General features: G+C 41.9%; 1 protein-coding gene across 1 annotated transcript; it reads left to right on the top strand.

Moving 5' to 3' along the window:
* Positions 1 to 31,954: 31,954 nt before the first annotated feature.
* On the top strand, positions 31,955 to 117,984 carry PLCXD3 (phosphatidylinositol specific phospholipase C X domain containing 3; the record flags this gene model as incomplete). Its single annotated transcript, XM_084304781.1, has 3 exons — positions 31,955 to 32,057; positions 85,897 to 86,605; positions 117,828 to 117,984. 3 exons carry the CDS (start codon positions 31,955 to 31,957, stop codon positions 117,982 to 117,984), a joined length of 969 nt encoding a protein of 322 aa, XP_084160907.1.
* Between the last annotated feature and the right edge of the window lie 26,195 nt (positions 117,985 to 144,179).

The following is a 144,179-nucleotide window of genomic DNA, read 5'->3' as shown; positions in this document are numbered from 1 at the left end:
CCGAGATATGTTTAATTAAAGCCCTTGGAGCAGACTGGGTGAAAGTCACCATAAAATTGCTCGTTGTATTCCTACACAGAACTAAAAAGTAGAAGCACTATAATTATTACTTTTTTCATTCAGCCTTGCTTTCTTACTGGCATGTTTGATGTCACTGATATTGTTTCTTGCTTAAACGATGAGGCCACTTTTTCTACAAAATGGCATGGATCCAGAGCACATATCACACTTGTGCTTGTCCGAGAAGTCACCACAATATTCCATGCTGTGCCTACAAGTGTGACTAAGCCACTGTTGTCAGTAGCAATCCATGCCCTGGTTAAACCCCAAATAACAGCTTGCTGCTGATGGTGAAGAAGCTGCCAAGCTGAAGAACTGCCCCCCTCATGCTGCTTATTGCCCTGCTGCCATGCTCAGGCTGGTGGGATGGGAGGACATGTGTCCTCATAGGCTTCTGCTGATGCTCAGGAGAGCCCAGACCTGCCCACCACAGGCATGCATGGTCAGGACAGAGGTGGGGAGGACGTGTCAGGCTACCCACAGCAAGCACTCAGGCAAAACAGCAAGCACTCAGGCAAAACAAAGCTTTCAGATTGAGCTTTATGTGTAGCAGCCTAACCAACGAGTCTCAGGCACAGGGAGATGTTCGGCTGCTTTTATTTTGTCTTAGAAAATCATATGGTAAGAAATTACTTAGTCTAGCTAGGATTTAATAAAGCACTTCTATTACATTTTATGTTGTGGAAAATGATGTTGAAGGAAGAACATATTTGGTAGGAAAGAGGATTTGCCCTTTCCTCACGGCTGTCTCCCTTAGAGAAGATGTCTGCTTGCTGCCAGGACTGGCTGTTCCACCTCTCCCGAGATTTGGGGTCCCAGATCTCATTGTCATCAGTGAGGCTCGCTCCTTAAAGCCAGCCCTGCTGGCAGCAAGAAAATTCAGCCACGTTTTTTCCCTCCCTTCTTCAAAGTTTTTGTAATTTTGTAAATAATGGCTATTACTGTTTTGAAATCAGTGACCTCTGAAAGTGTAAGATCATGCAAATACCTCTGAGAAAAAAAAAAAAAAGACTGTGAAAATGGTGTTGCAGGTAGCAAGTACAGCACTATGAATTAAAATTGGTCATGTTACTACAGGAAAATCTATTGTGATTATAAAGTAAATAGCATGTTCAGGGTTTATTCTCAATTAATTTGATATACATGACATTCATTCTCTTTGCTGTACACACTAACTATTTCTACATTAGCCAATAAAATTAAGCTATCCATAAACCTGAAGGCTCTGCTCTCATATGCAGTTTAATATGCCAATAAGAACAATGCAATTTCCTGAGGATGAATAACTGGGGGCTTGCTGGGAGCTAATGGGCCAAGGTGTGCAGAGAAACAATCAAACCCTTCTGGTCATTAATCCCCAGGATCAGCATGTTCTGATTATTACTGCATAATTAGTTAATAAAGCCCCTTTTAACAGGAAGAAAACTGCTTTCTCTGAGCACAATGTGCACAGCATCTGTGATGGTTTATTCATTGTGGATGAATCTGATACTCATTTTAGAGGACGTATTCTGCAAATATAACGTCTCCATTTTAATGTTTCTGTTGCTTTCAACACTGAGAAAATTAAAGATGGTGATGATAATTAATTATTTTCAACTGAAGCAAATTTTTTAAAAACTACTCAGATGGGGAACAGTGTTTTGGGCTAGGTATAAAAAGTAGAGGTGAAGTAGGGGAAAGAGAGATACATTTGCATTTCTGACTTAGATTTGCACATCTGACTTAGATCTGACTTATATCACATATAACTCGAACAACAAATGTTTTAATTTTCTGTTGACCAGAAATAGGGTGAGATTTGGTTTACCGGTTGATTTACTATTTGATGCATTTTTAAAATAACTGCTTTGAAGAGCAACTAGCCTTCAAAACAAATGATCTTGAGCTGTTTTAATTTAAAACAAACATTTCATGGCATTTGGGTGTGAGTTGCCAGGCCAAAGGTTTGGGAATTCAAAACAACTTTCCATGCCAGATCACAGGGTGAATTCATTGAACAAAATGTTCACATAAACAAATACAAAGAGACCTCCTTGTAAACAGGGGAAAATCATGTAAAATCTTAAATGAATATTCACAGGCAGTTTTGCTGTTGGTGGCTTTTCTTTTCTGGCAGTACTTGGACAGTTTGACTGACTTCTCAAATGAGAAAGCAGAGCTTTTCCATTCCTCTGTGAAAGCTTGATAAGTTTAGGTCCTGGTCCAGAAGATGCTGTGGGAATCAAATCCAGTCAAAATTGTCTTAATCCCTGATCAGTGGCAGCTTAGTCTTTTACATTATTAAAAATCTCTATTTCAAGATGCAGATAACACTGTTTGCAGCCTGAAATGGGAACACTGAGCATCTTGTTGATATTACTTGGCCAATGGAGCTATTACAAGTCAATGCAAAAAATTAACAAAAATTTACCTCCTCCTACCATCAGCAGAGTCTATTTTAATTACAAATCTCTGCTAGGAAATCAATGGGAGACCTTTGTAGCCTTTTATTGTACAAATAAACCTGAGTAAGAGGTGGATTAGGTGGATTGAGTCCAGTGAAGGGCCAATGGGATGTTCAGGGGTAGAGCACCTACCATGCAAATGGGCTGCTTCAGACTGGAGAAGGAGAGGCTTTGTGGGCACTTCAGAGCAGCCTTCCCCTACTTAACAGCAGGTCACCAAGAAAACAAAGCTAGGATTTCCACAGGTGTGCAAGGCAGCAGGATGAGAGAGGTGGGTCTAAGCTGAAAGAGGAGAAGCTCATATTAGATGTAAAGGGAAAACTTTTTTCCCACGGGACAGTCCAGAGAGGAGAAGGTTGCCCAGGAAGGCTGCATGTATGTGGCTTTCTTGGAGATTTTCAAGAAAACAAAGGGATAGAGAAAGCCCTGGGCCACATATTCTGACCTCCTTTCAGTAGGAGGGTGCACCTGAGGCCAACTAAACCCTTCCAAGCTATGTTATTCTTCAAGACCTTTATAAGACGGCCCAGGAACATCTCTGGGTCATGTTTATTTGTCAAAATTGTGATGTGCTGAATTTGATGAACCATGGAAGTTCTTCCAGTCCTCTCCTCATAAGAGTTTTTTTTTTTTTTTTTCCTGTTTTGTTTTTGTTTTGATGGCTTGTTTTTGTTTTGATGGCTTGTTTTTGTTTTGTTTTTTTTTTTTCTGTTTGTCTGACTTGTTTTCTCAAGTGCATGTACCTCATTTAATTCTGCTGCCATGCAAGCTTTAGGTATAATTGAGCTTGTTTCATGCTTTTGCTCATTGCTTAGGTTATAAGCAAACCACTGTGCACTGGTGTTCAAGAAACGATAACTAACAATGCTTTTTTTCAAAATTCAGGGAACATTCTTCTCTATTATCTTGCAAGAAATATTCCATCTCATTAGACAGTTCAAGTACTTTGAAAATATTTTAGTCCACTCATTTTTCAGTCATAAATTTCTATAGAACAAAGTCAAACACACATTGCTAATGTTCAAGACTTCAAGCCAGTTACCTTTATCCACTCAATAAATTAAATCAGTTGTCTGGCAAGACTTGTTTTACAGAAAATCACATTGACTCAAGTTAATTATTGTCTTCCTCTAATTCTTTATCAGTTGTACTCCTATGATAAATTAGATAGACTCTATGCAGCCAATGAAGATTCAATATACAAGTTTCACCATCAACAGCTGAGGAGTGTTGGCTCTGGAAAGAGGAAGGACGAAGTTAAGAAGCATGGAAAAGGCAGAAAGGTGCGGGTAAGGCCAAGAAGGTTTTAACCTTTGAGTTAAGTTGGATCTTGTTGTCTGCAGAGCAAAAACCTTCACTTTTGGGGCAGAATAAAGAGCAACAGTGGCAAATATGTTGCTATGGCAGATGTAAGATGGCTCATTTTCTGTGGGCTGAATCTCCTACAATTGATTATTTGATTTCCCACTATTTTGCCTGAGATTGCTATCAAATTAACCCACCATCTGTCATCCTGTTTGCTCCTGCTGAAGTGTGGACAATGTTGCAGCTTTTACAGTCACCAGGTATTTTCTCTGGCCTCTCCTGAATTTTATTTTATATAGAAAATCAACAGTCTAGAATCTTCCTCAGTAAACTGATTCCATGACTTGTGAAGAAGTTAACAGGCCCCATTGTATCAAGTGTTTATCCCCTATGTGTAGCTTGATGTGCCTCCTTGGTTATTGCTGGCCTGGGAATCCTTTTATCATTGTTGTGAAATTAATTTATCTAGTGCTTCATCTTGCCTTTTTTCCAGATACAGAGCAGTAAATGATTGTAGAAAGGATGTTACTAATGAGATATAGTTTTTTAAAGTTTGATAAAAGGGTACCCATCTTGCTTGCTTTTTTTTTTTTTTTTTTTTTTTTTTTTTCCTTCTCTTAAAACATGTTGATATGTAGATGGAAATTACTTAGTTCTTTACCCTGCCTGCCACGGATTTTTATCTAACATTGTTAACTTTTCTTGTTACACTTTCCTATATTCTGAGCTAGACATTATGTTCATTTTGCCCATTTCTCCTTGTTTCTTTATTATAAATCTTTTTGTCTTCATTTATCCAATAGGAACTTTTGCTCAAAGAAGTTTGGTCTTGATTCTAGTTTTTTTGACCATCTAAAACTTTTCTTAAAGAACTAAATGTTCTTATTCCTTCACTTTGACCTGTTTTTTTTTTCCTTTCAGATGAAGTTGCCTAAAACTTTGCTCATATACAAGAAAAGACCAGTACTGACACTAACCCAAAGATCTTACATTACAAGATTCAAAAGAACTGGAACAGGTAAAAGTTTCAGACTTTGAAAGACTTATAGGCAGGAATGTAAATAATGAAATTATAGGGAGAATAAAAACAACTTTGTTCAACGATCTTTTAATGCTGAAGTGCATTTTATGAAAATTTACAGAAAGTTAGAAATAAAAATAAAAACACCAGTTAGCACTCTGAAGGGGTGAACAGAGGAGGACAAGATCCACCAGCGTGCCAGACAGCATTTGAGTCAAAGACCTGAATGTCAGAATAGCAAGCTGGCTAAGATAACAGTTTTATCCTCTACGTATATACTCTTCTAATCGATGTTCAAACTATCCATATGTGTCAAGCACGAAAAAAAAAGACCTAAAAAAAGAAAAGCAAACCAACTCGTAGGTGGTATACCCAGATTTCAAGCTGCCGCCCGTTCTTCTCTTCGTTATTATATTTATTCTCTGTAGTTTCAAGTCCCTAAGGTGAGCAACCAAACCTGTGACACATGGTATAATTCTTGGTGTAATTCTCTTACCTGCTTTATCCCTCTTAACCAGGTTATAAGCAATGTTTTTAACATTCCAGGCATGAAAATCCTCCCACTAGGTTTCTATAATGCCAATTATATTAAATGTCTTCTTGTAAATGAGAAATTTCCAATTCTTATTGCTTCTTACTGCAAGTTCCAGCAATTGTGATACTACTTCTTTTCACATTTTCTGTCATTGTAGGTCAATTTGTTCATGATTTGCTGGGTTAGTGTCTGTGTTACATTTGTCTCCTTTGCATACTCCCATATATTTTCTGAAGTAATACGTTCTTTACTGTTCTCCTTGCCTTCATTCACAATAATTATTGCTGCAACACAGGAGATACTGATCACCCAGTCTTTCAAAAAAAATAAATAATAATAATCCTCCTGCATCAGTCTCTGCAAAAAGAAAACCTGCTTCACTTTAGTAAAACTATTAATGTGTCTCCATTATTTTCTTCCTGTCCTGTCTCACTAATGGGGACCAAAAAAAAATGAGACGAGTTTTTTTCTTCTGATCTGTTTAGTTTAGTTAGATATAATATTGGTCCCAGCGTGTATCATTATTAACAGTGGTTTTCTGTATGTCTTCATAATTCTATCCAATTCCTGCAATTCAAGTAAAAAGACAGGACTTGTACTTTTCTCCTTAAGAGAGACAATATGCACTGTTATGTTGTTCTTGTGCCAATTACTAAAGTCTTCCTTCACACAGTGATTTGGAACCTCCAAGGGGAATGGTTCATAATCTCAGTATTGATAATAGCTGTCTTAAAGAACGTCTCTTGGTTGATGTTTCATACCACAGGGGTGACTAGCAGGTTACACCCCATTTAGCTGAATATTGTTTCTCCATCGGCAGGTTTCTTGGCAGCTGACTTGCTGACAGCCTGGTAACCATTTGATGCCTCCAGCTGAGTTAAAAACTGTTTCTATTTCTAATTTTTTACTAGCATTCTCCAATCTGGACTGCACGTGATTATGAATAGAGGGGTATGTGGCTTTTATCCAGACTTGCAAAAAGTCCTAGATATCACCGCAAACTTGAAGGGACTTTATTTTAACATTTAATTTGATTGTTTATTGAAAGGGTCATTTGACCTTGGCCAACATTGCTATCTGCCTAGCTTTGTAGAGTGAAGGAGATTTTAAAACTGTTAAAGATCTCAGCTGAAATTTCTTCATTGGCATGGCTGAGGATGAGAAGGTCACAATTCTTTCCTACAGCTTGAGAAACATAAGGTGCCAGTGGGGTTCCCACACAAAAACTGCAGAGCACATCTTTGTTATTTATGCCTAAGCAAACACAGGGATGCCAGCAGAGTTAAAAATCATACCATATGAGGCTATAGTGATATTTTGTCCTTATAGTTCACCAGTGAATAAACCATGAGGATGAGAAATGGTGGAAGTGGTTGAGTCACCACTCCTGGAGTTATTTAATTGTTGTGTAGATGTGGTGCTTAGAGACATGGTTAGTGATGGACTTGGCAGCACTAGGTTAATGGTGGGACTTGACAGTCTTAGAGGTATTTTCTAACCTAAATGATTCTACGATTTTCAGACCTTGTATTTGGCTGATGACTGCAAAATGCCCTTCAGAGAAAATGCTTTCTTCAAAGGAAGGGACTTGTCTAACTGCTCTTAACATACACACAGGGCAATTGTCTTGTAGTTAATGTGATGTTGCTTTCATTGAATTCTGAGCTGCACCTGGGTGTACAAGGAAAGCTTGGGCCAATTATTATTTTGTAAGCAAATAGTGATATTTCAGCACAGTCTGTAAGGCATGGCTGTAAGCAACATAGGAGAGAAAGGGAAAAAATTGTGCACAAAAGAGAATAAACAAACAAGGGCCCCAAATTACTTAGTAGATATAAAGTTACACGTCAATAAATTATGACCATGCTTTATACTTTGAGTGATAGCCTGCAGGTGCTTTCACCCGGGGAATGGACATGCAAACATCTGATTGTTGTTACTCCTCTGACATCCCTGTGCCCTGGTGTTCTATTGCCTGCACATCTTATGCCTTGTCTGTTCCTTGGGCAAACCGACCATAAAAGCAACTATACTGTGGAGAAACACAGTGAAAATGGGTCCCAGTGAGTTTCTGACTGTTATTACCAGGACACCGTGAACAGCAGGCTGGAGGAAGCGTGCCTTGGCTTAGTGATGTGGCCGAGGGGCTGGATATTGATATGAACGAGAGAAAGGCAAGATTAAGAGAAGTTGCTAAGCAACGAGGGGAAATTATTCTTGGAAATGACATTTGGACTGAAAAGGGCCAATGTCTGATCTCAGTCTTCCTGCTGCAGAGGGGTTAACCTAATAAGAGTGCCACACACAGTTATCTGCAGTGGGCTCTTCACCGTCTTAAATAGAAGTTACTTAATAGCAAGAGAACTAATTTGACGATGGAAAAGCTGTAACTTGCAGAAGTAAAATTGGCTAAGATAAAACTAAAGGGAAAAGACAGGATAATAACTGCTTGCAATGAGGGTGGTAAAGCCCTGTCATTGCTGCAGTTTGAGCACAGATAACAGTGTTAAAAAGAGCACATAACTGTTCAGCACATCAGGTTGTATGCAGTATATTTATGTGTGGTATGTTAAGTATGTTTTTTGCTTAAGAATACAGTCTGACAGTATAGTAATATGTTGAAAAATGTAACACCATGCAAAAAGGGAAAAGAATTATATTGGATTGCAACAGCCACTCATGCATTGGCCTTCTGAATTCATGTTCATTATTTTAAAAAATCATATAGTTCATTCCCAGTGGGTAAGAAGAGTGGGAATAGTCACTTGATAACACCACATTTATAACCTGATAGTACACTCTTATAGAGATATAGATGATATAGATATAAATGTGATCCCAGGGAAGTGGTCACTGCACCGAGCCTGTCTGAATTTAAGAAGAGATTGGACTGTGCACTTAGTCACATGGTCTGGACTTTTGGGTAGACCTGTGCGGTGTCAAGAGTTGGACTTGATGATCCTTAAGGGTCCCTTCCAACTCAGGATATTCTATGATTCTATGAAATGATATAGATGTAGATGATAGATATAGATATATAGATGATATAGATGTAGATACAGGTATAGGGATAGATAGGCAGATAGACAGATAGATACATAGATACATAGAGGTAGATGTGTGTGTGTGTTCTTCAGTGCTTCACTGGCAAGGTCAAAATCTTTAAAGGACTCTGAAGAGTTCAGATGACATGGTAAACTCCCGTTAATTTCAAAAAGAGATTGAGTATTGGATTATCTCAGGAATTTGGCCATGGTTCCTACCGAAGGATTAGAGTCTCATCTAGACTGTGTCAAGAGTACAGGTATGAAGTGTTTATTTCTAATAACTTTTATGATTAAAATGCTTTATGGATAATAGTCTGAACTGGCAATGTCTGTTGTACTAGTATAACTTGCCTTATGTCTCCATGAGGAGGGAAATAGCTTATTTTGGTGGAAGAGAGAAGTGTAGAGAGCTGAGCCAAGTTCTCCTCCTTATCCAAGCAGAAGGATGCCCTAGGCGGTCCCAGAGTGCCAAGAACAGGCTCACATTAAGATCAGGGAAAATCGTTATATGGTTCTAAACTCTTACATTTCTCATTTATCCATGTTGTCTTGCACAAGTCATTTAGCCCCCCAGAAAAGAGCTGGAGTAGGCAATATTAAGAGTTATTCTAACTGGAACCAATACACTAATTTTTTACCTTTCTGTAGCACGGACATTTACAATGATAGAAAAGGATTTCAACAATATAGATCATTTCTGCAAATTTGTTGGAGAAGGTGGCCTTTTTGTTATGAAACCACTATATGAGCCTCAGCAAGGAAAAATACACTCTTAAAAAGAAGAACAGTTTGGTATTTTAACTTTGAATTTGGTATCATGAAAAGTTAAGGTCTAAATTGGCCACCATTTAAACATTTTGACCATTCCTGTAGCCAGACACAATACAAGAGGAGTTGGCACCCTTGATTCTTGAATTCTTGCTCACCTATCTTCTTTTTCAGCATATGCTATATGCTTACATCTCTGCTGCACCAAATGAAAAACAAACCCGACTTCCCCCAAGCAAAATAATGCCAAGCAGTGCATGTCTGCTGTCAAATTTTCAAAAGATGTCAAAATCCTGAAATAATATCACTGGTTATACATCTGGAAAAAAATGTCTGAAGCAATGAACCAACTTTTGGTTGAAAATGCCCATTTTGTATCTGCAAATACTATATGATTTCCCTCAAATAGATCTACCAAAGATGATTTCCCACAAAAATGAAAGTCAGCTGGGAGCAGAAAAAGTAGACGAGCTTTTTTTTTTTTTTTTTTTTTTTTTTTTCTTTCTGTTTATGAATAAAAATGAAGTGTAGAAGGAAAATGTATTGGTTCTAAAATCTTGAAGGACATCATCACCAGGAACAATCTGTTCAGTTCAGTGTATTTCTTAATAAATCAGTTTTTAATGTAGAATATGATTTGATAGGCTTATTTTTCTTCTTTTGTGTCCAGCAAATTCAAGGCAATTTAACAAATAAAACTGCTCTTAAATTCTACTGCATGTAATTTAGCTGCCTTCCAATTTCCATCTAAATGTTGCTTTGACAAATACAAAGTTTCTTAGAGACAGGGCATACACTGCTTACATTTATGGAAGCAGCTATTTGATTGTAAGTGGTTATGTAGCTTAACACAGTTATTCAGTCTTATTTAATCTTGTGAAGACATTGTACATGTCCTTGTGTTACCAAAATTACGAAATTTAGTGAAAGAACTATAATAGTTGAAAATTCACATCATTATAGCTTTCACGATATGAATCATTTTTTTCTTCAGGAAAATAGAAAGAGAACAAGATTAAAATGTGTGACAACATGAATGAAGTCTTCTTCTGTGGTGTTGATATGGTGTTTTACATCAATTTATCCTGAGAAAACTTTGCGGCTCAGGCTTTTGAGTCAGCCTAGCATCATTTGAGCATTAGGAGACATCAGACACTCCAACGCCAGCAGGAAGGGCTGCAGCCCCAGATCTGGCAGTGCTGGAGAGGATGCACCAACAGGGGTGTTGCATTTTCCTTCCCCTGAGTTTTAACACCACTTAGGATGGGGAACAGCATTGGGATTGACTTAACACACACAGATAGAAGTTTTTACCAACAGAGAGTGTTCTCTGGCCAGTTGTTCTGTAGCCGGGAGTCAGATGTAAGTGGCTTAACTGCAGGGTCAGGGGGTCCGGTGCATTAAAGCTGTCTCTCACTCCAGGGAAATCTCCTGCTTCCAGAAGGAAGGCTTCCTGGCCTTTTCTGGCATTAAAGCACTGCTCTGAGTGTAATGGGATTGACCTGGTTTTGATTAGGTGTCTATAGTAATACCTGCAGTCACATAAACAGGCTAAAATGTAGGGGAGGAAATGAAAAGACAGGAAACTTGTTGCTGTTTCAACTGTGTTTTTCTCCTGTCTTTAGACACTTAAAGCAGCACAACTTTCTGTCCAGTTCAGCAGGTGAATGCATGAGTGTTTGCTGTGCCATGCTGAGCAGTGGCACTGTTTGGCACTGTGTGGTGGCCCTGTTTGTTTGTCTGTGCCAGGGAGCTCAGGGACTGACCATGTTGGTGTCATTACGGATGCCCTGACTGCACCTCTCCATGGCCATGGCAGAAGGTTGTCACAGATACAAGGTTACCACTACATCAGGAGACATCACTCCATGAAGACATGTGGCAGCACTAAAGTTACAAAAATATTGCATTTCAGATTTAATTCCTATAATGACAAAAATCTCCCTAGCAAACCTTAGATTTAAGACAAGCAGAAACATCCATACAACATACAGGGTTTTAGTGTCAAAGGCCAACTTTTGAATTCTAGTTGCACAAACCTGCTCTCTTGTTCTCCTGCTGTGGCAATAAGCACCTAAATAATTCAAGCAGATGCTGATGGGGACAGCCCAACCTGGTTCCCAGCTGTGATTCCCACCTTCCTTTCCAGCTGTGCTGTGAGCCTTGGTGTAGTCCATGTCATGGTGTCATGCATGTCCACCAGATCAGTGGCCCCACCAAGGCTGTGTGCAGGTGGGGAGACAAAGCCACAGCCCCCCGAGAGCCTCCTGACCCTACTGGAGGGTGCAGCAGACCTGGGTGAAAGCTGAGACTTTAGGCAATGCCTGTGTGTTGGGCAGTAACGTGCTGCTTCTTGGAATTTTCCTTTGGGTTTGGCAGCCCAGGATCTGGTGCTTGCTGCAAATCCAGTGATTGGTTTGAATGGTAATCTCAGAAGCCCTAAATATTTCTTAAAAATAAGTTTAAACTGAAAATTAACATCACTGTCGGGGTTTGTTTATGTGTGAGTAACAGGAATTTAAGCTTTTTAAGCTGTCATTACAGCTGCATTAGTAGAAGGCTGCGTGCAACTATTTTATTTCATCTGACAGCACTTACGAGTTCACAAACTGAAAAACATAATGAAATAATATGTATCTGAGTTTTGGAAGAGCCAGGGTGTCCTTTCTTCATCCTGTGTCCAGATTCCCAGAGTGATGGGCATGCAACAGTCACAACATGGGATCCTTTGGACTGAGGATGCTGAACGGATTTGTATCTGGCAACACGGGTAATATTTGCTTCATCTGATTTATGTTTTTATGCTGGCATACGTAAATATCACATCTAGGTGCGCACAAGCATCTGCTGCCTAATTGCTTATATGTTGGTAATGGCACTCAAGCTTGCTTTTGGCTGCTTTTTTATTTTATTTTTATTTTTATTTTGGTGCATGTAGCAACATAGAGAAAAATGGAAAAAGGAATAGAAAAGCTGGCCTCTGTCAAGGCAGATCGAGGCAGCTATCAACCAGCACATGAGCTTCTTCAACTTCCTTGTGGGTGTTGGTGCTGGGGCTGCTCAGCCAGAGGCTGGGACAGCTGGTTCTTGCTTTTTGGGAGGCAGAGGGGAGCCATACGGCTGCATGGCTTGCAGAGAACTTCCTTCTCCTCAGGGTGCCTGTGGGCACAGCATAGTTCTGGTCTCACCCCAATTTCTTCCTCACCACACTTCCACATCCATCACACTGAGATTTTAACCACTGAACTTAATCTTTTCAAATTATCAAAAAGGGTAATTTGTAATTCAGATCAAAAATTTTTAATCGCAGTTTAAATTACATTTTGCATTACCAGCATGGGGAACGCCCCTCCCTGAGTTTCCTTTTCGTTCCCACAAGAGGCTGTGATGACTGCAAGGCAAATGCTGCGCATAAACCATGGCCATGATCTGGCTGGCTTCTCCTCCATCATGAGCATCTTGGGGTTGCCCAGGGAGATGGTGGAGTCACCGTCCCTGGGGGTGTTTAAGGAAGGTTGGGCAGGGAGCTTAAGGACATGGTTTAGTGGGTGATAGTGGTGGTAGGGGGATTGTTGGACCAGATGATCTTGGAGGGCTTTTCCAACCTTAACGATTCTGTTATTCTTTGATTCTTCTGATGATCTCTGCAAAGTGTCTCACCTCCTTTTAGTTTCTGTGAAAGAAACATGAAAAGAAGTTTTTTGCTTTGTTATATGGGCAGGAACACGTGTATGTATGTATGTGTGTATGCATGTATATGTTCATACATGCATAAAATAATTCTTTAAAACTCTTTTCAGGAAGAAGGACAGTTATGAAAACTAAGCAGATGGAATTTAAGAGGCAGGAAAGTCATCCAGGCTGTTTAAAATCCTAAATCTCATTTACGGTCTCTCTTAAAACAGGCCTATTGAATATATGAGTGTTCCTCATAATAAATAGATATATTTTATTGTGCTGTCAGATGCTGTCAGATTATCTTGTGGGAGAGATACCAGAATCTTAAAAGCAATCATAATCTGGTTATCAGTTACAAACTCTATTGATTTACTTTTTAAATGAGAATGTAACTGGGAAGGTACAATATTTGCTTTTAAAAAATGACAATTTTACTGACTTGTGTGGGTTGAAAATAAAAGTGGCATCCGACGGAAAGCCTGCAGATCTGACTGAAGAATCAAACAGAAAATGATTCCTGCATGTGCTGAGGCACAGACAAACAGCCTGGTTTGCTGTGTTCGTGACAGCTGTTAGTGGTCTGGGATCAGAGAGGAGGCAGGGATTAATAATATCATAGTGCTGTTTAGGGAAATTTTAAATGGAGCCATCGTGCGCCTGGTTAGAGCCTCGCTGGAGGATTTTATTCTTGAGAAATGAGTCTGCTAGGGAGCGAGGAAAGAAGCAGGAGCTTCTCACAGATGGGTTTTGCCTGTCGATGGGGAATTGGCACCTCGAGAGCTAATGTATGTGCTTGTGCTATGGATTGCAGGCACAGAGGACTACTTCACCAGCCAGACAGGAACCTCTTCTCAAACTCTGCAGGCTTATTTTAAGGCATTTTTTTCAACTCACATAGGCTCACATAGGCCAAAGAAAAATTTGGGGGAAAGAACATATATGCCATTTAAAGAAATCTTCAAATCTATCACACTGCTCAAAGGGAGATGGAGAAACAAAAAAAAACAAAACAAAAAAAAAAAAAAAAAAAAAAAAAACAATATATATAGATACATTCACAAAATCCCAGCTATGATGTACTGAGCTGCTGCTGAAAGAGGTGTACCAGGACTGGAAGCCCATTTCATAAATATAAAGTGTAGGTATTTTAGAGATAATTCTCAATTCCTATAGCAATAAGAAAGGAAGGAAAAGAGGAAAGTGCTGAATTCAGGATATAAAAATTCCAACAATGAGCTGCTTCAGAGGGCAGAGAGGTATGGTCAGTTCAGTGTTTTTTTCCCCAAGATGTAGGAAGTCACTCCATAATTTCTGTGCTCCCAGCAAGATGGAAGGTGAAAATTCCCTAGCCTCCAACACTGAGTGTCCCAGAGGGTCAGGCTAAAACCCTCTCACACTTACAAATCTGACCTTTTTTTTTTTTTTTTTTTTTTTTTTTTGTAATGAGCATGCAGAGTCTGGGCCTCCCGCAGAGGGAGAGGATTTTTCTGCCATCATCCACCCTGGCCTTTCTGTTCCAATGTTCCAATAACAGGAGAGGGTGTAGGATGTGCACCTCTCTTGGCCTCTCATCCTCTCCCCTTTGGGCCAACTCTTAAGGAGTTGCAAGAAGAAAAGGCTGTCTGGTGGACATTAGGTTTGTTTGGGAGCTTCTCTCTAACGATCGCAGACTGTTTCCTTTAATTTAAACAACAAACCTGAATGAAGTTATGCCACTTAAGGAGAGCTTGCCAGAAGCAAACAAGTGCACATTAGACATAAGGGCTAATAAAAGGATAGTCTGCCGACAAACAATAAAACATTTAGTACTTCTAGCTTAGTCTTTAAACAGTTCTATAAGGAAGGGGCACCAAAGCCAAAAATAGTTTGTGTGATTTGAAACATTTTTTGTTTTTTACTCTTTCAGGCATAAAATCTGCAATTCCAGGAAAGCTTACACAGGGTTATTTCCATTGGGGTTCTTTCAAGCTTCATATTAAAATACATATGCAAATAAGCAGGTGAGCATTAAAACAATAGGAATGGGTTTGTATTTTCCACAGGTCTGGTTCTCCTTTTGCAGCAGTTTGATAGAAGAAAAATGTTATTTGCTTCAGTATATTTACATGCGCAAGAAGTTTCAAAGTTTTAGCTTTTCAGAGTGACTGTGTTTGGAAGGGGCCTCTAGAGGCCACCTGGTCCAGCCACCCTGCAGATGGCCTCCAGAGCTCTCTTCCAGCCTCAGTCTCTCTGTGACTCCAGAAGGACCCCAAGCTCTGAGCCGTTAATAGGAGAGGTGGAGAGGCAGCATTTCCTCATGTTGTACAGAGGATCAGTTTCTCCGATTAAGCCACTTCATGCTGAGAGGCAGCATGCCTCACTGCAAATGGCAGCAGACAAGTGCAGGCCATGAAAGTGTATTTGAATTTGGATCCCTCAATTAAAGAAGACATTTGAGCCTTTTGTTAGCATTAGGCATGCAATTAGTCTCATGGATTTGGTGATACTCTTCACGTGGTTGAAGATCTTTTGTAACTCATAAAAGAAATTAGACACATTCTTAGCTATTTTGCTGTAATAGGGCCAGATAGCATTTCTTGAGCCTCTGAAGGCTGCAAAAGTTCGATTATGCTTGGTTAAAACAGGGAAATGCCTGATTTTGGTACTTTTTGCTCTTAAAGATAAACTGCATTTTTGTTTGTTTGTTTTAATATTTAAAATCACAGTGAGACCTGAACTAAAACAGCAGCATCAACAGGAGTGTATAGCTGGCGTCAAGTAACAAATTCTAATTTATTTATTTGTTATTCAATATTTAGCATAAATCCAGGCTTTTACCACTGCAAGTATTTATCACTTCAGTGGGAAACAACTGTTGATATATATCAACAATTTTATGTTCTTTTTAAATTAAGGAACAGCTGCCACTGATGATAATTTCATCAGCTTGTCATAAAAAGTTTTAAGTGGTAGCTCTCCTAGGGAAGCTGTACAAAAGATAACTTTTAAAATCAGGACAAAAATAAGAAGCTGTGGATTCCCCATCCCTGGAGGTGTTCAAAGCCAGGCTGGATGGGGCTTTGGGCAACCTGGTCTGGTGGGAAGTGTTCCTGCCCATGGCAGAGGGGTTGGAATTATATGAGCTTTAAGGGCCCTTCCAACCCAAACTGCTCTGTGATTCTGTGATGCTACCAAGAGGTAGCATCACAGAAGGCACAGCCAACTTGCCTCCAGAGGCTCAGTGCACCCACGTAGAGGTTCAGAGCCTGACCCTTCCACAAAGCAGGGGCAGCCTAGGCATCTTCCATGTGTCCTTCCTGTCTCCCAACCAATGTTTCTGGGCAGCAAACACCACTATATTTTCAGCAGTGGATTGAATATTGGTATTTTAGGGGGTTTTATGGATTTCCAGTAAGAGCAATTTAGGGACAGGTGTGAAATGTTGACTTGAGGGAGTGTTTGCTTGGTTTTTGTAACCTGCAGGTGTTCAGGTGTTAGCTCTGCACCTAAAATGCATTGGCTCAAACTGATGCATAAACTGCAGCTTTTTCCTCTGAAATCTCAGTTTTCTAGGTAAATTTCACCTTAACTAAAACAGTATTTTGATTTATTTATTTATTTTAGGAGAACAATGCTATCTATCATGCTTACATTTGGCAAGCCTTAGTACCTTCTTGTTATTTAGAAACTCAGTGTTTGCTGACACAATAACCATTGTATATGTGAGTCTCTTTACTTCAAAAAGGAATTAGTTTTGAGATGGCAAATGAAAATTTTGGCAAATTGTGGCAACTAGTGTAACACTGAGTTATTACTGTAAATATTTTTTGCTATGCCATTGCTCCATTTTCCCCACCGAGCCAGCTCTGGGACAGCAGGTGTAGCAGCCCCACGTTGGCATGCTAAGGAAAAGTCTCAGCAAAATACATCTACATCTGCCCCCTGAGTGCTGCTTGTGTTAAAATAGATTATTCTTCACATACCCAGTGCCTGGCAGGCCGAATGGAGATGCCTGGGTTGCTCGATCGATTTCCATTTCTCTGACAACCTCGTGTTTGCTCGGTCTTGCCTCCTGCTCGATGCCGGAGCAGCGTTGGGGCTGGGAGCTCATCTCATCCCCATCCCCATCCTCACTGGCATCACGGTGGCTTTGTTGCTTGGAGACAGCTGCGGGGACACGCTGGTGGCACCGAGCACACCTGGCTCAGTTGCCAAGGAGATGGGAGCATCTCCTGCTTCCCCTTCAGGCCTCGTCACGAGAGAGGCGAGCGAAACCCATCCCCAGGATGTTTAAAATATTGCTTTAATTTAACCAAAGTGAGAGGGAAGCTACCTAATGTGCATCTGCAGCAGCCTGCCCGGGGAACAAGTGCTGTGTTTTGTGTCTTCTGGAGGTGGTGGCTGGAAGCACGAGGTTACAGCACGTTGTGTGATGAAGGAGAATAATTAGACACAATCTGGATTTAGGGCATAAAAATGCCATAAACTTTCTGGAGGTTTTAAACTCACAGAACAGCACCTTCTGCTCACCCTAATGTTTATGGAGTTTCAGGGAAAAAACACGAAAATTTTGCTACAGAAGCTTGATTGCAAAAGTGAAGATGGGACTTGAGAAGTTCATTTTTCCTTCAAGACTGTAAAAGAAAAAAAATCCAGGCACATCTATTTCATCCCTCTCCGTGGAGAATCGCAGATGCACACTTCAGCTGGCCTTAATAAAATGCTTGATACAGAGGTAGCGGAGAAAATGTATTTGGGGAAGAGCAAAGATCCTGTGAACATATTTCCCAGTCTCCCTCAGCTTTCTCAAGGCTTCTTTCTCCTTGATGGGACTGGGAAGGGGTGCAAATGAGGTGGCTGCTCAGGAAGGCATCAGGCATCAGCTCTTTCTGAGCTGTTCTCTCCCCACAGTGAAAGCAGGTACAGACAGCTGCTCCCCTGTGACATGGCTTTGCAATGGGCTTCGTAGCTTCTGACCTTTCTTTTTCTTTCTTTCTTTCCTTCTTTCCTTCTTTCCTTCTTTCCTTCTTTCCTTCTTTCTTTCTTTCTTTCTTTCTTTCTTTCTTTCTTTCTTTCTTTCTTTCTTTCTTTCTTTCTTTCTTTCTTTCTTTCTTTCTTTCTTTCTTTCTTTCTCTCTTTCTCTCTTTCTCTCTTTCTCTCTTTCTCTCTTTCTCTCTTTCTCTCTTTCTCTCTTTCTCTCTTTCTCTCTTCTCTCTTTCTCTCTTTCCTTCCTTCCTTCCTTCCTTCCTTCCTTCCTTCCTTCCTTCCTTCCTTCCTTCCTTCCTTCCTTCCTTCCTTCCTTCCTTCCTTCCTTCCTTCCTTCCTTCCTTCCTTCCATAAAACGGGTTTACTCTCTTTTATCCTTTGCAAAATCCATAAGTCACTCATCAGCACAGCATATACATGTATGGGGTTGGGTGGTGTTGGAAACAAAGTTTTTGATTTATAAAGCCAATAAAGCAAAAACCTATCCCAGTCCCTAGGCACTCCTCCTAACTTTTGAGGTATCTTAGCTCACCAAGCTTTACCAGACAGAACACCAACAAGGATATTTATCCCCCGTCATGAATGTTTTAGAGACCCCCCCGTCTCGCAGATCTCCCCACCAAAGGGGACTTCAGAGCCACAGAGGAGAGCAGCAGAAACACCAAAGCAAAAACCCACCCTGAATTTCACAGGCACGTTTTAACCACTGGAATACTGCTGTGTTAATTATTCACTCGGGATATGAATTTGCATGGCATTAATGAGGAGATGTCGCTAGACGTCAATGAAAAAATAAAAAAAGCACCTGAGCTGAAGAATTTACTACTGTATTAGAGAAATTATTGTAGGGCAAGGGGTGAACAGCAAGGAGTGGTAAAGGAAAGAAGCAGTGAGGCACTTCTGGTCAGGGTAGCGTGCAATGCTGCTGGTGTGTCTGCCTCGTAATTGCATGGTTTTTTGTCAGTGCTGTGCTGTAAATGGATTAAAAGGAGAATTTAAAAGAAATTACTGTTCTTTCTCCTTTCTCCTGCCCTCTTATCTCTCAGAGACAGAGGCAGTTTTAGCAGATATTCATTGCCTTTTCATACTTATACTTTTAAATATTTTCTTTGTGAATTATGTGTACATGAAGTGCCAGAAGTTCCTTCTATATCTAGCAAGACTTCCTTTTTTTTTCAAGCACTGGATGCACAGTAAAAGGATGTTCTGATTATTCCAGTGTACTTTTGTGAAGACTTTTTTTTTTTTTTTTTCTCCAAAGGTATTATTCCTTGGTCAGCAAGCCATTTATCCACGGCTGGCACACACTCAGCTACTGAAATCCTTTGCCCTCACAATTTTCTTAATTATTCTTCCTCATTGTCCTACAGCCCCTCTCTGTGCATCAGAAAAGAGCTGGCACTTCAACCCACTCTCAGCTGAACTGCTATAACTTCCTGAAAGTTGCTCAAAGAGCTTCTTCCAATAAAGACAATTTCCAGAAAATATTGCAATGAGAAGTACCAGAGAAGAGAGTCGGAGTGGTGACACACCACATCCCAGATGGACTTTTGTGTGCACCCATGAAAGTGTGCATGCACTTTGCTCAAAATTACTTTGCTTTTTCTGGAGGGAATACCATTTCAAAGCACTTGCTTTCTGGAATGCCTTTGGTTTGTGGGGTTAAGGATGTCTGTCTCCACACAGGTCAAGAAAATTTTTGACCTGGGATCCCCAGTTTGTTATCAGGGAAGAGGAGAGATGCAGTAGATAAGTGCATGGTTCTGGTTCTTGTTTGCAATGGAAAAAAAAAAAAAGAAAACAGTAGTTCCCAATTTTCCTTTTTCTTCCACAACACTGTGGCTGTTTAGCCAACAATGTGAGTTGCAAAGCTCTTGCTACATCCCAGGGAAAGCCAAAACAGTGCCGGTGAAGGCTGGCTCCCTCATGTTTGGAGCCAAACCTCCCATTGACTTCAAAGGGGAGAGGATTTTACCCACTGCATCTTCTCCATCTGTGTGCCATTCAAGCTGCTTATCACTCTGAACATTCACAAACCTCCCGCTGCTGGTTCTCTTTCAGCAATGGAAAACTCTTCCAAAAATGAAATTCTAAAAATGGGCCCAAGTTTTGCTGGCATTTTCACTTCATATGGCTGGTAGAATAACACATCAACACTCCTGCTTTTCAGATGGCATATGCTCAACGTAACAGCAAGGAAACATTATTGGTCTATCCTCACCATGTAGATGCTGATGAATGTGCTGCATCACTTCCACACAGAGATTTTCAACAACATACTTACACTGTGAATCAATGTACTCTTTCTTCCATTCATAAATATGTATTGTCTGATTTTGAGAAGCTTATATACATATACAGGCATCAGTCTGTTGATTTAGACAGAGCTACACCTCACCATACTTTAACACAGAAATCATATTGTTAAAATAATAGACCACTTAAAAATCGTTAGATTCAACCTATCACTTTAAATGAAACTAATTAAACTAAATAAATTCTTTTCAAATTAAAAATTAAATTAAACTAAATAAACCCTTTGTTATGTTCTGTCCCTGTGCAGAAAGACCTTTTAGTTTGTCCAAAGATGAAGCCAAGTACAGGGCTCTCTCCCTGCAGCTTCTGCCTCTTCTCCAAGTCCATCTGCATCCCCTTCACTTGCCCGTGCCCATGCTAGTGCTGGTGGCTGTCCTCATGGCTGCTGTGGACAACACTGAGCCATTCACGGGGCTTTCCAGGCCCAGGCTCTGCTTCTGAGCCACTGACACCTAAATGCCCAGCCATCTCTTGCCACTTGCCATCTGAGGTTATTTTAATTTCATTCTCAGGTAAGAGGGCTTTGTGAAGCCATAATTACCAGGTGAAAACTTCCCAGGATCTCCTCCTAGGTGTGAAAACAGCAGGAGCACAACCCAGATTAAGTTTCAGCTTTCCACAGCAGTAGAAATTGGAAATCATCACTTTGTGCAGACACAAAATGTATTTCAGTAAAGTTTTACACCTGTGTGCAAATTATTGTAGCCAGCATGGCTTTGCGAACTTGAATTCTTTCACTTTTTGTTGTCTTGCCCGTGTGAGCCCCATGATCTCCACGGGTCTGGAGTTGACATGAGGAAAAGAAGATACTGCACGTTACAGCCCTGCCCTGCTCTAGCCTGCTTGGCATGTACAAAAACATGTGTTGGATGCAGCCCATTCATGGAAATACCATGGAACACTGATAGCAGCAAAGGGTTGATTTTCCCTATTGCCTTGAAAAACTGTAATGAGAAGACCGGGTATCTGGAAAAAAAAAAAAAAAAAGGATCAGACATATTTTAAGATAAAGCAGTTGTACCTTGCGTTCAGGCGAGTAGGTCAAGGAAATGAGCTGCCCAGAGCCCTGTGAAATGCTGGGGCTTTATTTCATTGTAGGAGTGAGACTGAAAATGAAATTCACTGGCGTGATCCTTCACTGAGGGCTGTGCCGCCAGCTGGACCTCACTGTGCTCCCCAGGACAGTGGGACTCGGGCACAGCGAGTTACCATAGTGGGCCATAACCTCTCCCTCCAGCTTGCTGGTTTATGGTGCTTGCAGGTTACATGTAGAGAAGTCTCTGACGAATTCTTTAACCCCATTTTTTTTCTAAGGGAATTAGCCAAATATTTTACAGCCCAGCAGCTAAAATATGTGACTTTATATTGAGAAAAAAAATAGTTCTAATCCTAAGGGGTTTGTATATTTACTACGAATTCTTCTTATCTTTTATTCGCCCAGCGTCATATGGATCATTACTTTTGCAAACTTAATTATCTTTATAATCCAGAGCTACACTGCATTTAATGAAACTGTTTTTAACATCTTTTCACTCTGGTAGCAAGTCATGATGCACAGTAATTAGGGCTCGATCCTGTGGACAGAAAATTACTTTGGAAACCGATGCCTGATTTCCAAGCTTTAGCTAGAAACACTTGTGTCCTTCTGGAATTGTTCATTAGGTACAGTGCTATCAAGCAATTAAGGTGTTAGGTGCATAATTTAATTTGCTGCACAGGTCAAGGGTGAGGAAGCAATTCAAAGCAGAGATGAGTCCGCGGGTATTGGGAGGAGCCAGGAGGCAGAGGGACAGATGCTCTTTGAAGGAAATGTGGTCTCTAATCACTGGAGCTATCTCTGTTTCTCCAGTGCTCAGCAGAATTACATAGCTGGCTTCCCATGCAGACATGTCAAGGACTACATGAGCCCCTGTGAGAAAACTAGAATTACAGTGCAACTTCTCTTACATGCTTCTTTTACAAGGGTGTGTGGGATGCTGCTGTGGTCCACTGGCCCCTGTCACTCTTTCAGTTCACAGCCAGCCCTGCCTTACTTGACCCCCAGACACGGTCCTTTATTAGGCAGTAAGAGAAACCATACTGTCATACAACTGTTATGCAAACATCAAGTTCCTCTGCGTACTTGCCAGCCTGGATCCAAAGCTGTGATTCCATGTTCCCCTTCTAATCATGTATTTTCATTGCATTGTTTCAATTGTTCTATTGATTACTTTTATATGTTTAATTCAACCACTATCACATTGAGTTTTGCAGGCTATATTGTGTGGTTCCTTCCATTCTTAAAGACCTTGCAAGATCTGAAGAGCAATCTTGCGCTATATTTCTCTCCAGGGCTGATGTGAGTCAAGCCCTTCCTTTAATTAGCCTGGGTTCAATAGCATGTTTAGTTTGGCCTGTTGACGTCTCCATCGCTTTGTTACTTGGCTGCAAACAATTAGCCCCACAGGCAGGTTAGATGAGATTTCCAGGTGTGCGTTTGTCTTGTGCCCAGCTGTTAGCTACAGGGCATTTGGCTGAGACAAGCTGTGCTTGCTGTCTTCCAAGCCTTTGTGCTTTATAAAAGACATTCATCCTCCAAGCTTATAGTTCTCCTCCTTTCGCTGATTTTGGAAGATATGTAGAACAAGGTGTTTAGGATCTTGATGACCTACGATCTGCACATAGGTTTCAAGGTGTTTCATCACCCAGCAGACAGCTAAAACCCTGCCATCTGCTGATGAAACTCCTCTGCCAACAGATACTCGTGGAGTCTGCCTTCCTGGGGATTTGGTCAGGACATAGCATCTGACAGATTTTTTTGCAGCCTCTGGTTTGCTGACAACATTGAACCCTGTGGTAATCTGCAGGCATGTCATTATCAGGAATCACCTTTGGATTTCAGCATTCTCCATTTCCTTGAGCAGTTACTTTCTCTCTCCATGACCAGCTACTTTTTGATTCTCTTCTTCTTTCCCTCTTTCCTTCTGACCTCATTCTCCTGGGCTGGAAAAACAAATATTCCTGGTTTCAGGAGAAAGGTTCTTTGTTGTTGTATAGGATACTACCTTTGAGCAATGACTGTATAACATTCCTTACTAACACACGGCAGAGCCTGGCATGCTACAGAAATGCCGACTCCCCAGAATTAGTTGTCATCTTTATTTCTTTGGCATCCATGCCTACCTCTTCCTCTAGAGAAGACAGATGAATCATGCATTTCTCTGGAGCTGAGACTCTGCCCTGCATTCTGTACTACCTGGCCTGCAAATACCAAGACAGTATGAGTATTTTGTTCATACTGATCATGGGGTGTGTCTAATTAGAAAGGAACATTACTTCTCATTCCCACAGCATGCACTGACTGCAGCCCATAAAATGTGGCTACCCTACTGATTCCAGAAGTGTGCTAAAATCTCATTACTCCTGCTGACCATTTTCAACACCACTGCCCAATGCTTCATTACTATGCAAACAGCAAGAGCCTGTTTAGGAAGCCTTGTCCAGGACGCTGAAATGCATCTTTCATGAAACATAGTTCCAGTTGCCAAAAGTGGAAGTGACCACTGTTAACACTCTGCAGCTCCTGTTGGGAACACTCTGTGTCATCCATCATGGTTTCTGTTTAAAAATAGAAGAGACTTCTCATCCCTAGTGGCTTTGGATATAAGCACTGTAGAAGCACCAGCAATTAACCAACTGACACTGGTTCTCCATCCAGGGAATCCAAATCCTACTGAATCCAGCAGAGAATTTCATTTTCTTCACTGATTTTGGTTTATTTTTCCAACAGGCAAAGAAATAAAAATAATTTGCTTATTATTGCTTAATATTAATCGCTTAAGGAGCCATTCTATATTTATTCACTTCTGCAGTTTTCTCACTTAATTCAGTTCCCATTTCTTTTAGCCTCCTTTAAATAACATTTACTACAGAACATGAATGGCTTGACTGATGTTTGCTCTTTTAAAAATAATCCTACAGCAAAGAAATGGGAACTACACAGAAGTGCATGTGCTCTTCATTCACAGCCAAGATCAATTACAAGATATCATTCAGAATATCTTGATTGTGATGAAAGCTCTGTAGAATTTGAGACTCATTTTTTATAAAACTTGTTTTCCATACTTTAACAAATAAAAAAACCTATTTTCCTCTTTTCCTTTGGTAGCTAAATACCCTGTCAGGGAGGTCTGAACTTCATCCTAAATGGCTGACACACACAGAATGATTGCATCTTCTATTTCTGATGGTCCACTGTAAAATCCTGCAGATGCTTCAGGGTGGAAGATTACACAAGTGGAAGATTATCCACTTTGGGTAATCTCAACCATTTTTTTCCTGCTACATTCACTGATTTTTCTGTGTGTGGGCTTGTCTTTTCATATTACCATGGGATAACTTAATAAATATTGACAATTTCTTTTTCTTGACTTGGTTCTGTCTTGCATTTTTAACAGTTTTTACCCTGCCATGGAAGTTCCTAATTTGTCTCTGCTAGCTACAGCCTCCTAAAGTAAGATCTCAGTATCTAGATACTCTGAATTCTTCTGGAATATATTGTCCAGTATCATATTACTTTTCGGTGCACATTTTAATTAGACTAGCCAAAAAATATATTCATACAAAGGGGTGGGTTTTCTGACAAAACTAGGTAGCTTCATTGTCTGTCTGACTGCCTTGAAAACTTTTGTTTCATACGTGCTGCTGGAAAACTTAAAACTTGGGAGGAGGGAGGAAGAAATTGGAGGAGAAGATATTGATTGGGGGCTTTCAACTCTACTTTTTAACCAAAGGTAGACATTTTCCTGTTGAAGAAGTCTCCTGTGACCATCTCAACACTATGCTGGGTGGCTGCATATTTTATGATTAGCACTGGGACTTACTTCTGCATTGTCTGTGATACCTCCACCTTTAAACTAGTTCAGTTAGCTCTTGTTTTTGTTAAATCTCAGTTTTCATTCCTGACAATGAGCTGAAGTTAATATGCTGTAATTCAGCCTGCTGTGAAAGGTTTTCACTGAGTTAAACATGGGGCCTTCAAAATCACAGAGACACTTATTAATGGCAAAATGTTCCTGAGCTTCTGTAGGGTATTTTGAAACATTGTCAGGCCTGTTTGGACTAAAAACAAACAAACAAACAAACAAAAACACCTCTCTCCAATCCCTCCCTGTACTGAAGTTGAGTATATATTTTTTTTTCTGTGATCTTATGCTACTGTGCAGAAAATAGGGTTTATCATGATTTGCCATCACCAAAATCAGTAATGCCACTACAGTCTTTGCAATTATGCCAATATTACCAACCTTATTTGTTTTTAACCAAATAAAAGAGTGGTTACCATAGCTGTATTTTTAAACAAACTTCTTTGATAAAACATGCTGTACGTGATTACTGAACATGTTTCATTTCATCACAAGTACAATGTTCTGTACCTTTTAGTCATTTTCTTGTTTTATATAGCCTTTCCTAAACAATAAATAACTCTGCATGACAATCTTAGAAACGAGAAGAAACAAAACAAAACACTCTCTTCCAGAAACCTTAGATATACACGTAATGTTCATAGAGGGGTAGCTATGGTGAAATTGATTTCCACCTGCATGCTGGACATTTGTATTATAATTCACCTTTCAGCCACGTTATCACAACTTTTGAGAGTTGGTTAATTATAACAAACTGTCTTTTCATACATGTTAATTATTTTATTCTGGGTTAACAGTAGATGGAGTATACATTTTGGACCTGTGTTTTTTGTTTGTTTCGGTTTAGTTTGTTTGTTTGTTGTTTTTCATTAAGACATGCATATTTTCTTGGGTCACCTGTATGTTATAGTGAAGTTTCTACTTTGGTTGTAAAGTATGCTACTATAAATGCAAGTTGGATCTTTAGATTCACCCGTTTCATTCGTAGTGCCTGTAGTTCACTATGACAAATGGGAATAACATCGAATCCTTTTCATCAGCTGCCTAGTACAACTACAATGACTTCTGCTCAGATTCAACACCAGTAACAGGAAGGATGTTCAGTTCTTCTTAGCAGAGAATAACAAATCAGAGTGCACAGTAAAATACTTTTTTTTTTTCCTTGAAAAAAAAAAAAGACAGAAACACAAGTATTCTTTTCTATAAAATGAAAAATAGACTATTTACCCTAATTTTACAAGCCTTCATTTTATATTTACTCATAAATTTTGTAAGCTGTTTTGCCAGGATGAGTACTGCCAAATAAAGATTGCTTAATGAAGGCAATCTGAGATTGTTGAAGTATCCAGATGAAGTCTGAAATGACAAAAATACTTGTCACTTCTTGTATTAATCCATATGGTCATTTTAAAAATCATGTCCTTCAACCAACCTCTGATTCTTTAGGGTTTTACTTGTTTTCAGGATAAAAATGTCTATTTATTCCTGTTAACCGTGAGGACTAACAATGCTGAGAATAGCATGGTTTCAGTGTTTGTGGAGGTAACAAGAAGATAAGTAGAAATTCAGCTGCAAACAACTGGAAGGATTTTGCTGTCCAGTTGTGACTGATGGCATCATTTAAAGACATGAGAGCTGCTAATGTGGGGTTGTGGCCAGGATGTATTCTGAAAAACTTCTATTCATAGAAATGGGCAAAGAAGGAGGAAGAGACCAAACCTCAGAAGCAGGATCTACTGCAAAACTTCAAATATCTAAAGAATATCAGTTCTTCTGTGCAGAGCCTCATTGTGAATTCTTTAACAACAGATTTATAGTAGCCTCTAAATAAATCACATGTAACAGGAAAACTACAGGGAGACAATGTCTCGCTAAGCCATTTTTTTCTTTTACCTTTCAGAGTAGAATGTACTTTATGCTATTTAAAGAAAAAGATCCTATTACTACTCTTTTGTTATTCACATGATTAAAATAGATGCCAAGGACATGCGAAAAGACAAAGCATCTGACTGTTAAAATGACAGAATTTAACAATGAATGTTTACCATTAAAATGCTAATTTTTAAGAGAATGAAAACAATGGAAAACCTTTTTTTTTAACAATGAAATTAGTTTTGAGTGCTGAAGTAACATTCCTACTGGCTAAATTACTGTGTTTTCCTGTTCCAGAGAAGCAGAGGTGTCACTGTTCATCAATGCGGTTATAGTTGCAGACTGGAGAGAACACAATATGCCATGAACAAATAGTACAATTTCAATTCTCCTTCTCTTCATGGCATCTTCAGTGAGCTCAACAAAGTTGCGAATAAAAGAGTGAAGATGGTATTTTTCACTATCTGTGCATTGCCTTTCGTTTTCATTGTATCTGGTCCCTCTTAAACTTTTAAAGTATTTAATTCCTGGAATTTGCTTCCTTTAACACTCCAGACTTGCTGTGTGTAGGGATTAGGTAATTTGAACAAAGATGCAATTAAAATATATATATATATATATTTTTTTTTTTTTAAATAGGAACAAAAGATTGTATGGAAACTCTGGCTTTGTTTTACTTGCTGCCACAGTTTAAATTTTCTTTAAGATAACAAAAAATGTTTTAAGATAACAAAAATTCTTTTTACAAATGTATTAACAGTAAGGGGAGAGCCAAAGAGGATCTTCATCCTTTCTGGACGCAGTAGGGAACATGACTACTGAGGATAAGGAAAAGACTGAGATTCCCAATGCCTTCTTTACATCTCTCTTTAATAGTCAGATCAGTTATCCTCGGGGTACTCATCCTCCTGACCTGGAAGTCTGGGACAGGGAGCAGAATAAACCCCTCACAGTTCAGGTGGAAACAGAGTTGCTGCTTCACCTGGACTGCCATAAGCCCATGGGGCCAGATGCAATCAATCCAAGCCCATGGTTGGGCTGCTTTCCATCATCTATCAGCAGTCATGGTCAACTGGAGAGGTCCCAGACGACTGGAGACTAGCCAACATGACACCCCTTTATAAGAAAGGTTGTAAGGAGGATGCAGGGAACTGCAAGCAAGTCAGCTTGACCTCAGTGCCAGAGAAGGTGATGGAACAGGTCATCCTGAGTACAATCACATAGCATGTGTGGGACAATCAGGGGATCAGGCCCAGTCAACATGGGTACATGAAAGGCAAGTCCTTCCTGACCAACCTCATCTCCTTCTATGAGTGGGTGACCCGCCTGGTGGATGAGGTTGTTGACATAGTCTACCTAGATTTCAGCAAGGTCTTTGACATGGCCTCCCCCAGTGTTCTCCTGGAGAAGCTGTCAGCCCATGGCTTGGACAGGTACACTCTTGGCTGTCTTAAAAACTGGCTGGGTGGCTGGACCCAGAGAGTGGTGGTGAATGGAGTGAAATCCAGCTAGTGACTGGTCACCAGTGATGTTCCCCAGGGGTCAGTGTTGGGCCCCATCCTCTTTAATATCTTTATTGATGACTTGGATGAGGGAATTGAGTGCACACAGTAAGTTTGCAGAAGACACCAAGCTGGTAGGAAGTGTTGACCTTCTGGAGGGTAGGAAGGCCCTGCAGAGGGACCTGGCCAGGTTGGGTCAATGGGCAGAGGCCAATGGGATGAGGTTCTACATGGCTAAGTGTCAGATCCTGCACTTTGGCCACAACAACCCCATGCAGCACAACAGGCTTGGGACAGAATTGCTGGAAAGCTGTGCAAAGGAGAAGGCTCTGGAGGTTTTAGTAATGCTCACCTGAACATGAGCTGGCAGTGTGCCCAGGTGGCCAAGAAAGCCAATGTCATCCTGGCTTGTATCAGGAATAGTGCAGCCAGCAGGACCAGGGAGGTGATCGTCCCCCTGTACTCTGCTCCAGTGAGGCCACACCTCGAGTACTGTGTTCAGTTTTGGGCCCCTTGCTACCAGAAGGACATCAAGGCCTTGGAGCGTGTCCAGAAAAGGGCTACAAAGCTGGTGAAGGGCCTGGAGCACAAGTCCTGTGAGGAGCGGCTGAGGGAACTGGGGTTGTTTAGTCTGGAGAAGAGGAGGCTCAGGGGAGACCTTATTGATCTCTACAACTACCTGAAAGGAAGGTGGGGGGAGCTGGGGGTCAGCCTCTTCTCACAGATAACTAGTGATAGGACTAGAGAGAATGGCCTCAGGTTCAGGTTGGAAATGAGGAGACATTTCTTCTCAGAAAGAGTAGTCAGGCCTTGGAACAGGTTGCCCAGGGAGGTGGTAGAGTCACTGTCCCTGGGGGTGTTTAAGGAAAGGCTGGATGTGGTGCTTAGGGACGTGGTTTAGCAGGTGATATTGGTGGTAGGGTGATGGTTGGACCAGATCATCTTGGAGGTCTTTTCCAGCCTTAATGAATCTGTGATTCTAAATCCGTTAAAATCCATAAAATAGGTTTAGGCCAAACCAAAGTAAGCTGCTCTTCAACCAAGAGAGGCATTTGCTCTGTTTTTTTTTTTTTTTTTTTTTTTTTTTAATTAACCTCTTCCCAAACATGGATGTTTTGTTATTCTGAACTTACAGATCACTGAAGCGCTCAAGAGAAAGCTATCTTTACGTTTTAAGTAAAAAATTCCACGTAAGTGTTTTCTCAAGTTGCTAGAGAAGTATTTCCTACCTTCTGTCCCATTGGAGCTTCCTCTCCTGCACCACTTCCCTCTAAATTACTTATGTGTGCTTTCTCAGAAGTTCATAGGGAATCAGTGACAGATTACAAGTCTGCTATCTTAGCAGTTATGGTACATTGCAAACAGAGGCAAACCTCTTCAACATGGTTAGTGTGAGACATACTAGGGGGGGACTGGTTTTTAGAAAGCAGGGTATCCATGGTTTGAAAATCCAGACCTTTAAGAAATCCTGCTTTGCATGCTGAAACAAAAACAAAACAAAAAAATAAAAATAAAATAAAATAAAATAAAATAAAATAAAATAAAATAAAATAAAATAAAATAAAATAAAATAAAATAAAATAAAATAAAATAAAATAAAATAAAATAAAATAAAATCAGATACAAAAGCTCCAATTACCTGTGGAAGCAAAGGCCCACAAATTTCTAGCTATTACAAAGAGGGACACTTACAGTTCTCCAGTAAAGTAGAAAGCATTCCTGAGAGACCTGGAATGATATCAGATAGTTCTGGCATTATTATAAAAAATAATACATCAAAAAATGACAGGACTTTCATGTATTTGTTTTATTTTGCTCTGAGTTAGACCCAAAGCTTTAGAGACTGAAAGAGATCAACAGTAGTTATTAATAACATGTTTAACCTTTCAAAAAGCAATATACATCAGTTTTGTGTCAGAAAAGATACAACACATAGTGGAGTGGATAAAAATTCAGCAGCAGTTTTCCAGGTAAACAGTGCAATCCACTACTAATGTTGCCACTTAAACTGATTTGTTCCAATCATGTTAATAAAAATATTCATTACTCCTCACTTGAATGCTCTTTGGAAATTTATAATTTTTGACTATTATTTCTTACCATCTTTTGAAAATTAAGTAAGGCAGCATCTTCCTTTTCCATGTCCTTAGTGGGTTTTATGCCTTCATATTCAAAATCTGGATTTTTTTTTTTTTTTTTTCCCCATGTTTACTAATACCAGTGATTTTGGAAGGGGCAGATTAGCATACTAGTATTCAGGGAACTAACACTGCAAAAATTAAACCTGTCACCATGACTGTTTACTCCATCCCTTTTTTCATGTACTACCAATTGCGATCCAATGTCTCTCACAAGGTCAACCATCTGTTCACATTTCTGCACACGGATCCCACCTTAAGAGCTGTTTCTATTGCAATAAGTGAGTCAGCAATTTTCCTTTTTTTGAATACCTCAGAAATATTCAGTCATTTTTCAAGATATCCTTCTTTTGTATTGTGCTTGAAGGAAGAGGGTTTTTTGTTTGTTTTGTTTTTCAAACTTGCACTGAAAAAGAAATAATGGTTATTAATAATTGCTCCTTCCATGCTTACTTCCAAAGCCAGCCGCTACTGAAAATGTTGAGGAAGAACACAAACTACAGGACCAGAGCTGGCTCTCCTAGGACTTCAGGGCAAAGCGAGCATTGCTTGTGTATCTCTTCAGGCATTGTTTATGGCAGATCCACCAGGTGAACATCTCCAGAACTCCACATACATATCACCTACTAGCTACTTTAATAAAACATAAGTGGTCACATTGAGGTCAAAAGATCAGGATTGCTGTAACAGCTCAAGATGGTCACTGAGCTTTATCAGCTTCACTAATTCATTGATCCAAAGGCAGAAATAAAATTGCTTTGCCAATGCCAACCTTTAAGAAGCTGCCTCTCGAAATAAAGTTTGGTTGGGAATGATAGTGGATGATACTACTTTACACCATCTTCAATAGCCACTACAAAATCATAGACCCTAAAAAAAAAAAACATTGAAGAGGGTTCAGGTGAGGAACGATGTTTTTTAACGCAACCCACTGCACAGAGTTTATATGAGGAGCAACCTGAGCCAGTCATGGGCTGAGAGACCCCTGGGGGGCCACCTGTCCCAGCACAGCAGGCATTTATTTAACCCACCCCCTGCCGAGCTCAGGGGGCTGTCATCGACCCCACTGCTCGCCCTGAGGCAGAGGAGGCAGCCGACCTCCCCCGGAGCCCCCTCCCAGGAGCAGGCCGAGCTCGCAGCGCCCGGGTGGCCCCGGGGGGTAAACGGCGGAGCGCGGCAGCCCCCCGGGGGGCGGTGGCAGCGGGGGCCGAGCGGAGCCCGGCGGGGGGTGAGAGGGCGGCGGCCCCGCGGGGGAGAGGCGGCGAGGAGCGGGGCGGTGCCGGGCGGGCGGAGCCGGGCCGGGCCGGGCCGGGCTGGGCTTGGGCTGGGTTGGGCTGAGCTGAAACGAGCGAGCGAGCGGCTGGCGGTGGGAGAGCGGCAGGGGCACGGCGGCGGCATGGCTTCGTCTCAAGGCAAGAACGAGCTGCGTTTCGCCGACTGGATGGCAGCCCTGCCCGACAGCATCCACGGCACGCCGCTCACCAACCTGGCCATCCCAGGTAAGGGCCGCCCCGAGGGTTCCCTGCCCCTCAGCCGCCCCCGGGGCTGGTGGGGGAGATGGACGAGGGACGCGGTGGCCCGGCGGCGGCTGGCCCCTCGCCCGGGATATCGCGGGGTCTGGGCCTCGGAGCCCGGCTACAGCCGAAAACATCAGGAAAAAAAAATTAAAAAAAGAAAAAAAAAAAAGAAAAAAAAAAGCATGCAGTGTTGCTGTCCGGGCTCCATCCCGGCCGCAGTTCCAGCGGCATCGCGGCGTGCCGGCTGTGAACTCTGTCTCTCTCTTCCCCTCCTGGACTTTCGCATCCTTTCCCTGAGGAAGATGAGAGCCGCGGCTGCACCCAGGCAGAGCAATCGTCGCAGTCCAGAGCGCCACGGGGCTGGGGCGGCCCTGGTGAGCGGCACCCCACCTGCCAAACCTCTTCTCCAGCACCCCGTCCCCTCCACGATCCCCTCAGGAACAGGGCTGCAGGGGTGCTGAGGTGTCTCATAACAACCCCCTTAGGAGAAATGCCCACTTCTTGCAAGTTTTGTGTAGCAGCTGCTTGCGTTTTGTAACGCTGGTCAAAGAGGGTCTTAGTATTTGAAGTCTGTAGAATTGTAGCGGCATTTTTACTCAAGCGTGTCCTCAGTAGTTGCTCTGTTCAAATGCAGGTGTGCTGTTTTAAAACACTTCATGCACCTCGTAGTCCCTCACAGTTTATGCAGGCTATGGGTAGCATTTTTACTTCTACAAGATTTTATTTATTTATTTATTGCTTGATTGTATGTTGAATGTATGGTGTAAAAACCTGCTCCTCCTCAGCATAGGAAACCAGCATCTGTAACTGTAACTTGACATATGTCAAGCCCTGCTGGAGCTATAAAAACCCTTTGGTGTTAATAATTCTTCCACAACCCATAGGCTGTAGGATATTCTTACAGAATACTGGCTGTGATGAGGGGTGAGGTGGTTTGCATTCGTTGGGTCTTTACAACTTAAGTATATTGTTCTAGTCTTTTTCTTGGTTTTGAGATCACGATCAAACTTACTTGTGTGAAATTGCTTTAGAAGTGCATCAACTTTAACTGGTTTCCTTCACTGAGGCTTTACTGGGGCATCTCTCACCAAGTGCTCGCAGTTACTTTTTCATAGTCTTTTTGCAAAATACAAGGCAGGTTTTCACAGTAGACCTATCTCAGAGCTTTGGTGCAGCTTAGGCAGTAAATAATACAGGCTTTCAGACGTTTTATTAACATGTCTGAATTGTTTCTTAAAAAATAACCTCCTGCAAATTCTAAGTGCCAGTTAATGCCAGCACACCATTAAGCAGTGGGCAGGTTCTGCAGCCTTTAAGTGCAGTGACCCCTCATATTGACAGAAGGGTTTTCTTGTAACAGTGATGTGTGCAATCTTGTCTTTTGTGAAATCAGCTTCAAAACTTCTATTACTTATGTGGCATATGGTGAAGACCTTTGAAGTTTGCCCTTCTGTTGACAGAAATTGGCATAAACCTCACTTGTTTGTCCATTTCGCTTTTAAAATGCTATCTTTGGAAAAAAAAAAAGAGCTGTCTGGGGAGTGGAGAAGTACGGCTCACAAATTTGTCGGTATCAGAGCATGCAACACAGGCTCTGTGGGTATCAGTGCAGTTGAAGTAGTAGTATCTTCTGAAAGTAGATTTACTATCATGTTCAACATATGATGCATGGAAATACGCAATGTTAGTGCAAAGGCAAACCTGGCATTGATTTAATCAGTCAAGAACAAATAATACTGTAGACATTAATCATGTTTGTTTGCAGGTTTTTTCCTATATGACCTCAGCCAAACATTAATGCTATATGTGTGTTATAGCTATTAACAAAAGTACTGCTACCCAAGTAGGTAATGTAAGGAGTGTGCAGAAGCAGAAATCTATTATGCCAGGTTTATAGTTTTAACACGAATTTTTAACTATTTTTGGAAACTAATTTTTTCAACTTTCCAGTTACTGTCTTAACGCAGTCATAGAATTATTGCTATGTCTTATAAATAGCATTTTCTCTTCATTTATTTTTATTTTATTTTCCATACTCAAAGAAGTAAGCAGTAATTTGTTTGTTGTTGTTGTTCGTGGTTTTTTTTTTTTTGAGCAGGATATAAGTTTTACTTGCAGTAGAAGGAATACTGACTTTGAACTTAATCCAGCCAGATAGAATTCAGTTCAGGAGCCTGAGTAACAGTCCAACGCTAATGTCAAGAAAACCTAGTATTAGCTTGAAAATATTAGAATGAATTTTCCAAATGGATGTATGGATTCCAAATGGATCCAATACGGATGATGTCCTGGTATATTAGGGAAAAATGTTGTTTTATTAAAAGTCATTGGTAAAGTTCTTATTATTTAGAGGGACTACCTGGAATTGAGGTGATACACTGTGTTTGCACTAGCATGCATGCTGTTGCAGAAGTGAAACACCAAAAATGTAGCATTTTCTCATGATAGTATTTGAACAATTCTGTTGAAGGTAGTGCTCATAGTATGTTTAAAAACACGATAGATCACACATAATCTGTTGTTGTTGTTGTTTTTTTAATGGTCAGTTAAGCTTATGCAGGCACAAATATATACTGTTCATTAACACTTAGGCTTCTATAGTGTTGGATTTTGTCAGTATCCCAGTAAATCCATTCACTCATTTCACTCGCTGCAACTCAGGCCAAGAATTTTTTGTGAGATGAAGAGTCTGATCGAGTATGCAGAGATCCCTAACACCAGCTTTATCTGTCAAACTTTTCCATTTGAGTGAGGATGGTTCCATATACCATAGTGTTTCCTTTGGTTCTGCTGGCTGTACCTGTGCTCTCTTGTACTGCAAATGGCAGATTTTTCTCAAATGAAGGATACCAGTAACAACTAATGGTATGCGCTATGTAGAAACAACAAAATCTCTTAGCTACCAGGAAATAATACCATGCATATTTAATCTTCTATTGCTATGACAATTAGAACAATGAAGGAATATATTCAGCCTTAGGTGTGTGTCTCCTAGTGCTTGTAAACTCCCTCGTATGTTAAAAGATCTGCCTGGCTGAACACTAATAGTGTGGTTAAGGAAAAGGTGAAGGATTGTGGGTTGCTGCTTGGTTGGCTGCGGGGGTGTTTTATGGTCGTCAGTAAGGTGTAGCATTGTTGAATGCCTGTGCCTATTTTACCAGGGTAAGAAATAGCTTTCTGTAGATAATGCAGGTTTATAGAACTGAAATCTTTAGGCCCCCAAACTGAGGTTAGAAGGCAAAGTATTGAGTCTGCTCTGCTGTAGTAATGCTCACTTCTTAATCCAGGTTGAGGACATGAGCTATGTGCAATGCAGTAAAATAGACGTCAGTAGGCAGCATTTCCTTATGAATTGACCAACTTAGTGATCAATTAACTTTATCTTATTGACAGTCTGGAAATATGTATGTAGTTTTATGAGTCTGAAGTTTTTATACAAATCGTTTCTAATATGTTACCTTTTCCCCTAGTGCTGATATTCCAAGCTTCTGAGAAACTCTTTAAGAATAATTTACAGTGGGGAAAAAAGTGTTTTCCTTCCCCAAGTAGCTATTCCTTCCACCAAAATTGGTGCTTGCCTAAGATCAGCTTTATGAGCAATTCTGATGTGTGCTAGGGATGTGTCTATTGTTCAAGTAGTGCAGATAAAATCTTCTGAATGAATTTAAGGCCCAAAATACCTCTTGAGTGCCTCATTTTGAGAGCTGGGACTCTTCAAGCATTTGTTTCTTATGTTTTTTGTGCTGTCTTTGAGTAGATGAAACCTTTGGCCTCAGCATGTGCTCTTTTTGCCTCAGGATTCTCTGTGAGCAATGAAATTCTCAGTGAAAATTATTTTCACAGTGATACCAGCTTGGCAGCAGAATTTTCTCAATGTTACTTCCTTAGGAGGAATGCACAGGATCTGAAGAACGTCTTTTGTTTCTCAGATGGGATTTTTTTTTTCTATTTTGACCTATAAAGTTCTTTGTTCATTGGCCAGAAAGCAATTACTAGACACAGTAGAGCTAAAGTTGGCTCATTTTAAATGAGAAGGAGCTTTTGGCAGGTGGAATTTTTTTTTTGTGCTACCCAAATTTAGAAAGAGGCTCAGAGACTTGAAATTTGTATTCCCTACTCTCCTACCATCATCATGCTTTGAAAAGAAAAAGCGAGACCTTACAAAGAATCATGTTATAAGAAGGGACGATGTCTGTCAGTGTTGAAGATTTTTAGTAAGTGTATTAAGGTACGGGAGATAGTGCCAGGAGACCTGGGAAAAGCATGCATGTTGTAACTGCAATATTTTAGCCATTTGTGAATGACAGCACTGCTGAAGTAATATAGCAGCTCTTTTCCTAATGATACTTTAAATTCCTGTCTTTCATTTTAATATCTTGCAGATGTTTGAGTGATTACTTCTTGGGCGGACAATTCTCATTTTCAGCCCCATGGGGAACTTCTTTCATCTTTAAAAGGGCTAAAAATACTTCCTTGTCGGTTACATACATACGCGACATTTTCACTTTTTAAGTGTTACTAGGGAGCTCTGTAATTCTGAGCCCGAAGAGCCAATACATTGGATTACCTTAGAGTAATGTATTTGGGAAGTGTCTGGGACCTGTTTCATCCTTATCTGTCCACTAGTGGTCAACAGAGTACCTATTCTTCCCTTTCCAGGGTCTGTACAAAATTACTTCTGCTTAGAACTGGGAACTAATAATGCAGGTAACCTTCTAAATAAGTTTATAATGCAAGTTGCTCACTTAGCTTTTGGCCTAGACATCAAAGTCTAGAAGAACTCTTTCCAGTGCACCCTCTCGTCTTTTTCAGTGTTCTTCTACCTGAAATAAGTACTTCACACTTTATTTTCTGGTCTGAAAATGAAGATCATCGTAACTGACATTTCTGACTTTTTTCTTTCCCTTTGGTAGCTATTTTCTTGATAATGAGCTTTTTTTCATCACTTACTGTATGATGAAAACCTCTCACTGGCCTTCGACATGCTAATAGGTTATTACCAGTCTGTTCAGAAATATTTCTGTGACACAGTTTCTTGTAGAATTCACCATTAATTCACTCTGCCATGATGTGTTTCTAGTATGCAGAGAATGAGGCTGTATGGTTCCTCTTACTGCCACGGAAAATGGGTAATTCAGGTCCTTAAGTTACCTGCCCATCTAATACAAGAAGTAGTTTGAAACTGCTTTTTCTCGGTTTCCCAGCAGGAGTTTCTTATTTAATAAAGCAGTCTCCTCTGCCTTAGTTCCTGCAGAGCTGGCTTCTTCTCTGACCCTCCTAGCATCCCACTATGTTGGCAGGTGCAGCAGAGGAAAAGGCTGCATTGCCATCTGGAATTATTCCTTTCTTTCCACCTCACTGAATTTCTGTTTCATTTCATCTCTTGGCTGAAAACTTCCTTCCTCTTCTGTCTGTGTATCAGAACTGCACTTCTAAAAATTTTTAACTCTGCAAATGTTTTATATTTGGTAAGTTTCTGCAGTTCTTACTGCATTACAACTTGTTCTGTATCTTTCATATGAGACGATACTGCTTTGCATATGCTCAGACATACTCAAACATGCAAATAATTAAAAACGTAGGTGCAAAGCAGACCAAGTAATGAAAATGTAGCTTTAAGTAGAGGGTTTAGCCCTTATAGTGGGCTTATTGTATTTAAAGAAAAACTGTAATGTCTTCTACTGCTCTGCAGATAGAGATTAACTACGTTACTAAATCCAAAAAGTATTTATTAAAAATCAATATCTATTTCTAATATATCTATAATCAATATCTAACTAAAATGTTAGCAAATAACAGAACTGTTAAACAGCAGTCTCTTCAAAGATCAGAACAGGGAGAATAGGATTTTTACCCATACATATCTATTCAACAAAGCTTTCAGTACTGTACAGAATCCTTCTGGAACACATTTCCAGCATACAGATAGACAAATGCATAATGTGATGGGCAAGTGATTAGCTGATGGGTTGGGCTCACAGGGTTCTAGTAAATGGGGTTACATCAGGCTGGTGGACAGTCACCAGTGGGGTTCCACAGGGCTCCATTTTGGGTCTAGTTCTCTTCTATGTTTTTATGACTGACTTGGATGCAGGACTTGAAGGTATACTGAGTAGGTTTGCAGATGGTACTAAACTGGGAGGAGCTGTTGACTCCCTTGAGGGTGCAGAGGCCTTGCAGAGAGATCTTGACAAATGAGAGGACTGGGCGATCACCAACAATGTGCAGTTTAACAAGAGCAAGTGCCTTATTCTGCACCTGGATTGTGGCAACCCTGGCTATGTGTACAGAGTGAGGGATGAGAGGCTGGAGAGAAACCCCACAGAAAGGGATCTGATTTTGGTTGATAGTTGAATGTGAGCCAGTATTGTGCCCTGGCAGCCAGGAGGGCCAACCATACCCTGGGGTGATTAAACCCAGCACTGCTAGCCGGTCAGTGGAGGGGATTGTCCTTCTGTGCTGGTCTGGCCTCACCTCCAGCCTCACTGTGTGCAGTTTGGGGCACCACAATGTAAGAAGGGCATAAAACTAGTAGTGTCCAGAGGAGGGCTACAAAGATGGTGAAGGGTTGAGAGGGCAAGATGTAGGGGGGAAAGCTGAGGTCCCTTGGTTTGTTCATCACAGAGCAGAGCAGGCTGAGGGGAGGCCTCATGGCAGCCTGCAGCTCCCTCACGAGGGGAGCGGAGGGGCAGGCGCTGAGCTCTGCTCTCTGGGGACAGCGACAGGACCCGAGGGGACGGCATGGAGCTGGGACAGGGGAGGGTCAGGTTGGGGGCTAGGGAAAGGTTCTGCACCCAGAGGGTGGTCGGGCACTGGGACAGGCTCCCCAGGGCAGTGGTCATTACAGCACCGAGCTGTCGGAGTTCAAGAAGTGTTTGGACAATGCTCTCAGATGTATGGTTTTGTTTTTGGTGGTCCTGTGTGTAGCCAGAAGTTGGACTTGGTGATCCTTGTGGGTCCCTTCCAACTCAGGCTATTCTGTGATTTTTTATGATCTTGTTCCTTCAAAGTAGGTGTAAGTTATAGGTGCTTAGTTTGTGAGCATATCTGCTTGTGTAGTCCTTACAGTCCATGGGACATTGCAAATAATATAGTTTGGGAGAAAGAAGATTCAAAATCTGAAAGTGTGGTTTTTAATTTAAACTTTTACAACTTTGGATGTTTTCTGTTTGACCTACAGTAGCATATGTTGGTTTAATCTTTTTTCACTATTCTCAACAGCTCTATATTATCAACTGATAACTATATGGAAGTACTGAAATGCTAGGGTAGGCATAAATCAATGTAAACAAATGCATTATTTTCCCTTTTCAAGTAGCCTGCCAGAAATTGGAATCACTAGTGGTTTCCTCTAGGGGGATTTCAGTGATGAATAGTTTGTGTGCTTATTTTCATGTATATATGCTTGTAATGGAAAACTGTGCTGCTTATGTTTGCATGGCTAGACCAACTGAGGTCATATTTCACACCTTTGTAGTAAGGGTTCGGTTTCTTTATTCAGTATAGGAAGGTAGCAAAGAGATAGTTTGTGCTGAAAGTGGTTGGGTAATCTGGAGCTCTGAAACAATGTTATGTGGTTGTGTTTTTTTCTACTTTTGACTGTAAAAATACAGAATTGCAGTTTATAACAATAGTAGCCCCTCCCCAAATTGTCATCCATCCAAAATGCATGAAGCAAAGCTGAGGATCTTTTTTTCCCTAGAAGATGGATGCCTGGTAGATACCCTGCTGAAAGGTGCTGAGTGCTGCCAGCTCCAATGGGAGCTGAGGGTGCTTGGTCTTTCATCAGCTCAAGCCCAAGTGTTCTGAAAGGATCTTTTTTGTAGTGTTCCTAATGTACCAGAATGTCATATCAACTTAAAAGGTGTTTCTCTTGGGGTGAGATGTAATATATTCTGTTCTCTTCTTTTGGAAGTACAGATTCTGTTTTTTCCTGTCTAGAATAAAACTGTGTCATGGTTTCCACCATGATCTAAAACAAATCACCAAAATGTTTTTCAAATGCTTCGCTGCCTTTTAAAATGTCCCTGTTCCTATTAAATAATGTTTGATCTTTTCTTCATCTATTCTTTCATCTGTTTAGCTTGCATACCCGGTGATTAAATGCTTCATCTGAGTGTTTCAACTATGAAACAAAGTATTCCAGAATACCTGGAATAAGAGAAAAGGAGGGAAGGAAACAACAGACGCCCTTAGCTATGGTTCCAGACTTGGCTCCCCTCTGTCTGTGACACTTGGGTTGTCTCAGGTGATTGGGAATGTATGATGAACTACTGCTACAAAGGTGAAAACCTATCCAGGAAGTTTACTGGATTATAATTTTTGCTAGTGATTTGAAAAAGCCGGGATAAAGGGCATTGAGCTAACCTGACCTTTAAATATCTTCTACAGCTGCTTTTTTTAACAAAATGAAACACAGTGAGATGAGTAGTGTACTTTCTTCTTTTCTTTATTGTGGTGCTATCATCCACAATGTATTAGTGTTTTTTGTTTTCTCTTTTTTTTTTCCCTTTAAATCTTATTAAATATTTGGCAAGTACTTATAGTTTGGCAGCCATGCAACTTGCTTTTTTAACTACAAAAGGTTATGTTGTGGCTTAACCTGACAGGCAGCTCAGTACCGCAAGGCTGCTCACTCACTCTACCTGGGTGCAATTAAGGAGAGAATTGAAGAGGTAAAAGTGTGAGAACTCATGGGTCGAAACAAGGGCAGCTTACCAGGTAAAGCAGAGCAAACCAAGGAACCCACTCGCTGCTTGCCATCAGCAGGAGGTGTTCAGCCCCTCCAGGACAGCAGGGCTCATCACCTGTAATGGTTTCTTGGGCAGACAAATGCCATCACTCTGAACGTCCCCCCTTTCTCCTTCGTTACACCAGCTGTTATTGCTGAGCACGGCACCACACAGTGTGTGACATCCCTTTGGCCAGCCCAGGCCAGCTGTCCTGGCTCTGTCCCCTCCCAGCTCCTGGTTCACCCCCAGCCCCTCGCTGGCAGGGTGACAAGAGGAGCTGAAATGCCCTAGGCTCTATGCAAACACTGGCAATAACTAACACATCAGTGTGTTAGCACCAGGGTTTTCATGCTAAATCCAAAACATAGCATCATGCAAGCCTCTGTGAAGCAAATTAACTCTATCCCAGCCAAAATCATGACAGATTGCTAAACTTGGACTGAAGTGAGAGCATTTAATATGTGAGTAGTGTAGAGCATTATGCAATCAGGCTGTTGGTTTACTGCCTCAAAATGTTTTAGTTTGTGTTTACTAAGTACTTCTGGAATATACATGTTGAGGAATATTCCTCAATTCATTCCTCAAAAATGAATTGCAAATGTGTGTGCATGGTCATGCCGAAGCCAAATGATATGTTCAGAAGATGTGCTAACCAGAGAATGACTGGAATTGTCTTCTGATGTTTCCCTTTGGTGTCTGCCATTAGAATGTAAAGAAGATATGGAGAAGTTTTAGCTTTTATTATCTGTGAAGGTGCTGTATGATCTTACAAAAGCTGTCAAAAATCTCTGCGGTCTCTTCCAGTGTAGACTAGAGCTATTAATCTCAGGAAGACTACTCGTGTTATGCTCCATGGGATGTGGAACAATACACTCACTCCTAAACAGTTTTATAGGAGAAGGTTTTTTTTTCTTTTTTTTTTTTCTTTTTTTTTTTTTTTTTCTATTTGTGAATCATTAGTCAGTGCACTGGGGTGAGCTGGGGCTGGATGAGGCTATTCATTATCAGAAATTCCTGTTATCCACAAAAAGGGGGAAGAGGGTGCTGACTGAAAGTTCTCGTAGAGACGAAGATCTGACTTGGACATTAAATAGCAGATGTGGCATGCATTCATCTCTGTATCCAGCTGCACTGAACAGCATGTTTGGGGGTTGCATCATTGGATCCCCAAAACCTCCTATCCACAGAAGTGCACTGGAGGTGGCTTTGCTCACTGCCTGTGTGTAACAGGCCTCTGAGTACAATGCAGGAGTCAGCAGCATATTTCTTGGTCAAATGAGCGTGCACTTAAATATTATTTAGGCCATTTAAGTATGTGAACCCAAATCCAGAATTTTCCATTTCAGGCAGTGTTTTCTGGTGTGTTTTGTGTTTTTTGTTTTTTCTTTCTTTCTTTGTAGTACAACTTTCTCCTATTTGTCTCATCATTTCTAGAGCTGAAATGGAGGCTTTTGCAGTGCCATGGAGATGCTTAGTTTTGATTAACTTTAATCTGTAAAGTATAGCCCAATTGGAGTTCTGGCTTACCCTACTTATGATGCAAAATCGACAGCCTTTACCCTTTCCAGTAGGAGAGGTTGTCTCAAATGAGTCCTGTCTGTGCTGGGAAGAAGTGCATGTATTTTGACCTTCCAGCCCATGCTTCAGAGCTTATCTAGTAGTGCAGGCTTTTGCTGCAAGAGGGAGTTGGACTCATGCCGTCAGCTAAGTGTTATTTAGGACATGTGCCTAGTGAGTGTTTTGAAAAACATATTTTATAAGTTGACAGTAAATAAGTACAAATCAAGCCAGCCTCAGTACTTTTTGGATGTAGCTGTCTTACAGGGGAAACAAGCCAAGGGACACTGTGAAGGACATGAACAGTGCATGTGCAGTTGAATGCTGTTGTTTCTAGTGTGTAAGAAGCAGGAAACACTTTGGCAATCACAGTGTATAATATGGAGAACGCTGGGTATTTTTCTAAGGTCAGTTTTAATGAAGCGGCTGTTAGTGATGCAGCCTCTTCTGGATGGAAATAGCATGAGTATGAACTGATAAAAACAGACACTGAATTGTTTGAGAGCTCAGGACGGTGTGGTAGTGGTAATGAGGAGACGTGGTTTGGTTTTGACCCATTCTGCATTTGGTCTGGTTGGGTCCCCCTGCTTTGCAGTGACTGGAACAAGTCACTAAAAGACTTGTCTGGTTCGTCCTACGATTGAAGTCCCTAGCTGTTGGGAAGTGTCCTGTCTACACCTCGGAATTACTGGTTTGCTTTGAGACTGCATCCTTTACAGAACCAGGAATGATCTCTGGATTTGGAAAGTGTCTTCCAAAGTGTGGCAGGAGTGTCCTGTTGTTATACAGACAAATAGACTTAACGAGGATTAAAATGAGCTGGGGTTATGTGGCCATGTGTAAGACAAGGCTAAGAACTGCTCTGCTGAATGAGATCAAATGTGTGGTTGGCTTAGGGTACTGATTTTGCCATCTTCTGTGGCCTGTGTCCATTGCTCTTCTGGCCTGAGCATTTCTTGGAGCAAAAGGTGTCATACAGATTATTATGTTTTGTAATCCTTGATGGATTTTTTTTTTCCCAAATAGCTTTCAATCCATTAGACCATGAGTAAGGTTCAGTCAGTCTTTCCCTATTCCCCTTGGCCATTGGAGAATGCAGGATTTGCAAGATCATGAGGAGAGGACACAAGGCTTTGTGACACTACAGATCAGTGATGGGAGAGCTTAGCTAGGACAAGAGGGGATGGAGAGAAGTTTGGTTCGTTGCCTCTGCAATTGCTCAGGTTTTTGACAGTAAATAGATGCTGGAAATAGCAACAGAAGGTGTCCTGGGAGCAGCAGATACAACCTGAGCTCTTCCTTCACAGCTGAGCGTGGCTGTGTGACAGTGATGGAGGTCTTGTTCGTGGTCTCCTGGAGCCTGTGAATCTCTGACTGCTGCAGACTTGGAGGGGGGAGTCTGGAAATTGTCCTCATTGTTCCACCAATGCTCAGCAGCTTCTGGCTCCTTATAACATTCCCCAGCTTTGGAGGAGGAAAGCATCTTTCTGAATCTCATGCAGTGTGCTGCTTACCCTAGAGGGGCTAACATTTGTGGTGGTATTTGTCCAGTCTAGCCTGCTTCTCAAGTCTGCAGGCAACAATAGGCCACCGCTACAATGTTCAGATCTGGATTTTATCTTTCTTTGGCATTGCTTCCCCAGATGTGCCAAGAGATAAGGTTTCTTAATCTTCAAAACACCTTTGTCAGTGTGAAATAGCTTGAATTTTATCAGAGAGAGGTGGTGGTGGTGTTTTGTTGTCATTTTAAGCTTTTAATAATAAGTGCTTTCATATTTTGAATAGCACTCAGAAGTGCTGATAAACAAACAAACTTAGTGCATTGAAAGCAACTTCTGAGTCAAGTGGGAGATAATGCCCTTTCCTTTCAAAATTACTGTTGTCTACAAAAGTATCTGTTCTTGGAACACAGAAGCAGGGAAGGTAAATGCAAACTGTTTTGCATTGAGCTTTCTTTCATCTATTATTTTATTAAGTGTGCGGTATGAACTGAAGCTAACAAACTGATGCTTTGTTAGAGGATATGTAAAGCAAGTGGAAGTATGGAGGCACATATTTCTAACACATAATCCTTTAAAAATAATGGGGGGGGGGGGGGGGAATCCAGCAATCATGTCTCTCAAACTTGAATAATAAATCGTGAACACCGTGCTAATCTAGGAAGCAAATTAATGCATTTTCAAAGCTTCCACCAATGCATGAGTAAACCAGGAAAGGCTGTGTGGAGGGAGGGAAGCAAATCTTATACTCAAAGTAAGCTTATTACTGGAGTTCAACCTATTTCACAGGCAAGTTTGTTTTGGTATTGGATATTTGATTGGATAATAGAATTTACCAGCTGCTAGGACAAATTTTGAAATCACTCTGCTGCTGCTGGGCCTGGTTTCCCACTGCCATGCACTATGTGTCATAAGTTCAGAACTGTCCAAAATGTCACTAAATTGGAGCAATTACTCTGTATTTTTACCTTGCGTGGTGTATTTAGCTATGTGGTAGGGATCAGAGTCTCTTTTGGTTAGCTCTTGATGAGCTCTAAGCGGCTTAAGAAAGCAATGCTGATTAGGTGATGGACTTCAATACAACCCTGTTAAAATACCCAATGCAACTTATTTGTCAGAGGGATGACTACCAGCTTACGTTGCTTCCAGTCTCCAACTGAACCATTATTAAATAGCTACATGAAAGGAAAAATAATCTGTCTTCAAAGTGCTGGAGAATTTCAGAAGTTTTACAACTTAGCCTTATCCCGAAATTCATTGTCTTTCATTATGACCTAAATATAAATTAAGGAAAAACTAGAACAGAAAAGGAGGATTTGGGATCTTACCTACTGCACTGTTAAAGTCAACTGGCAGATGCCCTGCAATGACTAATGGTGCTGGATCAGGCCTTTGGTTTGTTGTTGTAGTGGGTTAAGGAATGTACAGAAGAGAAGGAAGTCACAGGTAATGTAATCCTTGTTTGAGACAATGTGTTGCTGAAATATCACTAACTATACTTTGGATTTGGTCTGCAACATAATGGTGAGTGAAGCCAATTGGCCTTTCACAGACTTGCCCTGTTTTACTGTAAGAAAATACATGAGGCTTTCAAGTGCTTCAATGTTTACTTATAATAACATGTTAACATTTAGGCAGCAGTATTTCAAAACAAGCTAGTTTATTTTCAAAGCCTTCTCAGGGCTTTTCAGGTGTTCATTTATCTAAGTCCGGATAACTCTTGGGACAGGTCGAGGTTATAACTTCTGGTTTTGTCTCCAGTCCAAATGTAGTGAGTACAGAGGGGTTGAGATACACACAGAAACAGAAAATATTTTCCAAGAAAGGGCTTTAAAATGTCCATGGTGTATCTGAGGCAGTATATGGTTGTTTCATGATAGCAGTATCAGTCTGTTTTCTGAAGCCTTGAAACACCAGGATGTTTATTTTTTCTTTTGAGCACCTTCCTCCAGAAAATCAATCCTTTTGCTTTGATCTCTGTTTGATCTCTGATCTTGATGGGATTGTTGTGTGATAGCACTTGGTGTGGGATAATTTGAAACTAAGTAGTTTAAATATTTAAGTTTTGGGGTGCAAGGGGAGAAGAACAGCTGTCAGAAACAGCATGTGAATTTGTGTATCGAAGCTAAGGATTTTTAGAATTTTGATGTCTCGACTGGTGCTGAGAAGAGCAGTGGAGATCCTTCAGATGTCACGGTGCAAATTACTGGGCTGGATGGCTTTGATATTAGCACAACCAAAGTGTGCAGCAGACTAAGGCAACATCTCTCTATCAGTGTGTAAGAACACAGATACTTGGTGTGGCTCAGCAAGGACCGGTGTCTCGCTTCTCGCTTTTACTGATGCTTCCAGAGCAAGGTGTGAGATCAGATTTGGTAAAGGGGACTTACGGTCTGACATGTACTTAAAACTTGTCTAAAAGAAACAGAACTTGAACAGTGTGCCTGTCACTTACCCGTCTCTGCAGCCTCAGTACTGAAGACAGATTGTGAAGGGTTCATATCCTGTGTTACGGCAGGACTTTTTCTATGCTTCACAGAGACAGAAAGTTAAATGGGTTGTTTAAAGTGGGGAGCTGAAGCAAGACGGGAAGCGAACCCAAATTTCACAGAACTTGATGTAGTGATTTAGCCTTTGAGCCATGCTGTTTCCTGAAGAGTAGTGTAATTCAGAATGGATGTATTCTGCTCTGACAATGAATTACAGCTATTATAGAGGACAAAGGGGTATCCAAAGCATCTCATTACAGACATCACATTAGAAGTTGATGTCTTGTACATGAGACTTGTGTGGTTTGTGCTTCATAGAATCGTTAAAGTTGGAGAAGCCCTCCAAGGCCATCTGGTCCAACCGTTCCCCTACCACCACTGTCACCCACTAAACCATGTCCCTAAGCACCACATCCAACCTTTTCTTGAACACCCCCAGGGACAGTGACTCCACCACCGCCCTGGGCAATCTGTTCCAGTGCCTGACTTCTCTTTCTGAGAAGAAAAGTCTCCTATTTCCAGCCTGGTACAACTTGAGGCCATTCCCTCTAGTCCTATCACTAGTTACCTCTGAGAAGAGGCTGACCCCCAGCTTCCCACACCTTCCTTTCAGGCAGTTGTAGAGAGCAATAAGGTCTCTCCTGAGACCTTCATTACATCAGTGAGGAAAGGAAGTGTTTCTTGCAGGAGAGTGTCACAAGTTCACTGGTCATCAAAGGGCATGATGGCACACAGAGCAATAGGTTGCACAGCCTTGGGGGTCTCTGAAGAGGAAGAACAGTCCAAGGCAAGCAATCATAGGGAGGCTAGAAGGGGAACCAACAAAGCCAAGGTTCCTCACCTCATTTGAAAACCAAAGAAAGCATTACAGTAATGTCAGCTAAATAGCAGGTTTGCAAGTTCTGGAGAGAAGGAGCTGGCCAGTCAGCCATGGTCGTGCCTACTGCCCGTGGGAGTGATGCACCCCCACTACCTGTTCTGCTGAATGTTTCACAGGGCTATCCAGCAGCACTTCTTTCCTTCTCCCCAGCTGAATCATAACTGGTTTGTTTTATCCACGGTCCTCAGTCCCTCATGCAAAGCTTCTGAGTGTGGGGTTTGTTTTCTGAAATGAAAATAGTTGAGGAAATTGTGCATCACTATAGCCTTTGGTATATGCTATTGCTGAGGAGTGGGAGCACTCAGAAGCCTCCTCTTGCGCTGTCTGAAAGCTTGGAGGAGGCACGAGTAGTTTCACCTGTTCATCCAAAACCGTGCAAGAGACAGAAGACAATATAGTAAGTTGAAAGGGGAATAAATATCCTGTGGGCTGGAGGGATGAGTACAAGCAATTTAGGTTATTTCAAAATAATGTTTTTGTTACCCCTCAGTCAGCAGAGATGCATCTGGGTGACTTCTTGAGCACTGCAGAAGATGGAATAACCCAGGGAGGTCGTTTGCACTCTCCTTGTCTATCTCACTGATGCTGCGTATGTGGTTGTGTAAGACAACTGTAAATACCTGTTACCATCTCTCACAGATTCACAAAGAGAAGGGGATTATAACAGAGAGAAGGTAGGCTGCTGCTGTGTTCACTTGTTAAATTTGTTGTATCAGCCTAGGGTATCGTCATGCTCTTTCACTGAAGCATGATAAAGAAACTGAATTTCTGAGAATGCTGAGTCCCAATCTGCTCCTAAACCCAGGGGCTTCCACACAGATTAGAAAGTGAATGCTGCCAGATTCATCTCCATCTTTTCAAAGCATTGTTTCAGAAAGCATCTGGAGTGCAACCCAGGAGTGGTTTGCCGACTGATTTTGCTTCTAATACTTGAGCAAAAGCAAAGGAAAACATACCCTCAGAAAGAGGGGGCACAGGCATTACAGTGTTATTGGGAAAATAAGCAAAACTTGCGATAACCAAAATGATACTTTACTGCTAAACAAAGAGGATATACCAGCCACTTCAGCAGATGCTGAGATCGTATGTGGGATCTGAGAAGACCGATTTATTTCTGTCATTCTTAAGTATGTTCTGAAAATACATATTGTTGTGATATCCCTATCCTTTAAATTTTACCCTCAGAATCTCTATTTGGAAAGAACTTCCTGTATACTGTTGCAGCACAGATCCTTCGTGCAAAAATAAATAAATAAAGCAACAATGCTTGCTGTAGGGAAGTTAAAGTAAAATGAGTGTTAAACCATACAGAAATGTGTGCTCCTAGCAGGATGAGGCTCTATTCTGAAGATTTGGCACAGAGACTGAGTTATTTTTGCAGTATTCAAATATTCCTTGAGTGCCAAGCTAGAATATTTAAAGTGAAAGATATCGAGGGAAGATGTCTTTATAGCTGCCAAGTTTAAATCAGTATATGGAACTGGTGAGGGCCAAAAATGATGTTTGCCAGTAGGGCTGTTTTTGTTGCCACGTGCATCTCGACAGTGAATTTGTATTGATTTCAGAGTAAGTTTGAAGTATGTTTTGAGGGTGGAACTGATTGATGGCTTTAGGGGGAAAGAAAACCACCCATAGTTTAAAACCCTTTTACTGTTGTGTTCTATATCTGTATAGCTTGGTAGCAGTGCTTGTATCCAGTCAGTTTGAAAGGCATTCAGATGAAGACAGCACAAACTTGGTGACATTAAGTTCTGGGCAGAGCTGTTTTTTCGCTACTAAAATGTCTGGATATTGTTTCATTTAATGTTTTTCATTAATGAGCTAGATGAGAACAGGCTCATTACTGAAATACAGGGCTAATAACAGTTGAAAGAGGAAAACATTACCCCATACTGCACCACAGTGAAATGAACTTCAATTGGATAAAAATAAACTAATAGGTTGGGGCTGGACTACAGAATTATTTTAAAGTTACTGGGCAGAAGAGGGACTTACGTAGTAATTCTGGAAGAGATCTGTAGGGGAATGATGGCTGTGATTTTAACACATGAGGCAACAGGGAAGAAATTGCCATTGCAGGTCTCAGCTGCGTATTCTGAAGTGTTGTGTTTATGGTGGAGATGCCTGTATGATGCTGCTGCAAATGCAGTATTGTGTTTGTCGTTACTAAAAATAAATGCAGAAATAGAAGCTGAAAGTAAAGTGACAAAACCCTTAACCATGCCTGAGTGCAAGGAGAGGGAGTGAAGTAACATTGTAAGGATAGTACCCAGATACAACTCTGAAAATAGCACTGAGATGAGTAAGAGGTAATAATGACAGGAAAATACGTTGTTGGTGGATTAACATACTACATTATTCAGAAAAAAAGAAATGAGGTATGATCCCCCTGAACTCCTTTAAACTTGGCTCACAAAGTCTTCCCTGCTATTACACAGGAATTTACATACTACCAGGTAGGTGCCCTGCCTGACACCTGAAACAGACTTTTCCCATCCTTTACTCATCTTCAGAAAACATGAGTTAAAATATGGTGTTTGCAAACCAAACTCAGTTGAAGTAATGAGCTGTAAATCACAATAATCCATATATAAAAACTAGAGGGCTTCTGCAGTATCAAGCTTACACAATCTTGTTGTGGCTGCAGCTTGGTATGACTTCACCATCACCTCTAGCTATCTTCATATCTCAGTTCTCTTCCAATAGCTTTGGCTTTCAGGCTTCTTAGAAAAGCTACACTGCATGGGGGTAATGTCAGATGGACTGCAGCGAGCACTGGGCATCAGCAACACAGTAAGTCTAATTGATTTCTTCCAAACTGAGATCACCTTCTGGCAATATATATATATATATATATATATATATATATATATATATATATATATATATATATATATATATATATATATATATATTTTGTAAAAGTAATTTAAAGAATAGTAATTCATATTATTTATCCTTGTTCATCAGGGACAAGACTGGAGGGGGTACTCTACATTCAGAGGGCTGCTAGTGCAAACTATGTGGGAGTTGCTCTAACTGATGCTGTATAAAAATTAATGCTGCTAGTGCCTTGGGAAGGTGTTCTTGCCATGCTGTATAAAAAGCCTGGGTGTGTATTGGAAGATTGAATTCTCTTACATGGCTTGACCTGCTCTATGAGTTCTGCTCTGCAGGGGGCATCAGACTCTGTCAAAGTGATGCGCCTTTTCAGTGAAGTTTTGTGCTGAGTAGCTCTGTCTGGTAAAGAGCCAAGATCTGTGACCTTGGAGCCTCTCTCTAGACGTTTTTGTGTATGGCAGAGCCTAGCCAATTGAATTACAACCTAATAATTATGGAGAAATCACTCCTCATCAAGAAGCAAATCTTGAACTCTTTTGCCGCTGAGTTGTGTGTGTGTGTGTGTGGGGGGAGGTTTTTTTCTTTCTCTTTGTTGTTGTTGTTTGGTTTTTCTTTTTGCTTGAATAAGCTCTCCAGTAGGATGAGAACCATGGAGGATGGAGAACCACAGTTGAGCCTTAACTAGCCATTGCCCATTGCTATAATTCACATGAGAATTAAATCCTTAATGTTCTGCAGGAACCAAGGTGTATTCTGTCTTAGCAGAACTGAAAACTGGGCAGATGCAGGGAGATGCACCAACAATTAAATGCATTGCTTCTTTACAAGGTGTAGTAGTACTTGTAGGTTAGCTGTCCCTAAGCCATGAGCAACACCTTACCAAACACTGTACGAGAGTCATACTGCCTGTAGATTGCTTCTCATCATTCTTAACCTAGGCAGTCCAAGGCATTGTTTTTGGCTACTGCCTACACTGCCCTTTACTGCTGTGCCAGCACTTAAGCCCTAATCACATGGAGAACCCTCTGAGAGATCCAATCCAGGCAGGGAGAAAATGTGATTCCTCTGTGTGTGGTTCCAGGGTGCTAGTCATGTTCTGTGATGCAGAATCACTTCCATTAGGTGAAGGCAAAACAGAGGTTAGACGATGTTGGAAGAAACAAGTGGTGTCTTCCTGTCTGAAGTTCATTTCATATATTAAATCTAACAGGAATTATTTTTAAGTGTGTATGTATAGAGGTGTGTGTGTGTGTAGATATATACAAACAGACACTATTTTTTTTTATCTATTCTTACAGTTCCTAAGTGAGTATATTATAATGGTGTGATGCCTATGATATCAAATTACCCTGTTCTTTTCTGGAGAATGGTACTCGTTTCCTGACCAGGTCCTGAATCCTGAATCTCCAAAGAAAAGAAAGAAAGAAAACAAACCCCAGGAGATTACCACCGTATCTGTTCATCTGTCCATACTATCTAAACAGCTCTTCCATCCCTAAATAGTCCCCTTTTTACCTGTGTAAAGACATTATGCTTTTCAAAAAGTAGTTGAGGTTCACATGTGTGGCAGTGCCATTCTCTATGAATAAATGCATTTCTTACTGTGCTTTGCTTCATAACACAGTGCTGTGGTTGCTTAAGCTGTGTGTCACTGTGTAATCTCTTGCAGTGGAGTTTCAAAGCCTCAAGAAGAGCAAGTGGTGAGGAATTGCTCAGCCACAGGGAGGAGGGGGAAGCTGGTGGTGGAGGAGAGGACCAAATCCTTGCTGCTTCCTTGCGTTTCAGCCCTGGTATCCTGAGGGTTCAGTTGAAAATGATGTCCTGTAAATTATTGCATGAGCTGCCCCTTTACAGCTTTTAATGACGTTTTATTATGATATTAGAAATGATGAATTCCAGAGGAGGCCATTTGCTGCATCAAGACCATGAAGAAGATTAGTGTTAGAGACCCTGTGAGATTCATATTTTTGATGGAACTACCTCTTCCTACAGAGTATGAAAATGTTTCTGGGTCTGATTAAAGAATATGAGCAATGTTTTTGCAGGATGGCTCTCCTGTAGGAACATAACTATCACAGCATGCTCTGGGGGTAGTCAAGAAGTGAAATATAAATGTCATTTCTACTCCACATATATTCAGCTTGGAATTAAACAGTGTTCTTTTACCGATGAGGCTGCTAGCATAACTGATGGATTGAGAAATGAAATCTGTTAAGGCAAGATTAGAGTTCTTTCCAGAAAAAAACAAAAACAAAACAAACAAACAAAAACAAACAAACAAAAAAAAACCTTGAGGTTTCAGGGTTGCTGTAGAGTCTATCAAATGCAATAATTCTGTGTCCTGAACTGATTTCTTGTGTGCTACGTAACAGTGCAACCTGAGTAATCATTATCTATCATGGCCTTAGAAGTCTGTAGAGATCCTGATCTGAAATTCCTGAAGACTGTCATCTCTTTTCCAGTAAGTTCCATGTTGTCGGGGAAAAAAAAAACCCTTGGGAAGTAAGATACCTTTTTTCATTAACAGTTTAGCAGTTGAAAAAAGACAAGAGAAAAGGAATGCTTTATTTAGGGTAGAAAAATATTCATTTTCTGATTTAAAATAAGTTATAATACAGTTCTGAACCAACTTAACTGCATGAACTCAGTAATGGCCAGATACATCAAACATAAAGAAATATTTCAAACCAAGACATTGTTTACAGCACCATGTAGATAGATGTACTAGCATCTCCTTCTTATCTTGCTGTCCAGCAGTGACTGTGTTTGCAGACTCCTAGGGAAGGGCAAGAACAGAGGCAAGAAGATCTGCTACTTCCCATGTATATTCTTGCAAGCTTACTTTTATTTCACTGAAATGCTTGTGCATCTTCTAAACGTTGTGGTGGTGCTAGGTCAAGAGGTGTGTTTTTTCAAGATAATGAAAAAGTTCAACTAGTTCTGTTCAGAACACCTCTGAGGTTGAAATAACTCTTTATACTGTGACTTTCTCTGGATTCGAGTGTTTTCGAACTTCTGGGTTGCTTTACAAATAGGACATTTCTTATAAAGGACTAATTTGCAGGGAGCTGAATGCCCCTGTACAGAGTACAGTACTCCACTGAAACACTCCAGATTAACCTCCTATTTTAAAGGTGTTTGAAAATGGAACAAATTTTTAGTTGAAAGCTTCCTTTTCTGTGACATTTGCAATCGAGATTTAAAAAACAGCAACAACAAAAAACACACTTGTCACACATAGTAGTCTTCTGTGAGTGTGGACCTGGATCAGAATCAGGACTTGAAGAATGGAAACTCTTGAGAGTGCCAAGAGGAGCTGTACGTACCTGAGAACTACATACATTTCTACATACTACATACATTCCAGTGTTTTCAGTCCACTTCTCTTCTGTAGTTAGTTGTTGATGGCTGTCTTTGTTGAATAACCTATATTGAATTCTGTTTGGATTTGCTGTGAATCTGCGATTGTGGTCTGTTAATTCCCTCGGATGTTTGTTTTGTGAACCAACTGTGTAAGATTACTTTCCTCCAAAATAATATACTGTAGGCATTCTTGAACAGTAAGATATGTAAGCTTAGATCAATGGAATCACACACTTAAATCAGAATTACTTACTTATTTTTAAGTAACAGGAAATATTTTATGAAGTGGACAACACATCTCCTTAGTTTAGGATCAGTGATGTTACAAAAATAATCATTTTTCTGTTATCTTCAAGATATGAAAATGAGCTAATACCACCACTTGCAGAGAATTATGAGATATCTGTTAGAAACAAAACCATTATCACTTACTGTTATTTATTTATTTATTTTAAAAGCAAAAACAAACAAAAAAGCCTGCAAAAGGCAGAGGATGCTCCTGACAAGGTAATGAAAGAATGTTTCACTGTAATACCACTTCTGCTGTTTCCCCCAGTAGGAATTGTATTCAGTAGGAATTGTACCTGAATGACTAATGAAATGATTTACTTGTATGTGCCCTGAAGAACTGAGTCGTCTTGAGTCTTTAAGGAGCAAAAGTTTGTTTTCTTTTTTTAGAAGCCAGAAACAGGCAGCGATTTCTGAAAATACTCTTCTGAACACTGTGCAGAGAATATGTGGGCTGATGCAGTTTTTTGCTCTCCAGATTGAACAAGGAGTGAGAGTTGTAGCACAGTTAATCAGGGGAGTTTAATCATGGATTCAACATTTTATTACAAACAGATTTTTTCTCACTTTATTGCTTCCTTCATACCCGTTAGACTTACTCAATTGACTCACACAACAGACAGTTAATCCCATTGGTTGATAGATTATTTTTTTTTAATCTTATTGTCTTTCAACATTATTTATGAAAATTTTATCCTCAATCTTTTAAAAATCAAACTATTATTCTGTAGTATTTTTGTTAGGTAGTTGCTTTTCTTTTCCTCCTTTTTTTGGGCAGGAAAAAATGTTTGGTAGGGATTTTTCTTTGGATTTTTTTTTTTTCCTGCAATAATTAAGATCCCAAATATGGATAGTTTAGAATTAATTTATAAACATAGACTGTTTTGGGGTAGATTGTGGCTGGATGTTTTGGGGCAGACCTGAAAACAATGTGCTTTCCATTGCTTTAACTTACATTTTTAGTTTTTCTGGGTGAAGTATAATCCATCTGGTATCACAGTTGCTTGGGTAGGGCTCTTGCTCTCAAGATATTTTATAACGCTCAGATTCTAGAAGCTTACTCCTGTGCTCAAAAGACAGAAGGTCAGAATGTGAATAGGGTACAATGTGGCTGTGGTCTTGGTTCAGCAAGATGAAAAAAGATTGGTATATGCTGAATTAAAAATATGAGAAGGTATATCTTGAATGAAGTGACCCAGTGAACTTTCCTGAGCACTCATCTAGCTATTTTTATGAAAAGCAATTATGTGTGTGAAAGTAATATGAAGGAGTTTACTCACCACTGTGTGCTCTAAGGACTGTTCACAGGAGAGCAGATTGATGAATCTGACTGATAAATAGGCTTCAAAATGCAGACAGTATTATTAGTCACAGCTAAATTCACTCTTTCAAAGTAGAATGTGGACTAAGCTACATAATAGGGAGAGTAAGTTAAACTTCTAGGTCTGTTAAGTGTAAGGACTGGAAACATAAGCAACTGGGCTGCAGAAGGTTGTTGATGTGCCACACAAAGGCAGTGGACCTTTTTGGCAGGTGATCAGCAAAAAGTGAAGGTAGTATAGATAAAAACATTTTTAATTCCTTGTTTATGACATGAGCACCAGACTCCCAGGAAACAGATGATACCTGTTTTCAGGCTTCCAGGTGCTTAATGTCAGGTGGTGATTTATAGAAGGCAATATTTTTTTCAGTACATAACAGTGACAAGTGCATACCTGCCAAACTGGGATTTATTTTTTTTTCCTGGCTCTTGCTGAAATACAGTGTATGAGTTCACTTTCATGGGAATTGGTAAAAGCTTAAATAAGGATTTTCAGGTGCACCTGGAATTCACCAAATGTTGCTCTCAAGAAGCTGGACTTAGTCCAGTGATGAGGTGCACGTACATCTTGCCCTAGGCTGATCCATTCAAACCTCTAGCAAACCCATCAGCTCCCCCGAGGGCAGCAAGCATTTTGTTTTCTCAAGGCATTTTAAAAGCAACATCATAGTGTGTCCAAGTTCATGATTCCCTTCCCTACTCCAGGCTAGGATGCTTGTGTGCCTCCGTCTGGGCATCCAGATTTTACCACAAATTCTTGAATTGCTGGAGAGGAATGGGATTAGTATGTAACAACAGCTGCTTGTGAGGATCCATCATGGCCTTATAAAGGTTGTTCTACGAGTTGCAGGGTAGCTCTTTAGACTGCCATTCAAAAAGTCCTGCACACTTTTTCATATATACATAATTCATGCATCAGTGTTTTTTTCATCCACCTGCTTAGACAGGATTTCATCTGTGGTGGTCTTCTCAGGTAGTTACCGTCTATGTCTAGTTCATCAGGGTAAAGATGTAAAAATGCAGTACGACTTTTCTACTCAAAAGATCATTGCTACTTGATTTGTACATTGGAGCTGGCAATATTTAGTATCCGTAGCTCTGTGTGGGACACCAGCTGTGCAAGGGATTTGAGAGATAGTTATTAAAAAAAAACAAAAGACTGAATTCTCCTGATCAGATATTGTAACCAGCTGAACACAGGGCTTTGTAACAAACCTATGGCCTTGAACCTGAGTGAGAGCAGTAGTATCACTCTATCAGGACTTCAAGGCTGCTGGCTCTCCTTTCCTCCAGAGGCACTTTAGCAACCCATGTTCCTTTCTTAAATTCTGGAAATTTGTTCTTTGAAACCCATTGTTAGAAATGGCCTCCCAGGGCAGGTAGGTCCAACGTTTTCCTCTCCCTGCTGTGAACGCTCAAAGGATGGGAAGATTAAAGAGAGCCTGGGCTTGTTCTGCACCGTGCTTGGGCACAGACCTCACATGCTGCAGTGAGGAGTTCAGAGATACATTATTTTGGAGGCTTGTTGGATTTGTGCAGTTGCATGATGAAAGGTGTACTGGAAGGCAGCACAGTGCTGCTTCTGAGATCCAGAGGCTCGTTAGAACAGCCCTACAGGTAGAGGACGTGCGGGTGGCCCTGGAGTAGCTGTGCTTCTCTTTATGCACCGGGAATAACTATGCAAAACCAACACGAGCATGGAAAAGGACTGGAAAAGTGAATTTTCTCCCTGATCATGGTTTCCACCAGTAGTGCTATGCAACGTTGTCCTTTTCCTCCTTTAAGCTCTTTTGCTTGCCCATCTTTTGTCCCTGTTTTAGGTTGTATGATGTCCTGGGCAGAGACTGCGCACAGCTTAGCATCTTTAAGATCTGAACAGGTGATGCATGATGATGTTGCATGGTAAGCGCCTAAATTCTTCAGAAAAAAAGAACAGGGTCAAGGATCACACTTGGTGTGCCCTGGCTGTTCTGATGGGTGATTGAGAGCTGAGGTGTCCAGAACTGAAAAGCTGTCTTGAGCCAAATCCAGATGGATCTGAAGTCACAGCAAAACTTTTCCTTTCCAGGAAACTATGTTCCCCTTTCAAAGGTTAAAGAACTAGGTTTCAGGTGATGCTAGAAAAATCAGTTGGTTAATGGATACTTTGTATTTGGACATACATTACTCACTGCATTGACTCCAACTAGATACATGGGTACGCCTGTTTTTATGTGTGCGCATATGTTTCTTTTTGGTCATTCAGGGGACAGCTGCCTGTTAAATGTTTTATAAGAGATGAAATTAGAATTTATTTTGCCAGCTTTACAAAGTATGGGATGAATTGAATGATAGAAGAGATGAATGAGCTAGGAGAACTCTTAGGAAAGTCTTTTCTTACAATTTCGCTCAGCTCTTGAGCATTTGCTACTAACGATCCTGTTTTCAGAGAAAATATTGCAACCTTCCCTGATTCTCTGTTCCCGTTTTCCATGTGTTGCACCGTTGAGCACATGGGTGATGCAGAAGCAGCTGAGCAGCAACACCCATCTTGCTCATACAAGAACCTGTCTGGAAACTCTCAGAGAAGAACCCATGTAAGTTGCTTCATAGTAATGATTGCTGTGCTGTTTGATGAAGAAAAAAAGTGTATGTGCCAAAACAAGTTGTTTTATCTGCTATGAAGTTCATACCTTCACTGCTTGTAAATGAAGGTACCCAGGAAAAGTTAAGTTCAATTACCAGAGCTTTGCACAGATGTGCTACTGTAATGTCTGGGCATCTCACAGGTATTTATGATATAAATGATAATTATTTCCTTTATCTCAGTTTATTTTTTTCTCTCACATTTGTATATGATCTAGCTGATTTGTCTGGAAGAAAATGCTGGAAGAAAGCAAACTGCAAGTGTGATTTGTGTTTTGGTGCAGAGTGGTTTAATGCCAGAGCTCCTCTTGGTGTGAATACTGCCGTTCACCCTTTTGTTGCAGGGCAATTGCAGCAGACCCATACTTGGATCTTGCGTCTTTGTAAGATCACTATGGAGCTCAATAACCCTGTCCTGAGAGTATGTTTCCTGCAGATAACTCTGTGCTGATACATCCTCTTAGGTTCTGAAATTCAAGGACTTAGGGACATAGGTCAAGTGCCATCTGTCTACCCCAGAGTCTATCTAACTTATGCCTTTCCACAGCTCTGTCTGTGTGTGGACAGCAGCATGGAGTCTCCTCCTTTGAGGCTTACTATTAAGAGCAACTTCGCAAAGCAGCATCCCTGGAACACACACGTTTTGCCTATAGACTAAGCCATGGGTAATCTTGAAGCAAAACAACAAATTCCTAAACCTCCTCTACATTTCTTTGGCTCTGCTGAAAATCTCCTGCACTGCAGGCAAGGTTATTATGACTGTTTCTATTTCTGTCATCTACCACAGCCTTTTCTTCTGTTCTTGTCTGGTCTCTTCTGCTATAGATGATCTGTTTTACTGCATTGTCTCATCCTGCTTGTTTGTTTTTGTTTTGTTTTGTTTTTTCATTTTCTCTTTGAGTTGTGATTTTTGATATTTTCTCTCTGCCCTCCTTTTCCCCCTGCACTGTCTGGCTGCTCAATATTTGTGTTTGATACAGCAGTTAAGAACCATTAGCAAGACAGTCATTTTTGGCCAGGAGTCATCATTGCCAAGGATCAGTAATGACTTTCTCTGGACAGACAGATTTTTCATCTCCCTTCTCAAGAAGAAGAGTCATGGTGAGAGTCTGGAGTAAAAGTTAAAAGCAATTCAGAGAGCTGCTGCAATGAGATTGGAATTTGAAGCTGATGTGGTCAGATTAACCACATTACTCAATGCCACAGTTAGTATCCAGTTATAACGTTGTTCTGATGACTTTGAAAGGCTTCAGAAACAGTGATAGCTGTGGAGAGAGCAGTCACCAGTCCAGAGGCAATATTATGAAAAATGTGAACTAAGTTATAAGTCCAAAAATGGTAAGTTGATTGTGTTTTTCCCTTGCAAGAGCAAGCAGAAATCAGTGTTATCTCTGTAAATGCACATACTGTCAGCTGGACCGAAGGAGAAGTCTTAAAGTTCACTGTGATGCCGCTTTTGAAATAAAGGTTTTAAATCTCTAGGCAGAACAAAATGGTCACGGGGACCTTGTTTGCCAGGGTTCAACAGAAGTAAGAAAACTTTCCAAAGTATGGAATACAAGATGTAGAATTAAACTTGTGGCAGTGAAATGTGCGCTGGCTTTGGAACAGTGTGAGAAAAAGGCTTGAGGTAAACTCTGTCCTTCTACCTTCAGCTATAAACGTGTGTCATCCTCCCCAGATCCACTGTGATTGCTCTGTAGGACACTCCTGGATGCATGCTAAGGACGTTCGCTACTGAATGCAACCTGATAGTGCTTTGAAATATTGATGAATAAAAGGTTAATTTTTAATTCCCCATCAATCTGAACTAATTAGAACTCAATGTGTTTTTCTCCCAGAGACTTTCCTACGTTATACGACCTGATATGGCTGCCCATTTAAATAGACACAGAGCTACAGAATAGTACTGTACCAGGGGCCAAGATGTTAGGTTTAATAGAAGAAAATGGGTTTGCCTGCTTCTATTTGTGGTGATGCCAGTGGACCAAATTCTGCTTTTACAATTCTTTGACTATCATCATGTGATGCCACTTGCGTTGAGCTCATCTTGCCATGAGGTCTTCAAGAGCTCATGGAGCAGATCAAATATGAATAAATTAATATTGAGACCATCTGAATAATAATATTCCACATGCATAGACCTAAATCTTGTTGATGCATATTTATGAGTTGCTTCCTTGTATTGATCACCGACCCACTTTGGCATCAGTCTTGAATGCCTGCATTTGTGCTTATGGCTGGGAAGGCCTGAGCCAGCTAGGGTGATGTTTATCTTGCTTCTGTCCTCATTCATATTTTGATTGTCTGTTTCACCTAATTGAAGTTCATATATTCCTGTTGTATGTCCATATTCAGAAATATAGAACAGCGGTCACAAGTCCTGATTCTTCATTAATGGGACGGAATTTATTAAAGTATAGTGGAAAAGAAATTTTAATCCCTCTGTGTCTTAGCCAAATGTTGCTTCATTTGAAACAGATTAAATATGAACACCTGATAGCCTCTGTATGCTACTAGAATAAAGGAGCTAATCTCACTCTGAGCAATAGTAGCAGAGAACTGAAGAAGATGAGGAAATATACTTCTGCCCCAGGAATGTGCATTATTCAGTGACTGCTACTGTGATATGTGCATGACTGAGCCAAAACCCGAAGTAGTTGGTGGTCATATTGTTTCCTTTTGAGTGGGCTGTGTTTGCATAAACAATAGCCATGCAGTAGGTACAGCCCCAAGGAGAAACTCCTAATGTTAGGTCATTGAAATACCTATTTAGTTGGTGATTAGCCAAAAGTTCAGTGCTGTTTGTGTATTTGCTATTGAAACATTCATGTGTGGCTATCTCTGGCATCAGGAGTTTAGCTGCTCCACTGCCAAAGACAAACTTGGACCCTTTTGCTTTTTGCCTTCTTAATGTGTTTTTTTTTTTTTTTTTTTTCCTGCAAAACTGGGTAAGTGATTGCTGGTGTATGCACAGTAATAAAGCTTGTCAGACACAGCCAGCCAGAATTCTTCTGAATTCACATTTAATTTATTCACAGCACAGCATGCAGCAGAGCTGATGGCTGCAAGTTAATGTGCTGCACTTTAATGAGATAACCATTTACCTCCCAGGTTTTGAGGCGTATGGTAGTTTTATTTGTCAACCTGGCCAAAGCTAGACCTATAAGAAATCTCTACACAGGAGTATTTTATTTACTTAGATGCTTTTGCCGGGAAAGAAATCAGTGAAGTAATTAAGTAGTGCTTCTTTTATTTTAGCACAGGATATTTATTTATTTGTTTATTTAAGTTATTCATTTATGGAGCCTGCAGTTTGCAATATGTCCTTGTCTGTATTCTGGCTCACAAGTGTTACCTAGATAAAAATGTTCTATTCACAATTTCTTTGTACTTGTGGAATTAAATTTCCACCAGTGTCTGAAAACAGATAGTCTCCTTTCCTTTAGATGCACGTATTTCTGGGGAGGACAGTCAGCAGGAGAAATGCAGGAACTCTGCAGCATGAGATGCAGATACAGAAGTGTCAGTGTGACAGAGCTGCACAGTCTGCCTTTAAACAGTAAATTGTGTGGTTCCACTCAGGTCTTGAAATCCAGTTGATGCCCACAGAGTCACAGAGTGGTTTGGGTTGGAAGGGACCTGAAAGATCACCCAGTTCCCATGCCCCTGCCCATGGGCAGGGACACCTCCAACCAGAACAGGTTGCCCAAAGCCCCATCCAGCCTGGCCTTGAACACCTCCAGGGATGGGTGCTGTGCTTTAACCCCTCGGACAGCTCAGCACCACACAGCCATTTGCTCACCAGTGAGATGGGGGAGAGAATTGTAGAAAATGGTAAAAGCTCATGGGTTGACATAAAGATGGTTTAACATGACAGAAAAGGAAAAAAAAATAATAATGATGATCGTAATAATAATGATATGTACAAAGCAAGCGATGCACACCACCCCATGCCCAACCTGTCCCCAGGCAGCAGTCCCCCCCACTCCTCCCTGCCAGCCACCTCATATAATTGCTGAGCACAGCACCACATGGTGTAGGACATCCCTTTGGGCAGCCCAGGCCAGCTGTCCTGGCCCTGTCCCCTCCAGCTCTTGGTGCACCCCCAGCCCCTCATCACTGGCAGGGCAGCACGAGGGGCTGAAACATCCTGGGCTCTTTGTGAGCACTGCTCAACAGCTAACGCGTCGGTGTGCTATCAGCATTGTTCTCATCATAAATACAAACCACAGCACCATGCCAGATACTAGGAAAAAAAATAACTCTCTATTCTATCCAAAGCCAGGGCAATGGGGTGTCTGCAACTTCTCTAGGCAACTTTTCCATTGCCTCACCACCCTTGTAAGTGAAGAATTTCCTTTTAACATCTCATCTAAATCTCCCCTCTTTTAGATAAAACCATTCCCCCTTCTCCTATCACTATTTGCTTAAGCAAAAAGTTGTTCATCTTTTTTATTAACCCCCTTTAAGTATTGAAATGCCACAATGAGGTCTCCCCAGAGCCTTCTCTTCTCCAGTCTGAACACTCCCAGCTCTCTCAGCTTGTCCTCGTGGGAGAGGTGCTCCAGCCTTCTGGTCATTTTTGTGGCCTTCCTCTGGACCCTCTCCAATAGCCCCACATCCTTCTTGTGCTGGGGGCCCCAGCCCAGGATGCAGCACTCCCAGTGGGGCCTCACCAGGGCAGAGCAGAGGGGCACAATCCCCTCCCTCCACCTGCTGCCCACCCCTCTGTTGGTGCAGCCCAGGACACAGTTGGCCTTCTGGGCTGCAGGCACACACTGCTGGCTTGTGTCGAGCTTTTTGTCCACCAGAATCCCCAAGTCCTTCTCTGCAGGGCTGCTCTCTGTGTGTTCTTCTACCAGTCTGTGCTCATGTCTGGGATTGCCCTGACCCAGGTGCAGCACCTTGCACTTGGACTTTTTGAACCTCATTAGGTTCACGTGGGCCCAATTCTCCAGCTTGTCCAGGTCCCTCTGGGTGCTTTCCCTTCCTTCTGATGTATCGACTGCACCACTCAGCTTGGTGTTATTGCAAACTTGCTGAGGGTTCACTCAATCCCACTGCATATGTTATTGATAAAGATATCAACAACAGTTGTTGATAAACAGTACCCGTCCTGAGACCCATCTAGTCCTTGAGTACAACTCAGTTTTTTAACAGTGGCAGTTCCTCCTCATAAACAATCATGGCATCCATAACAAAAAGATGACCCTTCCTCAAGAAAAACAAGGCCTTGGTGCACCCCCAGGGAGACCATTCGTGCCAGCCTGTGGGAGCTGAGGCCACCCATTCCCTAAGGTGGCTGTTGTGAGTCCCCTTGTGGTGCTGCTGTCCTGGCTGGAGCCCCTGCTGGGATGGGATGAGTTGAGACAGGACGGGATGGGATGGGATGGGATGGACTGTCACGGACTCCCTCTGCTCTGCCATGCCACGGTTGGTTTCTAGCCTGCTCCAGGAGCACAGCACACAGACACTATGTTCCTCTTTAAAGCTGGCTTCCATCAGACTTGCTGTCTAAGCTGCTGAAATCAATGTGACCATCCTCAGAGAGGCCTGCATTGATTTATCTGAAGCCAGCTAAAATATCATTTTAAGTCTCACTTGTACCCATGCAGAAACATTGTTTCTGTACACAAAAGAGTGTTTGAAAAGGAGTCTTGAAGACGGAGCTAAGGTCTTTTGTGTGTGTTAACCTTTAATGTTTAAAACCTGTCAAAGTGAAGGTCAGATTGACCTTTCACTTCAGCCATTGTACTCTAGCAGTATGTTTTCTGCAAAAACAAAGCCTGTTGGACGTCCCACCATGTGCAGTGGGAGTACAGGCATGCTAAGAAACCTTGTTGTTCTCTGTCAGTTTTGTGCACCATTTGTGACACGAGCTATTGTCCGTTCAAATAAAAATGCACAAATAAGCCATTATTAGGAAATAACCGATAGATTTGTGGGAAAAATGTTATAATAGCCTTCAGCTGACATGTGCCTGGCATTGGTTATAGCCTCCTGTTTTCTTGTTTCTTTGCTGTTAACAGACATTTAGGAGAGGCGGAAGGGGTAGGGAGCACATGTGTAAGAGGGAACGTGCCACTGAGCATAACTGGGGTTGGGAACAGGGAGCCCTGTTTGTGTCCAGCCCTTTGCTGACAGACTTCAAAAAAACAAAAGACGTGCAGGCACTATACTTGAAAACATTAAACTGCGTTTGACAATAGTCAGGCGATGTAGCCTGCAGAAAGCACCAGATTGAGCCAACCTTTCTTTTATTTATTCAACAAAATTAAAAAAAAAATAATCTTGGTTTCAAGCACCATGCAGGCGGAAAGAAGCATGTAGGCAAAATACAGGCACATTTGCCTGTGCCTAATCCTTTTTGTGTATAAGCATCCTACCTCTCTCTTGGACGATAAGCTGCCTGTTATGTGTGTGTTTTCCCCAGGTACGTATAGCACATCAAAAGGAGAAATCAGGAGTCTGGCTTTGCCTTTTTGCAAGTGTCACTTCTATGGCAAGATGGTTAACACAGCTTCTGGGGTGTCTTTATGCTCTTAATGACAGAGCTTTAGATATTGGAACAGTCTGAGATTAATAGTTATGTACTTGGCTGACAAAAAGGTAAATTACAGCCGTGGATTGCCAAATGCAGTTTCCTGTACCATTAGGAGCTGGCAGCCGACTTTGTTACCTGTTGATCAGAAGTTAATGGGATTAGCTTAATGAAGAGATTTAAGGTTCAGAAAATTATTAAAAAGTTTAAGAGGTCTGGGTTTTTATTAGCCTCCTGCCGTGCAAGAAATAAAGTCCTATTAAGGATTTTGCTACAAATTTGTGTCCAAGGTTGTCCAACCTGATGTCACTGTTATTTTTCTTGATGTTTTCACAGGGTTCCCAGGTCAATTTGTAGCTGGCAGTGGGTGTTTTCATCATGTTAATGAGATTTCATATTTTTCTTGTTTTGTCTGTTACCAAATTATTTTGGCAGCATTTTAGGGTTTGCTCTATGGTGCTTGTTGTTTTTTTTTTGTTGTTGTTTGTTTGTTTCTGGGGTGTTTTCTTTTAGTCTGTTGGAATGCATTTCTTGTTTTGGTTGTTTCCTGGTGAGTTGAATAGCTGAGTGCACGAGATTGTTTCTCAGTGCCTTTGCAGTTCTCTACCTAGTTGCACAGTATAGCATAGTAACTAAAAATGAGGAATACTTAAAGGAGTGAGGGTAGTTTTCTTCTAAGGACAGTGTGTTTCTGTGTAAATTTGAGAACTAAATGATAATGTGGCCTCATTTTTCTTCATCTTAAGCAATCTCCATTCAGATGACAAATTCAGCGTCTCCCTATATTTCAGTAGTTTCCTTATGGCTGTGATAGCCTACAAATATCAAGACCTAGGCATGTAGCAACAGTTATATCTTTTGAGGACCAGTGGCTATAATAAAAAAGATTACATAAAGTTTCAGGTATAGAAGCCTTTCTCCAAGCCTGGAATGGAAGCAATGGACTTCAATTTAAGTACAAAAATACATCCTGACACTAATCTAATGCTAGTGCCGCCTAAGAATAAACACAGCCTGAGTAGCTCAACCTGTGAAGCATGAAACTGGCACTGCCTGGATATTCAGCGGAGTCTGGCCAGGGTTGGGCTGGGCTGGGACTACCCCAGAGGCTGCTTTTCCTTGGCACTCCAGCAGTTGGTTGTCTGGGCACCGTCCTTATGCAGTAGGCTGGGGGAGAATTACAAGAGTTTTGCTGTTGTTGTAATTGTGACTTTGTCCTGCATGACGGCAGCAGAGGTATGGAGGATATGGAGGAACAATGCTTTAAAAAAATCTGGTGGTTTTGATACTGTGGGAAGGAAGAGAATTGTCAAAAACATTACTTTTCTGTTCAAATGATGGTGTACAGTGCAGGTAGGAAAGACCAGAAAGTGGTCAGGAGAATCAAACCTTCAAAATCAGCAAATACTTGAATTAAGGTTGCTCGTGCAGTTTTTTAGTTTGTCTCCACTTTGTGTGACACACTTTGTGTGAGACACAGAGTATTACGGGATGGTATGCTGTTTCTCACTGCAGGATTCCTGTCCCATAGCTTCTGGTGAGTGCTCTGGTAAGCATCTATTTTGGTTCTCTTTGGGCCACATAAAGCTTCATACCTTACTGCTTTCATGCACAGACAGAGCAGTTCAGTTTCCCACAGATGTTTCTGCAGGAGTGATCTTGCAGGCTCTCCTTTCTCTTGTCTTGTCCAGACCCCCTTGCCTGTGGTATCAAACACAGAGTGCTCATCCTTGGCTTCAGAGTCCCAGCTCACCTCACCTGACCTGAGTCCTGGCTGCTGTGGAGGGCTGATTGTTGCCATTTTCAGTAGCGGTGGTCCCTTCTCTTGAATGACAGTCAGCGTTTCCCACAAGCACCATCACCTTTTCTTTTAGACTTCTCTGTATTTCTGGGATGGGGTCGGAAATACTGTTTCAGAATGGGAGTCTAACTCCCATCATTTCCTAAAAGTAAGCTCCACCATGATGCAAAATTATCAAGCACTTGGAAAACAACTGATGAGCTGTGACCTTTTTATATGCTGTTCGTAATTACCTTAGTGATTCTTTCAGCTCTCCTCTTTGGATTGTTATTTTCTAATTCATGCATTTCTTTTTATTCTTAGAGCGTTAGATCCTTGCAGAGATGCAGGCTGTCTGTGAAGTCTCTGAAAAAGTGTCTGTAACAGGTACCTAGAGCAAGGCAGCCATGCCCAAGCATGATGAGGACTTTTTGCAGCTATCCCAGTACAGCTGTTGCTGCTACAATTGTATCTCAATGAGACAGAAAAGAAATGGAGGTATGGCTGAATATGGGAGAGTATGTTTAAAAACAAACAGAAACGTTTCTGGTGCTCAATTTGAAATATCGTGGGCCTGGATTTCCAGACTTCTTATGCTCCCAACAGCTGTCACACCACCACCACCCCCAGCAAGCACACCTCAGGCTGTAACCACAGTCCTTTCTCTGGACTATGTGGCCTGGTGTCTGTACTCATCCCCTTCAGGTCTGTCTTATGTTGTCTTGGATGTGATTTAGAGCAATGACACCTTACGTTTCTGGGCCCAAACAGGGTTTATATGCTTTTTGGACACTCAGCTTTTCAGCTTTGAGACTGACTTGGTTGTGGGCAACTGTCGTGGCTTGGGAAATACCATGGTAAGGAGACTGTGGCACATGAGCAAGGCATACAAAAGGGTTTTCAGAGTCAGTTTTAGACTTTAAGCTTCAGTTCCACATAGTAGGTCTTTAAATTCTTTTAAAATATGATTTCCACCCTCTCAAGACCATGCCTTGTCCATTAATAATAGAGAGATAATATTTCTCTTCCCTTAGATGCATTCATTAATACCTGAGGTATGTATGCTGGGATTCACCTAACTTTAGCTGCTTGAATTGAGCTGTTTGTTTCATCAAAAGAGGAGAGAAAAGGACCACCTCCACAGGAGAATCACTCTGAAATATATTAGACACCTGAATCTGGACAAGGATGAGCAGCCACCACAGGTCTCCCTCTCTTCCTCTGTCTCTGCAGGAATTTAGATGACCAGCTTAGATTAGAGGATTAATTTTAAGTGGCTACAGTTGAGTTGGGAGGCTGAGGTAATAAACATAGAACAGAAAGTGGATGTTCATCCGTGTGATTAAATATCCAAAACATTGCTGTTCCTACAAGCACCATGTGTTCAGCTGGGGACAATTGTACTTCTAGAATCAAGTAGAGATTTCTAACACTTATTTTTTGGTAAGGAGGATTTGAATCCACCAAGATCCTGGGAATCTTCTCTGCCTAAATACCACTTTACAACTTCACTCCTTCAAGTATGTTTCTATCCTTTGGCTTGGTTTCAAATAGGGTGACATCATTTTTATCAAACTGCCTCTATTAGTGCTTTAATTCAGCAAATAGAGATTGCTAAGTAAGGTTCCTTTTCCAGCCAAAGTGTCAATCAGCACTGCATACTCCCCAGAGTACTGTACAAATTAACATTTTAACAACGCTATTGTAGTAATTATTCTGAGCATCTTTCTTTTATGACACTCACAAGAAAAGGGATGACTTTTTGCTGAGTTTCCAGACTCTAATTTTCTCCCTGTGTAAGTGTGCTCTGCCGACATCTCTTTCCCCTCTGGCTGTGCAGTGTTTCTCTGCGGCTGGCACCCAGCTGGGAGCTCTCTGGCTTCGTTATTGCACTGCCACAATAGAGGGCAGGAAGGATCCAAACAGCCTTTGTGTCTGTGAACAGGTGGTTTGAATGTTCAGAGGAGCTGATGAATAGACAAACATATGATTTGACTGCTAGGGAGATGATTTGATAGCAAACAAAAGGTCACATACTGGCAAAACTTTTCACTGGTGGCATGAGGGTGGGGACTGCTCTGCTCACTACTCATTTTCCTCCTACACTGAGGGATGGATTCTGCCGCAGTTAAAACTGCTTGCTGCACCAGACAAGAAAGCTTCTTGGGTGATGTACAGCAGACTTACCCTAGCACAATCACTAATGGAGCATGCAGCAGGCTAGGAATGGATTTCAGAGCAGGTTGATTGCTCTGTCTCCTCTTCCTTTTCATGGATGTTTTTGTGCAGTCATATACAAAAACGTGCCTGGCACCTGCCTTCATGCTTGCCTCGTCATCCTTGAGCTGTCATCCATTTGCTGTCCAGAGCGCAATGCCCATGTGTGCCTCTTTGTGTCTGCTTGACTGCTGAAAGTCAACCAGTGCCATGAAATCTGGCTCTCTGCATGCAAATAATTGAACTGTCTTGTTTCTGGACTTCTTCAGAGGATGCTCACTTGTGGAACAAGAAAGCAGTGTTTCATGTGGATTAATGTGGGTTTTTATCTCTTCACCGAGAGAGATGTGTTAGTGGAATAAGGTAAAAGGTAGAATACATCTTTTGCCTGGGGATTGGGTACAACTCTTTTTCTTTGTTTTTGGTTGTGTTTTTTTTTTGGATGGCTAGGGACTTGGAGTGAGAAACACCTATGCTTGAAGTGTATTGCAGCAAATAAAATAGCTGTTGTATTTCCAATCTCTTCTCAGACTAAATAGCTTGTAAATTCAAAAGCTTTTCTTCTCAAGGCTTTGTCCTGATTATTCCTTTGGCTTTCATTCACCTGCATCTCCTTTTTTTTGTTGTTGCTTTTGTTTGTTGTTTTTTCTTCTTAAGGGAAATTATGTTTCACTCAGTAGATCCAGCAAATTCATAAAAACCTTGCACTGGTAACTGGGCTGTGTTAAACCTGCCTGGAATAGTGCTAGGAAATATGCTGCTGAAATGAACTGTGGATGCTGAAGAACTGTACAGTAATGAGATCTGAACATTAGCAACACCAACTGCTACCTCACTATTATAAAGGGTGGAGATCTTAAATTTCAATTTCAAACTTCCTCTTCAATAACAATGAAGCACTGCCAAGCTTTTAAAGTGTGCATCTTGCTCAAAAAAGCCTAGATGTCACCAAGTCCCAGCAATAGCCAGAGCCAGAGTTTCAAAGGTTTTGGGGAACAGAAAGGTACAAGTATATGGGTTTTCAAAAGAACTGAAGTGGATTAGTTGAAATATATTTAAAAAAAATACTAGTCACTGTAGCAAAAGAACGATTTCTTCCCCATTTCTTTGTTGTGTTCAGTGAAAAGGGGTTTTAATACTTGTAACTACCAGGGTGGAAGTGCCTTTCAAAAACCAGAGGGTAAGAGAGTTCTTAATGGAAAGACAGGGATGTCATGGATCTGAATTCTTGGTATAGGAAGAGCTCTTTTCTGTTGCATTAGTGACTCTGTAACATTAAAACAACTGTGTGTTGATAAAGATGCAGATCTGCTTCATAACAAGTACGTCACAAATTTTCTAGACAGTGATTATAATGTGTGAATTAGAGCTAATTAAAGTATGTCAGTGACATGATGTACAAAATGGCTGATTGCCAGAAGATGAACAGAATTAGGAACTTCCTGCAGTTTTTAATTTTTAATGAATATGTTTAGATTTCAAAACACACACTCTGTTAAGACATTTATTCTTTGTTTATATGTCAGAGCAGTTGTTAGCAATAGGAGATTATGGACTAGGTGTTTGTCATAGGTGAGAAATAATTTACCGTGTAATTATTTTAATACTTTCTTCTTATAATACTAAACATTTTCACTGTACACAAGGGTGAGTGTATTGCAGTTATGATCACAGCACAGTCTACTAGACCCAACCACTGATGAAAGTCTTCTTTTGTGGTAGGTGGGACCTGTCAGCTTGGTGGTGACAAGATACCAGGTTGGAGAGGAGGACAGTGCTGTGGTGGCCGTGCCCAGCCTACAGAGCTGGTGGTGGCACTGTCCTGCTCCCTGGCTGCCAGTGGGTTTGCAGGGTGCAGGGAGGCAGTGTGTCAAGCTGGCCCTTCTCGTGAATGAGAGGAATATCCCCATGGATGGTGATGAGCATTCATGGTATTGTTCAGCCACTGACTGAATGCCGACTTGATCTAGGCACTGCCTCAACTGAAAATTCAGTGACACCTCGTTTTTATGCAGTATGTTTATTAGGAGAATTGTAATGGAGGAGAGAGTACTAATATCCTCTGTTTTACAGAAAGGAAAGCTGAGTGATGAAGACACTTCCACCAAAGCACTGAATGTGTCTCCCAGGCAGTTATGAAGCTCTCTGGGTCACAGCTGCATGTTGGAGGGACAGGGGATCACAGGAGCTCTGTCCCACATGCTCCCCAGCTTCAGCTTCAGCTACCCAGCTTCACTCCTTAACAGAGTGGCCGAGGTTCTTAAAAAAACTCTTTAAATAAGGTTAAGTATGAAGATCCAGGTCTCTGTCCAACTTGATCCATTTTTAGATACTTGCAAGTGGCTTGCTGGATATTGTTGTCCATTTTGTTTATGCAGTACAGCTACTCCTGAAAGAAGTAACAAGGATTTTATCTGTTACTCAAAATTCATCAAATTCTTGAATTAATACATATGTCTATAACTGGGAGAAAGGCAGATATTAAAAATAACAACAACAACAACAAAAGCAGTCAGATATAGACTCTGCTTTGACAATCTCCTTGAAAAATGGCAATAATAGCAGTGTGGAACAGATGCTGTTATGTTTGGTTGTGGAGCGGGACTGCAGAACTGAGGTGCTGTCTGCCAGTGCCGATTTATTAAGTAATAATGTAATGGTTTAGAGCAAAAAGGAAAAGGTCTCTTTTCACACAAGCCACTCTTGTCTTTTCAATAAATGGGTTAGAAATGGACCATCTGGAGCAAGTCCTTGCAAACACCCAGAAACAAATATTCAGGATGGCATAAAGCTAGGGAGCGAAGGGAAGGAGGATGTGAAGGCAGTTTGCCATGTGATGCTCATGCTTGAGTAACAAGGGCCATCTTGGCCCAACCACATACCAGTTGCTACAGGAGAGAAGTGTGACACAGAAGTTATGTAAGAATTCAAAGGAAGCATGAAAGAATTTGTGCTGGAATCATCAATGTATTGTAAGTGTCAGCTTTACCAGCACCATCACCTTTACTAGTATCAACAGCTTTGGGATTATTGCAGATAACAAAGAATGCTTTGACTTCTAAGCTGAGGAATGTCATGTTAAGGCCAAAATGCAGTCACTGGAGTGGACTGTTGTCAAAGCAATGTTCTGAGAAAATTTGATTCTTTTGGGTACATTCAAGACTGAGAGCATCAGAACTGAGAGTTCTGATGCTTTGAAAGCACCTTGACATACACTTACTAATTCTATAGTATCAACGTTAACTTTTGAACCAGGAGGATGAAAACAGCTGAGATGAGTTAGGAGGATGAGGACAGACTCCAATTACATGTTAGGAAATTAATATGAAATGTTTTATTTGTGTAGTGTTAGTATAAAACAGCTAAACTAATTACTGTTTTTAAAGACATGAACATATCCAGTGTAAATTAGATGTAATCAGCGCCTGGACAAAGTGCAGATCAGCTGACTGTTCATTCGGTTAATCAATAATGCTGCCCGTGCTTTTTCATTGACTTCTTGATGCTAAATGGTGAACGCTAACAGCCAGATTTGCAGCAGTCTAAATTGGCATAATGGGTCATTAGAGGTATACTGATAAATACCAACTGGGAATCTGGTACGGACTGGAAATTTAGGAAATGGAACAGTTATTTTGTAACTTGCTTCATTCATTTATTATTGTCCACTGTGTTGTATAGTGGCTTGTTTGATTGCTGTATTGAATCAAGTAGGGATACAGTTTGCAACAAATAATGCAAGAAGATCTGAAATTGGATTGCTGGGCATGGCGTGTTTGGCAGCACTCCAGGTTGATTGATTGTGCAGGGCTTTAAATTGCCTGCTCAGTGATGGTAAAAGAGATGAGTAAAAGGCAGGCATTGACAGTTTGATTCCTCTGTATTCTGTGTGTCTTTACTTTTTGCCATTCTGTTTGCAAAATGAAATTATTAGTCTCTTTATGTCCCTGGACCAGAGTGGATATGCACCGGATGATGTAGCTGATAGACTCATTTTATAGTCCTAGCTAAGACTGCTTCAGCAGTAGCTCTGGGTGATGCTTACCTGTAATACAATGTGATTTTTTTTTATTTGATCTACAAGCTGAAATAGCATCAAATTGAGTCCTGTTTCTGGCATATTTGTTGAGATTGAGACCTGACTTTAGGTCTCTGGTGTTTTGCTGCATTTTCTCATTTGTTCTTTTACGATATCTCCTGGTCTGAAAGGACAAAAATGAAATTAGTGGCATGGATAGGGATATTTTTTCAGACTTACAGTTAAAAACATGAAAAATTTTGAAACCTCATGTTTTGGGGCTTAACTTTGTTCAAATGCCAGACTGTGACCCTGTGGTGAAGAAGGGGTGGCAGATTATCCCATACATTTGTCGAGAGGTATAGCTTCTGGAAGAGGACACTGCCCTGTCACAGCACGGCTAATTGGACAGTGCTTGCCTTAGCCATGCTCTTACCTTAACCAATCTGAAGTACTGGAACATGGATGTATTTGCACCCGGCTCAGATAGGATTTGTTTTTAAACCTCTCCGTTTGGCTCCAGAAAGGTCTCCTGTCATATCTCATGTTCATATCTGATGGTCAAGGAGTTAAAAAGCAGATCACTTTTGCTTGCTATTCCCTTCAGTACTGTGATGGCAGCCAAACCCCACCACAACCACTCCCTCACTCCTCAAAAAAAGAGGGGGGAGAAGAATGGAAAAAAATATAAGGGTTGAGGTAAGGATAATTTAACTGAAGGGAAAAGGAAGAGGGGAAAAAACAAGCAAAGGCTATGTGGAAGCACAGAGAAGGAAAAGTAAATTCTCTACTTGCCATCAGCAAGTGATGTTTGGCCATGTCCCGTTGAGCAGGGCCTCCATACATGTAGCAGTTGTTTGGGAGGACAGATGTCTTCACAATGAGATCCCCCCTCCCCTCCTTCCCCTTTCTTAGCTCTTACTGCTGAGTGTTATTAGGGCTGTTCTAGCTACAGGTGCAGAGCACAGCACTCTGTGGGCTGCTCTGGTGAGCTCCATCCCAGCTAGACCCAGTACAAGTACTGACCAAATACATTTATTTATTTTTTTAATGGATTCTCCTTTTCCAACGATGTGCATCTTTCCACTCTTTTCCTCTATAAAGCCTCTTTGCCCACTGTATTCAAGGCTGGGTGTCATCTGATTGCAAATGGGTTTTCTCTTTTATTTGTTCAGTGTTTTACAGGTGTCATGATTGCTTTTCTTCACACACTGTGCAGCCAGACACATTTTTCTTCGTTATCTCCTAGGAAAGATGGTTTATAGTAAGTACATGTGGCTGTGGAGATCTTCCAGGAGAAACTGAACAGTACAAGAAAATGGTAAAATGTGAGAGTAGCACTGGATGCTAAGAGGACATGCAAGATCAGAGTTTATCGGTATCTGATGGTTCATGACGTCTTAGAATGGATGTCTTGTGAAAGTTTTGAACTTTCAAATGCAAAGTCTTTGGGTGAGGTTACTTTCCTTGCTCTGCAGTTGGATGTAAAAGTCAGAGACTGGTTATGTGGAAAGAGGAACTTCATATAAAGCTTTTTTTTTTTTTTAACTCTGCAGAATTTTCACAGAGAGCAATTTGGTAAAACAAGCTGTAGATACTAAAGCAGAGCTGTCCTGCATTTGCAGACCTCCGACATGGGGTTTCAGAAGGCTGGTGACACCATGGTGTGGTAACTTGGTGGTGTGACGGTGTTTGCAGCCAGCGAAGCGAGCCAGCGTGCTTCCTCCTGGTGACACTTCTTCAGCTGCCCATTCTCTTGTGCCCTGTTTAGTTCCAGCAAAGGGAAGTGATGGCAGGAGACACACACATCTGAGAAGGACCCCACTTGTACATGTTTAACAGGTGCCTTAATAAAGCTCTGGCTCCAAACGCTTAGGACCATTTTTCTGGAGCTTTGCAGGGAAAAAAAAATGCTTTGGAAAAGATACAGTGTTTTTCATTCACATTTCAGGCCCAAGGGAAGTATTTAGTTATTTCCCTTCTACTAAACATGAAGCCAAACATTACAGTGGCTTTGCTTATAGTTGAGGAGACCTTGTGTAAGAGAGACTTTCTTTTAGAGCACCCATCCTCAGGAGGTATTTCATGTACAGCACCATGGCTGTGGGAGCTTTGTTTGCAGCAGTTTGTCAAATGTACCAGGCAATACACAAAAATAGAAGAACCTCTAATGTGAAGGTATGAGGCAAACAAAGGATAAGGAAGTGGGCAGGGCAGGGGGAACAGTCAATATATAACAACTTACGTGCTTCCCTCTTCCTCCCATTCCTTTGCAGTTCTTTGCAACTTTTCATTATGTCTGAGTCATGACATGGTTGGTCAGCTAATATTATATGGACAGCTTGCTAAAAGTGATCTTTAGAGATGGTTTTTGTGTGAAAGCTTTTGTGAACTGACTCAGAATAGGGAATAATATTTCTCCCACTCGCTTTTCCATCTTTCTCTCATAAGAATCAGATTAACTGCTCAGATTTGTCCCAGCTTTTCAAGCTCAGTGACTGAGAAAATGAAAATGAACCTACCTTGGATTTCTTGCATGGTAATAGAAAACTCTACCAGTACCACCCGTAGGACAGCCCATCCTGGAGTGCTGTTGCACTAGCTGGCCGTGCTCTCATTAAAGTGTAGGAGGAATCCTATACTTTGCTTCACAGGTGTCCTTGCAGCAGAGTTTGGTGCTTCTAGATACCACGGAAATATCTTGCCTTTAAAGTTCTTTTGGAGATGCATCTAGACCGCATTGTATTTATTGCAGAGATCTTTGAAGTCACGGAAAACTTGTTTAAGGCATCATTCTTTCACAAACTTTGCAATGCAATCTCATTTTATCCAGCCACACCTCCCAGTTTTCATTTTCTTGGCCCTAAAATAATGGGTAATGCAGAAGCCACGCATGCCATGCAAGTAATTTTTGTCAGTTACAGGATTGCTACAGTTGTTCACCAGTGTTATTCAGATTTAATAGAAAATACTACACTTGTTTAAAAAGGAAAAAATAAAAATAATAATAATAAAAAAAAGATCACAATGAAATAGCAACAACAGTGAGGCTAATACATGCTGTCAATGCAGCCATGAGTTAGGAAAGGGCTATACTGTATATGCCAGAGGGGAGGGAGAAAATTACATCAAAGAAGAGGGGAGAGGCAAGAAATGAGGGAAATGCAAAATCAAGAATCCAAAATGCTCTCTAGTGCTGAAAAGATACAGTAACTGGCAAAAGTCTGTGTAATCAGAAGCAATTATTTCAAGGGATATTTGTCTTCTTACCAAGAGTATTAAAGGCTGTTTTTCATGGAAAGAAATCAAATAAATAAAAGCACAAGAAGCAGAGGTGGTCTGATTTGATCCTATTTTCGGGTGTGAACATTGCATTACTTGTGGCTATACATAATAAGTAGCGCTTTATGCTCCTGTGTGCATGGAGAGGGAGAGATATGAACAGATCAACAGCAGCCTGTTCTCATTTTTATAAGCCTCCTCAGCTGCATGCTGCCCTTGAAGGCTGTCCTGTCAGTGGTAGCATTAGGGTTATGAACAAGAATTACGATCGGAAGGCATTCACTGTGAGGAGATGCCATTTCACATTCTCAGCAGAGCTGCCTGGGGTCATCACAGCTTCTTGCCAGTCCCAAAGCTACTGGCTTGCAATGCAAGTGTTGCTGATTGCCCCAGGAGATATGACTTGGATGCTGATGACACACTCAGCCAGACTGAGCTGGTGCTGGAATAAAATACGCCCCGAACTATTCCTGGCACATTAATTTTATGCTTAGAATCAGATACACCTTTTGTACTCTGAAATGCTCACATTCATATGCTATTCCTTGAGTTAAGAGGAAAATAGCTAATAGGGTAATTCTAAGACTAGTGTCTAACTAAAATGTCAGTTGTGATAGAGATCTCAGATGGATCTGTACAACCAGCAGTGAGCTTGCAGAGCCGAAAGAAAAAGTATCACTGTAGATTAGTCTGTTCTGTTCCCAAAGAAGCAAAAACTTGAAAGAATCCTCATTTGTGGATCTCATTTGTGTAGCTAGGGCTTTGCCCCCCAGGGATTTTATTTCCAGGTAATTACATGTAGATACCTAATCTGTCTTCAGGTTATAGCTGTCCGTAATATTTAAGGATGTATGTGATAGTCATTAATTTGATACAAAATATACTATTCAATCTTCATATATGCAGTTAAATTCATGAATAAAGCCACAGCAGTCTACCTATCACAGTGCTTGACCCACAGCTTTCAAGCCATACAGCTGTGTCTGCTCTGGTGTTGAAATAGTAACTTACCATCATAGACTATATGTTTTAGGTGCATAGTCAGACTTGATGTAAAGATTCCTTAAAAAGAAAAAAAAAAAAAATCAGTGGCTACTCTTGCTGTGCCAGAAAGAGGAGTTGCTTTATGAGCTTTTTTTAAGTTTGAGCTGAAGCTCTTGTTCCATGAATCCTGCTAGGTGTTAGCTTGATAGGTGAAACAAGCCTTCTTCTATTAAAAAGTATGCTCTGTGTCTGCCTGCTAAACATCTTGAAGTCATCCTTACAATTTCATTTGAATAAATAAGAATGGCTTTTCTAGTTTCTTACTGTAGGGCTGATTTTAAAAGTTTAAAGTCATTCCTACACCTTTTAAAATTTTTGTTGCAGTGCACAATGATGAAACGGTGTTTCTGCATTTGGCATACATGAAGGCAATATCACTGCCTTCCTCCTCCACCTTTTCTTCTGTGTTCAGCTAAGAGGTTTATAAGATCACATTTAGAAAAAGAGTGGGGAAGGAACACCGACTGATTCTTTCAATCCTTGGTATGATCATTTACATTTCTACATATATAGTACAAAAATGTTCCCTGTGCTGTTTGAATTCAGGTGTCTGCAGGAACTCTGGTAACCTACCTTGTGTTTTGCAGAGCAGCTGGGGACGGCTCTCGGGGCAAGAGAGATGGAAAGAGGCTGTGAGCAGAGCTGCCACAGGCAGCTTGCCATGCTGCCGCTGTGCCGTGGTGTGAGGTGTCCGCTGAGCTGATTAAACCTGAGAGCAAGCCTACTCTGCTCTGCGCTATGGCCTGATCCTGCAGTCCCTTTTCAGGCTTCCTCTGATGTTAATGTTACATTTGTCTGAGGGAACACTAGCTTGTTCAGAACCGATCTGCGATGAAACTAATAATTCCCTTAATGGTGGGCTTTCTGAGTACAGTAATCTGGTGCTCTCAGAAAGCCCCTGGCATTTGAGCACTGCTCTATCATTCTGTCTTCTCTGCGTGCTGTCTGCTTGAAGTCCACACTGAAATCCAGCTGGAGGTGGTTCGACTGGGAAGAGGTGGGAGGCTATTTACACTTCAGTGTCTCAGAAAACATTTAAACACCTCCTCCCACACAAATAATTACAGGACAGTAAGGAAGTTATAGAGCAAGAGGGGAAACATGCTCTCAGAAGGGCAGCATGTGCTGATTTTCCGTTAAAGAATAGTTTCCTTAGCAGAGCTTTCCTTGTGGTATCCATAGTTGTGACACGTGCTCATACTGTTTGGAGAGCTAGAAATGTAATTACAGGTTGCTTTTTCTTATTTTCTCACTTTTTAACAGCGCATTGAGAATTTGTGATGTGATATTAACTGATGTGTTCTAAGGAAAACGGGAGTTGATCCCTGTTTTTACAAGAGGGAGCTGTAGGGGACTGAATGTGGGTACATTTTATGTACACCAGACGTACTAGCATGAATTGAGTAATCATTAACCTAGCCAGGTTTTTAGCCAAAGTGATAATTTCCAGTTATCTTTGGCTTTAAAGCAAAGAAGATCCTTCTCCACCTTCTGTGCTCTTTGATCTTAGAAGTTGGATCCTCACTCAGTACTGCCTCTTTCCTAAGAGGAACACCTTGGCTTAGTCGAGCAATCAGAAACACTTACCCAGCGCAGGCACTGCCACAGACCACAAGCTGTCACGTAAAAAAGCATTCAAATGGTAATGTCTCTCGGAGAGGGTAAAGAGCAGGACTTGGAGATTGCAGGCAGTGTCAACAAAGGCTCCCCTCGGAGGCAATTGTAGCCATGTTCAAAAGCACACAACAAAGCATGAGCTCAGGAGTATTTCATGCTTGATGAAGAGACGCTAGAGGAACAAGAGTAAATAGTTGCTAAAATCATTTCTTGTGCATGAAAATTTGATTTGTGCATAGGGAGAACAGAAGCAGGGAGCCATTCCTGATCTGAAAGTTGGTCAATAGACATGGGATGCTGTCTCTGGACTGAGGGACTAATAGTTCATTATTCTCCCTAGCGAAGAAGCTGATGCAGACAAGTCTTTTTAAGCAGTTTTCAATGATTTGTAGCTGTCTGTCAAAATATCCTTCTGTGTTTCACTTCCTTCTCTTTAGACACAGGAGAAGGGCAGTTGGGCCAGATGAGCTCCAAAGGTCTCTTCCAATCTCAACTATGTTGTGATTCTCTGAAGGATAAAACTCTATTCTGTATTATGTATAAAGTAATTGAATCATAGAAAGGCTTGAGTTGGAAGGGACCTCAAAGATCATCTAGTTCCAACCCCCCTGCCACAGGCAGGGACACCAAAGACATTTGCTCATTTGCTTTGTGCTGGGCTTTAAATGTTTTATACTTTTCCACGTGGAGCCCTAGGCCGTGGCTATTGGTACGGTAGCTGCTGTCTGTTGTAGGTGTGCTGTGCTGCTCAATGTGGATTAAAGTGCTCCCTCCATCGGAGATGCGTTCGTTGAGCTATGCAGGGCCCACCCATGGCAGTAGTATTAAGTAGTATTGAACCCAAAGGTTGGCAAAACATGGCTTTTCAAGTTTGGTTTTTGTTTGTTGTTTGTGGTTTCTGTTTGTTTGTTTTCATTAGGGTTTTGTGCAGTTCGGGTGGGGGTCCAGGCCTTCTCTGGTTTAAGAGGGAAAATCTACCTTTCTCTCCAGCAGGAGGATGATGGGTGAGGGGAAGGCTACCACTTCCAGGAAGGATGGGAGCAAACTCTTCCTTTCCTTTTCCTACATTATCCATGAGGTCTTCAAGGCAGAAGGGGATATTAGCTTCAAGAGAAGGAAGAGAAGAGTTGCTGGGGCTGATAAAACTGGCACAGAGGATGTGGGCAGACTGTGGAGTAGATTTCAGATGGGGAAATTGTGATTGTGCTGTATTTGCAAGAGCATCTAAAATCTTGCGAAGTAAATAGTAATCTAACAAGTGTTGCTTTAACAGCTTCATTCTCTGTCACTCCTGTCACCTTTTTGCTTACATTCTCAAGCATGACCAGAATACATTTTCTCCTTTGTCACTGCATTCCTCTTCTTGATCCCAGATATTCAAGGACTTCAATTTAGCTGGTGTGACTTGAAACTCCAAAGCAATTTGGAATTCTATTATTCTGAAAGAAGCTAGAGGAAAATGGGGCTCTTTCCTGCAGACATTTGCACTCGTAATTAAAAGCATTCAGACAGCTGAGTGTTCCTAGAATTGGGCTCTGGACTTGGACTTTATCTGTAATCTCCCAGTGAAAACCAAGGTTAATTCATCCCTGTAGTTATACTTTGGAAGAATTAAAATGCTTACTTCACAGGTTGCAACTGTTGGCTTTGAGAGATTTGACTGTCTGTGTATCAGGTTGTTTGTGCTGTGTGACCTGGGGGAAGATTTGATTTTTAAGAAGTGGATTGATTTGTGTTCATGTTTTCTCATAGACATTTCAAGTTTAGTGGCTTTATTTTAAAATATCTTCATTTTAGTTTGTCTCACTCAATAGAAACTTTAAGGCTTTATGTACAAAAAATAAAACAGCTCTTCTGTTTTCACCACTTGGGATGGGGCTATTCAGTTTGATTTATGTATGGGCTAGCTCACCACCTGCAAAATGTGGGCTTGTAGAATATTTTTTTCTTATTTTCGGATCAGACAATTCACTTGACTAAACACAATATATTGTTACCTATTAAAAGATACTGTTCTCTTTTAGAGAAAAGTCTGACTTAAGAAGGGATTTCAGTGCTAATTCCAAGGTAAAAGAATATGAGGCTCTTTGGCTTACTGGGACTCTGGGAAGAGAGCTGACTGCTTTGACTTTCCCTTAAGTTTTCCTGAACCTTCAGAAAGCCAAAAGCTAGGTGTGATCCTGCTCATGGCTGGTATGGTCATGACCGTGGGCTTGAGTGGGTGAGACCTGAGAGGTGGCCAGTTCCACCTCTGCAGGCTTCTTGATGCAGGTACAGAAGAAGACAAAGGTCTGGGGGAAGCTTCCTGGTCCCACTATGGGACGGCACTTCTGAGCTGTTTTCCAAATCCAAATCGACTTGCACAGGGCTGTCTGTGCATCTAGTTTTCTTGGAACAGCAGCATGGTGCTTGGAGAGCCCAGTTATTTCTCATGCAGTTTTGACAGGGTTTTTGAGGTTGGGCTGAGGTACCATGGGTAGCAGAGGGCTGACTGCATGCATTGCATGGTATCCTAATGTATCCAGTGTAACAGTTCAGCACCTGGGCTTATTTAACCAGAGTAAGCTGTATGTGTACTCATGCTCTGACCATGACTTGTCTGTTACCTGGATTTTTGCATTACATGAGTACTATAAGCCCCAAGACCTTCAGATGGAGTTATGGGCTCACAACTGTTGATGAACATCAGAAGAAGAGCTGATAAGCCACACAGCTACCTCTGGGGAGGTTGGGCCACTGCACAATATATGGTGTGTTCTTTTTCTCCCCAGTTGCTTTTGTGTTGCTGTCTTGGGCAGTCTTTTTACCAAACTAAGTTTGTGTCACCCAAGCAGTTTAAATACTAAAGGTTTTATGAAGCCTGAGTTCCATTGCCCTTGGCAGCACGTTTTGATTTCCTGAGATGTGCAGTGGCTTTGGCTAGGAGGGCAGTGAGTGCTCAGCTGTCTTAAAAAGAAGCTGAAACACAATATTAAGCTGCAGCAAGTCTAGTGTTCATGCATGAAGACTTTGCTATTCCTTGATAACAATGTTGTTAAGTAAAGATTCAAAGAGCCTTTTGTCCTTGTATGACTGTTTTTTTTTAGGACAAACAAGATGGTGATAACAGACCAAATGAAATGGGGAGCACATGTGCTTCAGTTGCCTTTGGTACCAGATGTCAGGGAATCTGTCCTTGCTGTCCTCTGCAGCATCCGAGAAACGTTGTGATCTGGTGTCAGTCTCTGTAGAGCCCTCTTGGCAAGGATGTTTTCCAAAAGGTTAGACTGCATCGGCATGTGATGCTTCAGCAATAGTCACCAAGGGATGTCATCTCCTAAATATAGGAAACAACAGCAGGTAAAGCTTCTAATGACACCCAAAGCAACAGTAAAAGGCTGTACATCAGGCAATCACTGGGTAACTCCCACTGCAGAGGCAGGAGTTTGAAATCTGTGGGAGAAGGTGAGGAGGGCAAAGTGTGCTCCTGTTTGGGGTTTTGCTGTGGCTTGTGCATCTTCAGAACGTGATTGCTGCTGTCAGGGGCGTGTCGGGCAGCGCTGTGTGAATCAGTACCTCTATTTTATGTGCCATTTGCCAGGCGGTTGTTAAGAGGGATGGCCAGAGCTCCCAGTGAGGCAAGGGGAGGGAAGAGCAAAGTTCAGCTGTGCCTGCCCTCTTTATGAATGATGACTTAAGGCTCAGCCACTGAAAATAGTAGCTTTGCTGTGCCTCTCTGTAAATCTCTGGTGGGATTGAAGAAACAATTCTGAACTGAAACACATTCTCCCTGAGGGATTTTTTCAGTACTGAGCCCAATTATTTTTTAAATGGGGGGTTAGCCCTCCAGGGAAGCCATAAATATGTCCATAGCTGAGCAACAGTGGGTTTTATATTCCCAATTGTCCTATTAAGGGAATTCACTAAAGAAAACAGGAGACCATTCTCCATAGTAAGAGTACAAGCAGCTGTTCTCTTGCAGTCCAAGTGATACTGCATATTTTACCCTTGAATGTCTGAGAAGTGTTTAGCTGACGTCTAAATTCAAAAAATCTGTAAGGGGTGTGAAAGGCAACAGGGAGCTCCTGCTGTTAAAGAAAGCTCCAGCAGGAAAAGAAAGCAAGGCAAATGCTGATCCGCTACTGAACAGGGCAGGAGACCTCATAATGCAGGACAAGAAAACTTATGAAGCAAATGAGCAGGGGTTGGAACAGATGACTTCTGGAGCTCCCATCCAGCCTCAGTTATTCTGTGTCTGCTTATCTCCACACTTCCCAGAGATACAAAGACTTCATTTCTCATCTCTCAACCTTAGAAACGATTATCAAGAGACACTTAAAATACATGCACCGTCATCCAACAAAACTAAACTGGCCAGTTGCAATTACTCAGACAGTAAATTGAGACAAGGCCAGCTCACCAGGTAAAGCAAAGGCCGTGTGTTCAGGCAGAGCAAACCAAGGAACCCTCTCGCTGCTTCCCATCAGCAGGAGGTGTTCATCCCCTGCAGGACAGCAGGGCTCATGACCTGTAATGGTTTCTGGGGCAGACAAATGCCATCACTCCAAATGTCCCCCCTTCCTCCTTCGTTACCCCAGCTTTTATTGCTGAGCACAGCACCACAAGGTGTGGGACATCCCTTTGGGCAGCCCAGGCCAGCTGTCCTGGCCCTGTCCCCTCCCAGCTCCTGGTGCACCCCCAACCCCTCGCTGGCAGAGCAGCACAAGGGGCTGAAACGTCCTGGGCTGTGTGAGCACTGCTTAACAGCAGCTGAAACATTGGCATGTTGTCACCACTGTTTTCATCACAAAGCACAACATCATGCAACATACCAGCCTCTATGAGGACAATTGACTTAATCCCAGCCAAAAATAGGACAACCCTGCATCCTTTCTTTATAGGAGCAGAGATCTGGCTATACAGAGAACCAACAAGTCCTCTTCCCAGTGGCAAAATAGTACAAGAGTGTCCCTGTGTATCAAAGCAAGATTGGAAAGAAAGATGCTTGCTAAAAACAAGTGTATATCCATACAGGATCCTCTCGTTACCAGGAACACAGTGATTTGGGACATGTGAATACAAAAGGTCATACACTAATTTGCTCTGCCAGGTGTAAGGATTTTGAATTTCCTAGAGTTAGGCGAGCAAGCTGGTTAAGACAGGAGTGCAGGATGAAGGCAGAAGGAATACAGATGAGTGCATGATGAGAATAAATATTTAAATGACCTGATCAAACTACTTAAACATGTGGAAAGAGAAAAACATTTGCTGTTTTTCTTTCAGTCAGGAGGAACCTTTACATACTTTGGAAGAGCTCATGTCAGTTCCTTTTGTTGTAAACCAAGTTTAATTAAGCTTTATTTTTTCTTTGTGAAATTTAGTGGGTCCTTCCTGTTCTAGTTACAAAACATGGACTTTCTCAGTGTCCTGTGTCCTCTTCTCTGTACCATCCACCCAATGTGAAATTTTACCCAGATTTTAGATTCATACATGTGCATGAGGCCCTTAATTAAGAAGAAAAAAATGTAGTCTATCCTGCTTGTAATGGTCAGTAGCTTCTGTCTATGATGTTCCCCTCTGCCCTCCCACCCCATGTTCTGCGTTAGTGATAGCTGGTAGCTGCCAGCTGTCAAGTTTTTCACCTTAGTTTTCTGCCTTGAGAACTGTGCTGCCTCTCGTGACTTCAGTATATTTAAGTAGCACTTGGCACAGTATACATTGCATATTGGCTGTGGTGGTCAAGCTTAGCTGCCTCTTCTGCAACTGCAGCTTCCCAGGGACTATAGAACTGACAATAAAGGGCAAATGGTTCAATTAATCTTAGTACCATTTGGGGCCCACTGCTGCAATCAGTTATTCTTGTTTATACATATATACCTATTCTGACATAAATCCTACTGAAATCAAAGGGACTTCAGTGGACAAAGTAAGAGTTTGCAAAATCCGTCCTTGATAATATCAATAACTACGCTTTGTTTTAAACAGGACTGGATTTACTTTGATTTCTAGATTAGTGCAGGTTACATTGAGCAGAATGTTTAATGTATCTCATTGATTTTTCAGTGTAACACTGTTGAAACATAAGTCACTGCTCTAATCATTTGTTTTACCGTTAAAATTCTGTATGCAGATCTGGCCCCCTGGGATATCAGTGTGTAACGAGATAGTCCGTGATCTAATCAGATGATGTGAAGAATATGGTATTGCTTCAACACATAGCAGTAGAAATCTTCATCAAAATTAAAAACTTATCTAATATTAGTAAAATGCAGTTCAAAGAGACAACTGTGGAAAGCAGGGGTGTACAAAATTTTAAGACGTTTCTCAGATTAAACAAAGCCAAATTCAAGCCAGAGTTTAAGATGATTTGTCATGACTCCATTTATTGTTAAAGAAGAAAATTTTACAGCTGTCACTTCAGTTTATAGGGTTTGCTCCAGCTCAGTTAAAATAGCATTGCCATCAGAAATGACTGACTAGCAGGATTTCTCTAATGTGATACTTATTTGCCACAGCATGAGTGCCTTGGAAAGTGATTTTGAAAAGCACCTAAAAAAGCATCAATAGCAGAAGACATGACTTGTTCTCTGAACTCATTTTGATGCTTGGAGTTGGGTCTCTGAGTGCTTAGCTCTGCAGTCCAAGATGCAAGTCCTGCTGACCCTGGAGGAGTTCTGCAAGTGGTGTGGCGCAGGTGGAGGAGCAGACCTCCTCTCCATGCTGCAGTGACTCTGAGCAGCAGCTTTCCCCACCACTGGGACAGAGAAGCTGGTCAGACAGTCTGTATAGATTGCAGAAAGCTGGTAGTAGACAAGGATGATACCATCTTGTAGGGTGAGCTTATCCCTCCATAAAGCAAGGCAGAGTCCCTTATGGAGAACTGTCATTTTTGCAGGTGTCCAAAACATCAGCATTATCAGCTTCATTCATGTAAAGATCTAAAGGCATGTTAAAATAAGTGCGTAGGTTTTTTTAATGGACATACCTTGACACAAAGAGAATTTTGCAGAGCAAATTGTCTTAGGTATTTTTGTGTGCAACTACCTTATGCTGTAGAAAATGGCAACCTCTTTACATAGGTATGTTAAATAGTTGTTCTGTTTTTGTCCAGGGTACACAGTGAAGTTCCCCTGTTTTAGCAGAGAAACACAATACCTTCCTTAGCTCTGTTTTATTTATATAACAAGGGAAATCAAAGAATTTTAGAGGTATATTTACGTAGGAAAACAGCATTTAGTAACCTTACGGATGACCAGATGAGACTTGAAATAAAGGTCAGAAAGGTTAGGTGTCCTTGGCATTTTTCAACTCAAATAAAAGTGCATTTTTTTTCTTTAGTTCTGTAAACTAGACAGTGCATGATTCAGTGTGGAGGGCCAGATTCTCATCTTCTTGTTGGCTCTAGGGATTTGTTACGTGTCTGACTTTGCTGGAATTACATCAGGTTTGTTTTGACGTTCAGAGCCCTCCGAGTTAAGTGGGATAAAAGGCGTAAGTAAGAGCTATAAGAGTGAGGGAGAGCCCAGATAAGCTGTGAAGCAGGTGCTGCCTTTCACTCATGTTCTGTGAAGCTCTGGCGGGTAAATGCTGCCAGACAAAGGTAGTGTATTGAGAAAAAGGACAGGGGAGGAGTTTGTTGTCAAGTGCTGGTACAGATCACAAAATTACATTCATTAAGAAAGAATCACTAATGCCTTCTAACATGTAAATCCAATATTGATTGTTTTCCTTTGTTGTGTTTTTAGGGTCTCATGACTCCTTTAGCTTCTACATTGATGAAGCCTCTCCGGTTGGGCCTGAACAGCCAGAAACGGTCCAGAATTTTGTGTCTGTTTTTGGGACTGTGGCTAAAAAGCTGATGAGGAAGTGGTTGGCTACACAGACCATGAACTTCACCAGCCAGCTGGGGGCAGGCATACGGTATTTTGATCTTAGGATTTCCACCAAGCCAAGAGACCCAGACAACGAACTCTACTTTGCTCATGGCTTATTCAGTGCCAAAGTCAAGGAGGGCCTGGAAGAGATCAATGCATTTCTTGCTGACCACCCAAAAGAAGTGGTCTTCTTGGACTTCAATCATTTCTATGGGATGCAGAAATATCATCATGAAAAGCTTGTCCAAATGCTCAAGGACACGTATGGAAACAAAATGTGTCCTGCTATATTTGCCCATGAAGTAAGCCTCCAGTACCTGTGGGAAAAGGAACACCAAGTGCTGGTTTTTTATCACAGCCCAGTGGCTCTTGAGGTACCATTTCTTTGGCCAGGCCAGATGATGCCAGCTCCGTGGGCAAACACAACAGATCCGGAAAAACTGATTCAGTTCCTGCAGGCATCAATCACTGAAAGAAGAAAGAAGGGCTCCTTTTTTATTTCTCAAGTAGTGCTGACACCAAAGGCTAGTACAGTGGTGAAAGGGGTTGCTAGTGGTCTCAGAGAAACAATCACAGAAAGGTAAGTTCCTGGTGGGTGACGTGGGCTGATGGTGCTGAATGTGTGTCAGAAATGCTGCATTTTCTAATTTCCTTTCAAGAAACTCCAGCAGATCTGTTTTTACCATGCTGCTGTGACTAAGAGTCAGAACTTGGGCATAATCCTAATGTATTTAGTGAAATGTGTTTAAGGAGGAGCTTTTGTATCTCAAAAGAAAATCTGGCACTAAATCATCATGAAATATTATGGATTGGCTTGACGTTTATTTTTTACCTGAATGCAGATGTTTTGTTTTCTTGAATGTGGTTTCTCACCATAGGCACTGATCATCTTCACTCAGATTTTCTCACTGGATGTGGACAAATTTGTCTGAACAGAATAGTTCAGTTGCCAGGGAACTATAAATACCATCTAGTCCCTCTGCCTGACCACTTCAGGGCTAACCAAAAGTTAAAGCATTTTATTGAGGACATTATCCAAATGCCTCTTGAACACTGAGAAGAACTTGAGGGTAATGACCACTTCCCTGGGAAGCCTTTTCCAATGTCTGACCACCTTCACAGTAAAGAACTTTCTCCTCATGTCCAGTCTGAACCTCCCCTGGTGCTGCTTTGTGCTATTTCCCTCTGTCCTGTGATCAGTTCCCAGGCAGCAGAGACCGGCACCTCCCTCTGTGCTTCTCCTCCTTAGGAAGCTGCAGAGAGCAATGAGGCCACCTCTGAGCTTCCTGTTCTCCAGACTGGACAACCCAAGTGTCCTCAGCCTCTCCTCACAGGACATGCATTCCAGCCCTCACAGAATCACAGAATCACAGAATTTCTAGGTTGGAAGAGACCTCAAGATCATCGAGTCCAACCTCTGACCTAACGCTAGCAGTCCCCACTAAACCATATCCCTAAGCTCTACATCTAAACGTCTTTTGAAGACTTCCAGGGATGGTGACTCCACCACTTCCCTGGGCAGCCTGTTCCAGTGTCTAACAACCCTTTCAGTAAAGAAGTTCTTCCTAACATCTAACCTAAAACTCCCCTGGCACAACTTAAGCCCATTCCCCCTCGTCCTGTCACCAGGCACGTGGGAGAACAGACCAACCCCCACCTCGCTACAGCCTCCCTTAAGGTACCTATAGAGAGCGATAAGGTCGCCCCTGAGCCTCCTCTTCTCCAGGCTGAACAAGCCCAGCTCCCTCAGCCGCTCCTCGTAGGACTTGTTCTCCAGGCCCCTCACCAGCTTCGTCGCCCTTCTCTGCACTCGCTCAAGCACCTCGATGTCCTTCTTGTAGTGAGGGGCCCAAAACTGAACACAGTACTCGAGGTGCGGCCTCACCAGAGCTGAGTACAGGGGGACGATCACCTCCCTAGCCCTGCTGGTCACACTGTTCCTGATACAAGCCAGGATGCCGTTGGCCTTCTTGGCCACCTGAGCACACTGCTGGCTCATATTCAGCTGAATCCACCCAGCGCGTCACTTTGTCATAGAAGGAGATCAGGTTTGTCAAGCAGGACCTGCCTTTCATAAACCCATGCTGACTGGGCCTGATCGCCTGCTTGCCCTGCAAGTGCTGCATGATGACTCTCAGGAGGATCTGCTCCATGAGCTTCCCTGGCACTGAGGTCAAACTGACAGGCCTGTAGTTTCCCGGGTCTGCCCTCCGGCCCTTCTTGTAGATGGGCGTCACATTTGCTAGCCGCCAGTCAACTGGGACCTCCCCAGATAGCCAGGACTGCTGATAAATGATGGATAGTGGCTTGGCCAGCTCCTCTGCCAGTTCTCTCAGTACCCTTGGGTGGATCCCATCCGGCCCCATCGACTTGTGCACATCTAAGTGCCGTAGCAGGTCACCAACCAGTTCTTCATGGATAGTGAGGGCCCTGTTACTAGCTTTGTTTCCCTCCTCTGGAGGGCATGCCTTCAAGTATCTTAACGCCATTTTTATATTGTGGAGCTCAGAACTGAATACGATATTTAAGTTTAGGCTGCACTGAGTTTATTTAAGTCTGTTTTATGCACCAGGCCTCGGGTACTGAGTAAATCATTTTTCTTTCATTTTGGCTTGTCAGCAAAGTCTTGACAGTGCAGAATTTTGCATCCTTTACTATCCTTATACACCTTAAGGATGCATAACTTCTTTCTGCATATGATCATATGCTATATCAGCTGTCAAGACACCATTAGGGTGCATTTGCCTTCTAACAGCCCTTTGATTATCATACAGAATTTTTTGAGGAAAGAAACTCTGGAGACCACTGTAGAAGTTGTGTATTTGGAACGCTGTGTTGGCAGGCCATTGGTTGTTACATTGCAAAACGTCTGTGCAAGACTTGCATTATTTATACTGTTCTGACTTTGATAAATCACAGCCAATTTTCAGCTTAAAGGCATATATGTGCGACTATGTTCTTGACAACTTGCTAGGAAACCTGAAATTTAATGCCAAAGCACAAGAGCTTCTTTTTTTCCCTTAACAAAAGAAAAAAAAAAAAAAAAAGATACAGAAAGGAAAAATATATAATGGGGATGAATGGCCTGCTAATGTTCTGCTATCTGGCTGGATGTGCCTGTACCAGGAACGTCTACTGGGAGCACGGTCCTCTTTTCTGTGATGAGTGGCGCAGTGTCTATGACACTATGAAGACACCCTGAGAAGAAAACATGCCTCACTTTTGAGAAGGATTGAACTGTTTTCATGGCAGCTTTCCCAAGTGACTGTTAACTAGGAAAACAGGGACACATGTTACCTGAAAAGACAAAGTGGTGACACAAATGGTTTTATAGGCAGTTGAATATGATTCACAAATGCTTGTGTGACTGTATTTGCAGGTGTTTGTATATCCTTCATGAATGCTTTTATAGACTCCTTTGGCTTGTGTGTTTCTCTAACTGGTGAATCTGAAGAGCACTTCTTACAACTGAAATCCCACTTTGCCAGTGGGTTTTACTGTTAAACACTCACCTCATTGTTCAGGAATTTCTTTTCTCTGATAAACATCTTTCCGAGTGTTCTTTAGAACATGAAGTAGCACAACTGAGAAACGACCAGGTTCATCTTAAAACTTGATACATTAATAGAATAGCCAGCTAAAAACCTTTCTTTCCCCTCTGGCTCATAAAGTGTTTCCTTGAAGCTGTTTGAAAAAATAAAAGGTTCAAATGGTTTCTGGATATGTTTGTCTAAGCTCTGAATGATTTGTGTTTGAACTCTTGGTATGCTCTTGTCCACAGCGCATTTTGAGATTACAACTAAACCATTTGAAATGTTAGTAAGTAATTGGGCAGAAATACCTGGCAGTGTTGTTTTTTCCAAATTGCAACTGAGATTTTCACTTGAGCCGTAAGTGTGTAATCGTATCTACTTCATGGATACTTTTTTTCTTTTTTTGCATAGCTCTTTTAACCATCACAAAAGAAACAGAGTTTGAAAATCATTTCCAGAGCTGGTATGGAAATTGAAATCCTAGTAGTTATTAAAAAAAAAAAAGCATACGATGCATGAAGGCACAGGCTTGAAATATGTGTTAAACTACACAGAAACAGAGCTTGTGTATTGAGTTAACTTCTTTGAAAGTAAACATCAAGTATACTCAAAACTGCTCCTTAATGTGATGATGATCCTGTTAAAAATAAATACATGAGCAATTAAAGGTGGAATACAATTAGTGGAATTTACAGAATTCTCTCCAATCTGCATTAATATATCAGTAACTTAAAAGTATGTAATCCATACTAAAGGAGTCAGGGTGTATGTTCCAGCTGCACTGTGTTTGCTGCTTTGAACCATCTAATGATTATTTGTGGAAACATTATTCTGTGCTTTTCAGAATGAGTACACATGTCAGATCCCATTATTGTGGCCAGGTAGATCGCCCATGTGCTATCTGGCAGTCACTGCAAACATGTATAGATTTTTATGCTACTTTCTGCTTTTTAATAAATGCTGACAAAGAGCTTTGCAGCGTGTTGCTTTTGGACACAGTTTTGTAACTGTACCTGGAGAGGTTTTTTCCCCACATTGAATTTTGGAGCATTGAATTTGCGATGTAAATATGGAATAAGGCTGAATTTTTCATATATATATATATACATATGCATATATATATATATATTTATATATATATATATAAATATATCTTTTTTTACCTAAATGAAATGCTATATTTTAAAAATGTTCCTTTTCAGCATTTTCAAATAAAACCTTTGTTTGCCTATTTTTCCCCCTCATCTTAACAGTGGTCACTGTCACTAACTTATCTACTTAATTCTGAGAACAGAACAAAGTTCAGATCCTTGTGGATACAATAAGACATATCAGATTTTCATCTCTGAAATTGTTTGTTACTGATGAGATTATTTAAGATTGCAAGAACAATGGTTTGAGAGGGAGGATGTGGTTTCTGTCAGCTGCAGCATCTGTCAGCCGAGGAAAACTGCACGCAGACACCGTGCAGCGAACCATGCTCCTTTCTGTTGCTTTGCAGCTCATGTCGCATGAAGGAACACGGTGGAGTATTCCTCTGTAGCCAACAAACCGGTCAGGTTGGCAGCTCTTCGGTGTGGCTACTTGTGGTGTAGGCCCACCTGCTCTAACTGCAGTGTTGCAGTCTCCTGAGGTGGTGTTGCTCATGCCTTTCCAGAACGTTTCTGACCCTGTTCCCTGCTGCACAGTGTTTGAGGTCCTGCATCTGGGCCAGGGCAATCTCAAGCACCAATACAGACTGGGCAGAGAATTAATTGAGGGCAGCCACGAGGAAAAGGACCTGGGGATGTTAGTTGATGAGAAGCTTGACATGAGCCAGCAATGTGCACTGGCAGCCCAGAAGGCCAACAGTGTCCTGGGCTGCATCGAAAGCACTGTGCTCAGCAGGGCAAGGGAGGGGATTGTGCCCCTCTGCTCTGATCTTGTGAAGCCCCACCTGGAGTCCTGCACCCTGCTCTGGTGCCCCCAACATAAGAAGGACATGGATGAATTAGAACGAGTCCAGAGGAGGGCCACAAGATTGACCAGAGGACTGGAGCACCTCTCCTACAAAGACAGGCCGAGGGAGCTGGGGTTGTTCAGCCTGGAGAACAGAAGGCTCCAGGGACACCTCACAGTGGCCTGCCAATACCTAAAGGGGCCTACAGGAAAGCTGGGGAGGGACTCTTTGTCAGGAAGTGTAGTGATAGGACAAGGGGGAATGGCTTTAAACTTAAAAAGGGTAGATTTAGATTAGATATTTGGAAGGAGGAAGTTATTTCCTATGAGGGTGTTGAGGCTCAGGTTTCCCAGAGAATCTGTGGATGCTCCATCCCTGGAAGTGCTTAAGACATTGAGCAACCTCATCTAGTAGGAGGTGTCCCTGCCCGTGGCAGGGGTGTTAGAATTAGATGGTTGTTAAACTCCCTTAATCCAAACCTTTTTGTGATTCTGTTTTTTACTGACTACCTTTGCTCATAGGTGTGGCTGTTGTCATAACACTTGATACTCGGTGGGATAATAATTTGAAAGAAAGACAAATGAAAGAGTCATCAAGCTTTCTATCCTGCACCAATACAGGAGGAAAAGCTGTTTCTTGTGAGCTCTCCCCAGGACCACAGATCACCATTACAGAGCTTCATTACACAGCTTTTATCTTTGTTACTTGAATGAGGAGACTCACTTGCATGCACGTACGTTACGTTCTTGGATTTGATGAAAACTTGGAGGACTAACAATATGTTTTCAGGCTTAACATTCTGTCATGCACAGTTTACGTGCCAAGAAGTACTCTTTGATTAGCAAACAGTATGTACCAAATGAATTACATTCCCTTTGCTTATTGAATTAACTTCACAGTGAGGCAGCTGCCTTTAGTACATCTGAAAGACAGTTGTGAAACAACCTTTTGATGCGTGTAGAGCTGTTCCTTATATTAATGTAGTTTGTTTTCTGATTTGTAGTGAAATTACTAATTTTATCTCTGACTGGTAAATGACACTGGAGACGAGTATTATATTTTCTTTGTTGTCTCTGGTTGAGTGATACTGAAGAATAACAGATCTTGTTTAGAGAACGGAAGAATCTTGAGGTACTTTTAAAGCTTTTGAGGAAAGGAAGATAAACACAGCCTATTGTCCCCCTTGATTTCCAAATTAATCTGTAAGGATAATGTTCCCTACAGCTCAAATGTGACTGAATCCTTGCCCACCATGCTAAAGCTTCCCCCTTAGCAACCAAAGTGAAATATATATATATATGTATGTATATATATATATATCCTACAAATGGGAATTTTTGGCAAAGAAGTAGGGGCAAAGTGTAGGCAGCATTAATAACAGGAGTGGTAAGTAGGGCACAGAAGCTGTCTGGAGAAAAGCCATCTCTGGGTGCAGTCATAAACTAAGCAGGGTCAGATTTAGCTAGCAAATAGGTAGATATTAAAAGAAAAGTAATCCCTGAAATTGCAAGAAGCAGGATTTGGGGGAAGCTACAGAGAGTGCATTCCTCCTCCAAGCCATATCTCATCCAGCTTAATTTTTGAGGGTTTCTGTGTTGCTGGGAGAGTGAGAGCTTGTTGTTTTGGATCCACACTTGGTACTGACTGTTGATGTTTTTAAATTATGTAGAAAAACAAATATTGGAAATGGCAACTGTATTTTGCTAATTGCGTGAGTGCACTTCCTCCTTGTAGTCTTGATGTCTGTCGATGTTATGGGCTGCCTGACAGCAGAAATTTCAAATGAGCTGTTTGGCTTTAGTTCTCAGCAACCCATGGCACAGAGGCTGTGTGAGCTCTTAAACTGCCAGGAGGCAAGAGCAGACCCAGTCCCTCACTAAGGTCTGTAGTGCTAGCATGCTAGGCCATCATTATGTCATTATTTTTGACTTTGGAGGCAACTCTTCCTCTTTTTTTTTTTTTTTTTTTTTGCTTCACTTTCCAGAAGGCACAAACTATCATTACTATGGACTTTATCAGTTTGCTGTGCAGTGCAGCCAAATCCTTAGTGTTTCTATTCCCCAAATTACTTTTCTAGCCCTTCCTCAGAAAAAGCAGTCTCTAGGTTTGCACACAGACCAGCATGATGAGACCTTGCTGTCAGCGGAAGCATCTTGCTGCCACATCAATGGTCCTCCACAGTAAAAGCCATAATCGTCTGTGTGTATTTGTCTGGTTTTACTGACAGATGTTTTAGTGGCATTTCATCACTGGAGCATCTGTGTACGCAAGGATTTTAGTATAATGATCCCTTGGGAGGTGCTGGGTGGTTTTGTCTGATGGGTTTGTCTGGTCACGAACCTGGGACAGTATTAAAATACCACAAAATACAAGAGCATGGGATTTTTAATAACCTTATTACATACTAATGTAGATCTGAGTGCATATTAGTAGCCTCTGGGATTTATTCCAGAAAGGAAGGTGACATGGTGGTCACCAGCTTGACCACCCACATAATTGGTGGCTGGGCTTTGGGGGCTTGGAGGGTGTTTTTGTTTTTCCCCAGAGTCTTTGCCTTGATTTGGCTTGCTTGTAACTTGTTAGGCATCAGAACACCTGTTTGCAGTCCTGGTGTGTGCTGGGTGGCTGCTCATAAAGATATTTTATGTGATGCTATCATCACACTCTCCAAGTACAGTCTGACCCCGTGTATACAGAAAACAGCAAGTGTTTTTCAGCATGTAAAGTAAATGCTCATTCTCCCAGCACTGCTGCTGTGTGCTGTCACTAGTATCTACTTGTCTCAAAGACTTCATGCTTCAATCTGCACGGCAGCTCTAGTGAAATTGCAAATGGCTCATTAAGTCGGTTGGGTTTTCTTTGATCTTTCTGACATTACTCAGATAACTATGGAAATTCTACAACTAATAGATGCTAACAAGTACTGACCCTAGGGGAAAATGTGTTTGCTGGTACAGGGTCTGTCCCTGCTTGTCTGCTTTGTACCTCATTGTGAAGGGAACAGTTCCTTGACAGGTTGGTCCTTCTCTTTGTTTGTAGGGTACAAAATGAACACAGTGATTTACACAAACAAACCTTTCCAGGGTTACTCAAAAGGAGGCTTTCAAGCTGATAATGAAATTCTGTAATACAAAGACTCTTAATATGAACTAGGGTGAATAAAAGCTCAGTAGGTATAAAAACATTCATGTCTTTGTGTTGTATTAGCACTTGCATACTTCAAAGCACTGCCTTCAAGATTGTATAAGTAAGTAGAACAATAGGGGGATTGTGGTCACTTCTTAAGCAGAGCACTGGGCAGTTCTGGATGCATTCATGGTATTTTTGGAAGTTTGAGCAGTCCCTTGTATCTGCTATATGTTTCTGGAGTGGTAGGATGTGGAGGGCAAGTTGTCAAAAACTTTCCATCAGCTCTTAAAATCCTATTGCACCATTCAAGATGCATTAAGGCAATTCTCAGCAAGCTCCAAGGCCATAGAGGAGTGTTTTCAAGGGTAATCTAGAGAGAATGCATCCACACACTCACTATAGAAGTCACTTGCCTATCTCCAGCTTCTGTTTCCAGACTTGGGTGGTAGGCTAAGGAACCTTCAGCTGTGGAAACCCCCGGGATCCATTATCTGTCCTACTTTTATGGTCTGTTGTGATAGGGAAGAAGGCAGGGATGGGAGCTAAATGGTCTGAAAGCATGTACTGTCAAGAGAGCAGAGACGCTGATCTCTGGCAGTAACACTAGCGACAGAAGATACTGGCACTTACTATTAAAATGTCTGAACTGTCTTTGAGGTTAGTAGAGGAAGAATGAAGTGTTTGTCTCACCAGAAAACAGCCGTAAATGAGGAAGATGAGCCTCCCATCTGTGAAGTATACTGCCAGACTGGTCTAAGTTTTCTTGATGTTACTCCAAGCCTGAAATTAATTTTATTAAATGCTGACCCATGCTTGCAAACAGACAGCCTTCACAGACTGAATGAGTAATTAGACATGCAGGATATAGACAGAGATGTGGCTATGTGTGTTTTAGCTATATAGCCACATGTGCCACATATATAGCCATATGTGTTGGCACAAAACATACAGGGAAGGCAATAAGAGATTGTGGCAATGTGGTAGTACATTGGTACAAATGAAGTGGCTGGAACAGGGGGAGTGGAAAAGGACTTGGCAAATAGGAAAGCCAGACAGACAGAAGGTCTTGGTGATATACCAAGATCCAGAACTTGCAGAGGCTAAGCTTGAAAATGTTCATCCTCTGTTTATCAAACCTTTTCTCTAAAACTTAGGCAAAACAACAATTTCTCTGCAACTCTAGGCAAAAGTTTCATTTTATTTTTGTGGCTAAGATACAAAGTTCATGTAATAGGAGATTATAAGAGTATGTCTATAGTTACAGTGACAAGGTTACACATACTGTCCCAGGCCGTACTGTTGCTTCAACAGAGCACAAGCTATTATAGTAAAATGTCTCAGAATTTATCTCAGATGCTAAGGAAAATAATAAAAGACATGTCTTTAAGACACTGAATGATCATGCAGTGGGATCTGACCTTTGGCAAGATTTGGATGTTGTAGCTGTTGATCTGAGAATTTTTGTAACTAAGCAACTGTCATCCGGAAGGTGTTAGATCATAAAATAGTATTAAGGCATGAAGAAGACTGACTGGTTCAAGTCAGAGCCATGGTGACATGCTGGCATTTTTGCACTGACATTTTTTGTTTTCTGAGTTGTAGCACAAAGGAGTATTTACCATCATTCTTTTCATAGTGGGATATTAAAACTTGCTTAGCTTTATCTTTCAAGTAGTGCCATCATGCTCTCAGTTGTACCAACAAGCACTTTTGTGTAGGAAATCAAGAACTGATCCAGATCTTGGGTGATATAGCTCCTTGATTTTGCTGCTGGCCAGTGATGGGGGACAGCCATGGACCTTTATTTCCTCCCTACTTGGATTTACAAACTCTGAAGTCAGAAACTGACTTCTCTCCCCCTTTACAGTGAAAGCAGTAGAAATTAGAGCTCCTAGACAATGCTGTAATACAAAAAAAAGTCATGCAGGTAGTAGTGTACTTCATCGTTCGAGTACCTGGGGAAGGATCATTTTAGTCAGTGCATTTGGTGCCTTGTTTGCCGAGGTTTGAGCACTAGCAGGACTTTTTTTTCAAGAGTTAATTCATTATGACTTGGCCCTGTGTTGCTACTTGCCCGAGCTTCTTGGAAGGAACTGAGAACATGGCAACCTGACTCCCCACTGCCCTTCCCAGAGAGCATGGGGTGAGCATGGCCTGTGGTCACCATCAGCTTTTCGGAGGCACATTGTCCTTTGGCACATTAGCCCCTGTGCCTAGGGGCTGGCATCTGCCACCGCTCAGGACTGATTCCATGTCCTCCCAGAGGTGTTTCAGGCAGCCATAGGGTGCCCCTGCGGGTCATTAAGCTAAATGTGTGTTATGCCAGTGCAGTGCTGCTTCTTTGAAGAGTATGACTGCATGGCATGGCAAGTGTCTGTGCTTTGTTCAGCCCTTCTGCTGAACATCCTTCTGTGGTAGTGACAGGACAGGACTCACCTGGCAGGGATGGGCAAGGTCATCACAAAGGCATCAGAAATGAAGTGCCCTGAGAGCCGCTCTCTCGCCCTTGTTTAATGCTGTGCTCAGTAAGTTCTTTTGAGCCTGCTGTTAATCTCGGATCAGAAAGCATTTGGTTGATAATGATCTCTCTCACCTTGTGGTGCTTACTGCTGGCTCCCTCTCTCCCTCACACAGTTTGTCATGCTATTCATGTCTGGCTGCAATAAAACAGAGAAGATGAAAATGCAACTGGTTAGCTTCTTCTTTCTTGGTGGAAAGCTTTCTTCTTTGAGAGCTACAGTCTGAGGAGCATTTGTGGAAATAGGAAATCATATGATGAGCATCTGGATGTTTTTCTTGTAAGCTATTTCTCATGAGATTTGCAGGTAGGTTGCTTCTTAGAAAAATATTTTCTATCTCAGGCAGGACTTTCCTTTATTCGGTGGTAACTCTGGAAATGTACTGTATGGACTGACCACAGGCTCACTTACAGTAACTCCCTCTCAGTAACCTCTGGGCTTGTCTCCTGCTTGCAGCCACCACCGGTCTTACAGCCAGGGTTGACCATCCCAGCTGTCTGCTCCTGCACTGAGCAGCTCTTCTCAGGGTACACCTCTTCTGAGATGCAGACTCACAGCAGCTGGCAGGGAAATCATTGCTTTATTCATTTATCTGTTTTTGTTGTTGTCATTTGTTTGCATTTTTTGTTTGCTTTTTTTTTTTTTTTTTTTAAGTGAGTTGTGTGTGTTTTTCTCCAGGCCCATGCTTGTGAGCTCTTGTTGTGCCTTAAATAACATGTCCACTGATGCGCAACAAGGTGCCAGCCTATGGGGACACATGGACAGAGGCTGTGCTGTCCAGAGCTGAGTCAGTGCTGGCTGGAGGGGTGCAGGGCCTGAGGCCAACCAGCAGCATCTGGCCTGGGAAGTATGTAGGAGGAAGGGGACTGCTTTTTGGTACATGTGCAGCTTGATGTGTATTTCACAAGAGGCACACAAGCCTCCGCAGTGGCTCTCACACTGGTTGTGTGACTGACGTGATGGATCTGTGTGGTCTTCTGCTGATGGAGCAGAGTGATCCAGCATGACTCATGTCCCGAAGGATGAGGGAATGCCCTCTTTGCTGTGGCATATCTCAACTGAAATCTATCCTGGCTTCACCCCAGAAGGATTTTAGTTTATTGTTGATGCCTCCTCTGAAATCCCTTGCTACACTTTTTACAAGCTATATAATGCATTTTTTAGTTTACTTTTTCCCTGGTGGTCTGTGATGTGGCTTGTTTCATTTGTGGTATAGCAACCCTAGTTCATCAGTGTGGAGTATTTGTTAAATAAAATATGAGATCAATTCAGAAGTTACCAGTATTACTGGAAGCATGAGACTTCTCACAATGTCTGACTATTTATAGTGCAGATCAGAACCAGTAAGAACTCTCCAAATCATCATTTGCACTTGAAAAAAAAACCCACAAAACTTAGTTTTTAAAGCTAAGATGAGATCACTTCAGTGCTATATTAGTTAATATTTTATTTCCTTTTTTAAAGTTTTGGTCTACAGTTGTTAGATTTGTTAGTCGTGGCAGCAAGTACACGCTTATGTTATATTGTTTTGACCCAGCGATTACAAAACCATTTGTTCCCATTGGTGCAGCATTTTGTTGAAAACTGCAGATATCTTAGTCTACGCTTTTTTTTCAAGACTGCATCTTTCAGTGTTTTTCTCCAGGGAGAAGTCTACTTTAGCAAAACAGTTTATGTCAAAACATTTCAACTTTGTACTTCTATTAATTCCATCTTGTCTTTAGGTTTATGTTACAGTGCTAATTGCAATATTTAATGCTGTTGCTGTATCCACAGCTTTCACTTTCGTATTCAGAAATAGATTTTGAACTTTATGTGATGGGAAAGGCCAACACTTTGCTTTCTAATTTGAAATAGAATCACATTTTGAAATGCTGGATTTTGTCACAGAGTAGAAGTTCTTGGTTTCAAGCCCGATCTATGAAATATCACACAGGATGTCTAGCACTGAAGTGCCTAGCCTTTACCATTCCCTGGATTATCGTTGTTGATCAAGTGACAGTCTACAGACAATAACGTATTTTTTTTCTCATTCCTAATCTCCATTTTAATTTTGCTCACGGCTATTGGAAATTACAGTCTTACCCATTACGTATATGGTGGGTACAACTGGCCAAGCAAAATAGCAGTATTATTAACAACAATAATTCACCCAGTGTGCATGGAAATAGACACAGTAGAAGGACAGAGTTCTTCAGGGGGAGTCTGTCATCTGAGTAATGTTCTGTGTCATATTTCCAGGACCTTTACTTATTTATTTATTTATTTATTTATTTATTTCCAGGAAAAATAAGTCAGAACCTGTTTTTATTTTTTCTATAAGAAAGTTGAGTGAGATGGCCCAGCTGGCACTTTAAAATTTAAAATAATTTGAAACTGAGGTAGACAGCACGATGTAATCTAGAGTCAGTAATATGCAGTGTGGAAGAGTCTAGTGACGATGTCTTCGCTTTGTGAGAGAACTGAATTTTGGTGCCAATCATGTTATGTTGCCAGTGATTGCTTCATCACTGAGCCATTTCAAGACCGTTGTCTATAAGGTTGAATTATAAGAAAAGATGACTGTTAGCATTTTATTATAAAATCTGACAATAACAAATGGCAAAAAGCATGGCTCAAAGGTCAGCAAAAATACCTGCCAGACTGACGTAAGTGGATTTCATTCCTTCCAGTGGATTCCGCAGCACAGTGCAGTATATGAACTGTAGCACCACTGCATTAAAAATGGACCCTCTTGAGTTGGCTAAAATAACTGTACTAACAGTGGTTATCTTTATATTAAGTTCTGCTTCATTTATTCAGTGTGGAGCTTGGAAGTTAGATTTTTATCCTGTAGATAAAAAATATAATATGAAAATATTTGTTCATATTTTTTCAATATTGCATATTTTCATATCTAATATAAAATATTTAATACAAAAATGATATGAAAAATAAGACCTGAATGTATTAGCAAGATTTCTATGCTGAATGATCTGTTTCTAGGTGTACACAGACTCTTACGGATAGACCTCTGTGCAGCTGGATAAATTCCTACTCTGTAAGGCCAGAAACCTGGGAAGATAAGATACATGTAAAAGCCAAACTGCAGGCTGAGATCCCACTGTCTGAACTGTCAGGGTTCCTCCTGCGGTCTTCTTTGTGACCCCAGATAGTGTTGAGGTAGATATTTTTTAAAAGCTGTACGAACTAGATACAATCAAGCAAAGAGGAGAGTGACATAACTGGAATGGCATAATTGCTAAATGCATAAGCATAGCCCATATTAAAACAGATCTATGAAAACAATGGCTTAGAGTGGAGAGCAGCAAATGTAAAATTTGCTTACGTTACAATGATAGGGGGATGGTCTGAGCTCCAACAGGCTTTCAGGAGAAGGTGAGACAGTCGACCTTAACTGGAAAGAAATGATAATTGAAGTTACAGAGATTAAAGGAAAGTAGGGCAGATCTTGATGAGGTTTTGCCATAGGTGGATTGTGTCAAACTGTATTGATTATTTTTTTTAACTAATGTTATGGAAATTTTACAGAAAAAGTAGATTATTGGATTTCAGTGATGTAGCTGGTAAGGGTTATTTGATTGATATAGGATATTATCAACCAAAATAGAATTGAGGCATCAGAAATGGAATTTAAACTGATTGGAAGTACCAGACTGAAGAGGAAGTAATGGTAGCATTCCTTAAAGAGAATGGTAGTCTTTAACGTTTCCATGAAGGACCCTTGGTTCACCCAAAGGAGAGTGCTATTGCAGTTTGCTGTTAACACAAAGAAAGAGGCCAGTATCATACTAGAGGCAGCCTGAGGAGTAACATACAGGAAGAACTGGATCACCTTAAGACCTGCAGAATTTAGAAACAAGCTGGAATTCAGTGGTACAAAATGCAGGGTGATGGCAATGGGAACATGCTCTGGTGAGGTGGGATCTCATCAGCTGGGGAAGCCAGGCACGGTGGCTAGGGGAGTATCACCTGTGGCTGACTAAAGCGACACCCTCAGTAGAAAGCATCTGGGAAAAAGAGTGGTACCATCTTGATACGCACCAGTGCATTTTCAGCATGCACAGAAGGGCTGCGATGATGCTGCCCAAGGTGCTGTTGGATATCTTTTTGGATACCCTGTGCAATTCCAAGCATCCCTGTTCTGGGGAGGTGGTTAAGCCTGGAACAAGTGCGGAGAGGGACTACTGGGATAATCAGGGAATTCATTGCTGAAGACATGGAGAGCACTTGTCTTGTTTATCCTAGCACAATGAAGCCAGAGAGGCTATGTGATTATTGTCTATAAATATCACAGGGGAATAAATACCAAAGAGGGAAAAGAACAGTTTAGGCTAAAGGCCAGTGTTCTCACAAGAGCAACAGTGATAAACTGACTAAATAAATTTAGGCTGGAAGTGAGAGAAGGGCTTCCTGCCACCAGAGCAGTGAAGTTTTACAACCCTCTTGGAAAAATGGGAGGTAAGAAAGCTGGCGGCTTATAAGATGAGCTTTATCAGCCCTTGAAAGGAGAGAGATAATTAGTTAGCAGATTCCTCCCAACCTGTTTCAGTGGATGAACAAGATACTTGCGGTATTCATTCACAGCCCCACTGGTTATTGGGAAGTCAGAGCCAGACCTGCCTGTGTTAGGGGGACAAGTCTTGCTGAATTGGGAGCATACTGGCAGGAAGAGCCTCATGAGCATGTCTCCCCCAGCTGCGTCCAGAGCAAGAATTTCTTGTCATGAAAGAGAAGTGGCTATTCTGCCCTGTGTCCTGGACACTGTGTGTGGCATAATTATAATTGGTGTAGCACAGGGCTTATTCTGTGAGTGTCTGGGGCTTGTTAGTACTGGGTTGCTTGAAAAACAACCAGAAGGAACAAGGATTTGCACAGGGAAATCTGCTCCTGCTAAATGCTTCACAGGAATGCCCAGAATACTATTTAGAGAATATTGCCTCTGGGATCATGATGATTAACAAAGTTGGTTTTGCTATGTGAGGCCAGAAGCCAGAGCAAGAAGCCAGAAAATGTATAAAGGATACTAAGCATCTCAGTCTCCTGCTCTTGTGAGATTAAACAGCTGTTGCAAAGAGAGTTGATGTTTGAAGATCCTAGACCTGCACAACCTGTGGTCTGGCTGCTGGGCTGGCCTTTGCTCTGACGTTTTGTGTTACTGCTGTGCAGTGACCACTGCTGGGCCCGAGGCCTCTGTGTACCATTCACCACTCTCCAAAAAAGATGAGTTACAGTTGCTAACCCAAATCAGGTGCTTCCCAGAGGTCAGCACAATGACATAACCATACCAGAGTGATCATGGCATCTTGAACCCGTAACCAAGACCTAACCAAGAGCTTGGTACTGAATGTCAGTTCTTCATTTTGTTTGTTGATTATGTGAAGTTTTTAAGCATGGTTTAGATGAAAACCTTGGGAACAATGATAGCAATGTACTATGGGTTTGAAAATGTGTATCTGTTTGATGTGGACCTTGCAAAACAAAATGATGAAACTAGTTTTGGACATATAGGCTTGGTGGAGGAAAAGGTGGAGGAGCTCCGGTCTACATAAGAGGATGGTTGTAGGTCAAAAGAAACGGCAGCAGGAATTAGACAAGGTGGTACCTCTGATGAAGGGATGTGTACATTAGGGAGAAATGTTGATGCCAAACAGAAACTTGCTAGAAAAACAGATTTGTAAGAAGCACTGATGCGATTTTTGAAATTTGGTCACACTTGAAAAGTAATTGTATTTGATGAAAATATGTAGGAAAACATTTCATCTTGATATTTTCCAGCTTAATGTTTTAGAAATATTGAAGTGCTTTGACAAATTCAAAATAACTTTAAAGACACCTCATTTAAAATGATTTAAATTTTAAAAGAGCAGAAAGCAAGAAAACAAGGTTTAATTGGATATGCTGAACGTTAACTAGACATTTAATTTTTTTAATTAACTGAAAAATTGTGTATGCTCCTATATAATTTTGTCCCCCACCATCTTGCATCCTGATTTTTTTCTTCACAACATCATTCAAATCAGAGCTGTAATTATTCTGAATTTCCATTACTTGAATATGCAAGCCTGATGCTCATATTATACTCTCTGGTTCTTCTTGTTGTCCAGACAGCAATAGTGATGAAAAATGCCTGTTTTTCAAAGGGCTTTTTTCAAAGGCAGTGATTTATGTCACAGTTTTCCATTTCAGCATTGTTGGGTGGATTGCTTCGTTGTGATCTACTCAGTGATGTTTCACAAATGAAGCTTATTTCCACCTTCTCTGAAGAATCAGGTATTAGCTTCCTGGGAATGCCACAAGCTCTTCACTGGGGCTTTCTCTGGGGACACAACAGTCGGAAGGATTTGAATGTGGTTTTTCTCTTAGCATTTTTCAACAGTGAATTCAGTATGAATTATTCTACATTGTATCTATCTCTGAATAATGTATTATGGAATACACCAAACAAGGTACTATGGCAAACAGCTGTGTGCAGTTTTGTGTACTCTGGTTGTCAGCTCTGTTTCTGCAGACTCCTTGTAAATCTACCTGATGAAACAAAAAAACTAGAATCACTTAGAGCAGTTTGATTTGAAAGGAAATGGAAATTGCTTTATTTTGTATTCAGCAGTAAAGGTTCAAATATAGGTGAGATTTAGTTTAATTTTGAAGCATTTGCAGGTAGTTGGGTAAAAAAACATTAGTTTTACGGGCTACTTTATTAGACTGAAAAATCTATATATTATCTATTTAATTAAGTTGGATTTATTGTATCTGTTTCAGTGGAAACTGTTCAATGAATAATGTGCAAAGTTCTGTTACAGGTCATACAGCAAAGTGATGGTGCTGGCAGCCAGAAGTTTATTAAATACACCCTGCCTTCCATCTAGCTGCTCTGTTTTCCCTGATGGTGATGCATACTTCTTTGTTCATTTTTCTAGTTACTCAAAAGCAGTTTTTGTTCAAAATCACTTTGCTAATTCACGTGTTTTGCATGCAGGCTGCTGGGCAGGGCTAAACATTAGTAAAAATCCCCTTTTCTTTTCTGCTTTGGTAGTCTTTCATTGTTCTCCACGTCTAATTTCAGGGTGTTTCTTCTGTGCACAACATTTTAATTTTTTTTAATTTGTTGCCATGTTCTTTCTCTTTTATTTCTTGCATCCTTCAAATTTTACTTGTTTAAGAAATTGAGTTTTGTAACGAGGGAGGGGCTAAGCCATCAAAAGCAAGTGAAATCACGAGTTGGGGAGTAACTGGGCAGCTCCATACCTGGAGTCCCCTACCAATTCCCTCAGCAGGAGAGCTCTTTGAAAGGTTCCAGGCAGCGCGTGGTGGCAACTCTCAGAGAAAATGAACCCCCTGGTCAAGGCTGATGGAGGAAACCTTGATCATGAGTAGTCCAGTGCTGGCTACAACTTCGTTGCAGACTAAAACCAGTAATCACCCCCTATCCTTGCTGTAAATCACTGCACAATAAGTTGTTTTCTATGTACTCTCTGCTCCTACATGTGTTGCTAGGACCTCCAAAAGCAGCTCCTGCACTTTTTTGCACTTTAGAGGAAGTCAGTCCCTTAATTCTCTTAATTCTTAATCTTCCTGGGCATGTTGTGGGAGTTGTGCAAGAGCACTTGGAGCCATTAAATATTTGAGTTATGCAACCTGTGTTCCTTACTGCATATCATGGAGTTTAGTAGTGCCCCACAATTTGAGGTTGAAGTGCAGCTGATACTGATACACAAGATAGCTGGCCCTATTTTATATCACTGCCAAAAACTGGTTAAAGGGTTGGTTGTGTGGGCAAGATGTGGGAGGCATAAGCTGACATGAAATGAAAACAGTCTGATGGCAATTGATGTCAAGTTGAGGAGCAAAAATCAAGGAGAGGAGATACGGATGACACAAATTGTGGGTTCCTTTCCCTTACACAGTGCAGAACCCAATTATGTCTCAGGTTGCTGCACATGGAGCCCTTCCATGGTGGTGAGGTGCCTTCATTAAGCTCCTTGGCATACAAGTGGTAGAGGCATCACTCGGTGTGGTAGGAAGATGGCCAAAGCTAGAAAAATTTGTCCTTTCATCTGTCAGTGAAGCTAATGCTTTTTACATATTTGTTCTTGCATGTACACATGCTTTCTTCCCTCATTTCAAGATGAATTAAACCATTTGTATCTCTTGCTTGTAATTGCTTGTTTATTTGAATATGAATATTGAGTGCAGCTGCACTAACTACAGACGCTTTTATACTGTTCTGTGAAGCTGTCCTTTATGTTAAAGCATAAGAAATCCCTTTGAAGCCAAAATGACATCTATTTTTTTTTCTATTTTGATTATAATATTTAGGATATCAAATTATTAATAAGAACAGCCAAATTAAAAAAAAAAAAAAAAAGAAATTTTGAATAGAAATGAACAAGGTATTAAAAATAACTAGTTGAAGTCTTTTCAGTTATCTTATTATTTGTTTTCACTTAGGCTTCCTCTTTCCTGGCTTGTTTCCATAACATCAGAGCATTTATTTTTTTCATTTAGAAAAAAAGGATTGTTACGTACTGTGATTTCCAGGAGATGGGGCTGTAAGAAAAATGCCATCTGTCATGAGACCCATAAGAAAATATGGTAGTTAGCCCCTGATGACAGGTTGGAAAATTGTTGTGAAAACTTCTGAGCTTAGTGCAAAATGCATCGCTCTGATTCCGGAAGGGAGCTGTTAGCAAGGGGAGAAGGTGGGGGTTTTCGTACTCTGTCAGACTGTTGCTGGGCACCCAGAAGACACGATTTTTTAAGATTGCAGTTTTGAAACATATACTCACTTTTAGTGAGATTCTTTTTTTTTTTTCTTTTCTTTATTATTATTATTATTTTCTAATTTGCAGGCTTTAAAGAGAGAGAAGTTTTGCAGTGACAAAAGTGCCTTGTGGCACTGACCTCTCGAGGTCTGTGTCAGCCCATGACCATGGTACGGGATCCTTTCTCACAATGTTCTGCTCTGTTCTGGCTTCTTGCTCGCAGTTCCACTTGGGTAGTCACGTTGTATACCACCACTGGGTCTCCGAGCATAGCATGATTCGTCAGAGACGTGTATGGATTCAGATTCCAGTTAGTCCATTATAATTTCAGTAGCTCTAATGTCAGCGTTTGATTTTGTCTAGCTGTCTGGTTGACCCTGGCCATTTTATTCTTGTTCTCAGCTTTCAGCTGAGTGTTCCACCACAGGACTTGCAGAGCATCTTGATGCCTCGCTGTCTGCTGGCACAAGGCAGAACACATATGTGCTATGCTTTGGAGAAGAAGAAAAGGATATGTAGTGTACACAAAGCACCTTACAAGCAGGGAGATGGTAGCAGCCTGCAGCTATACCCCCTCAGGCACTTGTCAGATCAGTGCAGTGAGACTGATCTGCACCATACCTGAAAGCTGCTGTGGATGCCTGGGAGCTGGGGGCTGCCGTGGGCAGTGTGGGTAACATGTTCAGGACACATTTTCAGGAGACTGTGGGTAGCTGGAGTTGCCTGAAGGCAGGAAGGGTGAGCCTGCTGCCTGCCTGGGGCTTCTTCCTTGGTGGTGTTCAAAACATGGCATAAATACAGCATAAAATAACTCAAGCCTTCTTTCTTCAGAAGGTAGGAGATTAATTGTTAAGTGTGATAAAGGCAGGGAAGTTGCAGCCTTTGTAAGTGGCAGAATTCGTAGTAGACATAGTCATGTACTGTAGTTGTAACAGTACTGATGGCTTTATCTTAATTAACATATTCACCCACAAGTTCCAGGTAGTAAGAAATTATTCCCCAGCCACCATCACTGATGAAGATGTACTTATGAGCATTTTTTGGAAGACACCTCAGAGCCTCCTGGGTCTAGTCATTTGCCTTTACTTCATGTAACAGGACTCCTTCCACTATGTAGAGCTTTGTTAGCTTTAAGTCTGGGCAAGAGACCTGGACTGAAAAAAAACAAGTATCAAAAAAGCAGCTTAGTGGTGAATAAACACATTTGATTAATAGTGATTTGCCATTGGTGACAATGCTGGTCTGCTTTTTTTGTGAGGTATTTATTCACGGAAGTTTCTGTAATGGCATAGTTCCTTGTTTGGATTTGTACAAATGAGGCTTACCAGTATTTTATCAGCTGTATTTCTTGCAGCTTAGAAAGAGTGAAAGGGGCATTGATGATGCAGCACCACTAAGGTTATGTGTTTGTGGCACTCAGAATCAGCTGGCACTGTTTCTGTTCAGTTCTATCAGCTCTGTAGGTGGGTGCTGCAGAACGGTAAAATAGAAATGTTTATGCAATGTGAAAAGGAGATAATTCTGTGTGACAATAGTAATGTGTTTAACTCCTTGCAATGGGAATCATGTAACTCATGTAATTAGAAGGAAAAAAAAAAAGAAAAAAGAAAAAAAAAAAACACAATACTAGCTTGGCTCAGGAAGTGCTTGACAACTCAGATCATGACATGATAGGGAGCACAGGGACTGACAACAAATGTCAGTGAAAGATCTGGGGACACAAAGCAGAAAGAACACTTGACAGATCATTACACACAGGTGACACAGGTGACCAAGCTGTCCCTGTTCTGTGGTCAACTGTAACACACAGTTTTAATGGTGTTAATGCGGTGAAACAAGTATAATGAGTTTATAAATAAATTATAACTTTTTTAAAGAACTAGAAGATGAGAGGAAAAAAACAAAAAGCAAATATGTAGCTAATCCCTTGATGGGTGGCAGAACATTTTCTTGTGTAAAACAGAACTTCTGTGTTTCACGGGCAATGGGCTAAGGTCAGTTTTAATTTCTATAGTCTGCTCTTACTGTCATTGCTGTGTTTTTCTTAGCATTTCTTGAACAGCCAGATTTCCATTTGGAATGAAACAACTGCCTAAAGCAGGTGAACTTGATAAATGGGTGTTCAGGCTTCTCTCTCTTTGACCCACAAAAGCGCATCTGAATGCACGAATGGCATCTGAACAGGTCTCAGATCTCTCAGCTGAAAGGTTGATTAGGAAATGATGGCAATTCTATTCCCCTCTGTTTTCACAGCTTAGGACTTAACACCACTGTTAATGAAAGTGGGAGATGTTCCTCTCCCGTGTGATCTCCAAAGAGACGACAGATTAGAACAGTTACAGAGCTTGTCTGACTTGATCTGCTCCATCACTGGAAAAGCCAGGCGTCAGGCATCCTCAGGACAGACAGTACTTTTCCAGTTAATCCATGGACTATCATGTACCAGAAGTACGTGTTACAAGGCCTCATGTCATAAAAGCTAAATGCCTCAGTTTGTGTGGTAGAAGTTAAAGCTTTTAGCTCTGCTTTTTTCCCACTTCAGTTCCCCACCATGTAGGCCAGGAGAGTGGCCATAGTTCTATCATTGCCTCATTAGTGAGATCTCTGAGAATATGGGGTCCGCTGAAGCCTTTACTGGCTGATATGTTCCTAATGGTATTAGTTAATGCTCAAGGTGCAATGGCTAAAAACATAATGAGGAAAATAGGATGTTGAATACTAATCACCTCCAGAACCATCACTTGCTGCTATTAAATATCCCATTACGTTTTTATACAAGCATAGAGGTGTAGGTACAATAAATACAGCTGAAATTTTTTTGAAGGGAGGGCAGAAAAGGGCACTTTTGAGCTCGTTTCTGACTCCCCTTTAAAATGAAATCCAGAAAAGCAACAACAGCTCAATAGAAGAGCAAAGACATCTGGTCCCTTGTGACTCTGCAGAGTACAGTGCTATGATCAATTACACTAAAATATTCATCTGGCCCCAGCACGGTAGTCTGTGTCATCTGATTAGATGTGCTTCTAAACTGTATAAAGCAATTGGATATGACTGAATTATAGATAAACATTTCAGAAGAATACATTCAGAGCTGTTGGATGTTAACATTGGTTGTACCTGCAACCTGACAGCTCGTGGGCAGTGTAACATGTCCATTCACGATCCTGGAAAAGGAGTTCCCACCTGTGTTTCTCTGAGCCTATGAATAACAAAATTCACTTGTTTCACCCAGTGTTGCCCAAATTTTCTAGTTCTAGTCAATCTAGCCTTGGTAGTGACAATTTTATGACCACAGTGCTGCTGCCCAGAGGACATGAGAACTAAAGAAGCAGATTTAAGGAGTTCTGTCCCAGCTGGTCCATGCTTGTACGTGGCTAGTTCATTTGTTCCTTGGTTGTGCCAATTCAACATTTATGAGCTCCTGATATAAATCAATTCTCTTCAGTGGACTGGGGCCATTTGGGACAAGGTAAGACTGAACACGGTTGATTTATTTCTCTTAATCCAGAACACTTCCATGTGCTGTCTTTCCTGTTGTCACTGGAGGTTTATTAACACAACTGAGAGAATGGTAAGTTGTGATCTGGGGACAGAAACAAATGGCTGGCATGAAAAAGAAACATAAACCTTTTAAAATAGTTCTACCACCAAATAAATAAATAAATAAATGAAAATCACAGTTGAATGATGCACTGTGGAATGGTTTGTGTTTTGCAGGGAAACTTTAGTGATGAACAGTTTCTCATCGGTGGGAACAGTATGTGGACGTGATGAACATTTCTGAATAGCACACCATAGTGCCAGTATTTTTGGTTGCATCTATTTTTGGCTCATCCCATTAAAGCTAGTGAGAATGTGTATGGATATTTATGTAGAAATGCTCTGAATTCAGAGGAAGGTTGTAGAATATGCGAAATCACTGGAGGCTTCTAAGAACTGATTAAACTGAACATTTGCCAGGTGTAGTTTGTGTAGTTGATCTTCGTGTAGCTGATCCTGCCTCAGGATGGGCTGTATGAACTTGAATGACTTTTCAAGGTTCTTTCCAGTCATGATTTTTATGATTCAGAGACACACGAGACATCCACTGTTCCCACTGGAGCGATGAATTCTCAGCATCCTTAAAAAGCAAAAGTCAGCATGTGCTGACTTACGGCTCCAGAATTAATCGGTGTTCTTCAAATATGAGTAAAATTGGATGAAAGGGTGGGAAAAGTTAAAGTGTAAGCATTCTAATTCTGTCTCATATGAGCACATGCTCCTGCAGAGGAGAGCTGTTTTTCTCTAATAGTAACACCTATTTGCAAAAGGCTTTGTGGTTCACTGGAGTGGGAGGAAGTGCCCTGAGTATTTAACTTTTGCCCTAAGCAAGTGGACCTGCTTCAGTTCTCTCTGGTGTTGCTGGTAGTGGGCATTTAATGCTAGACAGCTCTGCGCTCTGGAAATGAGACCCATTTCCCTTTCTGGATTAGGTTGTAGTGTCTCTTTACACTCTAAAAGAAAACCTGTTGTCTGCCATTTAGTGCTCAAATTCTCATTAAACAGTGAACACCCCTTCTGTTTTGTGCTTGCAGAGTTACTTCTCTTCCTCCTCCTCCTCCCTTGAAAGCTCTGCAGAGAGGAGTGGCTGTTTCACTATGGGAGGTCCTGTTGTGGAGCACTGCTGCTGTTAATGTTCTGTCATGTTGTCAGGCTGTGATGACTCAGACATTAAAAAAAAATAATCTCTTTATGAGCTAAAATAGCCTAACAGCAAATTTTTTCAAAAGAGAATTTTAATGCAATTAGTTAGGTCATATCTTCTTTCTGAAAGCGTATAATGCACCTCTCAGCTTTGCTGCTTGAACTGAAGCTACTTGAATATATTATTATTTTCCAAACAAAGTTTAATTCCATTGGAGTCCACCTGAGATATTTGACAGATCGAGGAAAATAAAGAAGTCGTCCTGAGCGTTAAATAGCTTTGAAAAGGGCCAAGCATGTCTTGTAGTTTAGGGCAGAGTTTCTTAGGTAAGTTCTCTAGCACATCAGAAAATGGTTCCTCAAAGAAGTGCAAAACTTAAAAACAAAACAAAACCACAAAAAACACCTGCACACATTTCTGTTTATAAGAGCAAGCAAGCAGAACAGGGAAAATAGAGGTAATAAAGTAACTGTCAAAGCTGAGACTAGATTTTACTGAGTTGTAAATAAAAATCACTCTAGCAACAGTATATGAGAAAGTACATGGCTCCTCAAACAACAACAACAAAAGCCTGAGACAGTGATGTAGGGCATGTTTCCACGGCACTGATGTAAGTCATCTCGATACCGAAGGCATGCCCAAATGATTGATGTGTCTGACAGACCCAGTGAAGGTCCATCTAGAGAGAAAAGCTTTGGACTCAGAAGAAATGCAGCCACAAATGTCTCTGTAGGACATGGCATTGCCCAGTGTGTGTATGTCCCTATTACACCCATCTCCTCCACAGTCCCCCTTCCACATGCACCACCCAGCTTATCTGGGTGGCCGCAGGAGACTGCTGGGGAGCATGGCAGTGGGGTGGGTCACACTGGCCGTGTGGAGAGGCTTTTACATGTCATGGCTGTCCATGTCACTTCAGTGCCCTGTTCTTCTGCTTCAGCAATGTGAGGGCAGCAGGCTCTGAGTGCAAATAAATGATGTATCCTACATACTTCCTTAGGACAGAAGATTTTTTTTTTTTTGCAAAGATTGGAGATTGCTGTGCACAGTCAGAGCTGGGTAAAGTGCCAGTCCCTTCCTCAGAGCAGCCTTCCCATGGTGGCTCAATTCCCCATCCTATGGTTTGCTTTTCCACACTGCTGGTACCACCAGCCCTGCCCCAGTGCCAGGGGACAGGACGAAGGAGTCAACCCCAGGTGCTGGTTGGTGGGGCAGCGCTGTGTGGGCCTGCAGGAGTGCCCTGTCTGGCTAGCCCACACAGAGGTTGGTGGATCTGCGGTGCTGTGAAAGCATTGCATGAGTTACTGCAACAAAAGGTGGATGCTCCTCTCTAAGGCTTTGCAGACCACTGTGCCTTCCTTCTGTGTGGTTTGAGGCTAAGGCAAGCAGCACCCTTTTGTGTCCATGGTTCAGACTTCTACAGTGGCTTTTGCAACCGTAGAAGTTAGATACTCTTCCTTCTGAAACTTCTTACTCTGCCATTGAGGGCTGAGTTTCACAGCTGTGGGACAGAAAAGTCTTACATATGTTTTAAAGGGCTGACAGCATTCTGCATATTCAGGTTTTCCTGCTACCCAGCTCTTAGTTTGTAACATGCTAATGTATGACTTTCCATCCTGTGTGCGCTTTGGAGCATTTATTCACAGGGCTGAGGTCCCACAACACATGGGTTTATGAGGGGAAGGTCTTGCTTAACAAACTTCATTTATTTTATGTCAAGGTCATCCATCTGGTTGATCACCATCCATCTGGTTTCAGGTGGAAACAGTTAGAGACCTGCTGCTCCACCTGGACTGTCACAAATCCATGGGGCCAGATGGGATTCACCCAAGGATGATGAGGGAGCTGTTGGATGTGATTGCTGAGCCACTTTTGATCATCTATCAGCTATCATGGTCAACTGGAGAGGTCCCAGATGACTGAAGACTTTTTAATCACAGAATCACAGAATTTCTAGGTTGGAAGAGACCTCAAGATCATTGAGTCCAACCTCTGACCTAACACTAACAAGTCCTCCACTAAACCATATCACTAAGCGCTACATCTAATGTGACACCCATTTATAAGAAGGGTTGTAAGGAGGATTCAGGGAACTGCAGGGAAGTCAGCCTGACCTCAGCACCAGGGAAGGTGATGGAACAGGTCATCTTGAATGCAGTCACACAGCATAGGTAGGACAGCCAGGGGATGAGGCCCCGTCAGCAAGGGTTCGTGAAAGGCAAGTCCTGCCTGGCCAACATCATCTCCTTCTGTGACCGGGGGACTCACCCGGTGGATGAGGGAAAGGCTGTTGATGTAGTCTACCTAGACTTCTGCAAGGCCTTTGACATGGCCTCTCGCAGTATTCTCCCTGAGAAGCTGACAGCCCGTGGCTTAGACAGGTACACTCTTTGCTGGGTTAAAAATTGGCTGGACCTCCAGGCCCAGAGAGTGGTGGTAAATGGAGTGAAATCCAGCTGGTGACTGGTCACTGAGGGACATTGAGGACCTGGAATGTGTCCAGAGAAGGGCTACGAAGCTGGTGAAGGGCCTGGAATACAAGTCCTGTGAGGAGCAACTGAGAAAACTGTGATTGTTTAGTCTGGAGAAGAGGAGGCTCATGGGAGACCTTATTGCTCTCTACAGGTACCTGAAGGAAATGTGTTGGGAGCTGGGGCTTGGCCTCTTCTCACAGGTAACTAGTGGGACTAGAGGGAATGGCCTCAAATTGCACCAGGAGAGATTCAGATTGGAAATGAGGAGACATTTCTTCTCAGAAAGAGCAGTTAGGCATTGGAATGGGTTGCCCAGGGAGGTAACGTTCTTGGGGGTATTTAAGGAAAGGTTGGACGTGGTGCCTGGGGACATGGTTTAGCAGGTGATATTGGTGGTAAGGGGACAGTTGGACCAAATGATCTTGAAAGTCTTTCCAACCTTAATGATTTCCTTAATGATTCTGTGATTCTGTGACCAAGATAAGCCAGTTGATGTAATCTTTTTGCATTTCAGCAGTTTTCAATACTGTTTCTCACAGAATCCTTCTGGATAAAATGCCCAGCATACAGCTAGACAAATAGATAATGCAGTGGGCGAACAATTGGCTGATGGGTTGGACTCACAGGGTTCTGGTAAATGGGGTTACATTGTACCAGTGGACAGTCACCAGTAGGGTTCCACAGGGCTCCATTTTCGGTCCAGTTCTCTTCAATCTTTTCATGACTGACTTGGATGCAGGACTTGAAAGTATACTGAGTGAGTTTGCATATGGTACTATACTGGGAGGAGCTGTTGACTCCCTTGAGGGTGCAGAGGCCTTTCAGAGAGATCATGACAAATGAGAGGACTGGGCGATCACCAACAACGTGCAGTTTAACAAGAGCAAGTGCCTGATTCTGCACCTGGAATGTGGCAACCCTGGCTATGTGTACAGAGTGAGGGATGGGATGCTGGAGAGCATCCCCATGAAAAGGGATCTGTCTTGGTTGATAGCAAGTTGAATGTGAGCCAGTATTGTGCCCTGGCAGCCAGGAGGGCCAACCATACCCTGGGGTGATCAAACACAGCATTGCTAGCCAGTCAAGGGAAGGTATTGTCCTTCTGTGCTGTGCTGGTGTGGCCTCACCTCCAGCCTCACTGTGTGCAGTTTGGAGCACCACAATATAAGAAGGGCATAAAGCTATTAGAAGGTGTCCAAAGGAGTGCTATGGAGAAGATGAAGGGTCTGAAGGACAAGACGTATGAGGAGAGGCTGAGGCCCCTTCGTTTGCTCAGCCCAGAGCAGAGCAGGCTGAGGGGAGGCCTCATGGCGGCCTGCAGCTCCCTCATGAGGGGAGCGGAGGGGCAGGCGCTGAGCTCTGCTCTCTGGGGACAGCGACAGGACCCGAGGGAACAGCATGGAGTTGTTATGAGGAGAAGGTCTTGCTTAACAAACTTCATTTCTTTTTATCTCAAGGTCATCCATCTGGTTGATCACCATCCATCTGGTTTCAGGTCAACAGAGGAGGGTCAGGCTGGGCGTGAGGGGAAGGTTCTGCACCCAGAGGGTGGTCGGGCACCCCAGGGCAGTGGTCACAGCACCGAGTTGCTGGAGGTCAAGAAGCATTTGGACAACGCTCTCTGACATACAGTCTGATTTTTTGGTGGTACTATGTAGAGCCAGGAGTGGGAATCAGTGATCCTTCCAGGTCCCTTCCAACTTGGGTTATTCTGTGATTCTATGATTAACTTCTGAAGCTCCCACTGCATCCTTTGCAGCAAAGGCAGCTGAGGTATGGGAGGGTGAAGAGAATAAGAATTGCCCTGTACTGTAAGGAGAGTTGGGGCCTGTCCTCCCAGTAGTTTCAACATTGACATCACTGGCACTGCTACCAGCATTAACCTGTTTGATTATTATAAGAACTATTTGCACTAGTGCAGTGCAGGTGTGGATGTAATGAGAGTGTGCCAAGACCACTGCAGTTAGTGGAATTATTTTTGCCGAGAAGCAGAGAGAGCTAACCTTGAGTATCTACAATTGCAGCCCATGCTGATGTGGCTGGACTGTTCCCAGCCCTTACAGGGTCAGGATCAGAACCTTTGTTGACAGATCCCCAGTGAGACTCTGAAATGCGGACAGCAACAGCTTCCATAAGAATCATAAGAGAGCCAGGTTCTGCTTAACACAGAGTGGTGCTGTCAAGGTTGGTCTGCAGGCTGAGAGGCTTGCATATCCTTATGCACAAAATCATTTTTATCAAGATTGCAAGAATTTCCATTAAGACCATGGTACACACTGGGTTTCTGTGAGCGCAATCATGTAGGTGGCTGCCACGCAGCATGGTTTGTGTTCCTCTTACTAAAACCCTTAATGAGAACAATTACTAGTTTGAGGCATGCAGAGACTGGAAATTACAAGGAAGGGTGAACAAGGTTTGTGCTGCTATCACAAAGACACCCTGAGGAATGTTAAAGCAAGCTTATTCTAATAATTACTGTGAGCATGTATTTGTACTGCAGCTGAGCAACGCGTGGTTTCTTACAGTCAGTGATCTAGATCCATTTTCAAGATGGCACTGTGGGAGGAAGATGGGAAAATGTATGTGTTTTTCTGTGAATTTCTGTCACAAGCAGAGTTGCATAGACCAAATCCTTAAGGTCAGTAAAATCTTTTGTTCAGGTATATGTTTTTCCACGATGTGTTCTTTGGCTTTACTATGCAAATAAGGTTTTTATTGGATAATCTGATTCACTTTTTGACTTACCTTTGAACACTTGTCAGTCTCTTGAACAAAAGATTTCTGTGACTTTATCTAACAAATCATGTATGGACAAAGGGTCGTGCAACTGAGTTTTATTTGAAATATCAGTAAAATGTAAACAACCCATTTTTACAACCAATCCTATTTGGAGATGAAATGGCAGGGCAAACTGAGTTTAAAATAAAACACTATTTAAAGGAACATGACTGTCTATTAAAGACTGAATTAATAACAACACAGTAGGAAAAATTAAAAAGTATTTCAGGGTATGTGACTGAGTGTGTAGACAGGAAGCGCAATGGTCTCAAGGCCGAATTACATATCAGAACCAGATTCAGAACAAATAAAGGACACCAAAAGAAGGTACTTATGCCTCAAGGAAGACTAATATGTCAAAGGTATCAGCATATGCAGAAGTAAAAAAAAATCTGTGCCTGCCTGTACTCTCTCAGTTCACCTTTAAACCTGCAATTCTTTGAGCTACAGCAGGCACATATCAAAGACAAAGGCAACATGCTGCCATCTTAGATGTACAGCCTCATGTCTTCCCTCAGTGTTCAGCAATGTTGTGAAGATGAGGTGGATTTTCAGCTGCTCTGGGTAGCTGTTTCACAGAATCACAGAATGATTGAAGTTGTAAGGTGCCTCTAGAGGTTGTGTGGTCCAGTCCCCCAGCTCAAGGCCATCTAGAGCAGGTTGTTTTGAAGATCTCCGAGGAGGAAGACTTGATTGGTTTTGTGGTCCCAGCCATTTTACTGAGATCCTAAGTTTCTGATGTCCTGAGTTTTCAAACAGCCCAGGCACTGCAAAATACATAACACCACACCTGCATCTGTTACTGTCCAGTGAGTGCAACTTTCCAGGATGGCATAAATCTAAAGATACCAATTTTTTTTATTATTTTTTTTTTTTACAGTAGATTGCTTAAGCTCAGTTTTATGGGCTGGTGCATATATATGCCTGTGCTTCAGTTGTAATGAATCAGTGTGTGAAATAAAATGCTTTACTGGTCCTAGACATATGTCTTACAATGTATTTAAGCATATGAACAGATGTTTTGCAGAAGTTAAACCTTTATGTTGTGCATTCACCTGCAAAATCATAGGTAATTGTAACCTTTCCTTTTTTTTATTTTTTTTTTAAGACTGATTCTGGCCAGCGACAAGTAAAATCCGTGTCTGTTAATAGTTCCAATGGTCAATTACACTTTTGTTTTGAAAAATCTGTACCATATTTTGTTTGAACTTGTTAACTTCTGTCTTCTGAACGTTGGATCTTGTTTATTGACTTAGGGAGTCCTTTGTTTTCCCATATACATTTCTAGTGATCACCAGTTTATATTTTCATGATATCAGAAAGATTTCTTTATATTCACCAACCCGGTTAGGGAGACATCTTTTATACCCCAGTGTCCCAGCACTAGGGGTCTCACATAATAAAGATATGCTATTTTTAAAAAGACTGAATATGACTGTAGTGCTTCTTATTTCAGTTATTAATCACTTGTATATGACAAAATATAATTATGACAGGGATACTAGTACTAGGAAAGAAAGAGTATTGAGGATATGCTGTACTTATACTATAAAAACCATGGTTGTTTCGTGTCCCCAAATATAATATTTTCAGTATTTCCTTGAACATGTCAAATGTACTTTGCGTGTGTCTTGAGTCCTCTGTTGCTTCTTTTTCCATAAACAATTCCCGTGGAGTCATATGGCCATATGATACTGAAAAGGTGTCCGGTCCATTCCTGTACCCCTAGGCAAGATCAGTAATCACTGTGAGCCTGTATAACCTTGCATTTATTCTTTTCTACTGAGAAGTTGAATAAAATCAACATAATATTTCCACAGAGAATAAAAAGTAGGGTTCCCAAAAAGCCTGAGCAGTAACCCTTGTCCTTTCTCATGTGCTTCGCTTAGAAACAAAGTAAGATCAACGGGAGTCACTGCTAGTAAATCCTATATTTCTCTCACTGCTTTATGAGTAATTATTGTTCCTGTTTTCTCCTTAGGGCTCTTCCCGCAATGATGCAGTGGGTCCGAACTCAGAAACCAGGAGAAAGTGGTGTGAATATTATCACTGCAGATTTTGTAGAACTCGGTGACTTTATCAGCACAGTCATAAAGCTCAACTATGCCCTGGATGAAGGTGAAGATGACACTACCTGATAGTGTTCTAATATGTTTGTTGTTGCATTATTTAAAATGAAAAAGAAAAAGAAAAAAAAAAAAAAAAAGATTGCATTTTAAAAGAATTATCTTGTAAAACGTTGATCTTCCTATAACACCCTCTGAGGTGTTTAGGGCTTTAGTGGGTGGGCATAAGGGAAGTGTTTTAATCAATTATGATCATTTTTTACATTTGTGTTTCATGTGAAGAGCAAAGCTAACCATGTTTACAGTGTTTGATAAAAGAAGGCCATTTACATGTTTTCCATGAGGTACCAAATGTGATTCATGTGTCTTCTGTGGTTATGAACAGTGCCAAGAAATGTGCTTTCAGTGCAGTGGGATGTGTGTTTCCCTTTGTCTGCCCACAGCAGGATTCCCGAAGGTGTGAACAATACACCAGAGGACTAAGGACAGTGTATCTGTCCCTAAAATTTTAAGCCGCTACACTTCATCTGTTAGGTGATTTAATGGATTCTATTTATCAGTGAGCTACAGATTTAAATGCCTTTGTGAAGTAAATACAAAGTCATGTCTCCAACGCACTCATAGTTAGTGGACAGTAAACATGATGCATTATGTAGCTTGCACAAAGCACAGACTAAATCTTGCTTGCTTTTCATTCTTGAAATGGGGTTTTCCGGTGTTTTTGCCCTAGGTAAAGTCAGCAGTTACATAGTGCTGGCCTAACTCTGTACTAACTCTGTACGCTGCCAGTGTGTATTTTCCATGGCTTTAGCAGAAGCAAAGTTAGGCCAGCTTGGAGCACCGCTCCTTCCCAGGACTAATGTCATGTAGAAGTCTGATCCAACATCCACTGAATTTAATAGGGAGATTTCCTGTGTTTATTGTGGAATGAGCATGGGATCAGTAAACTGTGTGTACTATAAGGTGGGCAGGGTTTTGTCCCATAGCCGAAATAGGCTTTCTGTAGGTTTAAATCTACTCTTTAAAAATGTAGGTGCAGTCTGAGCTTCTCTTTAGGGCAGCTGTAAACACAACGCTCCTCTGCTGATTACAAAAAACAAAACCAGTGCCAGTTTAATCAGTGAAAAACTGCTGTACTAAAGAGTGTAGTAGTTCAGTATCTGGCTAAAAACATTATGCTATAGTCCCTACATTGTTTGCAGGAAATAATACAGCATAACACAAAATTGAAAGTCTACTGAATGGCACTGTTCTAGTAGCAGAACCTCTATCACCCTACTTTTAATGAAGCATATAAAACTCAATTATATGGAAAATTCAGTGAATTATAAAATAAAAGCATTGCAAGTGTATGACACCAAATTGGATACCATCAATCGTATGTCCTAGATCCATCAATGCATATGCACACAACTTTGGAAAGCAAAACATTTTGTTTGTGCAAACCAATAGATGCTTTACAAGGAAAATTCTCTTTGAAATGTTGCTTTATAGGATAAGACTAATGTAAAGTTTCCATTGATAATACTAGAACTTTCCACTGAGTAAGAAGAGAGAATGGCTTCATGGGGTCTTTTGTTATTTTCTGTCAGATGGTAAGGGCTGCAATGTACCATCAGATTTTTTTATTTTTTTTAAATGGTCTCATCAAACAGGTGGGTTATGGGGTGTTTGTTGGTTGGTTATGTTTATGTTTATGTTTATGTTTTTATTTTTATTTTTGGTTTTGTTTTAATTTATTTTTAAAAAGTGGAATAAAATGAACACTTGCTGCTATTTTGTACTGAGAGGGTGCCTTGGAAAAAGTGTGTGTGTGTGTGTATTGTAGAGAAACATTTAAGTGCATCTGTACTATAAAGACACGTTTTAAATGTATGTATATGATACAAAGACATCCATGCACACTTGCACAGTGGTGATCTGGCTTCTGGACAGGAGTGTTATAAATTTGCCTGAAGAAATCTGCAGGTGTTATGAAGTTATGATGCCTCCTTCTGTAGCAGATTTTTCTGTATGGACTATGACTGTAAAACTCATCCTTAGTAAAATCTGTGATCTAAGCCAGTTAGTACTTCTATAGCATTAAAATTTAACCCAAACTGATCCAAAAATTTACCAAGAGCCACAGCCCGTCTTTGCATTGAACAAGGAAGGGGTAGGACTTGGTGCTTTCACCCATGACTAAGCATGATGTGGGGGTGGGTAGATGCACTTTGTTTTCAATCTTCACAGGCTTGCCAAACAAAATTAAAGTAATGGACACATAAAATGAAACAAGTGCATGTGTTCTTGAACCCTGTGCAATCTTAAATCTTGTGGATTTTGCACAGTTTATGAAGCAGTACCTTTTCTTCTATGTGGGATGAAAATGTTAGCTAATTTATTGGAGATGTGATGTGAAACGCTCTTTTCATTCTTCTGTTTCACTGGATTATTTGCTTCCAGATTCTTTCTGTTATTCTTTAGCTACTTAAAGTATAGTTGAAGCATTTAAACTATCCTTTTAATATGTTAAAATAATCTGAATCTTTAGGTGGAACAAAAAATAATAGGTTTCATCTTCTGGATACTGACTCAAATTCTATTAGATTGAGAGCACCAACACTGAGTTCCTCCTGGGACCCCTGGCTCAAACATGCCAGACACACCAGGCTTTTTGCTGACACAAAGGTGTACTCAAAGCAAATGTTCTGCTTATTGAAGAAAAAGTGTGTGTATGTGTGTGTGCGTGCCTGTATATATGAATAAATATAGAGCTGTATCACATCTTGAGCTTACTAGCATTGTTATGAGATATTTGCGTAGCATCAGTTGTATTCTAATTGTCATTTGGGTGCTGGAAAATAAAAGCAAAGCAAAAAAAAAAAAAAAAAACAATCCTCTGACAAGAAGGATAATAGACAAATCACGTAGTTTCTCCATTAATGGGGGAAAATGTTAAATTTTGGTCAAAAATTGTTTTAATTTAGCTGTCCATCTCCTTTATATTGGAGAAGCACAGCACTTTATGAAAGGGGACAGGTAAACAAGCTTGCCTTAATTACTAAAATAAAATAAAAAAGGGGAGCATGCTATCCACACTTTTCTGGTGATTTCATATGTGAGGCACCAAAACTTTATTTGGACTGTCCTGATGGGGATACACTCCCAGTTGATAACAATTTGGGAGATTTCACCAGAAAAGAACAAGCCAGAAAGGACTATGCAACACAACTGGACCACTGTAGAGCCCCGTGTTGCCATTCATATGCAGCTAGAACTTTTTGATTTCAACCACAAAATGCTTGCAGAAGGACTGCAGGGTTGGTTCAGACTAATTGTCTGACCTGATTCATTTGGGAGGCTTCTACCCGAACCCGTGCATTCTGGGCACTCCTGCATGGGAAGTCAGATGACTGTAATCAGCCAATCAGAAGAAAAATACCTGTCTACACTATTGATCTTCATGAACATCTGTTTATTCAAACTGTAATGTCACTCTCTGTCAAAACACGTTTCTCTTCCTGTGTACCTTTTTCCTCTCACTACGTTCATGTTGCACACATGAAGCAGTATTGCTTTTCGGCCTTTTCATGGGATTACTCACCCTCTTGTTCAGTTTTGCTTAAAAAATTACACCTGCCTTGCACAACACGAGCTGAAAGGAGCCGTTTCTTAGCTGGTGTAAATCTAGGCGGCTCCTTCTTTCAGTTTGTGGAAGCTGAGGATCTCTTTGTCCAGTGCTGACCCAGCTCATGTTGATGTGAACCTGTATAGCAGCTGGTTCATGAGCCTGAGTCCTGCCTTGTGCAAAGAGATGTAAGGTCAGAACCAGACCAAAGGAGCCTAGTTTTAAAATCAGTGGGCTATCCACATTTATTTGCTGTTGGTTAACATCAAATGTTACAACAGGTTATGTTACTAGTTTTGTAAGTTCTGCCATTTCAAGCCATTCTTTTAAACATATATATGTGTGTATATATATATGCATATGTGTGTGAGAGAATGTACAATTCTGTATGCTGGGCTAAGTCCTTCTGTCATACTGATACAGACCCAGACCATTTCTAGTAACTTCAAAGCATTTACTAGCATTTTGCCCTGGGATGAGAGGGAACAGATAGTCAGTGTGTAGTAAGTATATGCTGTGTTGCAAAGGAAATTAAAAATGTGGAGGTCAATTCCACAATATCAAAAAAGTGGAGCGCCCTGAAAACATAGCTCCAGTGCTGTTTATGCTGAATATAGTATATGGAGCACTAGGTATTAGCAGCTGAGTAGACTATTTGGTGATTTCAAGAGTTCAGTTAACACCATTTTAAACTTCTAAACTCCTTTTCAGTGAAGTAAAAGCTAATAGTGTATATGATGTATTTGCCATATCTCAGTGGTAGCTTCTGTGTTACATACAGTCAACATTGTTCTGAATCGTATATGTTTACCCAATGATGAGGTTAAAATATGCTGTATAGTATGTGCAATGTATTGATTACAAGTATGTTGGAGTTCAGTGATCTATTTAGTTCTTACTGTGCTGCTGTTTTGTAGGTATGTGTGTATATGGGAGTATGGATTGTCTACAGTGTACAAGGAAATAATTAATCCTAAAGGAAAAGGGCAGTTATGTAACCTGCCTTAATGCATTCACATAATCTTGTTTAAGTCCCATAATTACAAGTTCTGATTTCAGATGTTAGTGAGGATTGTCTGTAGGGCTGACTCCCTCACTTCTCTGCATTAAGGAGTTAAACTTGAAGTTACCTGGAGCTCACTTACATATTGAGAAATAAAAGAATAGCATGCTTGCACGACCTTGATTGTACATGCTGTCAACGATCTGGTTTCCTATGTGATACGGAGCAAATCACTTCTGTGCACACACAGCTCCTGTTGATGCCAGCAGGAATTGTGTTTAAGCAACTGAAGGGCCTAAAATTCCTCTTCTGGTATACAGTCATGATGCTGAGGTCGTGGTACCCTGGCTCTGTGGAATTGCCTGAATGCTATGCAATACTGCTCATGTCCCGTGTTGGAACGTAGCTCTGAGTTTGCAGTAAGAGTTCTGAACTCTGCTCCAACCCAGGTTGGATTGTACAAGTCCTTACATAAAAAGGATGAATGTCTGAGGCTGAGCAGCCTGGCCTGGCATGCCCACATACAGCATTCTGCTTTCAGGAGCCTTGGCAGCTTAAATTAAGAAGGTTCTAATAATTTCCTGGAGACTGGCAGGACCTACTACTCTTCTTGGGAAGGGGAATATAAATCTGTCCATTGCCCACAGGTACGACTCCCTTACCATTCCCACAGCTAGATCTAGCTCTCCTTTCATGTTTTCTTATGATGGATGCATCTGCTTGATGTTAAGGGTGGTGCTGAAAGACATGCAGAACAGAGAGGGAGTCTGCCTTGTGCTCCGCTGGTTGGTCAGGAGAAGGCAGAGCGCTTTTGTTTGGTGTGAAGTCAGCTTCAGAAAGACCCACATACATGGTGACTGAGGGAAGGCAGAAGTCTGGCTGGAGACCCTCTTCTGTTATCTCTGTCTAGCTATAATGCAACATCTTCCCACTTCTCTTTGTCTCAGCTCAGCACTCTTTATGCACTTACGCATCCTCATCCCTGTAACCACCAGCTGTCAGCAGCGCTGTGCACTGAGTGTTACAGGTTTGTCATGCTCACGATGCCATCACAATTCACACGTTCTTACAAGGTGTTGAGTGTGGGGCTAAGAGGTGGCAGCATCCCACATCTCGTGGTCTATCTCCACACTCCAGGTGATGCACACATCTCCACTTAGATGGACCTCACTTTGGCTGATAAGTCAGTTGTAAGCTATCTGTCTCCAAAATAACAGACTAGAAGATAAGCCAATGAGTACCTCCTAAGATGGGGATGCAGTTAGGCTTTTTTTCTGCAGTGGAATGACCAAGACTAGTCTCTTCCCTTGGTTTTTGGTCCTGCGAAAGTCAATTTGATCAGAAGAGATTCCTATAACAGGTGAAATGCTTGGCACTGGCAAAGTGCACATCACTTTTGATGTGAAGCTGGGATCCTTAAAGCAGAATCCTGGGCTTTATGTGTAATTATCATTACTGAAAATAAGAATACACACTTAAAAATACAACTTTAAAAGAAATAGCTGGGCGTGTCAGGACAGGTTAAGTTTTTTCCTTACTCAGTCACGAGTATCTTTACGATCATGCAAGGTGATGATTAGGATGTTATTGCCACACTGCCTCCTGACGATGTTCAGGGTCTCTGTACAGAAGCCTTATTATTCCAAATGAGCATTAATGCATTTGAGAGACTTTCTCCATTTCTGTGGGAAGGATGAATGTGTAACACTGAGGACATGGAGCTCCCTGTGTGTTGTGCCCACAAAGGTTCACAGAGCTGCACCTTCTCTTTTTAGGATCTATTTAATGGTACTTTAATAAATGTTGTGTAAAAAATGCCTACAGTTCTGAATAGCAAATGTGAATTTTTATGAGACGAATGTGTATTTAATGTAAAAAATAAAAATAATAAAAAAAATACTACTATAAAATCCAGTTTCTTTGTATCCAGTGAAACATCTAATAAAGCTCTGGTACCTGTATTATTGGTTTATGGGTTCTTTGCTCCCTTCGAGATGTTACAAGTTGGAGGCTTCTTAAATGCTGTTTCTAAGGCAGGCTGAAGTCAGACACTGAGCTCGGACTGTGCGACCATGGCAGAGGTGTGCATGGATGGACTGTCCCGTGAGGGCACCAAAGTGGGAGGACTGATTCCACCCTGTTCAGGGGTCCCAAACAGGGTCTGGGATGGGTTTGTGCCGTGGGGACATGGCAGGCTCTCCAGCATCTCTCCCACCCAGCAGGGCTCTCCAGCTCAGGTTTGCCTCAACCACCAAACCTGCAAATGTTCCTCCCACAGCCCCCCTGGGGAGGGTGCCAGCCACCAAGGCAAGCCCGGACATCCTGGAGGTGCAGGTGGAGCAGGCACTGCCTCATGCCTGGCTGCAGGTTGTGCCTGCCAGCAGGTGAGCTGCCTCCACTTCTCCTCGGTGACCTCTGTGGGGTTTGGGAACCTGCTCCATGGAGGGGGACTCAGGTGGCCCTACACCAAGAGCTCCCTGTGCCCAGGAGCACAGAGAACGTGGCTGGGCTTTGTGATGTCCTGCTGTGGTGGCACTGTTTTTGTCCACTGTATCCTGCTGTTGCAATAGCTACTTTACCCCCAAAACAGGGTGTCTCTGTCCTGGCTTGTGCAGTGGTATGATGATACACAGAACACAGCCAGCTGAGATGCTGGCGCCTTTAAGGAGCCGTTTGCAATGCTAAGTGAAGCAGGTATTTACTAAATGATTCCAATTCCAAAATGTAATTGTGTGTTGTGCCACTGGATCTGGGAAAAAAAAATACAGAAAAGAAAAAGAAAAGAAAAATGGGCTACCTGTAGATGTTTTTAACATGATAAGCGAGTTCAATTAAAATGCAACTATTCTCTTGGAAGATCAATTTTAAATAGATTTTATGGAAATAAGCAGTATGTGGGCACAGTGCACAGTGTATGTGAAAAATAGGACCTCCACATTTTTGGCCTAGCTTCTTGCTTCTTAGTGACCTAGCTGCAGTTTCTCACGTTTTTTATTTATTTCTGTTTTTCTCACAGCAACTGGGAGATTTCTGGGGAAAAAATAATTACAACGTAAGTGTATTGATTGAAATAAAAGTAACTTAAATAACTGGTCTTAACCAAGTGTAAATTTTCAAGTACAAGACACTGATTTGAACAGTGAGTTTTAGTCTTGTTTTGCCTTTTTGGTCAATTTTTGATGACTGGTTAATCCTTATGTATAGCCAATAAGACCTGATTTAACAAGTGCAATAACACATTAGACTCAGTATGGCTTTGCTAAACGGGAAGCTAAGCTATGCATGAGCATAGTTAAGCTATGCATGAACAAGTTTCTCTTATACATGAATTTATTCATTTTTGAGGTGTTTTTTTCATGCTGCCTCCTAATGATGACTACAATGAATTATCATTTATGAAGTCTGTATACCACCAATAAAACAAATAAAACAGAGCTAAATATTCTGGATACCAAGGAAATCTGTATCAATACTGATATCTATGAAAAGTAATTAAAAAAAAAAAAAAAAAAAAAAAAAGGATAAAGAAGTTTTGTCTATAGTTAATGATTGAAATGTTATTTTTTAATAATTACCAGATTTTTTTTTTATTATTATTTATTTATTTATTTATTTTAGGGCTAAAAAGCCCTCCAAACTTGCATGTACATTTTGTTCATAGATTAGCAGAAAAGGGAAACTTTCTGGCTTTTAAGTCGGTTTAAGAAAGCTAATTATTGAATTAAAGTGAAGAGAAGAATGCTTACTGATTTGTGCTGCAGAGATCCCACAAGACAAAAAGAATTTGTCACTCCAGGAGGCTTTATTCCTGGGCACATAGCTGGGGGGCTCATTCATCTATGTTTCAGTGTTAGCAAAGTGCCAGTAATTTTACATTTATTAACTAGTAAATGTAAGCTTTAACTTGGATCAACATAGATCAGCACTTCTGTAGATTTTTGTTTTTTAAAACTCTTTTTAAGGTTATCCTTTTTATTTTTAGAAGTCATTTGTGTTAGTGAAACTGGGGTACAACACTCTGTACAAGGCAGATGCATTTTCTTAGATGGGGTGGAATCTTAATGCTGCACAAAGCTTCCATTTCTCCTATAAAATGGTGGGAAGGGAAACCCATTTTTCATATAACCACTAGTAGCTAGCAAACTTGCCCAGGGCACCTGGACTAAAACCTGGAGCTCTTGGGAGACAGGGAGAATTTGGCTCCTGGGGCTGGCAAACCTGCAGAAGAATTCAATCAGCTTGAAGGGACCCCAACACAGGAATGAAGGGTATAGGGTGGTTCCCCATGGGACATCCCAGGGGGCTGTGCTTATAATGAAATGGGTTTTGGGGAAATATATTTGGGGGACAGTCAGTGAGAAGGTGGGAAAAACTAAGAGCAGGGGGAAGAGCATCTGTAGGCTTTGCATGGGAAGGGACTTGGTTTGCCTCTTGGTAAAACACAACAGTAAATGCTGCAGGTGGTTGGTCTAGCTGGGAAACGCAGATATAAATGTGGTATCTATACATACATATCCTATTTTCTTGTTCCTTTGCAGTTTGAGATGTCACGAAATTGTCTTCCTTATTATCTAAACTATTGTCTGACCAAACCGCTTCCCATTGCTGAGCTGAACTGTCACATTTCTGAAACTTCTAAACAGCTGATAATGAAATCTGTGTAATTTGCAAAGAAGAACTGGAAATCACAAGCCAGTGTGCATTTCAGATATGTCCAGCACAAGGAGGCTGAGACAGACAGAATAGGTCTCACCTTGAAGTACTAAAGCCTGTGATGAGCCAGTTATGTGTCCTCTGGCTGTGCTCTTCTTGTAACTTAGGGAAAAATAAAAATAAAAAAAAAAAAGAAGACCATCTCTCTGCTCACGTTGAAATCCAGGAGAAAGGTGTGTTTTGTTATATCATCCCAGTGTGGGCTTAGCTGTGGCAAGCTGGGACAGGGGCTGATGGCTCTGGAGGCGCTGAGGTGGGGTCCTGGGCTCATGGGAGGTGTCACTGGGACATGAGCAGGTCTGTCCATGTTGTTGGTATATAGAAATAATTGAATAAATAATCTTCACAGTAAAGTGAAGGATGCCCCTATTATTTAAACACTTCACATAACACAAAATCTAAGCAGACTCCTTTTCCCTTGTCTGTTGATACCTCACATATCTACTACCCCATAAAATTCACCTCTGCTCTTCCTCCAGTTACAGCACTCAAATGCACAAAGTGCAAGAAGTCAGAAAGAAAACAGTGTGATGGTTTCACTCTGCTGGGCAGCTGAGCAACACCACAACTGCTCTCACACCCCCCCACCTTGAAGGGAAAGGGGGAGAAAATATGGAAATCATATTTTGGGTAGAGGAAAGGACAGGGAAATCACTCAACAACTATTGTCATGGACGAAACAGACTGCACAGGGAGATTAATGTAATTTATTGCCCATTACTAAAAAGATAGAGCAGTAAGAACTAAAAGTAAACCAAAACCACCTTCCTCCCACTCTCTTCCACCCTCCCCTACCTCCTTCCCCCAGGTGGCACAGGGAAACGGGCAATGGGGGCTGTAGTCAGTCTCTGACACTTCATCTCTGCCGCTCCTTCACAGTCACCCTCTGCCCCTGCTCCCTGTGGGGTCCCTCCCACCTGATGCCGTCCTTCCCAAACTGAACCTGCGGGGGCTGCCCACAGGCAGCAGCTCTTCAAGACCTGCCCCACATGGCTCTGTACCACGGGGTCCATCCATCCCCCAGGAGCAAACTGCTCCAGCACGGGTCCCCCACAGTTGGGCGGCAGCTCCCCCCAGACCCCCTGCTCCTGCGTGGGCTCCTCTCCACGGGCTGCAGCTCTGGCCTGGGGCCTGCTCCTGTGGGGGCTCTCCATGGGTCGCAGCCTCCTCCAGGCCACATCCGCCTGCTCCACCAGGGCTCCTCCATGGGCTGCAGCGTGGAGATCTGCTCCATGTGGGACCCATGGGTTGCAGGGGGACAGCCTGCTCCACCAGGGGCCTCTCCCTGCACAGGGCACAGGAGAACTGCTGCTGCCTGCCTGGAGCACCTCCTGCCCTCCTGCTGCACTCACTTGGGGGTTTCTACCAAGCTGGTTCTCACTCCTCACTCTCCCAGCTGCTGTTGCACAGCATTTTATTTTTTTTCCCCTCTCTTCGATCTGTTATCCCTGAGGCCCAACCAGTATCACTTGCTAGCTCAAATCTGGCCAGCAGCGGGTCACTTAGTGGAGCTGGCTCTGACCTGACATGGGGCAGCTGCTGGGCTCTGCTCACAGAGGCCACCCCTGCAACTCCCCTCCTACTGAAACCTTGCCATGTAAACCCAATGCAAGCATACTGGGTATACTTCTGCATGCTCAAGTCTTGTAATCATAGAATGGCTTGGGTTGGAAGGGACCTTAAAGATCACCCGCTTCTAACCTCCATGCCATAGGCAGAGATGCCACCCACTAGATCAGGTTGGCCAAGGCCCCATACAGCCTGGCCCTGAACACCTCTAGGGGTGGGGCAGACACAGCTTCTCTGGGCAGCCTGTGCCAATGCCTTACCAGCCTCCTAACATCTAAACTAAATCTACACTCTTTCAGTGTAAGACCATTCTCCCTCATCTTATCATTATCTACTTGAGTAAAGTCCCTCTCCATCCTTTTTATAAGCCCCATTTAAGTACTGAAAGGCTGCGATGAGGTATCCCTGGAGCCTTCTCTTCTCCAGACTGAAAATCCCCAGCTCTCTCAGCCTGTCTTCACAGGAGAGGTGCTCCTGCCCACTGATCACTTTTGTCGCCCTCCTCTGGGCTCACTCTGACAGCCCCACATCCTTCTTGTGCTGGGGGCCCCAGCCCAGGATGCAGCACTCCAGGTGGGGCCTCACCAGGGCAGAGCAGAGGGGCACAATCCCCTCCCTCCACCTGCTGTCCACCCCTCTGTTGCTGCAGCCCAGGACACAGTTAGCCTTCTGGGCTGCAGGTACACACTGCTGGCTCGTGTCGAGCTTTTTGTCCACCAGAGCCCCCAAGTCCTTCTCTGTAGGGCTGCTCTCAGTGGGTTCTTCTCCCAGTCTGTGCTCATGTCTGGGGTTGCCCTGACCCAGGTGCAGCACCTTGCACCTGGATTTGTTGAACCTCGTTAGGTTCACACGGGCCCACTTCTCCAACCTGTCCAGGTCCCTCTGGATTGCATCCCTTCATTCTGTTGTATCAACTGCACCACTCAGCTTGGTGTCATCTGCAAACTTGCTGAGGGTGCACTGTATCCCACTGTCTGTGTCATTGATGAAGATACCGAAAAGCACTGGTCCCAAGACATAGTACAGAGTGACAGGAGTGACGGCAAGCTCCAAACTAGCCAATGAATTTTAATTAGTCCATTGCCGTTGGCATGTTTGCCAGAATAAGTGTCTGGCTTTATATTTGAACTGAAATATTTGCTATAATGCAATTAGCATTGAGGGCAGTGAATGGCTGTAGTTTAATCTCCAGGCTGTTGAGAAACACGTGTTTGTTATCTGTCTACCTTTCAGCCTTCTAATGACTGTTAGCATCAGCACTGAAACAAACTGGAAATAATGGAGCAATAAAATTAATTTACTTAGGTGGTTGAAAAAGAAAATCACAGTAGGGATCATGAGGATACAAATAGGAACAAACCGGAGCACATCATCGTGCACTGTATTCATGAAAATCTCTCAAGTACTGAGTGCTGTTTGGTTACCCCAACTTAAGGAAGACGTGGTAGTTCTTCAGAAGACTTGGAGAAAGACAACAAGGATGAACAAAGTTGTGGCTAGCTTCCACATTAGGAAAGACTAAATCAGAACACTTCAGACTAGAAAAGAAGCTGATATGAGGACAGCAGAGACCTCTGAATATGGTTTAGTGAAGGGACTCAGAAGTAGACTTGGTAATCTTGAAGGTCTTTTCCAGCCTGGATGATTCTAAGATTCTATTATTCTATGAAACCATGAATGGCATGGAAAGTGCAGATTGCAGCTGGTGACCCAGAAGAAGCAGGAGACATCACTTGAATCTTGCCAAAGTCATGTTCAGAGCAAACAAAAAGAGGTGGGCTCTCACCTGCTGTGTAGTTACACTGTGGAGCTCCTTGCCCAATGCAGCTGGGGTGCTGGGGTGCTTCTGTTTTCAGAAGCCCAAAAGGAGACTAGACAGGTTCATGAAAAATATATTGAAAGTTACTAAATACACAGAAACTGGATTCACCTCAGGAAGCCCCTAATCTGTAAATGGCTAGGAGCAGGGAGAGTGCTTAGGAGCTGTTGTTTCATAACAGAAAGGAAAGTTATTATTTTTGACTGGTAAAATCAGTGTAATCTTTCACACAAACCAAAATCTAATAGCACCTGTAGTTTGATAAACAGGAAAAAGTTAATTTATGTTATACTAATGTGCAGGTAAACTCCTGCCTGGATAGCTCACCCTTGAGAACCACACTGATTTGTTATCACAAAATGATTCAGGTTCCCCTATTTCCATGTTTAATCCTTCCTAATACCCTTGGCTAGACAGGATGATCAGATGCTAAAAACATTATCTCAGGGGAAAAGATCCTGTTATGCCTTCATACGTCTATTTGATGTACTGATTTTCATAAAGCTGTCTCTGGCTATTCACCCAACATGCATTTGGATAATAGTATTCTGTGGGCTAAAGATTTCTGCATATGATTTACAGCAGACTGGAGCACCAGGAGTAGTTTATTAGCTGTAGTCACGGCTTGTCATAGGGTCTGGTATCCAACTGGCTTGCATGTCTCATCTCCATAGTCCAATCTAACAAGCTATAGTGTCTTCATGGTGTGTGTTCAATGAAATAAAGACCACAGCAGCCTTTTCCAGATGAAAAGCAAGCTAGCACATTGAATGCTTTGGGATGATTAACTACACAGTTACACAAATAGGTAATCATACCCACAATTCATGGACTAGCACAGAATAGCAGTGCCCCGATTAATCAAACCTTTTAGAGAGGAGTTTGTCATCTGCTTGAATTACTGCATTACTGACGCCCTAATATGGTCAAATCAGGTGCTTTTTTGTAATATGAGGATTATTACTCAGTACATCTGTTTGTGCAGACAACGTACTCTGCAAGAAAATCAGGTAATCTGTATTCTCCTTACTGGAGCAGTAAAATGTGCAAGCTAAACTTGGCTGAACCTTGTTGTCTGTGTGCATAATCAGCCTGCGGGAAAGGGGGCAGGAGGTGGAATGTCTTCAGCAGTCGTTTGCAAAAGCTGGCAGCACCACCACAAGCACAGACTACACAGCCTGAGGGCTGGGATCTTTGCCTGGGTCTGGCAAACTCAAAGTTGAGAGTGTGAGTGAAGGGTTGGGGCATTTAGCAGCCTTCTCCTTGAAATACAGCAAGGCAAACCTGGTGTGGCTCAAGGCTGGTGAGAATAGGGTGTGTGTGGGGGGGAGGTGGCATGTTCATATCACACATCTCCATCCACTGCTGCAAGTGCTTCTGCTTTCTTAGCGAGAGCAAAGCCTCAGAATCACAGATGGAAGTCCTGCTGTGCTTCCACAGAATAAGGTAGAATAGAGAGCTATAAGGACACCCCTGAGCCTTCTCTTCGCCAGACTAAACAACCCCAGTTCCCTCAGCCGTTCCTCACAGGACTTGTGTTCCAGGCCCTTCATCAGCTTCATAGCCCTTCTCTGGACTCTCTTGAGCACCTCCATGTCCTTGTAGCGAGGGGCCCAAAACTTAACACAGTACTCGAGGTGCGGCCTCACCAAAGCAGATTACATGGGGACGATCACCTCTCTGGTCCTGCTGGCTGCACTATTCCTGATACAAGTCAGGATGACATTGGCTTTTTTGGCCACCTGGGCACACTGCCAGCTCATGTTCAGGTGAGCATCGACCAACACCCCCAGATCATTTTCCTCTGCACAGCTTTCCAGCCACTCTGCCCCAAGCCTGTAGAGCTGCATGGGGTTGTTGTGACCAAAGTGCAGTACCCATCACTTAGCCATGTAAGCCTCATCCCAATGGCCTCTGGCCATCAACCCAACCTGTCCAAGTCCCTCTGCAGGGCTTTCCTACCCTCCAGCAGGTCAACACTTCCCCAAAACTTGGTGTCCTCTGCAGATTTACTGAGGGTGCACTCAATTCCCTCACCCAAATCATCAGTAAAGATATTAAAGAGGATGGGCCCCAACACTGACCCATGGGGAGCACCACAAGTGACCAGTCATCAGCTGGATTTCACTCCATTCACCACCACTCTCTGGGTCCAGCCACCCAGCCAATTTTTAAGCCAGCCAAGAGTGTACCTGTTCAAGCTGTGGGCTGCCAGCTTCTCCAGGAGAATAGTGGGGGAGACTGTGTCACAGGCCTTGCTGAAGTCTAGGTGACTACATCAACAGCCTCTCCCTCATCCGCCAGGCGGGTCCCCCGGTCATAGAAGGAGATGAGGTTGGTCAGGCAGGACTTGCATTTCATGAACCCATGGTGACTGGGCCTGATCCCCCGGCTGTCCCACATATGTTGTGTGTTTGCACTCAAAATGATTTTTTCCATCACCTTCCCCGGCACCAAGGTCAGGCTGAGAGGCTTGCATTTGCTGCAGGAAGAGAGCACAGACCACCTACACAACCATTACGGAGTACTTAAGATATGGGAAATTCATGTATTTATTTGTAATAAGTCATTAAGAGCTGGTGCCCTGGGCACCCTGCTGCTCTGTCCAGGAGCAAGCATGTCAAGTAGGACCTCAGCTTCCTAAGAGCTCAAATAAATACTTTTACCTATGTAAAATTTGGCCATAATTTATCCTGATGTTGACAAATTGTCACTTAAAAACAGGAAAAGAAACAGTTGAAAACAAATGCAGCCCCAATTTTCCTGGAGCTACACAAGAGGGGTAAGTTTGCTGGTGAAAGGAGCTGTTCCTGCTCTCAAATGTTTGTCATCTTCCCTTGTCGTTCTTTTTAATAAAGCTTGAGTCCTAAATTAGAGATTGCTAAAATGACTTGACAAAGAGAAATGTAAATTAATAATTTATGATGAAGCTGTTTTTCCATCTTTCAGAGCTGCTTTTTCTGAATGCTGAAAGTGTCAGTTGTGCAAAGGCTGCAGTTAACAAATACGTGTAAAGTGTGTTAATTTGCCTGTAATCATAATGTTGAACACAATAGAGCTCCGAGGAGCTTTTCCCCTGATGTTCTCTCTCCTCTACTTTCTTTGTGCAGCTATGATTAGATTTTGGATTAAATAAATACAACTTTAAAAGTAAAAAAAAAAAAAAAAAAAAAAAACATAACTCAGTTTAAATGACCAAGTTGCCGATGTGAGAATTTTAGTATGTTATTAAATTAAGTGCTCACTGAACCCCTTGAAATTTTAAGAAAGTAAAAGGAACTTCTGGAAAAAAAAAAAAAAAAAAAAAAAGTTAAATAACTTGGAGAACTGTTGTGCTGTAACTCTTAGTCACCTGGTGTTGTGCAGATGCTAGAGACTTGGATAGGAAAGACTCGTGTCTCACCTCAAACCTAAGGTGGTCAATGTTTTTTTTGGAGGGAAGAAGGAAGGGGGTGCTTGGGTGGTGTCTGAGGGTGGTTGGCTGAGTTTTGCCTGTGAACTGAAACTGGTGTTATCCAAATGCGGTGTTATCCAAAGCCTGTAGTCTGTGGAAACTGGGACCAGAGTTTAATGCCTGCTCCTACCAGACCATCTCTTCCAGAGACCTGCTGCTGGCATAAGGTGCTCTTTTTTATTTTTTAAAAATATTTTTATTTTTTTTTCCTTAGGCATAGTAGAAGGTATTGGGATGGGGACGGGGATGGGAACAGGACATAAAGCTGTTAACTACTACTCTTACCCAGTGTTGTTTAATGCCAATGTCCTGCTGCTCCTCTTAAAACCTTCGCTGCATCAATCGGATCAGCAAAGCTGAACCTTTACGGGAGCAGAACATTCATGTAACTTCTGGTCTTGTGCATCTTGTGGGACCCAGTGCATGCACAGAAATAGTTTGTTAATAAAAATAAATGGGATCTGTTTACAGGTCTGCACAGGCTCTCTTTTACTTCAAAGCAAGTGGATTCAAGTGTTGTATGTGGTAAATATTGCAGCATTGATGCTGAGTACTATCCTGATGCGTTGAGAATTTGTAATACTGAGTGCAAAACTCTTGCCAGTCTTTCTCAAAGGCCATTTAATTGACTTGGGCCAAACTACATTTGCAAATAGTTGCCAGTAAATCTGAATCTTTTTCTCCTCAAAGAAAAAAAGAAAGAGTGATTGCACCTATTACACCTTGTAAAATCACATGTGTGTGCATGTGTGAGCACTTGCATGTGAGCATGCATTTATGTGGGACAAAGGATGACTTTCAAAGAACTGTCCAATGCTTTCATATCTTACAAGCTTGCCTACTGGTTTTGTCTGTTTGTTTATTTGTTTCCTTTTTGAATAGTTTGCTTCCTGCAAAGTGCTGTTTTGCAGCACATAACTGTTAGTCTCTGCTTTGTTAGCCAAATATTTTGGGCAGGATTTGCAAATCAGCTACGCGTGGTGATGCACAGAGAGCTGGTGTGCAGCTCTTCTGTTCTCTTCTCTTGGAGCCCTTTTACATTGCATTGAGTACTTCAGTACCAATGGATGTGCAAAACAGAGGATCTGATTCGAGTCCGTATCCATACCCACCAAAAAAATAGCCAAGATGGAAGGGAATAAAAGGGCTTGGGGACCTTTCTGACTTTATTTTTGTGACTATGAGGAGGATGGTTAGATTTGAAAGAGTAAAGAAGACAAAAAGTGTACATCCTGCTGTTCCTCATGTATCTTTTTTCTCAAATTACTGCACAAACCCTGTGTGGGGGGCAGTTCAGAGCACTTTGGCCTTACAAATAGAAAGCACTTTTCCTTTCTGAGGAAAAAGTGATGCTAGTTCTCCCTGTCTGTTACATGCATTTCAATCAGTGCAGCTGTTTGTTTGAGGGTCAGGTGCCATCTTTTCACATGGGATTGGCTTGTGCTTTGCCTCTCACAGCACCTCTGGTGTGAGGACGTGTCCAGGTTTTGCTCTGTTGTGCCTGCTCTGAGTTTAATTGCTGCCCTCAGGGCTGGCCTGACATTCATACCTCTGCAAAGAGAGGGTAAAAAAAATATTGGTGCTCTAATCTGCTAGCTTTCACTTGGCAAAAATGTAAAGCTTTGGGGAAGGGAAATTTCTCTGGATTTTGCAGCAGTGGGGGACAGCGGTGGTGGGAGGCTTAGGGTCCAGCACAGACCTGGCTGCCCACAGTAAGGAGATACAGGGGTCCCACATGCTGGGCAAAATAACCTCTGCTACACCAAAATGAGGTGCAAAAGGATTATTTTTTAACTGCAGTGTGACTGCCAGTTTCTATACCTTCAAGCTATTCTTAAACAGCAGCATTTTCTTTGGCTGGCTGGCACTGGGGATTTTGCTTTTGCATCTAAGCTTTGTCATTCAAAATCACATTAATTGCTTTTTTTTTTTTTTTTTTCCTGAGAAAGAGAAAGGTGGAAATGGCTTTTACATTTCCTTGCTATATATTAAAATTTTCCTTTCTGAGGTGCAGCAGGCTCTGCCATATGGGTAACACCTCCCTTATGATCCCAGGCACAGCAGGATGCAGCCAGGGCTCTCCGAGATGTCCCAGTGCCTCTGTGCTGCAGCTGTGTCTAGACAGCAGGCAGAGCTCTTTTCTGCAAAACCCCGTCTGCAAGCTCCACTCATCCTGCTGCTTTCAAGGTGATGAACTGTGTGGTGCTGAGCGTGTTTGTGTATTGCTGAAAGAAATTAAGAATTGTCAGGAAACTCAGGAGAGAGATCTGGCTCTGAAATGAGTTCCTTCAGCCTGAACCTGGGGTTTGGGTCAGTCTCAGCCATCAAAGACCCGTTTCTTGGCTGCTGTAAACCTGTATGGTCCCATTGCAGTCGCTAAAGCAGCATGTGTACCTGCTTAATGCATGGCTCTCCTCTCTGTTATTGCCTCAGCTGTGTTTAATCACACTGAATCCATCCCTCTGGGAACCAACAGGGGTTCAAAATACTCAAGCTGACCTGCAAGTCAGATACAAAGAGTGTCTCACTGGTGCTGGGGATTTTACAGCAACCTTGCGATGGCTAATTACCAGCTAGGCTGTCCCAAGCACTTGTCAGTACTGGTCTGTCTGTTTTCAAACCCGAAAGCCTAGTATGGACTTCCCCAACACCACCACCTTGTTGGGAGGCTAAAAGAAAACATGACTTTCACAACAATGTATTTTTCCTCTCCTCTCCCCCCTTACATATACACAGGGTGATGAAGCAGCTGCAATTCCCTCATCTGGATACAGATAGAGAGGTTCTGCTGTGACTTAATTAATAAAGGTTCAGTTTTCTTGGTTATCCCTGAGGACTGGAAAAAGATCAGTTATTGCTGACATTTGTAAATTCCCAAGTGAATAGTACAATTAGGCTTCAAATAATATTTGAAATATTAGAGCAATGTTTCAGTAGTACCTCTTCAGCATTCCTGCCTTGTGTCAGGCAGAAAACAGCAAGCCCAGCTACAATGAACACACGTGTACATATGTACATGCACATATGCACCAAGCAGTGCTTTTATTTGATCTGTTGTGATGTCTCTTGGGGGAACACTCATAACAAGCTCCCTGTTGTACTGCACTGCTTTTCTCCTGCTTCACCTGTAGCTGAATATGCCCCAGTAACCCACAGGGTATAATTTCAGTGCTATTTTGATTTATTTAATATCATAGCCCTAAAAATTGCCTCTGGATCGCATCATCTTTCATTTCAGTCAGACTGTGAGGATTCTAGAAATTAGAAGTGTTTATGCACAGCAGCTGTAAGATATCAGCTGGGTTAAGTGTAATTAGATGGCACACACTCTGGATAACACTCTGGATAATTGTTTTTATTTATTTATTTATTTATTTTGGTAATTGATCCTTCTTTTTCTTCATTGCTCTAATTCTTCCGGGAGACTTTTACAGTAAAACAATAAAACCAAATTCCTCAAAATAAAGCTGAAACTCACCTCACTTACTTGTAAGAAAAATAAAACTGAGTTAATGTGTTGTCTTCAAAATTATTATTTTTTTAATTCATGTATCTTGTTCAAAATCAAAATTCCTTCATTGGTTTGTTCATACAGATCATGATCCACCTTGCTATCATCTTCTCCAAACTTCCAGCTCTAATCACTGTACTCATCCCTCCCATGCAAGTTCACCTTCTGTTGAACTTGCTGAGACTCCCTGACATTTATTCTGAGAGAAGCTTCTTACCTGACTTGCCCTTAATGATTTTTTTATTAAAAAAAGCTCCGGCCACTATCATCACAAATATCAAAAGAATTTCAAAATGAAGAGTCCTTTGCTGTTCTTCCTAGCGCTCTGTTTGTGACCTTGCTTTTAAGTTTGACCTTTTCTTAATTTTTGTCTGAAGGAATGGCCTGATTATGCCTAGAGATGGAGCTAGCCGTGGCTGCAGCAGCATAATTGCACTGTGTTGTTTCTACGCAGATTAGAAAATTCGTGTCACTGGCCATTTTCTCACCTCTGCAGAGCAGAATTAACACCACAGTGTCAGCCGGACATTAATGACTTAAATTGCCTTTAATGAAATGAAAGGTGTTTTGTGTGACCTTCTTGTCTGGGGTGAATAGGAGAAAAAAAGAAGGCAAATCTCTGATATATGTTGCTTAATTTGTTTCTACAGATTCCTTTGGGCTAAATTACTGCAGCGGTACACTCAGCTTTCTTCTCAATGCCCACCATCATCAGCAGTGCTGAAAGACTTCTTTAGGACTTCTTCACATGGTGAAGCTGGTGTTAGGCAAATGTTACAAGTAGGGTACAGTGGGTTTGTCAATTGCAATATGCACTCTTAAACTCCTTCCAGGTTCTTCCAACAGGTCTGACTTAAAACATCCAGGTGGGAAATTATATAGCCAAAAAGATGAGCCTGGGATATCTCTTTCTTGGACAATAACCGTGCTTGTGCAGCTTGTGCTGCCTGAAGGCAGAGTGATGCTGTTGTACGCTGTAGCATCCTCTGGAGGAGAAACCATGACCAGGGCATCCTGAAGTGCTGCCAGGCTTAGAGGAAGAGAGGGTAGGTGGATGGGAGGAATGGGACCCATGGTGAACAGCAGCAACACCAGGTCATAGCTACACTGCAAATGGGACAAGCAAAAATGCGAGTCACAGCTGGGCTGGTTACGCACTGTAAATGAACACAGAAGCTGTGAGCCAAGTGCTGGGAATAGGAGGGCTTAGTGGGGAAAGTGTGGGCAGGAAAGCAAGCCTGCCAAGAACAGTTGTGACATGCCAGAGGCCCATGTGTGGTGAGTTAGTCATGAGACCTCCATCCTGTGGAGTTAAGTCCTGGAGGGCAGCGTGAGCTTGCATCTTCACCAGCTTCCTCCATCAGCTTCCTCCATCAGCATCCTGCCTCCTTGCTCACAGGTGCAGAACAAAACCCACCTTGCTTAGCTCCTCCCTCCTGTTTAGAGCTGAAAAACTCTTTTTTTTTTTTTTTTTTTTTTTTTCCAAAATAGGTGAAACCACTGAGTACAGAAATAGATGATGAAAAAAGCCAGAAAAGTAAGCAACTTGGCAAAATCCACAGAAGAGAAGTCATGGGACTGGGTGTTGTAATTTCTAGTTCCCAACCTTCTGTTTGGTTGTCTGGGTTACACCTCCCTCTGGTGCCCTATCTTGAATTTCATTAATTTAATTACTTCAATGGGAGAAGGAGCAAGACCTTAGGCTAGGATTTTCAAGGACAATTGAGGGAGTCAGAGACTCACTGCTGTGTTCTAGAGGGATTTTGTTGTCTTTGAAACCTATTCAAAACCCAAGATCTTTTAAATTGTGGCCTAGGGAATGTGGAGTTTTCCCCTCCTTCTTTCTGCAGATCAGGAGTTCAGAAGAATTATGTGGACCCTGGCAGAGCTAACAGTTAATTGCTGTATTTGTTGGCTATTGCATGTAGCCATTGGCTTTCCTGACAGGTAGGTATACAGGCATGCTTTGTACTGCAAGTGTTTAGGAAAATTCCAAGGAAATGTAAAACTAAGGGTGGTGTGACAGATGGTCTTGCAACAACAAAATTATAGCATGATGCTCTGGACCCACCTCTCGGATGCCTCCATGATGTATTAATACACATGTTTTGGTGGAAAGGCTGAAGATCATAAACTCCTCCAAAAAGGGTGTTTTTCTCTGTCTAAATCATTGAATTTTACGGCTCTCACTGTCAAAGTGTCTCTGTTTCTGAAATACCAGTGACCCTGCTCTTGGCAGCACTGCTGGCTGTGGGGAGGGACGTGATGGGATGTTATTTCACAGAGCAGCTTCGACTTACTGAGGGCCTGGAGCAGGGGCTGGGACTGCCTGGGACTGCATGGACATCCACAGTGGAGAGCATGGGAGCAGTGGGTTCCCCTCATCAACAGTGTCTGTGTGGGTTTCCAGCCACCTCTGCTGCAGAGGATCGAGCAGCGTGAGTAGGTCGTGCAGCCATCACAGAGATCCCCCTGCACTTCCCTGGGTCTGCCAGGATTTACCATGCAGCTCAGGAGATGCAGCCACACTGGGAGCGGGGTCAGTTGGAGCAGCCCCAAATCTGTAGGAAGGGTGAGGAGGAGGGTGTATAGCAGCATGACTGCCTGAGCCGTATTGCACATCTCACCTTCATGCAGATGCTCCAGGAGTCACGCACACACCATTATCCTTGGATGCAGAGGCACACACATTACATTTGCACAGCCAGCGGTGCTCTGCATGCAGATCACATGCCGGTAAATGCACATGCAGCGTGTCTGGCATGCGACTTTCCTTCACATGCACAAATGTCAAGGTAAGGTGTGAGAAATAAGGACCCACAGCCAAACTCCCAGCTATTAGCATGCAGAGCAGCTTTGGTACCATCAGAGTCCCCTGTGCTCTGCCTTACCATAAATGGGTGATGAATAAAACACTCTGAGTCATAGAGAAGAGCACAGTTCTCATAATTGCAGGTGAGGGATGTAGAGATGGCATGGCAACACCATCAGCTCCATCCCACTGTGGGACACGGGGAGTGACAGAGAAATAGTCATCTCGGTTCCCTCAGCAGGACCATTTCTGGTGCCTGCCACAGGCATGCGTTCACCTGCAAAGCATCATTTTATATATATTTATATATATATATATATATGTATATATACACTGCCACATCTCCTCTCAGTGTCTGTCCCAAGGCTTGGTGGAGAGCTGAGATCATGCCTTTCTGATGCAGCTCCTCCGTTGACTTTTGTCCAAACAATTTCACTAGTAAATGCTGTCTAGCATCAGGACTGTATCATCACAAAAAGACATGAAGGTAAATGTTCGTTCCTGTTTGCAGAACTGTAGCTAAAAGGGGTTTACAGCTGCGTTTGAGAAAAAAAAATCCTTTCAGGATGTGTGAAAAGCTGTGGTACTGCACCACCCATGGCAAGGAAGTTACTGCCCAGCAGGAGCTGTGGTGCACCCTGATGTCTCTGAAGCTTTTCTGTGGGGTTAGGGGCACTAACAGCATAAGACAGAGGTGATGTTTAGTGACACAGGGAAAGGAAAGCAAAGCACTGTTTCCAGACTTGCCCTTTTTCTGGGAACACTTTGTGCAGGGTTCTCCATGTGAAGAAGGACCAGCTACTTGTTCCTCCACTGCTGTGGTGGTGACCTGTGAAACCAGCACACCGATGCGCACACACACGCCTGCCATTCCAGCTGCAGCTTTGATTACAAAGATCTAACCATGTATTTATTCAAGTTACTTTCTAAATCCATCGTGATGGGTGGCATGTCATGTTTCTTGGAAGCAGCCTGTTTCGGGTCACAGAGTGTAATTAAAGGCAATTAATGCAATTGCTCACAACTGCGCTGCTGATAATGCTCCAGATGCCATTGCGGCACCACGCTTCTGCCACTGGCCCTGCAGGCTGTGCCTTTATGTTCCCCTAATGCCGTCCTTGTGGTTGAACCAGGGGGCTGGAAATGGGAGAAAAGTATGTTTTATTGTTCTCAACTCCCCTTTGCCTGGCAGGCTTGAGATTTCCAGACTGACCCTAAATTCATTTTTCTATTCTTTTGTCTGTTTACTGACTGGCGGAGAATAAGGAGGAGACAGGGAGGAGACATCGGGTGACGAGTGCCCTGGAAAATGGGCATAGCTAGAATCCGATACAGCACTTATACATAAAAAAGTGTATTTTACAGTAGTCTGTTCTACAATTAAGTATGTAGTAAATGTGCCAATTTTCACTAATGAGTTTTATAATTATGGGCTAACTATTCAAAGGGACTATAACTTGAGGCAGTAAAATCTGAAAGACTTGAATTAGCCGTGAACTTCAAACTTTTCCTTTGGCATCCAGCCCTGTCTTTCCCTTCTTTGTCAGCCACTGCCAAGTAATTTACAGTTCAAGAAAGGCTAATGGAGCTATAAACAAAGCACAGATGCCTCTCACATTTCCCTTATTGGGCTGTGGTATGAAAATAGCCACTGCTTGCAGAGGAGGCAACAGGAGTAATTACAGAAGTTCCTCAAGTCTCCTGTTTATCTGCAGTTCAGGTAGACCATAAATCTTCTTTTGTCTTCAGTGGGCCGGCCTTAAGGGGCTAAAACCTACTTTGTTTCACTCTCTGTCCTCCAGATTTATTTTTGTAAAGGGAGCATTGGCCTACTGGGATGATTGTTAAACTCATTGAGTTTCTGAAGAAGGACTGACTACAGCAAGCTTGGTTTTAAGAGCTGTCTTAGGCAGATAGTGGGATATCTTCAGATCACCTTGCGAGCCTGTCAATCACTGCGCACACATTAAAGTTCAGCATTTCCCACTTGCATCAGCATTAATCAAAAATAACTCCGCTGAACTGAATGGTGTTAAAATCCTTCCATAGCGATGCAGTCGTGACTGAGTTCATTAGCACCAGGACAAGGCTGCCTCACGCCCTCTCTTGCCTTTCCAGAAATGCAGCTTCTGCAGTGCTGCAGCCCAGGCAGATGTCAGCATCCTGCTGCAGCTGAAGTCCCCTTGTAGGGACATCTCTGAGCACTGTGTGCCACCAGGACCAACTCCTGCTCCTGCTCCGGCAGGGAGGGCTGAGCCCATCTCCCTGCTTCCCGTGGGAGTGGTTGCAGGAAAGGGGAGTCTGTGTCCTCAGAAAGATCAGGCTTGATTTTTGGGTCTGCACAGAAATACCACTGCTCAAAGCACAGCAGTGGCAGCATGGACCCCTGGGTCACTCACGGCTCAGCTCTTCCACTGACCACATGGCTTGCAGACTGTTTTGGAGAGCCAACGTTTAGAAGAGTGGTATGACTACAAGGGGAGGAGAGAAACAGGGTCTCTGAGCTATCGTATTTAGAATAGTTGTTCTGATACTAAAGGGAAAGCAGCTTCTACCTGTATAAAATATAAGGTATTATTTCTGTACTATATTGTACAGCCCATGCAATGCCCCTGAAAGCTTTTGCCCTCTGTATGACTTCTCTTATCCAGTGTTGTGGAGCACACCAAGCATATCTCAGGTATCTCCTGCTTGTCTGAGCTGCCCCACTTCTGCTTCTATCCCTGTTGGCCTCAAACACACAGTGCCAGGGTATGCCACAGAAGTTGTCCCTCTGCACGTGGTCAGGAATGTCATCTTCATTGCCAGGGCAATGCAAAGGTTAGCAGGAGCTTTCCTGCTGAATTCAGTTGCACCTTTTATTCATATTTATAGCACATTACTGCAGTAATATGATTACTGGCAAAAACAAGATGTGAGGTGACACACCATTGGTTGGGGAGGGCTTAATCCAACTGGAACCAGATCACCACGGTTTAATTTCCATACAATAACCAAAAGGCTATTCTTAAGACATTATGAAAGTCTTATGAAATATATACCACCATCCACTGAATCAGTCTGTAGAGCTTTGCGTCTTGTTTCTTCTGATGGCTAGTGCATGTGGATGTTTGCTTTGAGAACTTTCCTGCAGCAGCAGCTCCACCCATGGAGGAGCCCTGTGAGCCAGGGCCATAGACTGGTCTCCAGTTAAAACTCCTCTGCATTGTGAGGATCACCGTGAGGTATGCAAGGACTGTTTTATTGGAATGGGTTGCCTGGGGAAGTGGTGGAGTCACCATCCCTGAGGGTGTTTAAGGAAAGGTTGGACCTGGTGCTCAGGGACATGGTTTAGTGGGTGACATTGGTGGTAGGGGGATGGTTGGACCGGAAGATTTTAGAGGTCTTTTCCAAACTTAATGATTCTATGACTGCCTTCCATCATATGGCACTATAAAGCCATCATGAGTGCATGTCCTATTCATGGGGGAAAATGAAGAATGGGAAGAGCAGAGACTTGAGTTGCTTCCTGCTTCACTGGGTAATCAAGGCTAATCCCATTTTCTAGCGTTAGGAGCGGAAGATGAGATGTGAAATCTTACATTAATGATCAGTTTGTTATAAATGGCAGAGAAGGACCTGGGAGTAATGGTGGATAGTCGGCTGAATATGAGCCAGCAGTGCGCTCAGGTGGCCAAGAAGGCCAACGGCATCCTGGCTTGTATCAGGAACAGCGTGACCAGCAGGGCTAGGGAGGTGATCGTCCCCCTGTACTCAGCTCTGGTGAGGCCGCACCT

This window comes from Netta rufina (assembly GCF_964035555.1).
Source record: "Netta rufina genome assembly, chromosome: Z".
Lineage (NCBI taxonomy): Eukaryota > Metazoa > Chordata > Aves > Anseriformes > Anatidae > Netta > Netta rufina.
Note: the sequence above shows the minus strand (reverse complement) of the source record. Positions and strands in the feature narration are given on the sequence as shown.